The 142,605-nt window shown below is 49.9% G+C and overlaps 6 protein-coding genes across 6 annotated transcripts; 1 reads left to right on the top strand and 5 right to left on the bottom strand.

Annotated features, from left to right (window-relative positions):
* The first annotated feature begins 8,268 nt into the window (after positions 1–8,268).
* On the top strand, positions 8,269–17,104 carry LOC128731720 (homeobox protein aristaless). The gene is made up of 4 exons (XM_053824852.1): positions 8,269–9,158; positions 12,641–12,776; positions 12,856–13,334; positions 16,789–17,104. Exons 1-4 carry the CDS (start codon positions 8,269–8,271, stop codon positions 17,102–17,104), a joined length of 1,821 nt encoding a protein of 606 aa, XP_053680827.1.
* A 12,445-nt stretch (positions 17,105–29,549) lies between these two features.
* Positions 29,550–31,341, bottom strand: LOC128730303 (transcription termination factor 5, mitochondrial). Its single transcript, XM_053823346.1, has 4 exons — positions 31,242–31,341; positions 30,208–31,180; positions 29,911–30,135; positions 29,550–29,820 (listed from the first exon to the last, which is right to left on the bottom strand). Exons 1-4 carry the CDS (start codon positions 31,339–31,341, stop codon positions 29,550–29,552), a joined length of 1,569 nt encoding a protein of 522 aa, XP_053679321.1.
* A 75-nt stretch (positions 31,342–31,416) lies between these two features.
* LOC128730284 (transportin-3) lies at positions 31,417–36,464 on the bottom strand. The gene is made up of 6 exons (XM_053823321.1): positions 36,351–36,464; positions 34,804–35,883; positions 34,567–34,733; positions 34,097–34,153; positions 32,668–34,014; positions 31,417–32,593 (listed from the first exon to the last, which is right to left on the bottom strand). Exons 1-6 carry the CDS (start codon positions 36,462–36,464, stop codon positions 32,533–32,535), a joined length of 2,826 nt encoding a protein of 941 aa, XP_053679296.1. The 3' UTR covers positions 31,417–32,532.
* A 2,106-nt stretch (positions 36,465–38,570) lies between these two features.
* Positions 38,571–41,993, bottom strand: LOC128721025 (ras-related and estrogen-regulated growth inhibitor-like). The gene is made up of 5 exons (XM_053814729.1): positions 41,933–41,993; positions 39,332–39,388; positions 39,173–39,249; positions 38,927–39,108; positions 38,571–38,829 (listed from the first exon to the last, which is right to left on the bottom strand). The coding sequence occupies exons 1-5, from the start codon at positions 41,991–41,993 to the stop codon at positions 38,571–38,573; spliced, it is 636 nt and encodes a 211-aa protein (XP_053670704.1).
* Positions 41,994–77,347: 35,354 nt separating this feature from the next.
* On the bottom strand, positions 77,348–84,305 carry LOC128721785 (aldehyde dehydrogenase 1A1-like). The gene is made up of 4 exons (XM_053815578.1): positions 84,211–84,305; positions 78,147–78,927; positions 77,570–78,077; positions 77,348–77,492 (listed from the first exon to the last, which is right to left on the bottom strand). The coding sequence occupies exons 1-4, from the start codon at positions 84,244–84,246 to the stop codon at positions 77,348–77,350; spliced, it is 1,470 nt and encodes a 489-aa protein (XP_053671553.1). The 5' UTR covers positions 84,247–84,305.
* A 7,351-nt stretch (positions 84,306–91,656) lies between these two features.
* On the bottom strand, positions 91,657–139,719 carry LOC128721943 (cadherin-87A). Its single transcript, XM_053815751.1, has 20 exons — positions 139,659–139,719; positions 121,542–121,747; positions 112,534–112,677; positions 110,723–111,176; positions 109,312–110,614; positions 109,065–109,194; positions 108,722–108,845; positions 107,832–107,892; positions 104,242–104,695; positions 104,075–104,179; positions 97,292–97,460; positions 95,256–95,800; positions 95,043–95,181; positions 94,732–94,886; positions 93,953–94,042; positions 92,714–93,874; positions 92,477–92,637; positions 92,309–92,410; positions 91,837–92,239; positions 91,657–91,743 (listed from the first exon to the last, which is right to left on the bottom strand). Exons 1-20 carry the CDS (start codon positions 139,717–139,719, stop codon positions 91,657–91,659), a joined length of 6,054 nt encoding a protein of 2,017 aa, XP_053671726.1.
* Between the last annotated feature and the right edge of the window lie 2,886 nt (positions 139,720–142,605).

The following is a 142,605-nucleotide window of genomic DNA, read 5'->3' as shown; positions in this document are numbered from 1 at the left end:
AATTCCCCATCTAACCTTTGGATTTTGGTCGTGAGGTCCGAAATGGCAACCAACGGGCCTTCCTTCTTCGGCGACGAACCCAATTGATGGGCTTACTGGCCGGAAACGCAAACACCGCCACACAAGTAAATCGCACAATCCAGCGTACATCCGGACTTGCGGGAACACCGGATTTTTTTTTCTCGCATTCATTCGATGTGCTTGGGAAAGTTTTTGCTGCCCGTACGCCCAGAAGCGCTCGTTCGCGTTCGTTAAACTTACAGCCAAAGATCAACAATGGCTGTGAGTTTTTCTTTTCACGGAAAAACTTTGCGAAAGTTTTGTCTCGCCGCTGGTCGAGTTTTATTTCCCGGCTGCTGCACGCGCACCCCGCCCCCCTTCCGGTAATGTGGCGAAAACAATGCCGAACGTGGAAAATTACTTTCCACCCAACGCCGGGAAGTTTTGGCCCTTCAACGAGCCGGTCTGCTAGGAAAGGTGTCAGTACCGTAGTCGGAGCAGCAGTTTTCCACATGTGAAAGTATCGGATTACGGCCGGGTGTAAACACCACCCGTGTTGGTGGAGGGTTTTTGAGCAGCCAGTGTTCGGCTTCGGTGCTGGCTCAAAATGTGGGTGGTGCTGTCTCGTTGTGCGCGAAACACGAAACGATCATTTATTATAATGCCTGCCCATCAGTAGCTCCATCGTTCACTCGCTCCCGGCAAGCACTGGCACGCTGAGAACCTACTTCGCAACATCGATCTTTCAGCGAACTTCTGGGTGCGCTCTTTTTTTTTTTCTTATCTGCTACTCCTCAAACTCAAGCCGAGTGTACTCGAGCGGCAAAATTCAGGAAACGAATCAATGCACTACCATGCTATCCGCACCGTTCCATTTCACTGTCTTTCGGGGAACTTTTGCGCTCTCGTGTATAATGTCGAACCATTTTATGAATGGCTCGGATGATGATTGATTGGCATTACTTTTTTTTTTTTGGTCAGAATATGATAGCGCTCGGTTTATTTACACCATGAAGGCTTCATTTGCATCTCGCGTTTTTCAAAGCCACACTTTCGTACGAACAATTTGAAGCCTTTTTTGTTGTTGTTCCTGAATCCTGCATGCTCAAAACCATTACTCATTCGCTCGGTTTCAGCTAAATTTGACGCACGATGACAAGCTTTTCCAAAGCCTACTTAACAAATGGCACGTATAGCGGGGAAAAAAAGCGGCTCGTCCACTAATTACGGTGCAACAAGGACGAATCATTTCGCGGCGTGCAAACAACGTAGCAATCATGACCTAACCTGCCAACGCTATCCTTTTTATTGCCAGTTACACAATCAAGAACCAAACACACCAACCGCGTGCCTCCACTCTAATCCTACCGTGAGGCGCAACACTTCAACACGCCGGAGCACACTCACGCACAAAAAAAGAGCACCTTCAACCACAATAAACATGACAAATTCATCAGTGTGGGAGGACCCGTTTCAAGTGGCTATCGCAGTGGCTGCGCGGTAAAATGGTGCGGCAAAAAAAGCGGCACTCGCGCGGTCCGAGGTTTCAGTCCCGGCCTCGGAACGCAAAATACGAGCACCGATATCCTTCCGGTGTTTCCCACCGGTGCAGAACCTGTCACGCTCTACAAACTGCACGAAGCCACCATTTCATGCCTCCGTTTTTTTGGTGGTTTTACTTTTATTTTCACTTCCTCCCACCAGGCGCGGGTTGATGATGGGCAGGCGGTCAAAAAGAGCAGTTTGAAGAGGTGGGCAAAAAGAGCACCTCACTCGTGAGAGCGAGAGAGAGAGAGATGGAAATGCATGGGAGGGGGCAAAAAAAAAAACCTCCCACGAACGCTTCCGCTTCCTGCCACCGTAGGTGGAATGCTTTGGCAAACATTCCACGGTTGGTTGGCTGGCTGGGATGGTTGAACGGTTTTCGATGCCACCAGATGGCCATCCCCCGTCCGGTTAGCAACACTCCAACCCCTCCCACCCCTGCAGCCCCGAGGGTGCACGAAAATGGCGATGAGAGTTGTGAAAATTTACTCAACAAACAACTTTTTTGCGCCCCAAACGGTGGAAATGGCACCCTTTTCGTGCCATTCTCGCGCACCCTAAGCGCCTGTCCGATTTATAACCGGCCAGCTGCCAGCTTTACCCTCCCGACCTGTCAATGCTGATTGCAAGGTACACACGCGAACCGGTGCACACCAACGCACATGATCATACACACCGAACCGAACCGGTTGTGGAACGGATTCACTCCCAAAGGATACGCCGGGTGGTACGCAGAAGAGCAACAAGGAAAAAAAAGTGGCACGAATGCTGTTTACGCCGCTCTTCATTTTGTTTGACTTCCGCATCTACTTTCACTTCCGGTGGGCTTACTTGAATGCGATACTGCCTCTCGCTTTCTCACCTTTTTTTCTGGTGGTTAGTAAGCTACTAGCACCTGGAAGGTAGGCACACCGCACAGCACTCGCATCGGTCTCGGGAAAAACGGCAGCATCCCGCGAGAGCACCTCTTAAACTCAGCTTTTAGCACTATTAAATTTCTATCTTTACATTCGCGGCCGCACCCACCAGAGAAAAGACCCGTGGAAACCCGACCGTGACAGCAGCCAACTTTACCGGCGTTTTATGGTGGCTTAGCAGCTCTTTAATGCCAACGTAACGAGCCCGGCAAATGAAGATGCCAACGCTGGCGGGCGCCGGTTGCCGGGCGGCCGACGATTCTAACGATGATGGGATAATAATATAGATACAGTAGAAGGCTCTTGCCGATGCTGGCACTGCGATGGTTGCCCGGATGTCGATTGGGGTTGAATTATCGGTTAAACTGGCACGCCTTCTCGAGGCGCCTTCTCGAACGAGATGCAAAGGACCTCACCCAAAAGGCGCTCATCGAGGCGCACCGATTTCGAAACACTCCGTTGGTTCTGTTCGCTCGAGCCAGGGAAGCAATTATTTTGCGCCTCGCGATTGAAACCGAAGCTCAAAGTGGAAATCGGAAACCGAGAGCCAGCGATGCGTTTCAGCAAACACGCGTGAAGGAGTTCCGGGTTTTGGGCCTGCAAAGAAGCCGCACTAGCGCTCGCTTGCGAAACCGATAACGAGGGGATGAAGTTGTTGCACTGTAGCGCTCAAAAACCCCCAAAAGCTCGTATCAGTTGGAGAGGAAGGCAAACATGATGTTTCGAATTCCGAGAAACCGGCGTCTCGAAGATGCGACATTGGCGCTGTCTGTTGAGTGGTGTGGTTGATGGTTCGCTCCTTTAGCTGGGCTCTTATTTTAACGCACTCGCTCGAAACAAACGCATCGCTTGGTGCTGTGCAACCGAGAATCCACGCGAGCACTGTTGAAGGAGTTGAGCATGCAGCATGCTTACGATTCCGAACGTTTTCACAGAGATCGTGTGTCCTGAATAGCGCCAACTTTAAGTTACTTAACGTTTGAAATCTTCCCGCCTACTGTGCTAGTTTTGCCTCGAAGAAGCATATTCGAATTCCCACAGACTGAGCTGCTGGCGTTTTCCATTTACGCGAGGAAAGCACCAATCAAAACTGTGAAAAAAGACGTTAAAAATAGAAAAAAAAAGTCTCAAACGAAAGTTAAGATTGTCGACAGCGAGAACAACAGAACAATTCGCGTAACAACGCAAGTGTGAGATGAGCCACCCCTTCGAATGGGGGCGTGAAATCCACATCGACACCATCGCTATGGCGTTGCCGGAGAGATCAGCGACTCGGTCCGCAGGAAATCCGTAGGTATTTTGTTGATATATCATTTTCCTTCCCGCCCCGTGCCGCGTGGAGAAAGCGAAACGAGAAAACCACCGCTCCACCGTGATGGAGCGGGAGGAAGTTCGTGGGAAAAACAATTAATAACACCCGGAAGCTTATCGTGGGCGGACGACCGGCGCTCGTACGACCGATTCGTTCCGGAAGCGAACGTCGCAGCAACCGAGCGGACATATCACATATTAATCAAATAAAGAAATCCAATATAAGCGCGCTGCGATGGGCGGTGGCAAGATTCTTGCAGGCCGAAAGAATCGCTCCACCGTGTGAGGGCACAATAATAACACCTTATCCGGGGTTTATCTGATCGGACGCGCGCCACCCACCCGGTGCCGGGAGGTCGAGGTTGAGTAATTTTCCCGTGACAAATAATTCCGGTCCGTGATTGAGTGCGTTCATAATTCAACGCCCGAGAATGGCTCTGTCTCGTGGGCCGCAGCGTGGCCGAAGCGTGGCCAGGCGCGTCAATTGGAGCATTCTTCAAAACCGATGAGAGGACATTCCATCGAGGCCAATTTCGCTAATCATTAAGGATGTTAGCACGTACTAAAACGACACTAGCGCAATATTAATGCGAGCCGTATACAAGCGGACCGCCCTGATCGGATTACTCTGGGTCTGAACGGAAAAATTGACGACACATCAATCGCGAAGATGGCTCGTTTAGCTGATGGGCACGTAATTCATCTGATTCAAATTGCCTCTCAGTTTTTTCTTTCTATGCTACCTCCCGGAAGCTTTCCGAGAAGGGACATATCCTTGGAAGTCAGCGAAGCGGGCTCGTTGCCAATTATACATACTACATCACCATCGGAGGGAAAAAATGGTTGATGAAATCATCATGAGCTTGAGTTTCACCTGCATCCTAATTTATTTTCTATTTCCGCTGCCTCAATTGCCCATCCGATATCGCGCTGTCTGGCGCCGACAGGTTGACAAGCGTTGGAAAAAAATGCTCTCCATTTCCTGGCTTTGGATTTTTGTGGGGGAAAACAGAACTCAAACGAAATCTCCCACTGGCACCACTTGGCTGTTGAAGTTCCTGCCATTCAGGCTCCGTTACCTGGACACGTCGCGTTTGGTGCACCCACGCGAATTTCCAGCGGTGCCAGTGCGCCTGGGACCAGCCGCTGAACCGAGAGAATCGGAGGACTTTTCTCGTTCGTTTATTTGTTGTTTTTTTTTTGTGTTTATGTGGAAAAAGGCGAAAATGCGTAATGATGAAACAATATTTCCTGCACTTGTAAAAGCGCTCTTTTTTTTGCGCTTTAATTCCGCTCACAACCTCGAGGATAATAGAACAAGGATGGAGTGGTAGCGCCCGTACTTGAATGGATCCTGGAATATGTAGCTCCGGCCAAAAGGTCAAGCAAAAAGGACGCTAAGCGTCATAAAGCGTCAAGCCGAGTAAGTGGTGCTGAAATGTACACCAACGCTTACCGTTTGAAGTTTAGCACCTTTGAAATGTATTGTGACGTAAGGTTAGGAGTGAAAATAAAAAACAAAGCTTTCAAACTCCTCGTGAAGCTTTTTTCACTGCTTCAGGACGGTTCACAAAAGCTTCCACATACCGTGAGATATCGTACTGCTGGCGCATGTTGAAGAACATTAAACAAATCCATAACAAAATGTACAAAAATGTGAAAAATGGCACAACGCTGACGAAAGCACTCTCGCGCCGATTCACCAGCATTCTGAAGTTTATCTCTCCCACACCGCATGCATGCGCAACAAGACGGGTCGCTAATAAATCGATTCTTAGTATGGTAATCCTTCCCCACGCGAACCAAACCAACCCTTACAAGCGTGATGCTGCCGAGGGCGCTCGAACCAACGCTCTGCCAATTAAATTTCGCGCCCTTCAAACCACCGACCGCCGCCACCGGAAACACGCTCGTGCACTTCGCTAACAAACGATGCTGTCAGTGCGAGCAAACAATAACATTGTATTTATCATTCCCTTCGCTCCCAAGGCTCCCGTTCTCGACCAAATCCGGCCACGTTTCGCTTCACTTCGTCGAAAATCATCATCGCCGCGTGATGACGATCGCTGAGCTCTGGCTCGGGGCGCGTCGCACAAATTCGCACACCACACACACACGCAGCACCCTCGAGGGCATGGGGGTGAATTGAGTACGGGAGCCCAACCCCGTACCGGTAATCGAGAGCCAAATCCTACGCCACGCGAAGGGCAAAACGCTTGCGACGGACAAATTGCTTTCGTGCGCGGGATTCGCGAGCAGGTCGGAAAATCATCCCCAAAACCGGGCGGGCAAATAATCCCACTTTGGTTGGAAATAAATATATGTCTGATTTTATTGCCGCTTTTATTGATTTCCAACCGGCATCTCTCTCTCTCTCTCTCGCTCTCTCTCTCTCTCTCTCTCTCTCTCTCTCTCTCTCTCTCTTTGGTCCCTTTATTATTGTTGTTATTTCCCAGTTTTCCAGCCACGCGATCGCGCGGTACGTTGGGATTTCCTGTGCTGCTGCCTGTTGGAAAGTGTTTATCGAATCCCCCCAGCGTAGCTCTGGCAATTGCGAAGAGACACCAACGTGGCTTGCCGACCCGGGAAAACTCACCCTGCGCCCTAATTTATGCCGGCAGCGAGCAGGCGCAAGGAAATTTACGTACCCCCGCCGGCCCAGTAAAGACATGTTGTTGGCCACCAAATTTATGCACTTTCCAGCGCTCGAGCTCGCTCATCCGCGGCATCGAACGCCTCCGGAGGCGCTTTGGTAAGCCACCTAATTGCCAGTGCTTTATGGTTGGCCTTTTGGTGCCAGAACCCAGTATCTTCTGCCGGTGGCAAATGAACCATCCGCTAATCGATTGTTTACTCTACGCGAGAGCCACCAGAAACCCTCAAATCCAAACACAGCTTTGCCAAATTTGCACATTCCCCGTGCCCGTGGGGCGTTGTTTTTGGGTGGGGGTGGATTTTTTCTTTCGCTGCGTGTGAGTGTTTCCGCTCGATAAAACACGCTTGATCTTTGAGCGAACGCGTTGATCTCGCGGGTAGCGGTTTTTGCGAGCGGCGATGGCGTAAATCATCCAATCATGGTAATTGGAATGTATCTTTGCTTGTCGAGCGGAATTTTGGGTGACAAAGAAAATAAACCTCCCACAGCTCGGTTCGTGGAAACTCGCAAGCGGGCGCCCACGTCCACTGGCAGGTGAAAGCCATTCCACCCATATGGCCAACCCCGTTAATGTAACGCGAAAGACAACACACTCGCACCCTCGCATAAAGCGTACGCGGGAACATTTTACGCCACACGCCCTTAGGGTTTTTCCCGATTTCGAGGGTCAGTTCCGGTCGATAAAATCTCCCACAGGGCAAAAAACCGACCATCGCCACCATCGGTCAGTCTGTTGTCGATTTCGATTCGAGAGTGTCCCGTCCCGTGCGTCTAAGGGCATGCAGCCCTTACTAACTCAGGTCCAGTTGGGTCACAGGAAAATCCCCAGCAAATCACCCGCACAAAAAGACAAAACCCGTGCCCGTACGAAGCCCAAAATCCGACGATCGCGTGTCTGTGGGAAAAGTCAACCACGAGCGGGCACAGACTTACGCTCACTTCCCATAAGTCACCCTCGTGGTAAGGGAACGCGACTCAGTAAGGGCTCACGCCACCCCTACCGGTATGCGTTTGCGTAGCCCGTATGTTTCGCGTAAAAACCACGCAAGAAACGCAAGAAACGCAAGAACGCAAGGACATACCACGGCAAGGCATATGAGCCGGTCAGGGCACACACATACATTACGCCACATGACACGCTCGCACACACGTGACCCTCATGCGTGCGCAAAGCGGCTGGCGCAAGTGACTCAGCGACCCGCATAAGGGTGCTTTCGTGCGTAGCTCCGCCCAGCCTACGCGTTTGACGGCGAAAAATGGCCGCCCGTGATCGGCGGCGTCACGCTGCAGGGCGGAGCCTGCTTGATTGATCTTAATTGAGTATAAAAAGCTGATGAAGCGCAATATTTAATTCATTGATAATTTTGCATCCGACCCGACCGGTCGGTGTGTGTTAGCGTGTGTTTTGGAGCCACCGCCGACGACGTCACGCTGGTTGCGATCGATGGTTGCTGCAACCCGAACAGTCTAATCCTGCCCGGAGTGTCCTTTTCGCGAAGGGTGTGATACGTGTGTGCGGTGCTATTTCCGGGTTGTGCGTGCCCGTTCGTGACCGTGAACGTGGTTTGTCTTATTGTCGAGGCGTGAGACGATCGTGACTGACGATCCAAATCCAGTCCAGAGGAGGTCCTTAGACGGTTTATCATGCGGTAGTGTGGTGTTGTGTTTGCGAACCATGTGTGGAACGTGGCTGTCACTGTGAAAAGGAGTGCCCAATTCGACCCGACCACGACCAAACCGAGAGTATCCTTGTGCCCGCGGCGTAATTTATGGACTCGTGGCTAACTCGTGGGCGCAGTGTCCTGCGGTGGTTAATTGAAATCCATTGAAAGCTCCACGATGGAACCGTCCACCTTCGATGAGCAGCTGTTTGGTGACTTTACGAGTGACACGCTCGGTACGTTGGCCGGTGGCGCAAAGCCCATCCACGCCGGTTCGTCGACTGGAGCGGTCGTATCGGCGACTGGCCACGGCAATCTGCAGGTGATGATGGGACTGGGCCACTCACCGACCCATGATGGTGGTGGCCATCAGCGGTTGCCCGAGGTGAACAGCATCCTGTCGGTGGCGGGCTCTCCCAGCTACAAAACCATCGACTACACCAACCTCAGCAAGGTGGAGTATCACCATCTGGCCAACGGCAAGCTGGACGGGCCGGCTTCCTACTCACCTCCTTCCGGACATGCCCAACACCAGCAAACGGGCCAACACCCGGCAGGCAACAAGCCGCTCGAATACGTCAACTGTAAGCTGGAATATTACACCGCGCTGCCCACCGCCCACGATAATCCGAATAAAGTAGAGTTCATTAAAACCCTAGATTACAACGGGAACGGGCGGTTGGACTACTCCACGTCGTCCTCGTCCTCGCCGAATGGTCCGAAGACCCTCGACTATGGTGCCGGCGGGCCTGCCGGCGGAAAGCTCGACTACGAGACGACGATCGCCATGTTCCAGCATCCCGGACCGCCGCAGGGTCCGGTAGCGTCTGGGCCACCCGGTGCCACCATGCTCGATCCTTCGGGGATGCTAAATGGTGGGCAGGGTGGGGTGGGCGTCGTGATGGCGGTAGGCGCAGGTCCTGGGAAACCACGGAAAAGCGACGATATGAACGGGGCGTCCGGTTCGTCGACGCCTACGACCACCACGCCGCTAGACGGTGCCGGTAATGGGAAGAAAAGCGACAAAAAGAAGTCCGACCCGAACGGGATCAAGAAGAAGAAAACCAGGTGAGCGAATTAGTCAGCCGGTGTGGGAGGGCTGATTAGGAATTGATGGTGCCGAGCTTTCCTGTTTGTGGGCAAGAAAAGCAAACCTATTTGTGGGGCTTAATGTTTAATGAAGCCCGGTTGGGTTGGATTGAAGCTGAATTTTTGGTCAACGACCTGCCGCGGATGGACTCACCATCAGGTATCTGCTTTTGGGTGGTGATCGTTTTAAAAATGACCTCCCAATTTGCATCCCCATGGCCCCGTGGCCCCATGGCATCAACGCGTAACTCGTCTCCAGAGGGAAGCGATTGATCGACATTCGTCATCGTCAGCTGTCGAGTGAGGAACGATTTTCAATGACTGCATGGGAATCGCTCAAACGCACCAGTTCCTGTTGTTGGCTATTAGCGAACCGAAGCAGACGTGTGGCAAAACCAACAACGCACCACCGACGGGCAGACAGTCGAATGGAAATGGATCGACATTTCAGGGCAGACGGCTGTGACGGGTTTTGTGCAACTACACGATGGTATGCCATTAATTTTGCCTCGATTTGAGTTCTCGCTGATGTCTGATTCAGGCAGGCGTAGCTCACCCATCGGATTGTGATTTATCATTGCTGCACATTAGGAGCTGCGTTGGCTTCGAGTTTCTCTGCTCATGGGAGCGGTGTGCTGTACGAACGTTTAAACCCGAAAAGTAGAGCAAATTTAAACGTAATTTCCTTTAAAAAAAACGATTAAAAGGTCAATCGATCTGCGGGGCTCGATGTTGATCTGTGAATGAGATGCATAAAAGGTGTTTGTACAAACTTACGGATTTCGGATGTGGCTTGGTTATTTACCTGAAGTCGTTTTAAGATTTTTTAGCAGAAGAGAGCGATTTATTATTCGCTAGTGGTATTTATAGCCCCTGGTGCATTGTGAGTGCTTGAGCGCCGTAATTTGAGGGCTCCTGGCACTCACTAAATGACGGCGTATACTTAACGAAGTGTCGCTTTGCCTGTCATAAGTGTAAACAGTGTTGTTTATGTTATTTTTCACAACGATGAAACATCCTCGTTGCGATGAAAAGGACGATCAGCCACCCTGTGGAACGAATTAATTTGCATGCTTCCCAGAAAAGGCACCCCATTCGATCTCAGCAGCAGCAGGCGTTCGCTTTCCTTTACCGAAGCTATCTTACCACAGGTTACAAATTGCGGCTCGTCCTTTGAGCCCCATCGGTCTTTTCTAGTCATCGCACCACGACCACTTTTCTTTATTTGTCCGCTCTTATCAGATTAAATTGACCACCCCCTAGCCAGCCTATACAACACGTACGTGTAAGGGACCGAAACCGAACCGAAACCGCATTGTATCCACTCAACGGTACAACAACCTTGTAATCATCATCTTACAATGAAGTAATTCGTCCGATATCCCATTTTTCTGCAAGCTCAACCTTTTACCGTCGCCGCCGGAGCCACCGAGCATCCTTTTGGGGGTCCTTGCCAACCCCAGTACAAAAGCAACCCCATCGGTTCGGGTGCTTGCAGATCGAATTCCTGGCGCAACCTCGCTCGGGAGGGGAATAAAATAAAATGAAAAGAAAAAAGAAACTCCCCCATCCAGCACGAACACGCTTGAGAAAAGAACGGGTGCGTGTTTTTTCTCTCTTCCCTTTTTTGTTGCCCCTCATACATACAGCGCACAAAGGGCACCTTTGCACCTTTCCTTGCCATTTTCGTGAACCTTGATTAAGTGTAAGTTATTTATCCGCTTCGGGTCGGCTGCCGGTGCGGTGGAATGTTTAGACGTGTTTTGGTTTTTTTCCCGACCCAAACTTTCCCTGCATACCTTCAACCCGGCCTGATGGACCCTTGAGGTTCCGATGAGGCGATGAGGCGATGCGGGAGTCGAGTGGGAGGGTCAGATTTATTTATTCGGATCAATCTTTCCGGCGGCTCTTCACCTTGCGGCCCGAAAAACGCAGCCGGTTGCGGAAGCGAGTTTCGCCAAATATTTGCCCAACAAACATGCGCAAATATGTCGCCCGCTCGTGCCGTTTGCCAATTCTCCACTAACCCGGCAGATTGTCAAGCCGTACCATAAACACACATTACCGAAAAGTTACAGTCAGTGTGCGCCATCTCGAGTGAGAGAGCTTAGTGTGTGTGTGTGCATGTTTGTGTGTGTGCCACTTCTCAATGACCGGGTCCGTTTCGTCCTTGTGCTAATCGAATCTCGAACCGGGCGAATTTCGGGGCCCCCCATTCCCGGGTGCTCAATTTGTAATCCATGCCGTCCTAATGAAAGGTAATTGTGCGCAAAAGTTCAGGCAAAAGTCAAAGGGGGCCAACAGCCGAGAGATCACTCCTTGCACAAGCTGGCCACCGGAATCGGCCAATTAACAATGGGCTAAAATCAGACCACGCCACAATCGATCCTAATGGTGTTTATGAAATTTTCCGGCGCCCGAACGGACGACTGCACGCGGGGCTGGGCGAGTACTTCCGGAGGACCGTGCATGAGGCGGAGAACCGTGCATCACAGACAGTCAATCTAATTAGGGCACCGTCGTGGGTCTCGAGCCGGAGCCTAAAACCATGTGCACTGGCCAGTCTTGAGACGTGCCCGGGTCGGAGAAAACCCGGTGCAGAACAATAAAAATTTCATACACGACTCAGGCACCAAATCCCTGTGCCTTGCAGTGGCCATAAAGAACGTTTTGGTTGTGTTCGGGAGGATGGTTCGAGTGCTTGGGACAATGGGCCGGTACGCACGCATTACCGGACGGGACTAATTTGCGCCCTCACGTCGTCCCAGGCACGGGAAACGAAGGCATCGGCTAACATTTGTATTCATTAGCAACATGGTCGCATTTGCAGTGGAATGGAAAGTCTTTCGGTTCGAAAGTTGGGCATAGTAGCATCCGATCTCACCACCCGAATGCACGCTCGACCGTTCTACCGCATGTTTCGTAATGATCGAAACACGAGAGGGAAAGATGTATTCTTTCTTCAGCAAGCTCCACCGGAAGCTGTGAAAATCCTTGCACAAGGGTCCGAAGGTCGGCTGCACTCGAGCAAGAAGCTGCATATGATTTCTGGTGTGACCGGTGCGCAAAAGGACATCTCCGGTTCGGGTTCCTGCACAATTTGCCTGTCGGCTGCAATAAGTAAATAAGCATCGAGTGCCGTTTGCCGTTTCTGTTCGCAACCGGCTTAAAAGCTCGGATTGTTTCCTAAACGGGAGGTCAACATACGTTTGTTCCGTTGGCAGGCTGCCCTTTTGCAGGTCGATTGTGGACTCTTGTGTGTGAAGAGAGCGTTCTACCAACGTAGCACGTCCTGCTGGGATGGTGATTACATTTTCCGAGATTTTCCCGAGATTTTTTTTTGTACTTTGTTTCTGGAAAGCATTCCCACAGCACAACTTCATTAGGAGATCGGTCCCAATGGAGCAATATTGAAGCTGATTTTACGAACGGTTTCGTCTTACATTGGTGTTTCGTTACAGGACGACCTTCACCGCGTACCAGCTTGAGGAGCTTGAGCACGCCTTCGAACGGGCGCCTTATCCGGATGTGTTCGCTCGCGAGGAGTTAGCGCTGAAGCTGAACCTGAGCGAGTCGCGTGTACAAGTTTGGTTCCAGGTAAGAACCGTGTGGCTTTTCACGGGTTTTCCCCACTCTTTTCCGATGACTTAGCCACGCTTTTTTGGCTTTCCTTTAGAACCGTCGGGCAAAATGGCGCAAGCGCGAACCACCTCGGAAGTCGGCGTACCTTGGCAACAACAGCCCATCGGCACCGATGAATGGCCCGATCGGTTCGTCCTTTAGCCAGTTCCCGCAAACCGCCACGGTCACACCACCGGGCAGCGTCGACAGTTGGTCCACCTATCAGGCACCGTACGAGCTCGGGCCACATATCAACCTGCTGTCGCCGGCCGTCAGCCCGTACGGGTCCTTTAGCACCCAATACGGTACTTACATGCCCGAAAGTCACATGTTTCCGGTGCGGCAGCACTACGACTACGGTAGCCCATCCCGACCGGGTGTAGGCGAACCTGGACCGGACGAAACGGGCCACCAACATCAGCACCATGGGCATCATCATCACCACGCGCATCACGGTCACCACAAACCCGACCACTATGCGACCTCGATGGACGACAAGTTCGAGACGCACTGTACTGGCGGGCTTCCGGATGGGTGAGTATCATCGCAAAAGAGGGACCTCCTTGGACGAGGACGGAAATTCCGCCACGAGTTCCACCGATTGTTCTCCACGTCCTTAGCCGGGGAAATTTCCCGACAAACCGGGCTGCTTCCTTCCGGGGAAATGGGTGCAAATTGATGCCCGGAAAGAAGCGCCATCTGGGAGGAAACATCCGGACCAGTTTTGATGGGTTTGTGGGCTACTTGACGCTAAATTGGGTTGGCTTCATTTCCCCGAGATGAATTCCACGCGGAAATTTCACCCCGCGGCGCTATACGCGGTGATGTCCTCAGACCGAGTGGAGTCGGAATTCCGGTGTAACGTGCTGTTGGGAATAATGGGGACAGGACTCGGATTTGCGGGAAGCAACATAACATCTCATCCGCGGTTTGTGATGCATTCGACGAACTCGACAGACAACAGACGGGAAAGCGCATCCATCATCGGCATTGTTCAATCGACGATGATCCGTGGCCGGATTCGAGCAGATTTGTGATTCAATCCAACATGATCGGTGATCCGAGCGGCATGCGCGTACGTTTCGCATTAATTCAGCTTTACACGCTGCAGTTGGTGCCATTTCATTCGAAGATGGCCTTTGTCGGTTGAACGCACTATGCTGCTTCCGCGAACGCGGTTCCATTAGTTAAATTTGATCGTGCTGTTCAACAAGCGGGTGCTAGAACGCTCGAAGCAATCGTATGACCCGTCGAATCGAGGATGCACTGGAAAAACGAATAACTTGTGAAGCAATTTCAATTAACTAACAGCACAACGCTGGCACCCGATGTCGATTATTTTGCTTGGTCCGTTTTTCTGCTAGGACTTTCCCTGTCATACGGCCAAGAAGCATTCAGTATTTGATCGAAATGCATTACCTTTGAACGCATCCTTTGTAACGCATGGTTCACTCTCTCTCTCTCTCTCTTTAAAACGAATTCTGGGACTCAACGAGAGGACTTTAAACTCCCAAACCACCCTCAAACGATCCTCTTTCCATCACGCTGGCTTCAATGGGGTTTTTGCGTGATGCGTACTTGCAACAGACACCAATCATCGGCTCAAAGTGACCAACGAACCGAGGAAATTGTTTACAGTGTGAAGCACGAGACAGGGAGCAACAAAAAAATCGTGTAATAATGGAAAATGCCAACTTAATCGAAATTTGATCGAAACACACTCCCTCCTCGAGGTGTGCTAGGCGTCACTGGTGCAGTTGTTGTGGCCCACTGCACATGCCGAAGTTTAGTAGCGCCGAGAAAATGGGAACAACACTCCGAGAAAAGGGAGACTCCATCACTGCCCGCCGGCATGGGTACTATCTAGACAAAAAAGGGCATCCTCTTACACGCTCGACTGCATCTTGCACGGTGCATCCATTTATCTTGTTGAGCTCGTTTGTCGGGGGCGTTTGGGGTGTGGTAGGAAAAGCGTTACAAGCATTGGCACCACACTCACACCCATCTCGTCGGGTGGTTGGGAAAACTTTCTCTCCCATCAACCAGTACTACCAGTGTGGTCCACCATAATCGATACGTACTGTTCCAGTGCATTTTGTCGTTATCTTTCTCGCACGGTACCCACTCTTTCTCTCGCTCTCTCTCTCTCTCTCTGGCCGATGGAGTATCGATAAATTGTTGAAGACTTTTGCGACTTTCCCGCACTCCAGCCTGAGCTGGAAGTTATGCTCATCCATCTTATTCCGTTTTTAACGTGCCCACTGTACCAAAAATATCCACCGGTCGTGGTGCACCGGTAAGATGGTGTTCGGGTCGGAAAATGCCACCAGAAAAAAACGGAACTCTCCACCCAAAAACAACCCTTACCACGAGTAGTGTAGCTCACTCGAAAAACTAAGCGGACATGATGGGTTGGCAAATTTTTTTCGCCCTCCCCAATCAGTCTCCGAGTGCGCCAAGAAAAGGATGCCTCGAGCGGAGAGCAGCTGAGGATCGCTTCTTGAAAACTCGGCAAAGTTTGTTTGCATTTCAGACACCTCCTACCGTGGGTGGCAATGGGCGGGAAATCGAGCGAGAGCCACGTGTTACAAGCACCAAATCGGTTGCAAACCATCGCAATTGCAACTCGACCGGTCCACAAACCGGGCAACAAACGAAGAAAAAGCGGCCAGTTCAGGGAAGGCAGCCAAAGGGAGCCAAAAGGAGCAAACACTCCCGAAACAAGCGGGCATCGGACGGAAATGGCCAAACGAACACGGTGCAAGTTTGCCCCCACCAAAAGTTGTGCCCGCTGCAAGCAACATTTGTTGCACGCGCTGATGGAGTTATAGAAAAGTTGCTGAACGAGCAGCAAAATGCCGGGTCCGTTCCGTTTCCCGGTGGGGTTTTTCGCGATGGCGACGATAATGACGCCAGCGGGATGGCTCTCCCGACTCGTCCTAGCCGTTCTTCCCGTTCTTGGGCGGCTGCTTGGCCGGCAGATAATGGTACTTGAGTAAATGAAGCCCATTTAACCTTCGCCTTCGGTTGTAATTCGAGCCGAGTTGGCAAAGGTGGCACAAGCGATGGGTGAACCGGTTCGGCTGTTTGGCGGCCGTGAAATTCGCTTAATTTCATCGGCGAGTTAGGTCGACATTGTCGTGGAGGAGATAATTAAAAGCTTCCAACCACTTGCAATCGCACCGACGGCCGGCTTTTTGTTGACGAGCATCCGGATTTCGTGACATTTGCACGCGGCTGGGGCATGGGCATGGTGTAAACTTCTTTGGGTGAATTTTCTTTTCCGCGTGAGAGCGAATCAAGGGCGCAAACGTGCCCTTGGTGGTGCGTAGTAGTTTGATGTGAGAAGCGGAAAAGTTTTGCTGCCAAAGCCAAACTTTTCGGCGAAGCGTGAATATAATCGTTAGCGTTTCGCGGAGAATCACGATCGTTTGCCAAACATTCAAATGAGATCATTCAGAGGAACTAAAGACCACTTGGCTGACAGACGGTAGAGCTGCAAAGGAGGAAACTTTGGAACTCTCAATCTTCAAACAAAAACGGTTCGATGGGTTTGATGTTTTATGAAACCAAACTACTATCTTTAAACGATCTTAAGAGGGTTTAAAAGAGTGTTTTTGAATGATGTTTACACCCTTTTTTTCATGCTTATTTTTTCATAAAAGTGACCCAAATAAATTAAAGCTTCGAACCTTTTCCTGTTAAAATTCCTGGTAAATATTTTTACGATGAAACGCATAGCGTATTTACTACACAAGAAAAGAGCAACAGTATCACTACCCAAATGAGTGAATTTATTGTGTGTACATTTATTCATCAACTCAATGGTCCCACCTTTCCCGTGTTCTCTCGAACTCAACCACCACGAAAACAAAAGGCGATGCTCCGTTGGCTTCATTTCCTTTCGCATTCGATGTTAAACACCCTCACTAACCGCAATAAATCACCTCTGTTCTCGTCTCGTCTCGTTTGCTCATGGCCCAATTAGCCTCACCAATGGAAAGTACGTCGATGACACGAAGTACATCCACGGAGTCGACGTGCACCACTACCCGGACACCGATCCGAAGTACGGCAACTGCCACCAGCTGGACGATCCGTCGATGAAAGCTCACTACGGTCCACCGCAGCCTCCACAGCAAGCTCAAGCACCACCTTCGCAACAGCAGCAACAGCAGCAGCAGCAACAACCCCAGCAAGGTCAGTGTCAGTCCGTCGGCGTGGACGATCCCGACACGCTGGGTATGGTAAAAGCCGAGGAGAGTGTCACCCACAGCTACGTACTTCCATCTTTTTTGCCCTGATCGAGAGCATCAGGAAGGGTTCGCAATCGACACCGACGGCATCGCAGCGTCCGAACCGGCTGCCGAACCGGTCCCGGTTCGAGCAGTTCCGGTCTCACTTCGGATAGCTTCCGACCTGCCGTCACAATCCTCATTTTGATCCCACGCATCTCCTGCATCTCCACCAACTCGAGTTGGCGGTTTTCCACTTCCTTCTGCCCTTCTCAACACCCCCTTAAGCAAGGACGTCAGACAATCAGACACGTGACGGCACCAGGACGCCTTTATTCCATCGTGATTACTTCATCATTTGGAATCGGGGCGTATTTGTTTGGGATTGGCGCCGTCTTCCGTTTAAAACCCATCGCTTACCCTCAATTCCGACCGAACTTGGCTCTTATTGGTTCGGTGCTTGCTTTTTTGTCCTTTGCGGGCCAACACGCCGTAACCGCAGCCGGTGTGATTCATTATTCAGCGCTTTGCTGCTGAGTGCTGAGATTCGAAACGGCACCGGGTGGCCGCTGAGAGCTTCTCAAGCGTCCTGTCGAGGCACGCCAGGCACGAGAGGTTTTCGAATAAAATAAAAACACTCTAGTCGAAGTGGGGTGTGGGAAAAATAACACACACACACACACACGTGCACAAACAGAGAAACAACGACAACCCCAAGTCCGATCCCAACCCGAGCTTACAGGTTGAACGTTAAACAATTCAGGGGCCAAACAAACTTTTCCCATTTGCTAAGTGCCTGCCGGTGAGCACCGACTTTGCATTCGAATGGGTTTTGCAATTCTTTCTCGAGCACCTCGAAAGCCTGCGCCCGTTCATTTGTTTGTGTTCGCCAAGCTTTCAGCGGCACTTACATCCACCGGTCGGACGAAGCTGGCGGACATCTTGCAATCAAACAGCAACAGCGCCTCCGAAAACATGTTGTCCAAACAGTGACAGTAATGGGCGCGCCAATTTGGGACGAGTAATTGTGTATGTTCGTGTTCACAAGGTGGCAAGACGGCGAGTCCGAGTAGGCGAGGATTCGTTTGACAGTTCGGTGCGGTTTCCCGCTCGTTCGGGTTTATGAGTTTATCAGCAAAGCCTCATAAAGCTGCTCTTTCCACGAGCCTGCACATTCATTTTATCCCACCATTCCGCAAGGGTTAAAACCCAAAGAACCTCAAGCCAGAAATCGTATGGCTCCTTCTTAAAGCCTTTTCCCGAGAACGGTTCAAAAGAAACGGCTCCTTCACACCGGTTCGCGTTTGAAAGCGGGAAAACTTCTCAGTACGAGCTTCGGAGAGGCGCTAAACCGCCACCTTCACACCAGGGCCTCTTTTCCGGCGTCTAATCAAATCAAACGCTAAAACGATTCGCACCCAGCCGCACCTCCGACGTCGCTAGCATCCCCTGGAATCGAAACGGGCGAAAAGAAAATGCTGCTAAATTTATATGAATACCGCACCGGACGACGAGCTGAGCCCAACAAGTGTTTTGGTCGGTTTCGTTCTATCAAACTGGGCCAGGGCCGCATTGGGTTTTATAATTTTTTTTCACTTGCAGCGTGGGTGTGTTTTTCCTCTCGCTCTCGTTTTTTTTTTGCCATTTCCCACCACCACCCAGCACGCGCGCATCGTCCTCGGACCAATAAATAAACCAATGAACCGCCACCAGAACGTTCGAACGATCACGGTGCTGTGGCCGTGATTTATCGGCACCACCCGGTGCGCGGTGGTTTGGACTTTTCCGGCCAAACTTTGGCCAAGGGCTAGCCCCAGGGCGAGGTTCTCCCGCTCCACCATGCTCTTCCTCTCTCTCTCTGGTGTACGTTCCCGCGGGTTCGATTTGATCGGGATGCCCGGGATCGATAATTTCGCTAACGGTCCATGACCACATAAAACGACCGCATCGTGAGGAGCGCTTCCGAGGCGGTTGGCTGGCAAATCTGCAACATTACACAGACCTGGTGCGGGTGTTGTGGGATGGTTGGAAACGGGGAAAGCCGGAAAGGGAGTTTGATGAAACCCAACCCAAACGGAAGGAAGCAAAGATAGGGCGAAATAAAAATAGAAATAAATTAAATTCGCTTAAAAAGTGCGAGCACGAAGCTGCTACCCGGTTAGCAGCAGCAGAACCACCACCACACACACACAAAAACCCTCGAAAGGTGCAAATCCTGGATGGTTGGGACGGAGAAAAAGCAGGAAGCCCGAGTGCGGGTGAAGCAAAAAAAAAAAAGTTCGGTCCGTTAAAAACCAGCTCGTGAATAAATCGAACCAATCCGGCCCAAAATCCGGAGCCCCTGGAGCCCTTCAGGTGAGCCCGAATTCTCAAGCGCCCTGGGATCCGGATCCCTCAATTCCGGGGATACCAACGGTTTGCGGGAGTGGAAGGCCCTGCCCTGCCCGGGAAAAAAAAGGCTACCTCTCAGCCATGCCCTGGTCAGTGCTATTAGTTCCCGTTTTTTTCCAGCGGGATTGTTTGGGTGCGCCCAAGCGGACCCCGGTTCGGCTTGTTTCATTCCCCGAATCAATCAAGCATTCGAAACAGTACGCGGGCGTCCGTTTTTCCGAGTTTTCCACCTGCTTGTTTGGGTTTTATTTTTGTTTCTGGCCTACCCATCCCATGCCGATCGGGGCGTGGGTTGCCATTGAAGCGAATTTCACCGTAACGTGCGTTCTGTGGGGTTTTCGTTTAAGAGCCCACAATCCAGGTCCAGGACGAACGGACGGATGGTTCGCTTATCTCGTTGGGGTCTCGGAACCGCCGGTTGATGCTGGATCTGCTTCGCATGAGCACCACGGCTGTGGAGAGAATCTTCCCGGCTGGTCGAACCGAACGGATTGGACCCGTTTCGGAAGGATGAGTCATCGATCGGGTGTGTGAGTTTTGCTCGAGCATGTGACTGTCACGAAACGTTTTCGAAACCATCCGTACGACGTTCGTCGAGTTGGAAGGGCGCACGTACCACATACTGGCAGCAGAAGAACGATTAAAGTGTTCTTTCTGTTTTTCTTCCAATCACCACCCACTGACGCTCAGGACGAGCGCCACGTGGAGGCGAACTCCTGACAGTAAATTAAACTTGTGCACGTTGTACCCGACGCACTTTTGAAGTTGTTAAAAGCTCATTCCATTAACGTAAAAGGACACTTCCTTTTCTGGGTTGGTTTCCCACACGCGTGTGTGCGAGTGTGTGTGAGTTCGTGTACACGTGCCAGGGTGCACCTTCGAGTGGCTCTTATACCATTAATTAACATTCCTCTTTCCAAAAGACGTCCCTCTTGTGGGCCACCAGTCGCCCTCGATCCCATTCCAGCCCGCTTTAAAGCTCGTTGGGGGTAAATAGGCTGGGAAGCTATTTTTCCCCAAACCAACGCCTCACGCTTTCACGCCTTCTCGGGAACCTGCTGAGAACCGAACCGGTAGACTTTCGGTCGCTGTGTTGACGTTGCGCCCTGGAATGATAAACATTTTTCATGCCGAATCTTACGTAAACAATTTTGGCAAAAGTTTGCACCCACTCGCCCCGGAAGCGCCCTCTCGGAAGTGACCTTTAAGTCAACAAAGGCACCCTTCTCGGGGAGCAACAGTTCCATTCCGGTGGTCCAGCGAATGGCCGGCGATTTGGTGTGTGGAGCCTACTTTCAAAAAGTTTCTTCTACGAAACACCGGCTTCACGAGACACACCGGGTGTGAGTTGTTGCTCTTGCCAACTTGTGGCGCATTCCATTTCCGGATGGTTTCGAGCGATGGACGCCATTTTGCCATCAGGTCAAACTTTTACCAATTCGCACACGAGCTGGGCTTTGATTTTTTGTTTTTATTTACTTCTTTACATCCATCAAACTCCAACCGACCGAATCCGAACTCTAGTCGACCGTTCTCGAGCGTGCAAATATTACACAGCAAACAGGACACGACTTCAAAGCGCCAGATTTTGTTTACCACCCTACTATGTCATGTCCCCGGTCCCTTTCCCCAAACAGGTGGCCCTTTCCGCGCTTCCAACTGTCTCCCTCCCGTCCAATGGCGTTATCAATTTCCCCATCGATAGCGAACCCTTATTGCTTGCTCTCAGTATCATTAAAACACACAAACTGCACGTACACGTGAGATGGGAAAAGAAAAAAAAAGCACGAGACGAGTTCGTGCGCGGTTCGGAAATCGCACACACCGCCGCGTGTAATATAAGCTATATTTATTTGATATCGGATTCACCCGTAGGATGAGGATATTTATTGATCCGTTAGGAAATGCGAACGCGCGTCGCGAACGCTATGGAATTCGCGAAATGAACAGCGTCAAATCTCGGAGGGAAATGAAAATGCGCCACGCTTGCGAAAAGCGCTCGCAGGTGTTGATTTTCTTTTTTATCTATCGCTCTCTCCATTCTCGCCTGATAGCGAAACCGATGTACAAAGCTGAAAGGAGGGGAGAAAAAAAAACAAATACGATACGAATTGCAAGTGCCATATAGGTAGGTAGGGAAAAGGATCCGCTTCGGGTGTTCCCGATGCAATAAATGGATAAAACGGCACCATCTCTGGGGTAGGCAAAAGCGCGTTCAAAGTGCAGCGAAACCGAGCGCCATCCTTAATCCTTAAGTTCCTATAACGATTCCGGCAGACACATTACCGTTTACAGGGGGGGGGGTTTGGGTTTTTAGCCGTAGTTGATTATTGATTACTATTAAGCAGCAAACATCACAACGCTCTTCCAGCAGCGGCCCGTCGAAGTGCAATCCGAGGCTCGTAAAAATGCAAACGAGCAGCACCCGGGCGGGTGCGCGCCAGAAAACAAGCCCGCTAAGTGTTTTGCTGGTGACATAGTTTTGGGTTGTGGTCGTAAAACGGAAGGATGATCGGCCAGCCAAATGGCCGGGGCGAGGTGTTTTAGATAGGTTCGTTTGGTAAGTTCTGTTACGAGCTCGTTACGGGGCGTCAGTTCGTTAATCTTTATTTTCCATCTGCGCCAGTTGATGCTAGTTCGATTAAAAAGTTTACCCTTGCCCGATTGCCTTGGGCGCTCTCATAACCCATTCCAAGCGGCTGTAAGTGTGTTTGAGCATGGTTGTGGTTACAAGTTCGACCCCCCCAAATGCCTTCCGGTGTGGCTGAGAATCCTAATCCGTTCGTGCATTCCAGCCACCGACGGCAAGCTGGCGGAACAAATGAGAAACCATTAGAGAGAAACGCAAAGTGCAAAACGCCAACGCGAAGTGCCTTAAACAATGTAAATTGAATTCCACGCGAGCACATGAAACGAAACGTTTCCCCTTTTTTCCGTTGGCCAACGCTCCCGCGCGAGGAAAAGTGGCCATGAAAATCTCGAAGGAAACCCACCGAACCGTGACGTGCTGGTGCAGCTCACCCATACGAGCTAATCATTTGCATTCGGTTCATAAAAAGCTCCATTTCATGCCAAGCATTCGCAGGGTTGTAGTGTTTGTTCCGCCTTCTATTGGCTGTTTCGTTCGCTTGCTCCGTTTCGTTTGCTTCAACGCCTACTACGGCCAACTACGGGTAGCCCGAAGCCGGCAGAATTTGAACTATCGTATGCTGGCGGCCGCGAGGGATAGTTTCCACTTTCCCAGGCAATTGCCCGCCTACTTTGTGCTCGGTGCTCGCCGGTGGGAGTCGAGGGAAATCTAGTTTATATGTAAATAAATGCCACAACACGTGTCGAGGCACCGGCGGTCCTGTTCCCTCGGCGCAGCTCCTACCGGTTAGGAGGAGGACATCAAATCTGGCCGGGAAACAGATTTCATGCTCAACACGCCACCGACATCGCGTTGTGCTACAATTATCGCTCACGCCGGGGATGATATTGTAATCATCGTTTCGATTTTGTGGCGGATTGTGCCGCTCGGCAGGAGCTTGTCCGTTTGGACGGCTCATTAGTTAGTTTTCAGTGCGCCCTGAGCCAAGCATCAAAAACGCGGCCGACTGCCACGGCGCTGATTTCGGCGGCTGTGTTGGAGACGGATTGCATAAATCGTAGATAAGACCGTTGTATATACATACCCGACAGGTACATGGGTGAGGAATGTACACACCGCCATTTTATTCGTAGCCGTACATTATGCCCGAATGGTGTTTGTGGTTTAGAAGCTACACTACACCGAGACCCAGAGTGCTAGGAACCGCTAGGAGAATTGTTCGAAATGTATCATTATGTTAACGTAATTATGCTCTGATGTATGTCAATATTGGAGGAAGAAATAAACCCGGTGAAGCATGTTCAATCTGTGGCTAAAGTGTTTTTTATTCGTACGTCGATTTTCAAATGCCGGTAAGTTTTAGACGCTCTTAAGGAGAACGAAAAATAATTGAAAAAGTTTCCACAACTCATCGTCGTTTAAAAATAACGCTGAAATATGTAGCACACTTGCTTTGAACTGTTTATTGCAAATTTTCAAGAGCTATTCTCAACACATGAAAACAAAAGTGGGGGAGTTAAACCGAAGTGGTTTGATTGGAGATTGCGATCAGACGAGCGTACGCATGAATGCTTTCACTAGTTAAATGGCAAACGATATAGCTGCCGAAATTGCATCCCGATCGTCCTGAGTGCTTCTTGGAGCTGACTGGTCCCAAGAACCCCGAACCAAGATCAAAGCGAATTTTTCCACGAATATCACTCGTCGCCCTGCTTAGCGACACCTCGCTATCCTCGCGGGCGATGGTAATCAGCGCGGCAAACTTTCCTACAATATATCAAAATATCATTCAGTTCCGAACGGCTTCCAACCGGCCGCGGTACGTTCGCCGGGAACCACTCCAAAGGAAAATGGAGCATAAAATCAAATATAAAACGAGATGTACGAACCGCAACCCGTGCCGTGCGATACTACGAACCCCTTTCGGCAGCATGAAAGGATTGTTGCCAATTTTCCCACCCCGCTAAACACACGACCTGATACCCATCGTTGACGTCGTCGTCGTCGTCGTCCTCGACGTTCTCGACGTTCTCGGAGACCTCACCATCGATGACGGTACAAGCGACCAGGCGCCTCCATGGGCGGAACGACCGCCATCGTACCATCGGCTGACGAGCTGGGCCTGAGCCGTCCCATCCCATCGGTCCACCTGCTCACACCGACACCCGGTGAACGACAAATAATCTAACCATTTGTGGGAAAGCATCCGAGCACGGCACGCCGCCATAAAGCTGTCATACGACACGATCGTTACGCTACAACAAACGGTTCGGCTCTCATTTGTCAAATCGCCCGTGAGCGTCTTCGTCCGCGCTTGGTACGGTGGCAGAGCTTAATTTGGTCGGAGTAGTTCGAAGTTGTAACACCGGAAAGCTCTTGCCCGGTGCTCGGGTTGATGGTTCCGTGCAGACGAACCGTTGCTGTGTAGTGTGTGGATTACTGGCGGCATCTGTGGCCCTGTCGAACACGCCGTTAGGAGCGAACTAACTCAATTAGCATGAATTGCGATTCATTTGAGGGTGGCTTTTATTCGTCCGCCTTCGTTTCAAGCACACCGTCCCCCTCCCCCAAAGCAGGCTGTTTTACTCACACTCAAAGCTCTCCAAAATCCAAAAAACAAAGACCCCGATCGCACCAATCAACTGTCATCCGCGTGGGATCGATTAAACGATCTACTCCACGCGAACCGCGACTCGCCACCCGAAGGACTCGTTATCGTTGTTGCGATAATTCTGCTGCCCCAATACGCCGTGACAATACGTGTGCGATTAGCCATCGGCAGCACTTTTCGATGCTCGAACCTGCTCGGGTTTCATTAATTTCCAGCCGCACCCAACCGGAACGGAACGCGCCCAAAGGTGGAACACAAAGGTGGACGGGGGATGCACTAATTTATTGGCCGGAAATTAAATTTTCCCATGCGCGCTGGTACGGCAGCAAAATTGGCGGAGTTCAATTAAATCACGTATTGTGGCGATTGTCGTCAATCGGTGGTGCAGTTTGTTTTCCCAGAGTCCGGACCCCTGAAGCTAAAGCCACCGGCTGGCATGGTTGGGCGAATGGCACGAGCTGGAAACGAGCTCGAAAAAAAAAAGGACCAAACCCTTGCTGAGCCATCCCGCAAAAACCACAGTGCTCCGAAAACGAACAAACAGCGCTTTCCAGCTGGCGGTGGAAAATGGCATCATTCGCCAACTCAACCGGCCCGGTTCGTTCCTGCAACGAAGCCCATCCCATGGTAAGCCTGGGAAAAGTACCCTCATTAGCGAAACGAGCCGATCGGCAGCGTAGTAGAGCTTCACCGAGCTGCCAAATGACTAAAACCACGTCACTCTCACGATTCGGTGCCCGTCTGTGGCCTACTCTGACCAGTTGCCCATCGATGCCGATGCATCCTTGCATCCTTGCATGGGCAGATCGCTAATTGAAACGCACGGTCCGGTACCGACGGACACTAGAAACCAACCGGGAGGACGACGACGAGGTCCCGCGTGTGTGTATCAAATATCGGTTTGGATTTAATTTATTTTAGCACAAAATTACCGCGTACTTGCTTGGCGAGAACCAAGCGCGTAGGTTCGACGAAATAATGGGTTGACAAAATTGCATTACGCTTCCGTGGGACGGTGGTTCCTCTCGAGCGGTGTTATCGTCCCCGGGCACATCGACACGATCGACGGGAAAATCGCTTTCCACACGGGAAAATTGTCGGAAGGATTGTCGCACCGTACGGGCTGCTGTGAAGCCAGCATGTCAGCGGTACTCTCTGTCGCTAGGAAGCCCTTTTTCGCGGGCACCTACGGGCTACACCTGTTCCATCGGAAAGTGTCCTCCCCAATCAGCGTCACCATTCAACATGCATGCGATCATTAGGACTGAGTGACGTGTACGGCGCAAACGGTCCTCATAAGCCTCACCGTACGGCAGCCAATGCCGGCTCTAAGGCCAGCTCCATTAAATCAATCGCGGCCGTCACCGGAAAGGACTCGCGAGCTGGGCAACACTTAAAACAAATTTCACTCCATTTCGGGTATTCCGGTTTCGGGCCGGTCGCGAAAGTGACTATAGAACGTTGGCCCGTGTGGCATAGATTCCGTTCCAAAGAGGCGTCCTCGAAACGAAGCATCGAACACGCATAAATGAGAGGGCTCGACCGTGTTCGAGGCGACATTTGGGACCTTCCGGGTTTCGCGGGATGTAAACCGGCAGCACGGCACGACGGACGATGGCTTTTTGCCTAATCGGGCGACATTTTCAAGCCCTGTGCAGTCATCGTACAGTGGCGAGGACATAAGCCGTGTACACGCGGTCGGCCGTTTAATATCGGACCGGTGCCGGGCTACGGCAAATTGCACGGTACACGGAATTCGACAGGGAATATTGTGCCCAACGGTTTTTTCGTACTTTTTTCTCCTCTCTGTTTTCGCCGGCTTCCCGTCCCGGTTTCTCGGTGGCTTCTGGCCTTCCGGCAGGCGAACACGTTCCGCAATATTGTTACGGAAGGTTCCACCCAAACGCGGCGGCTTTGCACACGTGTTAGTTTTACTTATCGTCGAAAGCAATATTAGCAGAAAGAGAGCCGCCACGGTGCCATTTCCTCTTTTCCCGGACGTGCCCGGGAGTGTGGTCGTGGAGGGTAGTTTTTGGACAACGATCACTGGAAAATGTACGGCCAGGATGGTTGAGCCAATTCCCAGCAAACGGGAAAAGAGAATCCCACGCCGCGGGTTGGAAAAGTGAGTGAAAATGTACGAAGGCAAAATGAAACCCCCAAAAGAAAAACCCACTGGCTGAGGGGGACGAAAAGAGATAGATAGAGGGAGAGAGAGAGAAAGAGAGAGAGAGAAGCGAGAAAAAAATCTGCATCCAAAACGAACGTCAAACCTCGCCGGTGCCGAGCGTTCTGATGAAATTTCACATTTGCATACAAATCAATTATTTTTTTCCTTTTCTTCACAGCCACAGCCGGAGCCGCTGTTTTGCCGCTGCTTTTTCCCCCAACAGGCATGGAAAAGCTATTTGCGCCAGTGCGCGGGCCTGCCAAGCACCGAGTAACGAATACAATTTCCATTTTCATCCATTTCCGGTCACTATTTGCCACATTCGGGCCTTCCTGTTCGCGTGCGCGCTGGTGTTTGAATTTCACATGCATGACACCGGCACCGGGGCGCCAGCCGATGGAGACATTTCCCGATAGGCTTATTGGCTATTGGCGATATTGGGCCGCCCTTTTCTCCGGGTTTTCCGGCGGCCGATCGGAAGCGGGCCTCAAAACGCTCGTCAAAACTGGCAGCCACCGCGCAACGATGGGCTCCTTTTTCGAAGCGCCACTTTTACATGATCAGCCGACGGTGCGACGTGATAGTTTATTCATAAACCCGAAGGGCCGACGGTGTTGGTGGCACTAGTTGGCCGAAGATGATGGGGCTGATCTAAACTGTAGCATTTACCTAGCCCGGTTCGGTTGTGCGGTGGGCTTATGTTGATTTTATCATGCTCATTCGATGAACGGAATGGATTGGAGACGGCTACGAACGTAGGCCGGATTTGGTACGATGGATAAAGGTGAAAAAAATCCATGACAATAGAGCATATTCCACGCACAATTCGTGGCATGGGAAAATTCATACCGATACGCCGCGGGAGAAATAGGTGCAAATGAAATGTGCGTTTTTTTATATTTATTGTGGGTAAATTTCAAAGAGATAAAAGCATGTAAAATGCCGATCTGGTAAAGCAACATGACCACCACAGCGAGGTAAAGATTACAGTTTTATTCCCAATGCCAATCACCAGAAATTACAAAAATGCATTCAAACCTTAACCAAACCTTAAACCACACAGCCATTGGTATCGAATCAACCGAGTTCCACCAAAAGCCGCTTGCCGAAAGAGGATTAATAAAGAGATTAAAAGGGTGGAAAATGAAAATGAACGCCCCGGGGGGGAAAACCCTTTATTAACCGATGCCAAATTGGCTGATCAATTTCCCGCACCGTCACCGGTGCAAGCAAACACGAAATAATAGATTGTGCTATTTTATTGTTTTACCGAATCAATGCCGCGGCCCAGCGGACGGTCATGCTATTGAAATGAAGCGCAGTAGGCTGCACACGCTTTCGAATTGTCACCAGTGAATCCACGCGGTGTGCTTCGGCGAGTTTTAAGCATCAAAGCGTGCGCCTCCACGCCATGTTTGTCGGGCGCAGATCCACCCCTTCGTCACACACACACACCCAGGCGTATGGGAGCGACGGTCGGTACGTGAGGCGAGGGGTTTTATTTTAACACCCGCCATGTTTCGCACCCGGCATTGCGCCACTAATGGCGACGCGTAGGGCGCCCGGCCAAATGCATCCCATAATCGAACACATTTTCGCACCCGGTCAGCTTTATCTGGGTGCCGATATGCAAACGGATTCACACCTGCACCGAGTGGAGAAGGGACTTGCCATGCTTTGGTCGGCGGCGATGGCGCATTGCGAAATCCCTATCCCTGGCCGGCGCTCGGTTCACTCAAACGCCAACGCAGGTTTTGAAATTAATAAAACAAAAATACACAACTATTTGTGTAAAACCACGCGGACATACCTACGCTCGCGACGGGCTCCACGTGGTGCATATATGAATATCTCAAAGCACAAGCTGCGGCGAGTGCTCGCCGAAGCGGAACACGTTTCTATGGAGAGTCGGTTTTTGCTGATCCGTCTGTTTGCTTCCCTATCGATGGTGGCAGAACACCGGCTTAGTGGGGGCCAGTGAAAATGGTGGCGCCTTTCAACTGGATTACAACCCTCCTACGAGCCCTACGCTGGCGGTTCCTTGCTTTTGTACAAACGCACCTTTCCGTTCCCATGGATCACAGTGTGGGATAATCCGCGATAGCATCATTGTCGAATTATACGGTAACAGTTTACGCACGGGATCATGATGAGTATGTTTTCTTTGTCTCGAAAACACCGCAGAACTTCCATAAACAAATGCGATGGGTTATGTGCAACTGGCATCGGATTAGTGTGCCCCATGTGGACACTAGTGCAATGAACCTATGCTCGGTATTATTAGTAAAGCTTTAACTGCATTTTCGAAATCAATGTTACTATCATTTTTTTAGTGTGATATTTCAAAACAACTTTGAAGAATAAATTTGAATTTAGTATTATTTTCTCGTTGTTCTTTATTTCACTACTTCAACACTCAACATTTATCACTAACTTTCTTACATAACGTTGCATAAAATAAAAATCTGATCTTTAGCTGTGTGTTCCTTTCATATGTACTTAATCTTATTTATTTACTTATCCAGGGCTTCAAACGCTTTACGGAACCTTAATTTTAATCATTTACGAATTCTTTCGTGTTGAAAATAAATTCGTAATTTAATATGGGTTTGAATTCAGGGCTTCTTTGGTTGCTAGAGCGCTCAGCCCGTTTTAAGAATCATCAAGAAAAGAAACTCTAGAAAAATCACACTAGTTCACTTTATTCCTTAACAAGTCTATATCTACTTTCCATTCTCTTATATTTTAACAACTATCCGGAGGGGCTGGGAGGTTTCTTTCCAAATTTGTATTCATTACTCAAGCTAGCCGGGAGTTCTACGTTAATCGAGGAGCTTGAATCACTCTGTTGCATCTGCTCCGGCCACACTCCGTCGCCGGTGAAGTGGAAATCTAACTCCACCAGATAAAGCGCCAGTGCCAGCAATTGCGATTTGTTAGCTCTGTAAAATTCGACACCCAGTTCGTCTTGTAGCTTCTGATCGTCGTTGGTAAGCGCGAAGAGTTTCTCTTCTATCCGATTTCTACAGGCAAACATGAACACAAAAAAAAGAACAGATATTATTATTACTCGGAACAGTTCGACAATACAAGCAAAACCTATAGATACTTACAGTGGGTAGAGTAAGATGTGAACATTGTTGAGGATGTCTTCCAGAGAGTACTTTTTGTTTAGCAGCGCCTGTACAGTATCCTGCATTTGCACGATCGGTACGTGAAACCAATTAGGGTGGCGTTTCAGCTTTTGTAGCGCGATTTCACCGCTTTCTTTGAATATGTGCTTCAGAAAGTGGCCCGTATCTTTGCCTTTCGTTCGATCGCACCCTTCCCGAACGTACCTGGAGAAAAAAATATGGAATTTTATTGCAGATGATTGATTACGAGTGATAATTACATGCAGCTAAAGTCACCTCTCGAAATTGTGAGCATTACTCGACAGTACGTCCAGCGAGGCGCAGCGCACCTTAAGTTGTTGCAAGTACTCCAATCGTATTGTGGCCTTCGTTTGGTATTGTATCAATTTTAGAACTCGCGGATGCTTCGTCAGCACCTCAAACTCTTTCACATTCTTTAGCCGCTCAAGCCGGTATTGGATCGTTTTCGGTGATAGCGTAAGCACGGATAAACACTTCAGCACCTCGATGTCCGGTATGTTAAGCTGGTTCAAAATTTCGATAACCCTAGTAACGGAACTGTGATTCACCATCATCACTTTGGGATACTTTGCTACGACCTCCTTCAGGTCGACTCCACCGATCGTTGGTACTTCTTCGGGAAAACGCAGCAAGTTTTCCGGATCCGCATGCAAGAGGTACAAATTGGCAACCAATTTGTCACGGCTGAACTTATAATCGTATTGCAGAATATCAATAACGCGCTGGGTATGCCCGAAGCTTTTGTGTTTAATCTTAGAATACGATCTCCACAATTTCTCCAGGTCAGCTGTGCTTAAATCCAGCCGCTTCGCAAGGAACTCATTAAAGAACGCAATTCGCATTTCTTGCAGCAGCGTTTGATCGTCCCAGTGAAGCTTCGGTTCGACAGGACATTCGAACTGACGCTGCAGTTGCTCATACATATTGAGGTCTTTCGGAATCAAATTGTGGCGTTTTAGAACGTCGACGTTTTTACGCACCAGTTTGATATAGCTCTCGATGACGGTTAACGTTAGTGCTTCTACCATGCCACATTCCCTCAAAATTGTAGTGCGATTTTCAATCGTTATCAAATGATTGAACAAAATGCTGGGTTTTTCTAAGATTTCTTGCGGAGGTATGTACACGTACTTCAGGTAACTCAATTTCCTCACTGTTTCTTCCTTTTCCAACTCCATTAAATCTGGATGTTTAACCAACCATTTGTGCACCACTTTATAATCAACGCCTATAAAAAGAAACGGTCGTTTAATTGCAAACACGTGTTCGAAACGTAGCATTCATCCTACCTAGGTGAGGCGCATAAAGACGAGCTGTTTCTAAAACGGACAAATTTTCTTTCACAACTTTTTGGCACATTGTACGATAAAGCACTCGTAAACGAAGCATTTTCGCTCACAATATGTAACACAATCAAAAACCGGTCGGTGAATTTGTTTACTGTTTATTCTCGTTCATGGCGGATGTCAAAATCAGCTGATTGCAGATTCAAATTCGAATGTTTACGTCAAATCGGCCATAGGCCTGCGACCTATGAATTTGGTAGTTTTTCGAATCATTGTTTCGAAATCCAACCTCCAGCGTGCTAGCGTGTATTGTATTACAATTGATATTCAAACTTCCCGGCTTACCACAAACTGAAGTAAATAGTCGGAGAAGTGCTTTTGTAACTAAGAATATATTGTATCTACTTTCAAAGAGCAGCATTAGCACTCCAAGTTATGTGCAGTGCTTAACGTATCTAGAAACAGTACAACATATCACAGTTAAACTTATCCCATGGGACAGTCAAATAAACTTACAATACTCGAAAGATGAATCCGTGATAAGCGTTAACAAGGTGAGTTGAGTAGAAAATGTTGTTTATACGAGGTTTTCATGTTGTTTCGAATAATCGTGTTTTTTGTCTGTTTTCGCATACGTACCGCGCAAGTTCCATTGTGGTCAAAATAAATCCAACATAACAAAGTGAAACTACCATACTTCCATAGCTGTACATCAACGATCGATTTATAATCACTTTTATCATGGTAGTCAAAATAAAACGGATTGAGAAAAGGGCACAACTTTAGTGTCCTTTCGCGCCATCTCTTTACAGAAACCGGAGAAAGAGTTGCTGCTGGCTTGGTAAACGCAGCACATGCATTTCAAGAAGCGTCTTCGGTTGTTTTGGATCGCTTATTGCCTACAGGACGACTCGGTGTTACATTTGAATTTGTTAATTATTTGAAATATGTTTTCGTTAATATCTTCCGTGCGATTATCGCACACTTTCAACTTTCCTACGCCACATGATTATGTCGCACGTCGCCGCCATCGTCTTATGTGAACACTGAAGTCCACCGCCACATAAATTCAGCATGTTCGTCCGTCGTGCCTTTGTTCGCTTAAAACACTTTCCCGGTTTGGAAATCTTATACAATACGAACGCACTAACTGTAAGGAGTCTAAATCTATTTACAATCCTTTTTGCTTCACTATCAACACAGGGTATTCAGCTACTCTTGCACTAGAGAACTAGCTTCGGGGCACCCACTAGCTGTATCAGTCGCATTCGATTGCCGTTACAGCACAGCCCATCTATCGATAAAGCCGGGCGAAATCTTGCAGTAGCTGCGTCGTGGCCCGCGGTGTCTGAGAGCTAAAAAAAGATAAAATAAAAAATAAACCAATGGAATACACTAACAACGCGATACCACTAGAGCATACACTTACTTGACCACGTTCGACACGAATTGCACCATCTGTTCGTGCGTCACCGTGACCGAACCGCCGCTGTTCTTTTTCGGCAGCGAATCAACCGCCTTTTTCACGTACTCCTCCAGCTGGTGCGGGCTGTGCTGCTTGATTTCGACAAACACGTCCGCCACATCCGAGAGCATGTACGAGTGCAGACAAAAGACGGACGCGTACAGCAAGTTCATAATAAGCGCCTCGCCGTGCGACGCTAATATCGATTGCACGATCGGTTCCAGATCGTTGGGTCGATCATGGCGCAGCAGACTGCAGAAGAACCGCATCACAGATATGTTGGCATCCCGGTGATCGAGCGTGCACGCCAACAGGCCGCACTGGATGATCGGAGTGACGAGCGGCGACTGCAGGAACTGTATTGGTGCCCTTTGGATGAAACGCGTCGCCAGCCGGAAGAAGTCGTCCACCATGTCCGGGTGGTTCTTGAGGCCGTTCTCCATTTGCAGCACCCCGAATGTGGGCTCGATGAACGCCTGCAGCATGTTGAGCAGCCCTTGTGTGCAGCCATCCTCGAACGCAAACTCGTCCACCAGAATGCTGCCGAGATACAGCAAACAGCTGTGATTGTGCCCCGAGTAGATGGTGATGATTTGCTTCACGAGTGGCTCGAGTATGGGCATGGCCTGCTTCCCGATACACCGTATGGCGTACCGGATGCATCGCACAATGCGCTCCATGATTTTGGAATCGTTCTTATATCGTTCCAGCGCACGAGAAAGTACGTTCCAGTTGTTGATGATGACAAACGAGCACGGGTTCACTTCATTGCTCCGCACGGTCGGACTAACGTGCCGGTAGATGGCTGCTAACCGATCTAGCCAGAATGCCGGATCAGACCGGCACTTTTTGCCGTCCAGCCCGTCGTCGTCCCCGTTCGTCAATCGGCTGAGCGCTTCCACCTGGAAGCTGCACAGCTCCTGCATGGCTGGGGTCAACTGGGCGGCAGGTAGACGTCCGATGATGGTGGATATTCCCTTCAGCAGACCGATCGCGGAGTCTGTCTGGATGTCGAAACTGTCAAGACAGCGCGCGATCTCCATCAGGCCGCTAATGTGTCCGAGCATGTGCTTTTTGCACGTCGAGCAAATCGATTGCAGCGAATTTGCAGCCGCCGTGGCCAACCCGTTCTTCTGCTGCAACGCACACAGTAGAAAGTTCAGCACCGGCTGCAGCGTTTCCGGGTTTGAGTCGATCCAGTCGCACAGCTCGCCGAGTATGTTGATCGAGGTGTAGCGGATCGCGATGTGGCAGTTCTCTGGTAGATTCAGGATCGCCTCCACCACCTTTGGTACCACCTCGCTCTCCTCACTACAATGGAAGGGGGGAGAGAGAAAATAAAAAAACCATATGTAACCCTTAAACCATGTCGCTAGCAGCCAATTTTAATCACCAAAGCTGGTTGAACCTCGACGTTGGTATCTCACGCTCTCCCAATTCCATAATCTCTCTAGAAGATCCAAATAACACAAATCGCAAAAGTACATTAAAATTGTGTCCGATTCCATCGCCGGGAGCAAGTGATGTGGTGTGATAACGAGGAGAGGGAGTAAAGGAAAGTAGTAATGCTGCTCAGATCAAATGCTAGTTAGATCAACAAATGCATGCTACACTTCTAACTAAACCCTCGTTTTCGATTGTCCTACTCCCTTTGCTATTATTGCTACAGTGCAGGTGGCACCGCACCGCAAACAGAAACCCTCCCTGACAATGGTCAGCCAATCCGCAGACGGGAGGACTACCGTGTACGGCAGGCAACCAAGCGGGCCCAAGCAGAATAATAAGCGCTAGAAGTAGCAGAACCAAAAACTGGACCCTATGTTCAACGCTAAGCGAGCAAACAATTGGCCAGGCACTACTTACGGCAGGATGTTTCGCGCTACGTTCTGCATTATAAACAGCGCCGACTCGCTCGATTCCCACGTCACGTTGGGGCTTTGCAGAATCATAAACATCTGCTTGAAGCAGCTTATCGAGCTGATGATAAATACGACGTCCTTGATGATTTCTGAAACCTTGAACCGGAAGTCCTGAAATCGAACAAATAAATGGATTGTCAGTTTATTTGGCGTTCGTGGTATGGGGATTGCTTTAGCCTACCTTGAAGGATCCTCCCTCCTCCACCAGACCGTCGTGGTCCGCATCGAGTTGCGAATGCTTATACAGCGCCGCTACTAGACGCTCCACGTACGGCTTGAAGTGCGAATTGAGCAGGTAGTTGTCCCGCTGGTACAGATCCTCACTCAATCGATACCACATATTGAAGGTAATCTCGGCTACCTCGTAATCGTAGTGCCCAACGCAATTTAGCACCAGGTCCAGCGACTTGACGGAGTAGTGCGGGTTCTCTCCATCCGATAAGGCCACCATTCGCGTCAGGTTACTCTCCACCAGCACCGTGAACAACCGGCACAGGTTCATCGATTTGTCCAAATCCTCCTGCGCGACGGACATGTTGTACGCCTCCTCCAGGCACATGATGCCACCGAAGAGCTTTTCGTCCAAACCACCGCGCGAATTGTTCAGCTCCATACAAAGCAGCAGCGAACACAGACAATCCGTCGCCGATTCGTGCAGGTCCGGACTGGTGCCGGCGCTACTTAGCAGCTGGAAGCAGTACACGATGATCATACTGTCGCAGATCTCTGGCAACTTAAATGCATTGATTTGCACCCATGAGGTAAAACACTTCAGAATCTTGGACCGAAGCAGCTCGTTCTCGTTGCCGTTCACCAGGCACATTGTCAAATACTCGCCGACCAGGGTAGAGTCGGATTCCAGGTCAAGTAGAATCTCTTTCCGCCGGTTCGCGCCCAGCCGCAGATGCCGCGAGTTCACCTCCTCCGGGATGAGTGTCAAGAGTTCAATCAGGGCGTACATCATGTTCGGGTTGTTTGAGAAGCGTTGCAGCAGTGTCGCGACCGGTTTATGCCAGGAAGACATAAGCAGCGCAAGATCGGCCAGGGCCAGCGAAAGCTGCGTTACGATGACCGATTTCGTTTCTATCGTAATGTGGCTAAGATGCTCTACCAGTGACTGCCGCAGGGATTCGTGAGCGGTTTCAGGCAGCTCGTGGAAGCTATTCTGAATTTTGTTGCGCATCGTCTGCGCGGCGAACGTGCAGGAGTTAAGATCATGTTTCTGCCGCAGCAACTCATCGGCAATCTTCCAGGAATGGATCTACAACGAGAATGAATCAAATGAAACAAATAAAGCAAACATCCTGTGATGCATTCCATGCTGGCGGGTGACTTCGTAAAGCGAATAATTCAAAACACTTCGATGACCTTCAACTGGCGGGTAAATGAGTAGTAGTGAATCCTGCTTCGGATATGGGCGAAATATCCCCATTTTCTTGGTCATGCATCCCAACGGCTTCATATAATTTGCCATACAAAACGTATTTTTTCACGAAAAGTCGTATAGTTTCGCATTTGCGATGTATGCGAGCGCGAACGTTGCAAACGACCAGAAATGTTCCAGAACAAACCCTTCTTTGAGGTTATGATGCTGATTGTGAGCGAGAGCGAGACGGCTATCGAGAACGAGAGTTCCTTCACACCACAGACCTTGATGGTTTGCGTATTGCGCCCGGCCAGCCAGCCAGCAGGGTCCGTAGCTGAAAACGGTGATCGGACGACACTTACCGATTTTTGAAACTCCTCCAACCACTTCGAGGCTTTCTCCTTTTCCACTTTATTCGGATCATTGTACAGGGTGAAAACGCCTTGCAGGACTGCTTCTGCTGTTGGCGGTTCCATTTCAGCGATGCGACGAACGAACGAGCGTTTCTTGCCTTCTACTCCACTCCTTCCTGATGTCCGTCACGCTCAAACCCCCGGCTAACGAGCTGCAGAACCGCGTTGCCACAAACGTGCGGGAGCGAGATGGCAATCGATCCTCCTTTGAGGAACGGTGACACACACGCGCCACTCTCTCTTTCTAACGCGCCTTCAATTCCTTCTCGCCGTTTCCCGTACAAGATACCGTACGGACGGAAAACTTTTCCGCTTTTTACGGAGTAGCTTCTGGCAGTACTTATATTTGAATCAGCACTTTACAACCTAGTTCTACTATTTTCTAGTTTGGAAAACGTTTCTCCCGTCTAACGGATTCATTTCCAATTTTTTTCGATTTAATATCACCGTTCACAGATTTTCCAACTCGACTGGCTGATAGGGATGGGCACTTCAAACAGGAACGAATAATCCGATCCGGCCATTAAAGTAAACTCCAATCCGTACACTTGCGGAACGATTGCTCCTGCAGTTTTGAAATTTTATTACTGATGTTGAATATAACTGATTCTTTACTAGCATACTCTAAAAAATTGTGGAAACGATGACAAAATAGGAATGGTAAACTCAGACACAGGTGTCCACTCATCAGACTGAAGATAAACGAAGATGACATACACAACAATGCGGCTTTCCTATGTACCAGAAGCATACGAACGAATGCAGATAGCTGAGCACACCTTTGGAGTTGTCAATGTCTCTCTGGTCAAATGTAGGCCAATGGATTGATTTTAAAATACTCGCAAAGATGCTGCTAGCCAACCAGACATATTACAGCCCGTAGAAACTCCCATGACCAAATCTTCTGTCCCAACGGCTTTCATTCAAAGATTGCAGCATTTATGACTATTTCAGGCATCATATAAACATTAAAATATACAACAATTTTATTGAAAAACATGCAGCAACAATTTTTGTTTATTTCGGTACAGAAAATATAAATTGATCATCAAAAAGAATAACCTACTTATTGCGGCTTAAGTAATGATCCTTGCTCGTCCACCACTATCTGTGGGAGTTCGGTTGACAATTGGTTTGGCGAATTAAATGGCGGCAGTGTTGCCTGTCGCTAGAATCGCGATTTATCTAGATAATCTTTTCAAAATTTTCTCCCCGCTAAAATTATCCTATTTTCATTTTTTTATAAAGTATCTGAATTCAGCTCACTGTTCAGATTACTATTTACTTTCTTTCATACGATTTTGGTATTTTTAATTATCCTTGTGTTATTATTTTTTGTTCATGTTGAATGTGTTGCTATTTTCCGTACCGCATGCTCCACATGCAACTGCAATAGTTTTATTGTAACGTTTAGAACCTTGCATTCAGTCCGTCCGCACACAATTTATTTTAAAAAGTAATTGAAATGTTCTACGTTCTTATTCTCGGGAATCAGGCATACATTTCGCGAGATAGTGTTTGCTTAGCTTTTATAAAATGCAATAACTCTTACATGTAATGGATAGTACCGATAGTTTTCTTTCTTGATTTACATACTATGGTACCAAGTAGGAATATCAGTTCCCTTGAATGTAATTTCCAATTATTGTACAACGTTTGGTTCACACTTTTGCAATTTTCTTAAATATGTTGAACAAACCTTTGTTCATTCCTGGTTAGAATTTGTAGATGTTACCATATAAACGGTGTGTACGTGTTGCTGATAGAGTTACATAATCGAATATGCCTATAGGAACGCAATGCAACTTCGAGCTGATAAAACTTTGCCGAAATGTCGGCCGAAGGATAATTCATGCACATTACAAATCCAACACTGTCAACCGCAGATGAAATGTCTTACATGCTACAAGGGCGAGGGATAATCCCCCAGGAATGGCTGTATTTCTCTCACAGATGCTAGTTGCTATAAATCCTAGTCCAAATTCTACATCCTACAAGTTCCTTGGCTAGAACCGGAATCTTTTTTTTTCTCGTTCGATAAGGTACATATGTACAAAAAGAAGATAAAAATCGTAAATAAAAAAAAATGCTGCTTTTCTAAGGAAGGGCTGCTTTTCGATGGCTCGTGTCGTTCGAGACGCCGTAGGCGCTAGTAGTGACCGGCGGATGTCATATACTAAGCGATGGACGTTTCTTTCGTTCACCTTTGCTATTCTTGCCGAAGATGTTACCGAGCGCTTTCGAGACACTGTTCACGCCAAGTTTCCTCCGCATGGGCAGCGCCCGGAAAAGCTGCGTCGAGCGCGCCTCACGTATCAGCGAGTGGAACGCCAGCGATACTCCTGCGAAGTTTTCCGCGGCCGAAACCTCGTAGAACTGACACGAGTAACGGAACGACAGCTCCTGGCCGTCGTTTACTGAAATTTCCCTGCGAAATAAACGAGAAAGAACGCATAAGAAATCCGTTTCTCGACGCATCTGCCTTGGAGGAGATTCTTGAGGGTTTTGAAGAGACGCATCATTACCTCGCATGATCCAGATCGCTTTTATTTCCCAGCAAGAGCAGCGTGTAATACGAGGGTAGCTTCAGCTTGGTCAGCTGCTGCAGATAGTCGGCCGCCTCCTCGAAGCTCGCTTTATCACAGATCGAGTAGACGACCACGAACGCATCACCCCAGCGCAGATGCTCGTACAAGCAGCCACGTTTCTGAAACGAAACCGCACAACGTAAACTCGCTGACGTTACAGGACACTGACTGCGCTAAACTTACATCACATCGGGAAGTGTCCATGATCTCCACCTCGGTCGTAATATTATCGTAGGTGACACTGTGCCGGTAGAGGAAGTCTGCAAGCGAAAAGATCGTATCAAGCATATTGAACCTTCGTCGCGAATTCTGGACAGAATCCCCGGACGCATTCTTGCTTACCTCGCGCCGAACTGTACTCGCCAATGTAACGCTTCGTGAGGTAACGCACCGTGACGGCTGTGGAATGTAAAGCGTACCATTAGTGCATTATTCCACACGTCTGCTAGCACGCCCTTTTTCGGTAAGGATCTCCCGGATGGCCTTCGGCGCTCGGTGCTGTTGACGTGCTGGCGATTGATGGACGCGTACACACGTCTTGCAAGGGCCCTGCTCGGGTGGGTAGAATGGTGAAATTGTTCTCGAAAAAGGGAACCACGAGAACGTTGCCCTACCGCGGTTGGCTTCTAGCAGGTCGCGCCCTCACATCGAAACCGAACGCTACGTTTATGGTGGCTTCACGCAAGCTCCAGCTCAGACCATAGATGTCGCCGTTTGGTGGCGGTGAAACTCGACGAGCTCGGTTCATTCCGGTTCTTGGTGGAAGCCGAGTAAAGCTGTCGAAATAGCGGCAGCTGCCGATCGGAGCAGGAACGTGGCATGATTGCCGTTTTTGGAAGCAACGTGCGGTCAACGTTGATCAACTTCATCTGGCACGTCGAGATGACGCACGCAAGACGACTCGCGAGTACTAGCCAATAACGGATCTCCCTAGCGAATAGGTGCACCATCGGAGCATCGATGCGTTGTGAAAATGGCTTAGAAGTTAGCGTTCAAACTGACCACGGATCGTGCGCGTTTGATGGTATGTTTCATAAGCCCTATTTTGAGCATGAGCATGCTTCAATCCGCTATACATCAGGTGAACCGACTCGCACGCGACTCAAGTACACAAGTTCCCTTGCATGGTACTTCAATTCTCGGCAGGCTCGGCCAACAAACAATGTTATCAGGAGCGATTTTCAGTTAGAAAGAGCGCATTGTTCGACGTCACGCATTCGTTGTGCAACATCCTTCCCAGGCACCGTTAACCAAAAACAACCAAACTCAGCCCCCCGGGATGATGCATCGCGCGAGATAACTTCCATTCATTGAGCGCTACCCCAACGAATCCTTAACGACATCACGGACCGCAGGCCCGCCACCGAGACATGTGGCACAAAAGTTTGTCCGTATACATAATTTGTAACAGTTTGACTTTCGTGAACTGGCCGCATTGGGTTGTGGAATCGCTCGTCATTTATCTCGCCATTGTTGCGCCGTCGTGCTCCTTGCTGCCGGTCGAGGCTGCACCCAGTTGCCTCGCCCAATGTGGACTCTTCCTTGCCCGGTGTGCCTTGCCTTGGGAACGATTTCGGGGATCCTGCTTATTTTGCTTGCCTTTTGGCTCGATGAAAGAAAAATCTTCCAGATCTCTTTATTATCGAGCAAGCAACCGTCTGCACCGTCCGAGAGAGTGTATCGAAAAAATTGATCACTTTAAGAGGAAAAAGTAAGCGTCCAACGTTCGTCCCAACTCTCCCAGTGCCACGGTGTGGTGCCTTTCAGTTGTTTTAATTTAAAGTCTTCTCGTGCCCTTCGCGAAGGGATCTCGCACGTTGGCTTGCGCGAGATCCCACGAGGTGCGTATGTAGGTCGAAGTTGAACGAAACGCATTGAATTCCGTTCGAACGCCCCCCCCCCCTCCCCTATCCTCCTACCGGCAACCCACCCGCACATTCCACGACGCTCCCTAATGACCCAGCGCCGGCGTGAAGGGTTTTCGAATTATTAATTACGATTTATCACGCTTCAATAATCGAACCGTTTCGGTGGACGTCCAGCGTCGCCGTCGTCGAGTTTTCACCCTCGATCGGCCGATAAAGATAAGGGTGGCATCGATCGGTGGTGGTGGCGGCGACGGCACAGAAAGTGGCCTCGAGTCGTAGTCTGGCCCGTTACACGTGCACGTGATCGAAAATGCCGCCAGCGAGTACGTACGCGCTCCATTCCCGGCCAGCTTTTGGAAGTGCCGATCGGTGAAACCGTTTTCACTGACCACGGGTCTAATGGTTCGAGTGACACCGTTTCGGTTCAAGGTTTCCGTGAGGTATTCGAACGAAATTTCACTCGCAGGTGGCGAGCGTTCAAGGTCGATTCGCGAATTTAATGAATAAATTAAGCACGGGAAATTGTGCGAAAAACACACACACATCCATTCGAGGGGAGAAAAGACTCGTTTGACTAGGGAAAATGTCCAACCTGCGTTGGTTCGAAATGCACGCAAATCAGCACGATGCGCCACATTTAATCACGATCGTCACTTTTCATCCATCCCAACGGTGGATCTGTCGCCCGTGGAAAGTCCCCGGACCGGGAGACCCCATTTTCTCCAATTCTGTAAGTGCCTTTCCGCCGATGCGACCCGGCACCTGTTGCATCTGGGCGACGACACCGGCGCAATTAGGTTATTACAATTTTTACTCCAACCGACCGTCGCGGCTCGGAATGTCAGCCGAGTCCGGTTGCATTAGACCGATGGCTCGTCGAGGACCGGGCATGAAAATAGGCTAATCGATTTCCCCGGTCGAGCGGGTGGCAACGTGCGACATTCCCAGCTCATTCCCAGCCCATTCCCAGACGACGTTAAATGCGCTTCTCGGGACGCGAACCGATAACCGTAACAATGAGCATAAAATAAAAATAAGCGATTCCAACCCGCTTCGGCCCTACGCTTACGCTTACCTGATTTGCCCACTTTGGCGCTGCCAATGACGACCACCTTGAGCTTGTTTAAATTCGTCATTCCTGCGGTTTGGGTTTTGGTAGCCGGACCTGGGACCGCCGTTCGACTCGCTGGCCCGCGTCTGAGCTTTCGCGTGTAGGTTTTCTTTTCTCTCGCGCCTCGTCGTCCTCGTGATCGTCCGCGTGGACGTATGTCGTGAAGGAGTTCTTGCTTGCTGAATTTCAATTAAAGCCCCGCTTCGTCGAGAGTGCGTGTGCGGTGGTTGGCTCAGTGCTGGTTGGAGTCGTTCCTTTAAGCCTGGCGGTGCCTTAGAGGGATGTACCCAACCAGGACGGTAGCTCGATCGACACCGGGTGTCGCCATTCTATCAGGGTGTTTGCAACAGTCCGCACCAACGGTAGCCAACGTTACGGTTGTGATCGATCAGGACCGTTGTGTCCGTTCGCCTTTTTAATGAGACACTTCCTGCGATCGAAGTCGGTGTGGATAGAACTCTACTGCGGCTAGATAACGAAAGAGCAAAGAGTGTGGTTGAGAAAGCGAAACGGGCGCGTCTGTCGAGCACGGCATTGAGTCATGTGAGTTTAGATATGCAAACAAAACGACATGTGAGAAAAAAAACATGGAACTGGACTGCTGGAGGAATGGACGGAGGAAAAAAAAGCGACGCGGAATGAGAACATGTACCGAGGAATTGGAAAAGTCCAGACACCGCAACGCACCAGCAGCCCGATCGCAGAAGATAGCCCGATGAAGGCTCAGCTCGGGAGAATCCCGACAGCGAACAGCGCCCGGATGCGATGGGATGCTGTGCGCAAAGTGTAACATATTTTAATTAGGATGAATTTAATTCCCATTTTCACGATGATCGTGCGGCGTTTGGGCTGCGAGCCGGTGTGGGTTTTGAAAATAGTTGCCATTCCGAGGAATCGTCGCGGGCTCCGAGCGCGTTTCGTTTCACCATCGCTTTGCGCACGTTTGCGCCACGCCAGTGGCCTGATTTTGCATTGCACCGCAACGAGGTTAACCGAGGCGCTTGGGGACGCGCAATTTTTGCATAATTTTAATAGATGCGATTGTAAATCTAAACAGCAACAACCGCGCGCACGGAGCGCACGGTGCAGCAAGATTTACTACGCTCCGAAAATGACGCGCCCAGGTCGCCGATCGGGGCTGGGGTCTGGGGCATTTGGGGTGGATGAGCTCTGGCGGGAAAATGCTGAACATGCTTTGCCGGATCAGCCGAGCTGCATCTGCATGCTCGTGCAATGGAATTTGTTTCGAAACGATGCTCTTCCCGTGTCCGTGTGTCCCAGTGTGACCCTGCTTGTACTAGGCGGGTTTTTATTTCTTCTCCATTAAACTGGTACATTGCAGCCAATGCGAGGGATAGATCTAAGCGGTGGGGAAAAACGATCGAACGGCTCGAAGGGAAATGCTCCACCATTGCTACACAGGTCTACCACAACGGAGCTCTTGGAGTAAGGATTTTTCTCATCCAACATATTATCCCTATTTTTCGATTCGATTTTTGAACTTAAATGAGTTCAATGTGATAAAGTGAACAGAAAAGGAAATAGGTTTCACACAACGGTTTCTTGCGAACATGTCGAAAAAAAACCCATTCATTTGTCCTCCCATTTCTTTCGATTGTGACAGCAACGTCCCCCAGATATCGATTTTGAGCTGCATCGCACGTACCGCGAGCAGCAGTACAATTGCAAGATTATTCCACGCTTTTGCTGCAACTTTAACAAACAACCTCGAACAATGGGCAATGGGCCCCCCCCCCCCCCGTACATGTCCAGCATGATGTCCCGACACCGGCTCGATGGCCCTTGTTCGTCATTATTCATAATTGTTATCATCACCATTACGAAAGCTACCGGCGTTGGGTCAGCTGCTCGTCGTGACATAACAGTAAAACAGCCAAACGACCTGGCACGCGGTGAATAATCGAGCGTAATATTATTGTTATTATGTGGGAAAGCAATAACCCGCCGGTGCGCGGGAAGGAAATGGAAGAAAATGTGAAATAAAACACCAAAATGTCCACTGGAACCGGCCCGCCCGTTGTTCCTGTGCCGCGCGATCGTTCGATCGTGCCTCAAATGGGAGTTGTTTTCCATCGCGTAGTTGGAAGAAGATAAAAAAACCCCCCGAACGCTCAAGATTTCGATTTTGGGGATTTCGATTAACGGCTTCGATGAGGGCAAACGCAAGATAAACGTCGCTCGGTGCAATAAGAAGGCCGATTACAAACGAACCCCATTAGCGGTAAGCGTGAAGCCATCGATGACTGTTGGCGTTGGTGCAGGGGATGCATTTCCAGCTCGTTGTATCTCACCCCATCGCGATCGTTTTGTTCGGAGTTTCAGATGGTGGGAGAGAAGGCACACACACACACAAAAATGATAAACAAGCCGCGAAAGGGTAATCGAAAGGCCGGAATGCGAAATGGACCGACCGAAATGAGTTTATTATTGAATTACCCCAAAACCGTTCATTACTCGTAATGGAAATTGAAAATAAAAGGCCGGCCCGCCTTGTGCCACCGCACGCATTCCTTTGCGAGCGTGCCACCGAGGGTGGCGATGTAATCCCAGGTTCCAGTCATCCCGATGATGGACAGCGAAGGCTGGGACACGGCGGAAACGGAATGCCGGAATAAAAATGGAGTAAATTCGCGAAGGGGCTCGTAAATATCGGAAATGGACGGAGCGGTTCCGCACGATGTACATAAAATCACCCGAATGGGGTGCCTTTATGCGCGCACGGCGTCTATAAATCTCGCGGACAAATTATTTCAGCATAATGGGGGTGTATAATAATTTCAACATGCCATTACGAGGCGCGCGTGCATTGGAGACCCATATCCTGTTTGCTGGGAATCATTTAAAGCGCAACCATGACAGCTGTTCGAACTTTATGATTTCAGCGTTCTATTTTACAGCATTCTACAGCGTTTCATTGTGTAGAGTGCCCACAGCTGCATGTATCGCTGCTCACCGATCGATCAACCTGACGATGAACCCTTGAGCGGTGTGTAACGCCCGCGAGCCATCAATTCATCGCCTTAGCGCTGTAAAAGGTCAGGTGTGAAAAGTAACATCCCCGGACAGGAACACAATTTGATGTCATAAACAAAATTAACGAGCTTCCATTAACGGCGCGCAAACGGCCGCACTCGAGACGATCAAGTGCACTTTAGGGTGCATCCCAAGCGCCCATGGCGTTTGGTGGATGTTGTAAATTTGAGTATATCACTCGTCTCATCCAACTCTCCGAGGTCGCTAACCACAGTGAACTCAGCCCGTCCCCGAAAGGACACGAAAGGATGCGATCGGAACACTTCCTACTCACATTTGCTGGAGACCGATGTCGCTGGAACGTGTGCATTTTCGTGGCCTCTAGCCAACCGGTGGAAATAAATAACCGTTTGACATTTATTTATGTTCTGATTTAAGCTAAAAAGTCGCCACATTCCACGGTGGTATGCCGTTCTCGGGACAACGGGTAACGTCTTCGCCGGCGTGCTATCGCCCTCGATCGAGACCTGGAGCAATTTCGTTGAGCCGACACGCGGTTTCGGTGTTTTGGGTGCGCATAATTTATGCGCCGGGTTGAATCTGGGTGGGTTTTTGCAAAAACTTCAAAAATTTCTCCAATCACGATCGGGGAGTGAAGCTCGAATGGATGAGGGGGTTTTTTTTTCGCACCCCAACACACAACTATCCCTACGCGCTATCCGTGGCGGACGATCGTGCTTTCTATTGATCTCGGATGGTTTATGGGCTCATCGTTGAAAGTTCAGCCAGCGTCAACGAAGGGGATAAAAAAGGCCGCAGTTTCGAAGCAGGCTATGGACAATGACCCCGGTGTGGCTTGAGTTTGATGGACTACGTAAAGATTGCCGAGAAATGGATCAAGCCAGCGAATGGGAAGCGAGCCAAATGGACATTCTACGTTTGGGTACGGACCGAATTGATAGAATACTGATTTATAGAGCTTTTTTCTGGTGGTCCTGTTCCCGCCACCGGATGACAGCTGCATATACAGCATGGGCACTGAGTAGGTCTTTTATCGTATAATTATATAGTTTATTTATGATACTTTCAATCGATTAAGCTTTGAATGTCTCTGCGAAAATTATTGTATAATAAAAATCTTTAAAGGTTACTAAAGGAAAAGCAAATCGCACTAATTAATAATTTTCTGTAACTATATGTTACAACATACCTTTAGAAGGTAGTTTAAAATGAATAAATTAATAGATTCCAATCACTGTTTTAAGATGACTTCATTTGCTGAATACTATGCTCCGGGGTGTGGAAACTCCCATCAACATCCATTGATCCATTGGAGCAAATGATTTCTCACCTCGAACTGCTTCTCGCTTTGAGGTGCGTTAAAACATGTGCATCATTTGGATTCGCTATGCGAGCACATATATACTGGGCCCATTCCAAAACATTCAACAGTACCAAATGCAACCGAAAGTGCAAATGCGACGTTTCGCTGGAAGCGATGTGTGCCGGCGCCACAGTTGACGCTCACACCGACCGCGTGCTATAAATAGTCACCGCGGCTGCAGACCGTGCTTATGAAAAATGAAATGAAAAAGAGACAGAGCGAGAGAAAAGCCTACACACATTTATCGCACCGATAAATATGCAAAATCAAACGAACGGGCAACCATAATCGATCCAAGCCGAGTCTGCACCGAGGTTTCGCATCCCACAACAGCGCGCCGCGACGGATCTGGAGCTGGAACCGAAACTGCACACGCTGCGCCACTGGACCGAAACACGGGGGGGTTCGTCGCTTTCCCGCACGCGCAAGTCTCTCGTTTGCCTTAGGCTTTAGCCACCATCCGATCGGCTTCCACTGCTCTACGGATTGCACCCAGCCCCGGCCCAAAGGGGGGGATTGAGTTGTAGGAGTACATAATTTGCAAATTGAGCGTAATATTTTGCGATAAATCATAGCTTTTTTCGTACCGCCACTTGCCGCTCCCGCCTTTGTGGCCCCGTGGGCATTCATTAGATAGAAAACCGGGGCTCAGCCGGCGCTTGCAGACGATGGCTCTTGTCTGCACCTCGTTGGGTTCGTTTAAGTTTATGTTTAACCAAATGGGTCTAACCGTTTGTTCGGTGGTGGTGGTGGGCGGGTGCCTTGCCGAAAGGGGTGCATCGGTCCGCAACCCTTTTCCATCCACAAAAACCCGAGCGAGTGGGTGAGCGCTAGTTTTCGGAAACCTTCGCCACTGGGCAGGCGCACCAGTGGGCTTCGATCGAGCAATTTATTATTCGCTCCCGATTCCATTTCGATTTCCTGCATTGTTGCCAGTTCGAATGGGGGGGGGGGGAGAGGATTGCGGGATGGTTGTGGTGGGGGACACCGTCGTGGGAGAACCGAACAGTCGATCAGTCGGCACGATCGAATGCATTTCGGTGCATTTTGGACCGAGTGACTCACTCGCTAACTCGTGCCCGTGGAAAAAGGGCCACCGGGGAAAGGATTTAATAATTTATTTACTGACCGTTACGCCGCCCACGAACCGGGTGGGCTTTGCGGTCGGGCGCACGGATCTATCATTAGCTTAAGTTTAATCCCGAGTTCAAGCAAGGCAGACAACGTAGACGATAACAATGCACCGAAAGCTCACGATAGAGCAACCCGCAACGAACGAACGAGTGCAGTTACGCGCATTTCTGTGCAGTTTTGCCACCATTTTTGCAACCCGCTGAAAACCACCCCATGGGTGGCCCCTTTTGCTACCCAAACGTACCGTCATTGAACGCACCAGAAACGAGACGGACGATGAAAACGGGCGATGCAGGAAACGCGATCACACTGTGCGCCGGGTCACCGGGGTGGGAAAGCGATAAGCTTTAATGAGCTTTTCATTTCCATTTGGACCTCCGCCAGCCACCGGCATTTGGTCGTTGATTTTCCACCGGCGACAATCGAGCGACACGGAGTGCCGCTTTTCGTCGCACACTCGCAAAGGGCAGTAACTCGGTGCGCTATAAATTCACCGCTGCAGTAATAATAATAAATTAAGCAGAATCGGAACGGGGGTTCGCTCGGCTTGGGTTCGCGTGCGCGCTGGGGGTGAATCTCACCCTGCACACAAAGGAAACCCCTTCCCTATTTGCCGGCGTAAGAGGTCCGTCTGCCTTCTCTCGTCAATTAGGATTAACCGACCACGGAGCCCGGTGGACCCTTTTTTCTCTTCAGCACCCCAGCCAGCAGGATGGGATGGAGACGATTATCCGCCTTCCGTAACCTTGGAGATCGCTCGAGACCGATAAGCGATAAGCTCAGGTGGCTAAAAGGATGGTTGAGCTTGCCGGGGTTTCCCTATTACCGTGCGGAATTGCTGACGGTCATCTGTCACGGGCCATCTCCGGTGCATTGGCGGTATCTGCATCAAGATAGCGAACGCCTGCACGATGCCACCGATCGCGGGCGGGTTCCTATCTGTTGAGATTGATTATTTATCGTGTGAGCGGTGAGGTGTCACGGGAATTGATTGAAGGGTGGAACCGTAAAGGTGGAGTAAAGCTAAACGGTTGACCCATTTCCAGTGGGGTCGAGTTTTTAGGCCCTGTCAGATGGGAAAATTTATGGTGCTTTTCTTTTTCTCAACCGCCAGCACGCCAAATGGAACATTCTCCATGAAATCCGACCACATACCTGTTCGGCATTTTTAGCAAACAATTGGCCACCAGCACCATGTACCAGCACTTAGCGTTGCTGACAGCGGGCAAACATTCACCGAAATGCACGATTTAATTGCGTGGGTGCCAAACTCGTCCTCACAAGAGCCCCCTTTTTTTTTGCGCCCACTTTTCCGCGCAGTTAATAAACACTGCACCAGGCTGATCGATCGTACGCTCTCCACCGCCACCGGTGGTGCGGTTTTCGGTTACAGCGCTTTGAACTGTTGCCACAGGTTTTCCCTTACCTGGCAGAAGAAAAAGAAAAAGAAAAAGCAAAAGCAAAAGCAAAAAAAAACCCGCGCGGCTGGAAACATTGTTTGCGCTTTCCTGTTTGGGCTGGCACTTTGGTCGCACAAACGGCAACCACACGGCAAACCGAGACTCGCACTTATAGGACTCCTTCTTCTGGCCCGAATGTTGCACCACACTGGTGCCCTTTCCCCGATGGGCCACCCACACACCCACCATCGTTTGTAGCATAAATCCCGGACCACGGGGAGGGTGGGTTTATGTTTCGCTCGCTTTCTGCGCCCGTGTCATTTCGGTCGTTTGACAAATCCGATTAATTGCCCGCGAGCTCAGCGGTGACGCGGGAGAAAGATGAAAGATTGCAGAAAAAAAAACACACACATACACACATACACACCCCCACTTCTTCGTCCTTTTCCCGCTTGTGCGTGGCTTGGAGAGTGTGTTTTGAGCGCAGCGCGAGACCCACCATGACCATTTATGGGCACCCGGTGTTGGATGCTATCAGCGTGCTATTTCCTATCGCTCTACCGGGCATCGGTGTGTGACGGTGCATGATGTGGCACAGTTTGGTTTCTTTTTTTTTTTTTTTGTTGATGTTTGCCGACCAAATTCCTCCCTTTCCGCCCCACGAACTGGGAGCGCTATAATTAAACGCGTTTTTGAAGAGTGTGTTAAACCGTTTGTAAGCGGCAAAATTGCACAACCATTTGTTGTGGCCACGCGAGTTTTGGGGGGCCTAGGCAGCAGGAACCGCCTTCTGGTTCGACCCGGAGACAGGTGTACCAATGTTGAGGGAGAAGGAACGAAAAAAAAAACACACATACGCCACCGTGGCACGTGCGTAAAGGGGGCTTGCGTATGCGCCAATGGAAACCAAAATTGCCTACCCCTTGGAAAATCGCGGTGTGTCAAACAAACAAAAAAGAAAAAGGCCGCGAAACGGATTGGCAATGTTTGGTCTATTTTTTTTTTTTGTGTTTTGCCATCGCGATCGGTTTCGGAAACCATCCATGATAAACATTAGCAACTGTTTCTGCGGTGCTTTTCACCCTTTTCGGAACCGAACTCGTCGAGCTTTTTCCCGCTAAAAGCTCTCCTATTAGACGCGATTCCAATCCGCGTTAGCCTGGTTTGGATAGTTTGCCCGCTAAAGTTCACTGGCTCGCGACACTTGGTGGGTTGGTGGAATTCCGGTCCACACCGATACTGGCCCTAACGCGAGCCCATCATAAACCATGGGCTAATCCTGCCGACAAATGGCAGCCGTGCGGCTCTGCGAATTCCCGCCACACCGGCGAACCCTTTTGCGTGCGTGCCACAGCCCATTCGACGCCCCTTCGTGCCGGGAGGGACGGTTCTTTGCTGCAAGGCGCCATCGGTGGAGGTTAACGACGCCGCAAGGGTTCGCTCGCGTTCCCGGTCACGTTCGATTTGGGCGCCCGTTTGGGGCGGTGATCGCATGAGATCGCACGGTGACAGGCGAGTCCGGGCACAGGATTAGGGATCGCCGAGGTGCCGGGATTATTATTTGTCACAACGTGCCAACCGCGACCTGCCGTTCCATGGACCGAACGCCGCGAGCCCTCGATTGAGACATGCATCTTTCTCGGTGCCCCCGTGCCCACGTGATGTAAGAAGACAGCTGCCACTCGCACCAACACGGGGAAAACTTTCACCGAACGAAAGGAAAAGTTGGTGAACTTTGCCGGCCAGACCCCGGGGCCGGGTTGAACTGGTTACGGCATCCTCTGCTCTCCTTTTGCCTGGGCGCCCTCTCGCAACCCTCTTTACGAGAAGGGTGAACGTGTGTGTGTGTGTGTGGGTGTGGGTTGAGGTTAGAGGCGACTGGTGGCCGCACGCCGAGAAGGATTACCCGCCTCGGTTATTTATGTATTTATTTAATTTTTATTGCACCCGTCTAATGCGCCACGGTCGTCAAACGGCCCATCTCCATGGTTTGCCCAGAAAACAGTACGATGCCAGCCTCTCGCTCCCACACGCCAGCTCGCTCTCTCTCTCTCTCTCTCTCTCGCTCTCTCGCTTCTAATTTATACGATGCACTCGCAGCCGCCTCGATTGCGCTTCTGCAAAGTTTGCAGCAATTTGACACACCATAAATCAGTGTTCGCTCGCTCGCTGCACCACGATCGGCTTACCATGTGGTCCGTTCGCTTCAAGTGCTGACTCGCCCCAGGCGAACCCTTTATTTTCCTCTGCCCCGCTTTGGCTCCCGTTTGGGGCTGACTCATCGAAAAGTGCACTCGCACATTGGGAAGTGACTGGTTCGACGGTTGTTTCGACGTAACGAACCAAACGGCCGCACGCTGATGCCGAAGACAAAAGGGGAGTTGACACTTTTGCGGAAAAGTAACACCCCAACACTGGGTTGTGGCCCTTTGTTGCTTAAGCAAACTGGAGGGATTCGTTGAACTCGGGGTTTAAATGCGCACACGCTAGGCGTCGATGGAAGCCGCACAAAAATAGAACAGTTTTTTAGTAAATGAAATCATCCACTCGAGGCGTCATTTTGCGGCGCAGAATAGATTTACCACGCCACCGTGCGGTTGTCTTGACATTCGAGCATAAATTAACGCTCATTAGCCACCGGGCGGGCGGCTGGCATTCGTCGCCGTTACCATTTTCGCCGCACACGCGCGCTCGCGATCTATTTCCGCTATAGCCATCTGCGGTGCGCATCATAAAGCCGTCCAGCGAACAGGAAGTCAGCAGAAGCCGATCTTCCTCCCGTGCACGGTTAAAGAGCGGCGCATGTCAAAACACAGAACCCTCCACAAGACACAGAACAAACGGGTCCAGCCGACAATGCCGAACCTGGTGGAATGCCGCTCGAAACGGATCGCCCACACGGAAACCGTGTGGCGCATTTTCGCCCACGGATCTTTTTTTTTTTTTGTTCGAGCTCGCGCCTCCGTGCACTGGCTCTCACTGACGGGCCATCGAACGGTTTCGAGCATAAATAATACATCCCACCGGGGGATCTCACCGTGCCAGTGTGAGATGGGGCGAATTTTGTAACGTCTCGTCTCGATCGCGTTGTAAACACGCGGCCACACCCCACGATCATCGTCGACGATCATCATCCCCAAAGAATCACCACAAACGAGGAAAAATGCCCCCTGGGAGCCACGGAAAGACGCTCCTGGAAGTACGTCGTGCCGACTGCTGGGACCCCCTGTTTTTGGGCCCTTCATTTGCGTGTGCCACGCCGTGACCGAGAGCACATCTCAATTTCACGCACACCGAGGCAGCCGAGGATACGGGATTTTATCGTGCTTCTGCTCGCCTTCGAGGGGTCATTTGATAATTGGATCGGGAACCGCAACGGCCTTACGGATCGGATACGGTGGAATGGCGAAAGGAAAATTCTCAATTATCCACCCAGCGGGACCCCTGGGCTTCGGTTCTTGGGTCGGTGAAAGTCTCACCGTTGCAGAATACGATACTTCGCGGTTCATCTCATGCGACCTCCAGGACTGCATGATCAAGGCACCGCGCGCCGTCAGCAGGAAGCGTTCGAGTGTCTGGGAAGCCCGTTCACCGATGCCCGGGAATTCTAGAAGCGATAGAAGATCTACGCGGATTTGCCGAACCATTGGGCCCTAGCTGGGTTGAGTTTTCCTTTCGCTCGTGGACGTCCTCACGTCCTCCGGGTGCTAGAAAAGCCCACAATCTTGTCCTGTCGCGCGCAGACAAATCGCACCGATTAGCGGACACGCGGAAAAACCACACGCTGCCTTCGCAACCCTTCGGTGAACCTCGAGGCGTTGATCATCAGCCAGGAAATCATCTCAAGACGCGTGCTTTCTCGCTCGCTCACACTCTCTTTCGCCGTACACTCTGTTTGGTTGGCTGCCCGCACATGACATATGAGGCGATCGTGCGATTAAATGTGCGCACCATCTCGTCCCGCTCGCCAGCCATGTCGGCTCGTGCGGTGTGGAATTTCGATTGGATACTTCCTCATATTTTTCCACTGACCGTGGCGATGGCGCGTCGATGGCGCCAGTGTTTGTCTCGATCTCATCCGTTTCGCGTAGCCGTGGCGTCCACGTGTTTCTGGGAGCAAAGCATGGCCGGATCGGAGGTTCCGGATAAGAGAGCAAAAAAAAATGGAACTGGTGTTTGGGTTTCTCTATTTTCAGGATGTCGGGCGTTGAGCTCATTGTTCTAGTGAAACATTCCATGAGCTATGAGTGTGTGGAAAAGACAACCATAACGAGAAATGAAAAAAAGAACGCTAATCACTAGGACCTTGGGATGACATATTCAGGAGCCATGTTGATCCTACATCCACGTAAGATTTTAAATTAATTGAACCGATGATACAAAAGAAGCGATTTAACGAGCTTGTTATCTGCATTAAGCAAACTACCCACCCCAAAAAGGAGTGATACACTTATTTTACAAACACACCAAACATCACCAGCTCCAAAACAAACAAGCAAACTCCCGGAGACAGCCACGCTGGGGTACGCACTTTAGCTTTGATGGTCACTAGCTGACCTCCGGAAAGGGTGAGCCAGTAGCTAGAGGCGTCGTAGGTACCGAGACGTCTTGTGACCTACAGGGTAACATTCAACAAAGCTCCGAAACTGACGCCACACCACCAGCGGTCAACGATTTGGATGGCGGAAAAGTGTCTCGGCGGTGGTACACTCCTTTTTTTGTGCATCAATTTTAGCGCCCAAAATATCAAAGGATAAAAAACACACTCATTTGCGCACGTTTTCTACGCCTGAAACACACCAAGGAAGTGTCACTGCCGATGAGTGGAAGTTCGTACGCACGGTTAACCCAAAGCTGTAAAAACCACACGTACATGTGCGTAGATTAGTGGCTCGCAAAAAAAAAGCTACTTTCAGGAGAGAGAGAGAGAGAGAGAGAGAGAGAGAGAGAGAGAGAGAGCGGAGAAAAAACAAAACACCGGAACCCAACGGATGCCACCTGGTTGGAAGTTAAAACAGTCCAAATTGCAGCACCCGGCGCACCGAATGCCCATTCGCCTCGGGCTGCTGGAAATGCGGAAAACTGTGCTGCACCGTAAAATCGTAACTTCGTTAGCGCTCACCTCCAGCAGGATCCGGTCGTCGAGATTTTGTTTTTTCACAATCTCCCCCCTGCACGGTTTGCAACCAGATGCACTTACTGCACCACGCGAGATGCACACGCGCTGCGTCTTGAGTCACGCTTTGTTGGTGAATTACTTTTACGAACGTGTGCACCTTTTTCCTTCTTCGCACTCTGCCAACTCCAAAGACATAAACGCACACACACACACACACTTGCGGAAACCACGCGGTTCCGTCACGGTCGAGCAACCCACTAAACTAGCGGAACTGGCACCAGACACACACCCGGGAGCTAATGTGTGCGCACTTTCCGTCCAAGCGATCCCGAACCCGGGAAATGGTGACTCTCACTTCACCAGCGTGATTTGCATTGGGGTCCCTTTCTTCGAGGTCTAGCTTTCGCAGGCTACCGGAGCCGTTTGGTTTTTTTTGTTTTATTTCTGCCACGTTTCTGCCCTTTCAACCCGCTTGATCCGTCAGTATCGGGTCGGATTCTGGACGATGCATTGGCGAACGATCCGGACGCGACACTCTCGAGGACTTTCGATCGATCGATCGATCGTGTGGTTTTTTCCGTGGAACGGTTGGCTTGCGTACGTCCAGCGCGGATCGTGAGCTGCGCAAAACTGTTTCACGCAATCGCGCGATCGTGCACGGATCGGTCTGTGGAGTTGGAGCTTTGCGATCGGTGAGAGCAACACCACGGGAGAGCTTTCGCGGGAGGGTTCGCTCTGTTTGCATTTCGTCTCTTTCTTTTAAAGGGGGTGTTGTCTCGCTCTTGCAACGATTGCAACGGTGGTGTGAGATTGGAATTGAAGTTCGTAGAGCTTCTCATTTGATCGTGCGATTTAGCAACTTCATATGAGGCATATATCACAGCAGGATCAACCGATCGAATGATCATCTACATGGTTTATTTACTCCTGTCGTAGCAATTGTAAGCAAAAAGACAATGAAAGGATTCCCTCGGTGACTCTCTTTTGCTCACGGAAACAAAGACGCCAGAGAGCGAAACGTGATCTTCAACTCTCCACGATAGAGCTTTCTCTCCACTGAAGTACCCGCCCGGGGGTGTTATGAAAGCTTTTATTATGGTACGCATACCCTCGAGGTGATGACGTCGGAGTCCAGGTGAACGTCGTTCCCGGTGTGACGCTGTTTGAGCATGACTGCCCTCGGAGAGCAATAAAAAAAAACCCACTGATGCCCGAAAATGATGCCCAATCCATCACGCCGGATGCCCGTGTGGACGTCGTCCAGCGACCACCGTGGGGGATTCTACTGGATGCTGCTAATTACCATCCAGACACCGAGCCTGGGACACCACGCGAGACTTTCGCAGTACCACCGTGGTTGGATAATCGTCATCAAAGGCCACTCGTCCATCGAAAGGAAAAGGTTCGTTCCACGGTGGGGAAAAATGGAGGAAAATAAAAATAAAAAATACCCCACCGAGACCTGGCACCCGGAGCCGGTGAAGCTGACGATCCCACGAAAGTTCCTGCGTGCGAGGACGGAGAACCATAAAAGTGGACATTGCTTATGGCTCCGTAATTTGAGGTCTCCGGTGAGGTGAAATTATCCTGCCCCTGCCACGGGTTTGAAGCGAAATTCTGCCTCGTGAAGCCGATGCGCCCTTTCCGTGCGTGAATAAGACACCGGTGTTGATATGCACTAATGAGACAGTTTTGTCCGTTACGAGCGTTTAATGTACGGCAATGTGCGGCAATTTGGGACGGGAGCGAATTGTTTCGTTACGGCAGGCGGCCGGCGAGATGGCGCTGTGCAAACATACCCATTTTGCTGGCCCGCCGGTGGGTAATGCGTGCGATAATGCAATGTTGGGTGAATTATGCGCGGGATGGTGGATGGAGAAAAAAAAACAAAACGTGCGCACGAAAGCCGATAATAACGCTCGAAATGGGCACGAAAGACGAACGGAAGAGCGCTACCCAAAAAAAGGGACAACACAAAATAGAAGACACCCTTGACGGGGAGAAGATATCATAATTCATCTGCGGAATGAATTGGTAGTGCGATAATACATACAAGATTATTATTAATTCCTGATCCACTTCCCTGCACCGTAAGCCGACAGATTGACGGAAAAATAAGAGACTATTATGTAGATCCGCGCGAGAAACATATGTTTTCCGACACCGTTATGGAGTTGTCATCAAACGCGAGCTCCACCATTCGAATGCAAATGGCGGTTCGTCCCGTGCGCGTGATAACGCCTTTTTCGAATGCGATTTTGTTTCGCCTTCACCGTAAATAACAAAATTATTGTTCACACCCGGGCAGGGCCAGGGTTCGGGTGGTAGGACCTCCAACCGAACCGGTTCACATTTGCATCCGAATGAGCTGGTAAACACCGCCCGGTCCTAATCCCTATCCCTGCCCGGACGTTACCAGCGCGCGCAAACCCGGTGAAAGTAGTTCACACGATTAGAGCGGCCTTTTTGGAAGCGATCCCGATGGGTGCCGGGGTTGAGGGGCTAGCTCAAAAAATAAAGGAGACATTCGTACATATCACCTTTGGGGTTGAGTTTTCGAGCCAAAAGCGCACGGAGGCACATAATGCGAAAAGAAAAACTCCCGTTAGTGAAAACGCTAATACCTCCGCGTGCGACGCGAGCTGCCGGACGCAAAAGGTTAATCTCGCGCAAAATAAAAGATTTATGAAGCAAAAGGCACCGCGAGAATGGTCGCTCTACTAAGGCACGATTCCCGTGAACCGTGAACGATTTATGTCCGGTAGCGTAGCCTCAGTGTGGGGTCTGGGGCATGAATAAAGAAAAAAAAACGACCCACTACCGGGACCATCCGCCGGTAAAGAACCGTAAATAAAGCGACAATAAGCGTCACGAGCGCTTCGGTGGGGTCCTCGTGTCCGAATTGAGGCATCAACGTGTCCCCAGCAGAGTGAGTCTCCTGGCCGTGTCGAATGTAAGATTCTTGCAATCAATTCCACAAATATTTCAAAATTATGCCAGGTTTATTTTGGGCACCCTTTTTGAACTGGGTGCATGCTGCAAAAGGGACGATGCACTTCGATGCATTCGGTCGGATGCATTCGGTATCGAATTGTGGCGATAAATAATTGGTGAGGAATCTCGTACAGCAATTCGCGGGTATCGAACGCAGACCAGAGCACCCGCTGGTTGCCCGGAACGGTGCGAGTTTTTCCTTCTTCTTTCACTTCCTACTGCTCGCTGGGCCTACTCGACGCCATTCCGGTTCCCTCGTGGACGCTTACGGGCACGGTGTAAGCATTAACGGTGCGAAAAGTAAGATTAATCATTGATATGATTACAATTTTTAGCCCTCCACGGCTGGCGCCATTAGCATCATCGAGTCGGGTGTGCGAGCGAGCACGCTGCAAATGCATCGATGCAATTCCGCGTGCTGTGCGAATGGCGCATGCACCGCTTGGGTCGGTGCATTCCAAGCGCGTGTAGTCACGCGTTTACCGGCGCTTGCCGGAACACGCTGGGGTACCGTTTCGGGTCGTCAATTAGGCGGCATGCAGCAGTACAACAATGTGCGAGATCGATCCTCAGCGCGTGGTCCGTCGTTAGGCGTGTTATTAAAGCTCATATTTAAGAACAATCGTGCTGAGGCTCTTCATCTTGCCTGCCGTTGCAGGTTTGCTGATCACTGAAACGCCTTACACGCGCAACGTGGTTTACTGTTACCGAAACGCAACTCTTAAGTGAAAAGCTGTCCCGTGCTTGTTGGTTGGGGGGTTCGTAACGCTAAGTTTGGAATCGCGAGTGTTAAAGGTTCGCCTCGTCTAATCAGCCATGGACTCGTATCTTTTATCGTCCGTACTGGGCAGCCCTAGCCCCAAGGGCCCTTAGACTTCCTTTGCCGTCCACGGGTCTCTGCGAAATGTCAAATGTCAGTCGGCATAGAGAAATGGGACCAGGGCACGGAGTTTATCGCGACCAGCACTGCCTCGTGGGGTCGTTTGCCGTCTGTCAAGGCGAGATCGTACAATTGCAATTCAATTACGTTCGTTCGCGGTTTGAACCACGGAAATAGGGCCGCCTGCATTTCGGTGTGAGTATGACGAGCGTTGGAGTGTGCCTCCGGGAAAGAGCGGTCTGAGCCACTTACCGAAGGGTGAACGTATTTTGCAAACGAGAGTCTTCCATTCGCCTCGTGGAAAACGATCGGTAACCAATCGGCCACGGGCAGGCTGGTGATAATTGATTATTAACACACCGACGGAGCCATTTGTACGCGTTTATCCGTTAATTGAGTTTCATTCATTTGCCAGATTATGGATTGGATTTCCGCTTGATTCTATGTTCTGCTTGGAGCCAATGAGCCAATCGAGGAAGAAATTGAACACCAAGGCTGTCGTGAAAATATGATCCTTTTGCTTACGATATGAGAGTATTTGAAACGAAGTTTACATCGATATTTTCATAATGTAATTAACACATTTTATGGAACAATTGAGCTGCTCTCTTCGATAGCTGATCAAAAAAGCTCCTAGCTAATATCTTTTAGCTAATAACGTGTCTGTATTAAAGCACAAATAAAGTATTAATGGCATGTTCAAACCTCATCTATCAAACCGAGTTCGTAGGGCTAAATGAGTCAGAGTTTTCTGACTGAACGCCTGATTTTTCTCATCGAACGCCTCACCTTTCGGGTGAGTTTCGATTTGCAATATATCACCACCCTACGAACGGGAGGTCCTTCTGTGTACATCGAGGACACGGTGTTCCAATTATTTCACCGACCTTTTTCCGCTCACAGTAACTTCCTTCCCGATACAAGAAATAAACGGCCCAGCAACTGCTCGCTTTGTTTTTTCTCACCGCCATCGCGCCATCGTGGTGATTAATAAAACTAACAAACTGTTTACACATGTTCCCCGGCTGTCCACTGGTTTGGGTGCTTGCGTTCAAGAGGGCGAACGAGTGCGCAAAGTTGACGCCCAAACCCCCTAACCGAGAACCGAGGGCCAACCCAGCGTGCCTTTGATGATTGGAGCGGTTCGAGTTTTGTCTCGGTGGTTTTTTTTTTCTCTCCATCTTTTCTTCCCAGCTTTCTTCACGTCGACGCGACCGCGGTGGGTGTATCGGTTTGATCGCAGGGGAGAATTGATTTAAAGACCCGACCCGATCCATCGGCCCTTCAGGAAAACCACCTGGGACGGTGAATGGCGATTGCCGGCGCGACTTCAGTCCGAACGATAAACGTCACAGAATCCGCGTACGTACACCAGCAGTGGAATGCATCTCGAGACTCTCTCTCTCTCTCTCTCTCTCTCTCTCTCTCTCTCTCTCGTGGGATTGCGTGTTGATGGCGCAGCAAAGTGCAGCCCGGTGCAGTTATTAATTGCCCTCATGAGAGTCGATAATTTAATTTGATTAAAAGGCAGGTCCCCTATCGGTCCGAGCGGTCCCAGATGAGTTGTGTGGTGTGTTTAGTGCAGTTTTTAGTGGGTGTGCTGACGATGCGATGACGGTGCCGGTGATGAGCGGTGAGATGACCAGTGAAATCTGAAAACCCTAATAACGGGCTCTGTGGCATGGGTCGCATGCTGAAAACCCGAAGCATGGAGCACGCAATTACGAAACGTAGCATTTTGTAGCAGCCCGCAATGGGATGCATGATTTACGTGGATCGAAATTTGATTAATTGGAAACAGGAAGCCGTTCCGCGGGTTTGCCTGCTACTCATCGTACAAGCGTCTTTTCGCGGGTCTGTACGTGACGCACGACAGCGAGTTGACAACGCGCCCTTCGCCAACGGGTAGTATGTTGATAAATTGAACGGGATGGTAATTATTATCGCATTACGCCTGACCATCACGCCCTCGAACGAAGACCGCATTATAGCGTAAATTTGGTTTTTGAGTCCATGTCCCCCGAAATGGGCCGAAAATTGAATGCTATTTTTTTGGTTATTTTCCTCCAAGGACCTTGATTAAAACCCCTCCCAGTTTCGAGCAGAAAACGATATTCATCATACATGAGCTGATGGGACGAGATTTTTCATTCCTGCTTTGACAATCGTGCGTGCCTTCAGTTCGGTCAAAAATGATCCTCCCATAAAAGACCGTTTGTGCATCCTTGAAAAGGAGTTTAATGCTCGTTGCCTAATTTAGCGCACCTTTCGTTGCGCCAGGTGTTGTATTTCTTCCTGCCACAGACAGGTCACTGTCTTCTTTGTTCCGTGCCAAAACGAGCATTCATCTTCAGCTTCCCACCTGTGCGGAATTAATGTTGATTCGTGCGTTTAATTTCAATTCCCTTAACTCATTCTCCGGTTCGTTCAAAACACCCGAGCAAAAGGAACCTCACTCACGCGGATTTGCACTCGTCATAATTTTGTGTTTAATTACAGGTCCGGTTACACGGCGACAACCGGCAGCAACTCCGGTGCAGCCAACCGGGTGCTCGATGCACTTCGGTGCAATTTGTCGTTGCGGTTCATCAGCGCAACAAAGAAAAAAAAGAAACTGCATCATGAATAAATAGCGCAAGCAAAACAGTCTCGCGGAAATGACGAATCGTTTGTCGTCCCGTCGTCGGGAAGTTGCCGCCAAATGGGCGAAAAAGGTGGAGCGTGTAAAACAACGTTGCCGAGAGCCTGAAGGGGTGCGCGATGTAATAGGATACGCTCCTTAGCGCTAGTATGTCAACAGACGCGCACGAGGGGTTCGCGAGCCCTAGCTGGGGTTGGTGTGAGAAAATATTTCCCACCTTCTCGCGCTTCACATCCGTTAAAAGACCACAAATGTCAACTGGTGGCTGGCTGAAAATGCATTTCATTGCGCTGTTTATCCACCTGCACGAACACGAACAGCATCCTCGTCGCGGGCGTAATAACGCTTGCTTGTTAATAGCGATGGAATATGATAGTTTTTACTTTAACAGCATGCGTTGACGCAGTAAAACAATCCACGGCATCAACGCTGTGGGGAAAAAAAACAACATCAAGCAAACCCTAACCACCAAAATGTGCTTCACACTGCACAAAACAAAAAGGGCTTCCCTTCTCGATAGTTTCTTGGAACTTGGCAAACCTGTTGGGCCCCGATCGTTCGATGAATCACCGAACCCAAACGAGCGTTGGTTCCCTTCACCAGAACGTTTGCCAGCTGCTTTATATAGGTCGGCAGATGTTCTCGCCACCCAATTAAGTGTGGCTGCGTGTGGGCAAAAGGGAGAAGGCTCGGCATAAATAAAGCCAACCCTTTCCCAAACCTACATTCTAAATCGCTGCCGGTGATGACGACGTCCTCATCTTCTCCGCTTCTCGGTTGTTTGATGCCATATTTTTTATCCCTCTTGTCTCACTCTCTCTCTCTCTCTCTCTCTCTCTCTCTCTCTCTCCACACATTCCTTTGTTCAAAATGTCGACCAACCGGAGCAGTGGGCTCTACTTTTTGGATCACATTTCGATGGAGCCTAACGTTGTGGAAGAGCAAAAAAAAAGCAAATCCCAGATCGGTTCGATGGTTTTTTTTTCATGGCTCATGCCAGACCACCGACAACCGGGGCAGCATCGATTGCAGCGATTTTATTATTAGCTTTATTGTTAGTGCACGAACGCGCCACCGCCGGCCAAGCTTGGCTCATGCAAATGCACCCATCCATCGGCGGGACCGAACGAGCTGGCGGGATGCTTTTAGGTCGAGCCATTCGAGCCTTTCGAGAATGTGAGCCCTCCCGTCGGTGTCGGAGGGCGCCCATTTCGGGCGCTTCAAAGCGAAAACCCCACGCGCTCAGCCCGCACACGGCCCGCGGCGTGATGCTTTTAATGGCATTAATTAATTTTAATCCGTTTTATTTCTTGATTTCCCACAGCGCGCTCACAAGCACGAGACTCACGGTGCGAGCCCAACCGATCGGATTAGAAAGGGGGTTAGGATTTTGGCGCACGCTAGCCTAAAGCCAAGAGCCTACTCGCGACGCCACGCCAGGGTGTCCCTTTTTCGCGTGTGCCACCGCGAAAAACGGTATTGAGTCCGGTTGGGTGTTTTTAATCGGTTTTATAATGAAAACAAACAGTCACACGAGGCACCGAAATGCGCACCCACTGGGGGTGGCAGTTGCGACACCACCCACCAGCGCCCACGCGCGGAAGATGCGATGGAAAACCCTTTCCGTGGTGACGCGAGCGTTTTGGTAAACGGCTCACGGGTCACATGTGTTCGCGCGGTAGCCATCGGTCGAAGCTTTTGTGGCGATAAAATGATAAATAAGCAAATGGCATCGACAAAAAAAAAACACACACACACAAGCAAGTCCGGGAGCGCAACCGAAGCGGTTTAATTTAATTTATTAAAATTTAATGCAATATTCATGTGTAAAATTATCGCGTTAATGTGCACGGCGTGACGGTTGTGGCGCATGTGTGTTGGGAGCTGGTTCGGGGTTTTTTTTTGTGCCTCCCCATTTGCACGGGTTTCGTGCTTTTGTTTTTTTTTTTCGTTGTACCTCACGTGCTTGCCGTTGATTATCCTGCGTTTTGTTTTCATGCTCGTACTTGCGCCCTTCATGGCATGTCCCGTTGCTGCATCATGACATTGTTTCGAAAAAAAATACGCCACCAAAGGCCCGCTTCGGGTGGAACCAGACGCAATCAGCGTGCAAGGAAACGGGAGCCTGACGCCTGTGGTCTCGCTTTAAATTGAGAAAAATTTTAATGATCGTAATATGCATTTTCCCACCACGCACCGTATCCGTATGCTTCCCCCCGTGTGTTCTCGTTTCATTTTTGTCGGTTCTTGCTGTTTTTTTCTGCGTGTCCTTTCGTCCTTATTCGGCATATTCCGATCGTCCGAAATTGATTTCGCGGCCGGCGTGCTGTCACCTCTGTACCGTGTTTTAACGCCTCTGCAGGACGAAGATTTATCTCTGCCCGAGCCTCGTTACGCGATTGACAAATTACATCAGGTTTGATAATCATTTGCACCGCTCGGCTGCATGGTGGCTGGGCTAATAACGATCAGCAATTACCGATGGGACGAAAGACAAGCGTCTGACGTTAACGTGAAAACGAATGGCGAGCTGGTTTTCCTTCGGTACTTCTACACCATTCATTCTCCTTTACAACGCTCAAACGGGGGCGCCATCACAAGAACACCGATCGGTGGTGTGCTTTTCCCGTGAAACCGGGATCGTTGACGCTTCCGGGACATTTTAATCCTCCGTACGGTGCCAAGGTTCGCTCGACACACGATCGACACGGGTCGTTTCGTGTTTCCTGTAATGACAGGTGAGCCGATTTCGAGTCCCCCGGCGGGTCCTGGCAGCATCATCGCTGGGTGCTTAAATTATTATGCAAAATTGGCACGACGACGCAGAATTTTGCGCCATCCTGTGGTTGCCTTCGGTCACGAGTGCGAAACCACGAATTGCGGGCACGAATTTGGCCGCCTTCGTTTGAAACTGAGCGTCCCTTTTTTTTGCGGGTCCTTCGCGTTGTTTCTTCACAAGGCCCGGATGTTAGCCGGGTGCTCGATAATAAGCTGGCAGGGCCAAGCCTTCGCCCGCGGGCACAGTGGATTTGATCGTTACGAAATTGGTTGGTCCGCGGGCGTTTTTTTTTCTCTCTCTCCTCTCCATTGCTCTGGCAAAATAATAATGATGGAAATGATGCGTATAGGAAGCACATTCGCTACGCACTCGCCCTGGAATGTGTCTCGTTTGTGCGTGGTTATACGCGGGTGAAGCATTTGACGCACTCAATCGCACAAGCGCAAGTGATTGGCGATTGCGCAAACGCACGCAGTGAGCGATAAGAGCAATATAATAAAATAAAAAATACCGATTTGCCTTTTCTTTGGCCACTCTCACCGCACCGACGATAATTTGCGTAATCCGAGCCTAAAACCGAGAGGGTTGTAGCGTGCGCTTTCCTTCCGTCGCGTGTGCGTCGTTTCGACCCCTGGCGCAAAAACGGAGCCTTTCACCCTGTTGAACTGTCGCACACGAAGACCGGGCGAAGAAGCGGCCACGTCTCGTCCAAGTGGTGGCCATCCTCGGCGATGGATGCGTTTAAAAGGGAGCCCTGCACGCTGGGAAAGTGACCGCCAGGGCGCGTTTGATTAATTCATGCGGCTTTCCACGCCAGAGCCGCACCACGCGCACAAGCGGCGTGATTATCTAATTCACATTTTAACACCTTCTGTCTTCTTGTCTTGTTTAAAGTGAAACATTAGCCCCCGCCTGTCGGGCGCCTCTTTCCATCCCAGTTGGATGGTTGGTACCACCGAACGTGACAGGCGTACATGCGCCATCGCTGCCGTCCCTCGGTCAAATGGGGCTGCTTTAGAAGGCTTGCCAGCTCGGTGGAGGCTTCTGATGGTGGGCTTCGGTGCACGGTGGTGTCGGTGATGGACATGATGAAGTCGGTGGAAAATTTTTTGCCCTACTGGATTGTGGAAAGCTTTCCAAAGCTCTTTCGAAGTAAATTAATCGACCTAAAAGATATCTCATATACCTTGAGAAATCAGAGCTTTTAACTCTTCATGTGCTAGCAAACAGTTTAGTTGTGTGTTATTGGCTTCTAAATACTCCACATTTCCAATGCACCTTTTCCACCATAATGTTCCTTATTCCTGCGCCAATAGGCCCACCGTGCCGTCAAGCAACTTGTTTGCCCGCCACGATCGCTGTTCGCGCGCATCACAAGTCGCACCTCAACGCAGCGACCTGTCTAATTTCTTGTCGTTCGCACATTTCCACGCGCGCTGCACTAACTGCTTTCCTTCACCACACCATAGCATGATGCACTTCTTGCCTAGGGCGACTCGCAAACTCGCAAGTCTTCGCAGATTCGCAAGCGTGCTGCATTTCGCGTAGCTCCTACGCGTTCGCATGTTCATCTACATCAACGCGCGCGCACGCGTGCAACCACACACGTGCGCGTACTTGAGCAACGCATTTGCATCATTGGCGATAATGCATCATCATCGCACGTCTGCCTCCCGTTCTGGCTGACGGGGCCAACAGCTGCCCGTTCTCGTCGATCACACCGTTAAACCGAGCTTTCCCTTTTCCGCGTGCGGTCTTTTCGTGCCGTTACGTCTGCACCTCCAAGCACTCCAGGTTCACTCATGCTCGATGCACAAGAACGGTCGGAGAGCGTGCTTTCCTAATCCCACACCTGCGCCATACACCCAGCGATCCGCGGTCGATAGTTCGAAAGTTCACCGCACGTCCGCAATCGGCGCGACTGCTTCAACTTGACAGGTCGAATCTGTGCTGTCACCTGGCTGATGAATAGAATCCATTCACCGCGGCCTCAAACGGTGAAGATCAAAGCGGTTCTTGCGTGTCCCGTAAGCTGTGGCCCTTTTTTTTCCTCTTATTCGTGCTTCTCCAAAGGGAAGAAGGACTGTCGTAGACCACCGGAGCGAACTTACCCGGCGTAGGTGCGTAGGGCAAGGTGTTACCGTCTACTTAGCCCGAGGGCTTTTTCTCATTTGGGGGGGGGCGCACTTTTTTATCTCCTCTTCTTGCGGATGAATGACATTCGATTAGCGCTGGGTGGGTGCGATTGTGGACGTGGTCAATGCGGCATTTCCTGGAAATCCAATTGCGAGTGGAATTTCCATACCGAAGCCGCCGGCGATTACTCGCATTCATCTTGTGACCCCGTGAAGGATTGTGCGTTTTAGACGACCGTTTTTAACCGCGGCAGAGTATTGTACATTGGGAGTATAGACGCGCTGCAAGGAGCCTACTTTGTGGCAAAATGTGTTGAATAATGTGTATTGGAGAATGGATGGGATTTTTTTTATGACTAAACCAATTGAAAACAACCTTGTGCGATTGGAAATTGTATTAAATAACACTATACAACGTTTGACTTCCGAAAACAAAGCGTTTTGAAACATTTGCCTTAAGTCCTTTAGTGGAAAACCCATCGATAAGCGCCAACACTGACGAGCGCTGGAACCAGACGCACTTGACTTGTCGCACTTGGCGACATAGAAAACATGGAAAAAGGGCCACCGGTTTCCTCCGAACCTCGGTCCGTGCCTCTTCACGACAGACCCTTCAAACCCACCAGCGAGCGCTTTCTCTCGCGCGGGTTCGATGTCCTGCGCTCGAGGGTCAACTTCTTTCTCGAGAATGATTGATGATGAGGTCGGGGTCACATTCGCAGCAGTTCGCCCCGTCCGTGTCCTGGTGAGATGGCGCATCATAAATATATGCTGCCTGACACCCACCGACCGTCTCCACGCTTGAACCGAAGCTACGGAAGCTACCGAAATCGCGGCAGGATATCGAAACATTAATCACGGCGTTGTTTAACATCGGGCACGTTTGACACGCGCAAAACACTCTCCTCGTCCTTTCGGGCCCGCCCGGACGCGCTTGTCAATTTCACCGACCACACAGACACGGTGAAGAAAAAGAAAATGCCCGTTGAGGACGCGAAACGAAGCGGAAAAAGAAGAAGGTGCATCACGACAAACCTTCCCAGAGATCGTTGCCCTCGGTGGAGCGAATGTCGCCGAGGGTTTTGCTGCACGGTGACTTTCCAACCCTCGACAGCTGAAGCTTCTTGCCCGACCGTCGAAGGGCCACTTGCATTAATGCATGTCCGGTTGGGAAAGGGTTGCCAGTGGGTGGGTGGGAGGTGGTCCACCTGGGGCGGAATGTCACGATCGCGCATAGTTCAGTCGGTGCGCCCTTTTGGGGTGCGCTAGAATGTGCCCTAAGAGCTAGGGATAGGCTAGAACAGAACGGTTTGACGTTTTGGGGTTAGATCCGCTCACAAAACGAACTCCCCCCGGATCGTTGGGCTAAAGGGCCACCCAGTGCGGGTGGGTGGTGAAAGAAAAGAATGCCGCAACGCCAGAACGTTCTAGTTCCCTCGAGAGTGGTCTGTTGGCGTGATTTATGGGGCACGATTTACAAAACCACCGCTCAAATCAGCGCCCGCGATTAGCCTGCGGTCGTGTGTCGGAGCGTGTTTTTTTGTTCTCTCTCTCTCTCTCTCTCTCTCTCTCTCTCTCTTTCTCTCGGTTCTTAGGGATGGAAGAATTCGCCTTTCGCCACGGGAGAGAACGCATTATGCATGGAGCCTTTGATGACCTCAGCCCGTCACCGGGGTGTGATGGCGCGAGAATTACATCGAAGATTACGCCTGTACCGCTGTCGATTTGGGGCGGGATGAGTTAATTTTTCGAACCCTTGCATTGGGCTCGTGGGCTTCCATCAGCCAACCGTCGAGTACCGTTGGTGTAATCGCACTCGGAAGCACCGGGATTAGTGTCGGCTTAGTTGGCTGCTGGAAGAAAGTTTGATTTTGTGTCTCCTGCCGGAGGAAAACGCATCGGAAGCCACCATCGTGAAATCCCCGTAATGTCTGCTGATGCACCGGATTTTTGGACTTGCTCTCGCTTCCAAAAACCGTTGGATTTTTGACGAGGCGTGGGCTGAAAACAAACGCTTTGCGGGAGACACATTTTAAGGGCCACTCTGGTGTTGGAGGAAAATGACCCCCGAAACGAATTGGAAAAATTCCATGCCCGAACGAATTTATCGACACGTCGACCACCAGACGAGAGCGCGTTTTCGACGTGAAGTGCGAGCTGCCATTTGGCATCAGCGGATGGCTACCAGCAAAAACCCCGTGGAGTTGGGCCCTTTCGCTGGGGGAGTCGTGAGCAGACCGGCATTTATAATGCGATGCGCACGATGGCCTGCCCGTGAACCGTTCGTATCCGTTACCGATCTCTGGGGTCCATTACGTCGTTTCTAATTTGCGATTGGCCACTGGCCGGCGAGCCGGGTGGCTTTCGGTTTATTCGGATCTTGCCCTTCGAAGGGCATGGTTTGATATCGATTCGCTGCTCACGGTGAGTGAATTAATAACGAATTTTCGAGGAAAGTTTGAGCAATTTTTCTTCCAACTTGTGACTCTCAAAATTCCTTCTAAAATCATCCCTCGAGTAAAGCGTCCATCCCTTCTGGGTTTCATTTGCCTACGAAAGCTTGAAATCCAACAAAAGTATGATGATTTTGCATAAAACATAACACCGGTGTGGTCTCCGGGTGGATCGAATCGTACCGCAACGGGTGTTGGGCATCTTTTTTAGCTCGAGCATTTTCTTAGCCGTGCCTGTGGGCATTCGTGTTTCGGAAGTTTGGTGAACGGGTGACTCGTCGAGCCTCTGAGCCCTTCTTGCGGTTCCCCTTTCGGTGGTGTTTCGGTTTTTGTTTTGATTGTTTTCTCTCTCATTCGCTCGTTCACTCTTCACGACCCTAACCGGCATCAGATACCGTACCGGAATGAATAGCCCGTGGCACAGCTTCACCATGGCTTGGGCAGATGAATAGACCCCATCCTCAAACCATTCGGAGCAACTTCCAGATGGGCATTAGAGTGATGGCTCTTTCTCTCTCTCTCTCCTTTTCACTTCCTTTCCCTTTCCAAAGGGAGGGAACCAAATGGAGATTGAATGATGGGGGCCTTCTCGGACTCGCGAGGTGATTGCGTCGTGCCTTCCGGAGGTGGATTGCGTCTCAGGAGAGGATCGTCTTGGCGGAGCTTTTCCGTGTGCGAAAGCGAAATTGATCGAGTTATCTGATGAGTCATCTTACGCCAATGTGGCCCTTGGCCGCGACCCGGTCTTGGATTTTAATTTTATTATACTTCTCCCCTGGACGCGTTGGCTGCAGCATCAAACGCGAACTGTTTGGCTAAATTGAAAGTGCACCTTCCGTGCGGTTCCTCATCGCTCGTGTCGCTGGTGGGTCAGGTTTTGTTTTAATGCCTCCCTCCTGAGCCAGGAGGCTAGCTGCATCGAGGTTCGATTAAGATTGGCTATCTGCTGTGAGAGATAGCGCGCGATGCAGCACGGGAACGTCCAGAAGCCCATCCAGTTGGGGGTGAAATCGAGTGAAACGGAACCGGGGAAAAGCTTCCTTCCCGGTGGCATTTCAATCTCGCCGTCTCGCGGAGGGACACGCTACTTCGAGCTATTTTATTTAAATGGGTTTCTTGCCGGGGTTAATGGTGCAGCGAAATTGCGCTGTAAAAAGGGAAACAATCCTTCGCGTCGGTGGTTTTTGCTTTCGCTGTGAGCTTTTTTGTGCTCTCTTTAACGCCCTTTTTCCACGAGACATCCAAAATCACGCCAGCCAAAGGATGTTATTCAAAAAATGGTCCGGATGTGCTGTTTGCGCGTTAGAAATGGATACATTTTCCGGAAGAGATGAGCACTCATTTTCCAGCGCTCCTTCCCGTGCGGCACAAACAATGCCCAATAAATTTTCGAACACGTTTGCCTTCCCGCGATCGGTGTGGTGCGATAACGTTTGTACGAAGATTAAAGAACTAAAGTCTCTCAAGCTCAGCATACGCAACCTTGCTGGTTTGGTCCTCAACCACGTTGCATGTGAAAATGCCATCGATTGCGCCGGTTGTGGCCCGATGGCCCCCAAAAGGAATGGCAATAAAATTGCCCTTTGTCGCCGCGGCCAATAGAGCCGTTAGAAATTTGCATTTCCCACGCCCGGTGACGGAGCACGCGATGTGAGAAATTGCCATTTCACCACACCGAGTGCCTTCAACGTGATGCGTTTCCTGTTGGCGTGATTCCTCATTTCAATGCACAAGATACTTGCCTGTCTTCGAGCCAATAGGTTTAACAAGCGTTTTTTCCCCCCAACTTCCCAATAAAGCACTCGATATTTAATCAACACTGGGCAGCTAAAAATGAGCAATGCAAATGAAGAACGAATCGTCAGTTTGTCGGTGAAAGTGTTGACCAGACGGACCCGAACATGTCCAGTGCTTCTCACACACTCACTTGACATGGCCCTTTAGTGGTCCTCAAAGGGACGCGGGCATCGACTGGCACCGACAACTACCGAAACCGGCGGGCAATAAAGTGTCATAACAGGCGCGCAACCGGTGTCGTTACATCGCTGGAGCAAACACTGGCGCTCACTGGCGTTGAGACGAGTTGACGACCCGCCAAAAGGGCGATCTGGGTGTTTGGGATGGAGGCGCAACAACTACGAGGGCGTCAATGGATTGTGCGCGCGTGTCGACGGTCCGCTTAATGATGGCCGACCGTTCTAGGCCTTTCACTTTGCAGTTGATCGGCTGCCGGTGGTTTGTGAAATGAAATTATTTTTCAACAACTTATTTACTCCCGGTCGGGCTTCGAGGGTGATGAATGAACTGCACTTTCGAAGCGTGGTTGGCCAGGAGTGCTAGGGTTGTGTGCCCTCGTACACCAAGTTATACAGCTATTCCATGCAGCGAGTTTAGTGCTTAGAGCTTATGGTTTTTGTTAATTTGTGACAACACGTGAACTGTTCTCAAATATTAGCAAACAAAAGAGAGAGTTTGTTAAACGGGGAGCTGTTTTGTAAGCTAAATAATCTATTTTACTTGTTCACAGACAAGATTTGCCAGGGAAATAATCAGCATCAGCAGTTTGTGACATTATTCCACCAAAAAAAAAACTTGCTCGTGAGCTTTTTGGGAGCTTTTTGAACTCTCCTTCAGTGGTGCGTCGTATTCTGCCACATTACCAATGCTTCAATTCCTTTCCAAAACACGACAGTGACGGTGCAATACAGGTGCAATCCATTTAAATAAAACATCACCCAACCGCCCGAACCAGCGCATGGTCGCTTTCCTTTCGCGAAAGTCAACTCAACTGACCCACACATGTAGTGCGGCATGTTCGCGTCCATGACGGACGACGTGAACAGGACACCGAATCCCCCTGGCCGTGCACCCCGTTTATCTGAGATCTTAATCTTCGAAAAACCGCCCGGATCGCCACCGCAAAGGTCACGCTACCGATCGAAGCTGGACAACCTCGTCCGGTACACCTGACAGGGACGAAACCTGGCGTTCCGGTGAATGAATGAAATTGTTTTCGCCCCTTTTGCATTCGTGGACTTACCCTTTCGAGGGTGGTACGGGTGGTTGGGTCGTCACCACCGTCAAGTAAGGGCCGTTTTTCATCCAACCATCGAATCACTTTCGCCTTGCAGCCTCTCAGCAAACACCAACGCGCGGCTTCAGCTGCAGTGCCGGACTGGTCGAGTTTTCTAACACGTGTTACTGAGCGCTGTGTGTGTCTGGTGGGGTTTTTTGTTGTTGTTGAGGTCTCCTTTTTGTTTTTAACTCGCGGTTTTGCTTCACTCCACACCACACGGTGGTGGCCTTTTCCGTTCTTCACCACCTACGCGAACGGTTGCCGGCAAATGCGCCCGCACTTGAACTGTTCGCCTTCGGTCGATCGGCTCTTTGTTTCCGTTCCCTTCGCGTTGGTTCGACCTAAACTTTCATATTCCCGGCGCAAGGAGAAGGTTGTGCAAAAAAAAAAAAAAACAACGAAACAACACACAACTAAAAAGGCACAAATGGCTGCGTGTCCGAGCCGTGATCGTGACTGGAGACCCCGAACTTGAACGCGCGCGCGTCGATGAAAGTGCGAAAGTTCGACGAACGTTGCACGCGGACGTCGTGAAGACGTCCAACTCTGTCCGTGATCTCTAACCCGCAGCAATCCCGCGCTTTGATTTTGTGCGCCCGAAAGGAAGCGGAAACGATACGGATTTGTGTCCGTCCGAGGGAAAAAAGTGTGACTTTTTGATGGCGCGAAAGCCGAGCAACACCAAACGGCTGAGACGCGAGCTGAACACCAACTGAACAGCGACAGTTCCCGGCTCGATTGAAGCCAGCTCATGAGACACGTCGAGATGTGCCTGACTGTGGGATAAAGGCGCGCGAAAGCGAGATCGCTGCAGTTGGCAACGGTGCGTTTGCTCGTGGTTATGCGAACCGCAGCAAATGTGCAATTATGCTGCCGATGTGCAAGCTGAAGAGGTTCTGTAGATGGTTCGTTTGTTACCGCCAAAAATGCACCGAGCCGCCGGTGGTAATGAATTATGTGCGATTATTACAGCGCGGATGAGCCGCAAGGATTAGGCAAATTGAGGAGATTCGAGAAAGCGGCTCCTGACGATCATAAATTCAACCCCAAATGGTGGTTGTGTCGCAAAGAAACACATTCGTTTTTCCGACACGTAGCAACTCATCCATTCAAATTTCAGTTACTCCAATAATCGACCTGTACTGAAGAGCGAATTAAATCAGGAAAAAAAAATAATTCAACATCAGCCAATTCCCATAGCGCAGGTTTTTTACGCAGAAAACCCCGCTCGAGAACTCCACCAGCAGTGTTTCATCGCATCCACGTCGATCGCCAGACGATCGTTTCAACATCTCCAGCACATTGCACCACACCGACCCGGAGGTAGCTCGCAGGAAACCGATACGGAATCGTAATTACCTGCCAATAAAACTGCTTCCCTATGAAACCGCAACCCAGGCCAGACACCCGCCAAAGGGCCACGTTCTCGAAGGGTGGCCGCCAGTGAGAGAGAAGCAGCACATGTACGGAAGAGCCAAATAATATAAATATTGCTCTAACCCGCCCACCAACCTCGGCTGCGTATGCACGCGTGTAATTGTCCGTGACCGCGACGTGGAGACGCGAGACGACGACGCGCATCCTCGGCGGGAAACTCGATCCACCTGATTCTTGCTCAAGCGCAACCGGCGTAGGATGGGCCCAATGGGACCATGTTCCAGGCTCGCAGCAACAACTCTGGCTACTCTGGCGGTAGCTCGTGGTGGAGTGGCGCAACTGGACCGCTATTAGCCTCGCGAAATGGCTACAATAAATAGAAACAATAGACAGACGCGTACGTTTTCCGTCCAATGCGCCATCCCTTCGAAAGGGCCTTCATCGCGCTGGTGACACGTTCTTGCCGCCAACTGAAGTCCTGTTCCGTGCGCGGATAACGGACGTACGCGTTCGACCTTTGCCTGGAGGGGTATGAGGGTTTTTTTTTCTAACAAATTGCTAACATTGAATCGCAACACGGCTCGTTCGGGGCCCCTGCCGGTGTATGTAATGGCGTTCGTTTCGCTTCTTCCTAACCCAGGGAAGTGTTGTAATTTGCCAGCCGAACGGTCGGAATGGTGAATGCGGGCTGGGGCAAAACATTATTAGCGCAGATGTATCGTTTTATTTGAGTTTATTCTGCCCGTAAACGGGTTGTTAGAGACCCACCGGGGGCTTGTTCTTGCCCGTGGATCGTCTCGCGATCGCGTTCGCGTTCTAAGACATCCTGGTACCTTCGCCGAACGGTACATCGAGACACGGTGCTAATGCTCGACCCGGCTCGGCGTTATGTTTTGGTAAATGCGTTATTTTTCTTAACCCCCTTGTTCGGGTTGCGTTTTGCACCCCATCCCAAGGGGTGTTGTTGAGTCGCGAGTACGAGCCGTGGGAAGAGCTTGTGCAGAAGATTTTTTTTCTTTTCCATTTTTCTTTCGTTTTTCTTTTTGGGGGGGAAAAAAAACGCCAACATTAATGGTCATCCGGTCGGTCGTCCTGGTGCCGGCTTTTTTAGGTCATTAGTGCTCCGGAGCGTGGCGAATTGTTGGGCTTTGTTTTACAGCCGATGTAAACGTGCAACTGCCGGTGTGTCTGCCCTGCGATGTGTTGTGTTGTTTTTAAATTCCGGGAAAACGTTAATCCGCCTTGGGTTGCTGCATCCAAGGAGGCTTTGGTACGCTAATGTTAGCCTAAAGTATTGCTTATTATAATCGTATCTTTCAAAACGCAGCTTGATGGTAATTATATGTTCGAGCTTATACATGATAATACTAAATAATCTTCAGAGAGTTTTCGTCGCTGCTAAGGTGTTGAAATATGATAACATACGCTTTACAGAGAATAGCCTTTTTTGCAAATGAAGCAAAACTCATCCCAAGTAAACTCACTATCGTCTAAAATTCTCGCAAACGAACGTGTACTGTTTAAATAACTCGTAAGTCCACAAAACGTAAACTTTCTCACGTTCCCGAACGTCTCACACGTCCGGATAAATCGCACAATCGTTCGTCCAGCCAACACCCTGCGCTGAATGCCTCAACATCTCCATCAGCGGCTCAGATCATGTGCTTATGCTGTCAAAAAAAAAAAAACAACTAACAAAGCATCACGTGCAACAGTTAAACGTGGAAACCCCTCGATCACACCGTCTGCTGGTGGAATTTTCACCCTCAATGCTGACACAATCCGCACACCGTAATCGTGCACGGTTTCGCGGATTCGCGCCACCGCGTCACATAATCGCCTCCAGCATAGATGACCCGGCGATGGCGATCTTGGGAATCTTTGCCCGCACAGATCACGCTTCGAACAGCGTTTCCAATTCCGTTTGATTTCGCAGTACCACTCAGTCCCTTTTCACTCGCTCTTTCGTTCGCTCGCTTTCCGCAAAACGGGCAACGATCGTAACCTCACGATCACTCATTACAACACCTTCAGGCGGTACGTTTTCGTCGTTCGCTTTTTTTGGGCTCGCTTCTTCCAGCGCCATTGCCGAAAGGGATTCGTCATATTATGGCACTTACACGATCGCGCTGCGTTGATTGATTCCTTTCGAGTGCTGAAGTTGTTTGGGTTGCAGGGGAGATTTTCATTACCATCGCTTACGGCGCGCACGATTCACTGTCGATCTTCACTTGGCAAAACCCGGTTCCCTTACTCTAACCGGACGCAAGTTAGAAGCTGTGCTGATTTTTCCCGCCCCAGCCAAGCCCGTTCCTCGTGGTAGGACGACATCTTCCACGCCGCGGGCACATGATTTATGTGAGCCATGTCTCCGCCATTGATCGACGTGCCAAACCCGCATCGAAACCCATGCATTCGACTGTTGGAGTTTGCGTTTTCATCGCCACGCGGCCACGAGCGATCAATCGCCGCGTGTGCGCGCGCGCGCCCCAGCCCATTAGCGGACTAGTTTTCGAAAGGTTTTCACTTTGCGCCACCCTCCGTGGCGATGCGGAACGCTGGTGGAGCTGAGTTGAGTGTGGGGCGCGGAAACGGAAGTTATGATGCCGAACAATTATGCAATCGGAGCAGATCGCATTCGATCGTGTGGTGTGGCGCGAAATCTGCACCAGCCAAAATTGTGTGCGCCCGAAAGGACGGTCGCTCGCCTGGGAAGCTCGATTTGGTTTGGGAGGGTTTTTCTTTTCATTTCTTTTCTTTTTCCGACCCCGCACTCAGCCTGGGCTGCTCGTTACGAGAGTGGTTTCGTTTGTTTGTCATCGTTTTTTTTTGGTTGCTGCTCACTTTTGCCTACAATTTGCATTTTTCGCTCGCTTTCTTTGATGGCAGGAGAAACAGAGAAAAAAAACCCTCCCCGACGGTGGTGATGGTGATGCAATCCGCTTGCGGAAAACGGAACGGAAACGATTAGTTTATTGGCCTTCGACGTCTGTGTCGGGGGCTGTGTTGTTTGGCAGAGAAGGCAGTGGTTTTTTTATTGCTCCTCCCAATTCAATGTCAGCGACCACACGACCGGATGTCTCGAGCTACACCACCTAAGCATCCCTTAAACGCCTCCGAGAACGGGCGGTGCTAAATTCCGAAAAAGCTACACCGTTCGAAAGTGGCTCTTCATGGCAGCCAGTCCGTCTGGCGGGAAAAGCGCCAAAGGCACCGATTGCGCAAGAGAAACCAAGACGATTGGTCTGACGCGCCGCAAACAGGATTCCAAGGAAGAGCTAATAGGATCATTCCAGCATCGCAGTAGGCCGGGGACGGAGTTTCTACCATTAGCCATTCGCTCTCGTTCCGCTGGCAGTGGCATAAAGACCACGCTGCACGTTGTCTAATCGGTGTTATTAGATTCGGCGTTACTCAATTAAGATGCGAGTGTGTGTGTGTGTGTGTTTTCTCTGCATTTCCGCCGTGGCTCACTGTGGGGTGGAATTCCAGCCGACCCATTGCCGGGGTTGGGAAAAACCGGTCCGGATGTTTGTTTGTCTCGGTCCCGGGGTGGTGATCATGGCAAGCTGCATTCAATTAAGAGCATCTCGCGACACCTGCGTGAAGTTTCGCATTGCTATGTTTGCTGAGTTGCGGATTTTTGCACCACTTGCGTTGTTTGCTCTGGCGATGGAGTGCCTTGTGTCAATCCTGGCACCTGTAGACCACTGCGAATGCACTTGGTGTGCAAGTGCAAGTGCACTCGCGGACGTCTGGTGTCAGAAGTTTTCGTGGTGCGATCTACACCTCTTGCGGTGGCTTAAAATACCCGCTATGAGGGACACGGAAATGCCAAGAAGGAAATCGAAAGCGCCTTCTCGAAAGGTGCCTCTTGAGGCTGGATGCGATGACTCTGCGTGTCTGGATGAGGAAAAGGTCACGTCCGTGTCTGGATGTCCATCGAGAGGGTTCGGTTGTGCATGCAAATAAGCAGAATCGATGGCCGACCGTGAAGTGTTCTGTCGGGCGATTAACTTCTCGAGAGCCTCGTCGTCAAACGATGGCCCTTCGCGTAGTTATTGATGCCTGGTTGTGTGTTGGAACATGAAATCCCAAACCAACTGAGTAGAGTCGCGTGCAGATCACCCGGCAGGAGATCCGGAATGACTGACGTCACTAGCAGCGCCCCAGTGCGATACCGTTTTCCGATCAACGAGCGCGTGGAAATTGCCCGTAAGACTTCCGCTTCGCGAGAATTGACGCCAGAAAGTGGCCCTTTAAGCCAGCCGGCGCTCACAGGCGTTGCTCTTAACGGGTTTTCCGGCAGGGCCATCAATACGAAACCGAACCGTCCTGTCACACGGGGGTGTTGCGATTAAGCCACCCTTGTTGGGCCTTGCGCTGTCGGGTAACGGTTGTTTTGGGAATTGAATCGTGATTCTCGGCGATTTTTTTTCTCACTGTCCTTCCCTTCGATTAGTCGCGCCCTTCGCGAGGGAAGCGCGCAATTTGTAAAAGGATGCGACGAACAGGGGAAAGAAAAACGATCTCGAGATCGAAAGAATAATCGATTTTTGGAACGCAAATTCGAGGATTCCTCGCCATGATCGCGCTTCCCCGAGATCGATGAAGTGGCGATCGAAAGCACAGCAAACGGGCGAAAAACGGTAAATGCGAAAGCGAATTGCACGATCGCCCTTCTTGCGGTTAGCCACCGGCAGCCACCAGCGTAAGGACCTTGAGAGCCTTGAGAGAGGCGAAAAAAAGGACTATCTTATTAATTACTTTCTCCGTCGGGGGTCGAAACGGAGGCTGCGCTATTGATCGCGTTCCGAACGAGAGTAATCACCGTCACGATGGCTGTCCGCGAATCGACACCGATGGAGGAGATGAGCCCACCACCGAGCAGCAGATCGATTTCGTGATCCTTTTCACTTTCCACGCGAGCCTGCATTTCGATTTCTTTCAACGACGAACAGCAAAACGTGAGTGCGGAACGTCGAAAAGCACATTTATTACACCAACCGGCCTCTACACCTTCGCTGGCAGCTTGATCGTGACGGATTTCGTTTCCAGATACAGCTCGATACCGCTGTAGCCGAGCTCGCGGCCACTTCCGGACTGCTTGTAACCACCGAAAGGCGTCGTTGGCACCACGTAGTCGTAGCAGTTGACCCTGCAATGATCGATGAGGCACACGGGCACGAGCCAGTTAGAAAACCTGCACCAGTTCCGTTGAACCGAACAACCTACCAAACCGAGCCGGCCTCGACCGCGTTCGTGAAGGTGATGGCGGTGTTGATGTCCTTGGTGACGACACCCGCCGCCAGTCCGTACTCGGAGTTGTTGGCCCGCTCGATCACCTCGTCGAGTGTGCGGAACTTCAGGATGCTCTGGACTGGGCCAAAGATCTCTTCACGCGCGATCGCCATTCCGTCGGTGACATCCGAAAAGACGGTTGGTTCAACGAAGTATCCTACGGTTCCAAAACGCTTGCCACCAGCCTGCAATTTGGCGCCCTCTTTAACACCCGATTCCACGTAGCCCAACACCTTCCGGAACTGTTCCTCATCGACCTGCGGACCCTGCTGGATACCATCTGCGAATGCATCTCCAACACGACGTTGACGTGCCATCTCAGCGGCCTTTGCAACGAAGGCGTCATAGATGCCTTCCTGCACGAATGTACGACTTCCGGCGCAGCAGTTCTGACCGTGATTAGCGAAGATCGCGTTATGTGCGATCTCAACCGCTTCGTCGACTGAAAGCAGGGACAAAAATTAGACTCCAAAAGCGGGTGGTTGATGGAACCACACTAAGGGCTACTTACGGTCAGCATCAGCGAAGATAACCAGCGGGCTCTTGCCACCGAGCTCCAGCGACACCTTCTTCAGGTTCGACGTGGACGCACCAGCCAAAATCAATCGTCCCGTCTCAACCGAACCCGTAAACGCCACCTTCCGGACGTCCGGGTGGGCAACAATTGCGGCCCCAACCGTTGGACCGAACCCGTTCACGACGTTGATCACACCGGCCGGAAATCCGGCCTCCATCGACAACGCGGCCATATGCAACGCACTAAGCGGCGTCTGCTCGGCAGGTTTCAACACAAGCGTACAGCCAGCGGCCAACGCTGGAGCCCACTTCCAGGCCAACATCAGCACCGGATAGTTCCACGGGATGATCTGTCCAACGACACCGACCGGTTCCTTGCGGATGTACGTCAGCACCGGACCGTCCGAGGGTACCGTGCTGCCGTGGATTTTGTCCGCCCAACCGGCATAATACCGGAACGTGTCGATCGCACAGTTCACGTCGAACGTTGCGTCCGCGAAGGTTTTGCCGTTGTCAAGCGCCTCCAGGTTCGCGAGTGTGTCGATGTCACGCTGCATTAGATCCGCCAGCCGGTTCAGCAGACGGCCACGGCCTGAGGCATCCATTTGGCGCCAGGGTGCGCCACGGGCGAACGCTGCTTTGGCCACACGTACGGCCTCATCCACGTCAGCTTGGCCACCTTCAGCGACGGATACGATCGGTTGTTCCGTGGCTGGGTTGAGCGTCACGAACGTACCGCCAGCTTTTGCGTCCACAAACTCGTTGTTGATGAAGAGCTGCAAAGGAAAGGTCGCATGTGGTCGGGGGTGAGTGAGAGAGAGAGAGAGAGGAAGTGCATTCCGAGTAGAGGGAGGATTCGTGCGTGCAATTCGCCACCCCGAAAAGCGCAGTTCGAGGGCGTGCAACGCTCATTATGAACGGCATGATTTATGCCACCTTCGAAACCGCTCGACCGAGAGACTCTGGCGAAAAGGCGCACATTGCGCCAATGTCCTGTTTGCCAGGCGACGATTATAATAAAAATTATGAAATTAAGTTATTAAGCCGGGAGATTTATGAAGCGGAAAACGGCATGCGAACGGCATGAGCCCAGGGATGGCGACAGTTTATTTACTTTTTTCTTTTCTGTCGGCAGCCCAGCAAGGGTGGCCCTGGTTCACGGTTCGTTAGGTAAGGGTTGCTTTGCATGCGACCATTCGAGCCGTATCCTTCGTCGAATGGAAGCCTGGCAAGGCGCTACATTGTCGCGATCCTCCCGCATGCTCGGGAGTACAATCAGCTCAGAGTTTGGGGCCAGTTGGTGTTGGGTTTTTTTTTTGCTAGTTGCCCGTCCGCATTTTGGTTGGTTTTGGAGTATGTTTTCCATGCCGCTTTTTTGCCTGCTCGTTCTCTCTCTCTCGCTCGATCTTCTCGTTTTAGTTCGCTGGTTCCGAACCACATGGTTGGCGACATTTTGTGGTCCATCGACCCTCAGCACGAAGGAGAAATGGGCCGGTTTTAGGGTCAAATGGGTGGCCGATCAACGGACGACTGGGAGGGTCACCACCGATGCATGTTATAGTTAATTGCTTTGGCACAGTATGCAATTTTTCTCGCCCGCCCATGCCCAACAGGAGCGGGCCAAAAAAGGGAAACCTTTTTTTTTTGTTTTTTTTTTGTTTTTGCGGAACGCCTTCCATCCCACCCGAAAGGGACCTTTGCGAGCAGCGCTTCGTTGCGGGAAGGTTTCGGGAAGCCCACGGTGGGTGATGTAACGGTTGTCGCGGTTTCCCGTGCTGGGTGATGAACGAGGATAATGCGAACGAAAATAGGTCAGCGAGTTCGACGGTGGTTGCACTTCCGTAATGTCGCTGGCCATTTGATGAAGCATCGGTGAAGCGTCCGGGTCTCGTGTTGCGGTTGGGAATTTAATTGAATTGGTTATAAAAATTATCTCCCAACCATCCGCGCAACCAAGCCATACGGGCGTTACGGTGTCGCCCAGCGATGCCGCAAGCGTTGTATCACTTCCCGGAGCCATTTGCGGGGTGGACAAAATGCGTAATTGTGTGTGCTTGGTTGCGAATAAATATTGCAATTTTTATTTGCGCAGCACTATGATGAGTAAACGAATCCGAATTAAAAATCATGTCCTGTTTACCAGAAATATTGCCCTCCCATTCCATGGCCGCATTGTTATCCTAGCAAATTGCAATTCATTGGCCACGTTCATTCGGCTTAATTCACACATTGAGCCTCCTTTTTGCAGCATGTAATGCAATCTCGAATTGCGACATGGATCCCTCGAAAAAGCGTGGTGTGAAAAAAATGTTAAATTCCACTCATCAATGATTGGGAAAGGTACTTAAAAAACCTTCTGGAATTTCACCATTTCGTGCCGAACCAAACAGCCCGGGCCACCGGGTCAGCAGGCCATCCACAAGTCGGCATCCTTGCCGTGGCGTTGGGTCGGCGGCAGAAATTAGTGTTAAGACATAATTTCTTAATTTTCCACGCTCGTCAGCTGAAAGGCGAAAAAAGGCCCCAGCAAAGCAGGGTCGAGCGCAGCCTTGGGTCATTTAGCCGGCAGAAATTTATGCGCCCGGCTTTGCGAACCCGTCGCCACGCGCGATCACGAGATAATAATAATTAATTTTTTGGCATCAGCGCTTCTTCGTACGCACTGTGGCGTGCATCGGCCCAGGAGCTCCCGTTTCGGTGAAGCACGCCAGCCTTAAGAAGGGCCAGCCGTTGTTCGACGCCGAAAAAGGGATGGCAGGCAGCCCTTGATGGCAGCACGGCCATTCCGCGCACGCTGGAAGGAAGAGCCTATTTTCGTGCTGCAAGTCTCCTTTTTTTTTTTTTTTGGTGCGACGAGCGCACGGAAGACAAATCACAGCCGGCACAGGAGGGCACACGCGAGGTAAAGAAAGCAGAAAAAGATAAACGACTTAAGTAATGCGATACGATTTAACGCGATAGCGATGCATGCCAAAGCACAACTTATGACCATGTGCGTTGCGCTGATTTGCGATGCGTGACTTTGCTGCGACGCGCAAACACGCGAATCCTTGCGCGTGCGTTTCGATCCGAGCTTCAGAGCCGGCTTCCCGGTGTGCCAGCAAATGAATGAATGCAATCGCACCGACGCACATACACATTCTTTCTCTCTCGCTCTCGCTTGCTTACTCGAGCAGCAATACGAAGAAAAAAAACACTCCACCATCGATCGTCCCGGAATCGACGATCGTGGAGTCGGGAGGAGGACATTAAATTTTAAATTGTTTATGCGTCCCGTTTTGGGGGCGCAGTAGGAACATGCCCGACTGCACACGGGGTTTGGTGCGTTTTTTTTTGTTGCTGTTGTACCCATTACCCGCACTGGTGTTGAAAGTTTTAAGTACACTTCTGCGCCGGGCCGAGGGTTGCTTTTACACAATCGATCCGAGGATCGATCGTCACAGGCCACACGCTGTCGATCAGGAGGTAGAACATGATTTATCGACCGCACCCCAATTGGGCCCTTTGGCGTGGTCGAGTTGTTGTGGTTGTTGCGTCCGTCTCCTTTCGTCCTTTCACCGATCGCTGGATCAGCGAGCGGGATCTGAAAGATTTTCTGCAATGAAGGCAGCAAGAAACGGGCTCTTGAGGAAGCATCAATTGGTGCGCCATTGGCGAGGATTAAACAAGGAAACGGTTTTGGAGGGATTTAAAATTAATCCTTTCTGGTCGCTTTGAACACAGGACGTTGAAGGTTCGTTTCGAGTGAAATTACTCATTATCTGATTGCATCGTGACTAAGGAAATCCTTTCGGGTTATTCTCACCAGAGTGCATCGCGTAAAGTTATCTGATTTGCTACAAAACGCTGTACATAACATCGGTGCATCGGTGAATTTCTTGACTCTTTCGCATTATGATTTTGATCGCTATTCAGTAATACCTTCGCACCCATTGAGTAAATGCCGGAAAATGTATTAAAGTGGTCGCGAAAGAAAATAAATGAGCTACCCGAAATAACACTGCCGAAATTTAGCTCAAACAAACCACAAAAATGTAAGATATTTGAAATCGTATATCTTCCTGCGATCGCTCACATTCAAGAAAGCACCTTACCGCGATTAAGCAATTCAATTTCCAACCGCGATTGCGTTCAACTCCCAGAACCATGCCGTTATGATTTCTCCGTTGCCCTTTACCTTTCGCGTGGCAGCATCGCGACCGGGCCAGGGAGAATTCGCCCTCCCCATTCGAAACGGTCCCGTGCCAAGATTTGCCAAAGGCACACAAGACAAAAGATGCCGTAAGAATCCGCCAAGCTCGCTTACGTAAGCTCGCCAAACCGTGGGCGCAACCAACGCTGCCTTACGCTCCTGGTTCGACGGTGGAGTAATTATTCGATTCGGGAAAGGGCGCACGGACCGATGTAACATTACAAATGAACAAAAATCGAACCGTTGGGGGTGAAACCGAACCACGGGACACCCGATTGGGGTCGCGTTGCCGCGCATGGTGACGAAGAAAATGGCGAATTCCCGTGAAGTTCACCACGCGTCGGTTCGGTTGCGGAAAATGAAGACATTTTCGGGGGGTTCATCATTGCGAAAAGAACCATTCGGGGGTAGCTTTACGAACCTTATGACACTCGAGGTGGCTCACGAAATTGCGACCCTGTCGTCAGGCGGTTCAGTTCCCACCGAAAGCTCAATTAAGATACGGCAGAAAATCATCGAGTCGCGTGTGATAAGCGCCGTTTGATGGTGAATAAAAATAGCATTCATTCAGCCCACCCCCTAATTCGAGCCCTCTTTCGTCGCCGGGTGTAATTATCTGCCTCTCGAGCACTAATCTCCAGTCCCAGAGGTGCTCGAGTTCGATCGAAACCCTTTCGCGAAGCATTGATAAAACCTTCAAGAGGCCTTTCGGGACCCGCGGTTGGTGACAGCATCGCTGCTATCTAATCGCCCATCACCGATGACAGATCGCGCACGGGGTCACACCAAGCTACGGAAAAGGAGACGAGAGACAAACAACAACAACAACAAGAAAAACGAGCAAAAAAAAAGGGAAAGCTGCTCATTTACGTCACGCGCAGGGGCGCTCGCGACAGACAAAAATCGCACCGAAATCGTTTACGATCGGAGTGAAATCGCGTGAAGCGGTTGGCTTGAAATCTCAGCGGCTGGAGAATGGTTTTAAATTTGCGGATTGCAGTCGTGATCACCATCGAGATGGAAATAGATCCCGGTGGGTCGGTTTTTGGAGATCGGAAATCAGATCCCACCACCGGGTTTTTGCGGCCAATTAGACGATAATGATCAACTGGATCCGCTGGCACGTCGTCGATGGAATAAGCTAACCGGTTAGAATGAGACTCCAAAAAACCGGTTCGCATCCGGAAATCGGGAGCTTCCCCTGCGATTGTGGGAGGACTATCCAATTATGCTTCTTCCACAGGCATGGATTAGGAAATTGGACCGTTGCGGGAATTAGGTCACTGGGTAGGGCCCAAAATTGCACACCTAGCAGCCGGAAGCGTGCAGTTAAGCACATGTTGGCTGTGTGTGTGTTAGATGGTTTGCGTCTTTATGGCACTGGAATTTTAATTGTTCTCATCGTGGAAGGTGGCGTTAGACGTGGAGTTTAATCAGATCAATAACGCCACTCTTAATCTGATAAATAACGCCCCACTTAAAAAGCGCGGATTTAAACATCCGCTTAACTGCGCTCATTTCACTCGCCTCGCGTGTTTTAATGAGAAGAACGGTTGTGTTGAATATCAGCGAGCAGATAGGCGGTATATTTTCGGCATCTCCCACACAACTCCACTGGGAAGAAGCCAAATTATCTCTCTTCGAAAGACGCAAACGCACCGCTTTCATCTTCGAACACTTGTGAAGTTTCAAAACCCCTATCAAACGATAAACGAATCTCGCACCTCGAAACCGCACCAGAAGCCGCACATATATTTTCGCTTTCCGAAACCGAAACACATCCCGCTTAGGCGCCATTGCTTTTGGCACTAAAAATACTTTCTCCCGCGTCCGAGCAACACCCACGAGGAAAAAACAAACCGCTTACTTTGGTGTACTTGATCTCCTGCTTTGGATTCGCCATGTTGCTGCCGTTGCTTCGAAGGACGATGACCACACAGACTGTCTGCTAGAACGCTTGCCACCAGACTAATCCCGATCACGGATGGGACCGTGATTTGATCCACTAAACACGCGTCCCTTCAAGGCCACGTTTGCCGGTACGACGACACTGGCAACAGATTCGCCGGCTGGCTTGGTTGCGTGTGGTATGTGCGTTTCTTTCCGCGTTATTCTTAGCAACCCGACAAGACGCCACACTACGCCACACGACGCTTGATGGTGATAAACTGTCGGTTGGGGTTTTTGTGTGATAATACACAGCCTAAAACACGCTGCTTGGCGTCTAATCGAATGCTACACACGACTCCAGCACCGGCTCCGGTCGATGTTTGTGTAAATGATGCCAGGAAGCGTCTTCTCGGTCACGGTGTGGCGCTTCTTATGCAGTCAACACAAACAGCTCACCATCAAAATGGCTCCGGTTGCATCCGCACGGTTGACGGATTTACGGATCGGCTAATGGGAGGCAGATTAAAACGGGCTTCACGTTCCGCATGATTTACGGACGCTTTTTATACACATAAAACGAGCCATTTCGGACACCGGCAAGGTGAATTTTAGAACGAAACGCGTCGTAAAACCGATTTATGCTTCCCGGCGGCCAGCATTGCACTCGCATCTGCGCATGTCCGTGTCCCTGACAGTGGCGTTCTTTGACAGACGTTGATTTAGGTTTGTTTTAATTGTTTGAGAGAAGCCCGTCCCGGCTGAGTTTGATTGTGCCGTTTGGATGAAAATGCGGAGGAGTAGAACGCCGAATGTTGCCTTTGAAGGTTTGTGGCAGCACTTCCATAATTTATAAGCCGTTTACTTGTTTGCTAGGATGCCATTTATACGAGCTGTGAAAGTTAATGTAACATTAAAATACCAGCAGTGGGGTTATTAAATACGAAGGTTATCGTTGATTTTACTAATATAAACGGGTCATGTGAACTATGAGCTTCTAGTGAAGTTCGTTCAAGCCTAAAACGGTATTTTAAATTTCAGAAGATCGTCAATGGTTCAACCTCTTTAAAACGATTATATTTCTCCGGTTTCTCGAAACCCAATAAACCGTTACCACGACCCGGTCAAACCAAAGCTCGAACCGATAAAAAATAAAACGCTTCAAAAGCCACCAGTTTTCACTTTCAGCCTTTCGCGGGGCTCAAAGCGCTCGCTTGAATTTATACGCGAATGTCATCAGTTGCAACATAATTTAGTTTTCTATTTTTGAAGCCCCTCCTTTTATTCGAGGCCCCGCACGCTTCACCGCCAGGAATTCATTCCCCCGTTCCAATGCTCCGTTGGGAAGCGAAACCAAGCGCTCTGACAACTGCATGCGGCATTCAGCATCCATTTCAATCGTCGATGATATTTCGCGTGTCAACCGAACTTTCCTCACCAGGGCAGGGCAGGAAAGGCCCTTGCGACACTTCATTCCCTTTGCCTTTGCCGAAACACCCTACGAAGGGAAACTCTTTCGCTCGATCGTTCTTTTGATCTGCCAAACGCGATCGTGCTGGGCTTCGACGACAGCGCGAATCGGTGAGCTTGAAATACCGGCAGCATAGATTCGATTCATTTACGTGGTACGTTTGAAATTCAATCGATTTTTTTTTCATACTCACCTTCCCCTGTTTCTCCTGCCCAGCATAGCCCCAACATATCTCCTCCGTATTCCGCTCTTAAATAAATATCATTCCAAATGAACCCAAAAGTAAATAAATCTTATCATATATTCAAACCGGTAGCCCTTGCCGGTGCCCTTATCCTCCGCAAACATCGCCGTGCTGGGACGCGGCCGTTGGGATCGAAAAATCGGCCCTCGTCGAGGAATTCCACCGCGATGGTGCCCTTTTTTCCCACCACACAACCGTAGACACAACCTTCCTGAGAGACGCCTGCCTGGCCGGGTCATGCCGAAGGTTTACGTCCGTGGTCGTGCGTTGCGGTTGTGTGCGGGAATGAAATAAAGAGCGAATATTTTTATGCTCCACCCGCGCACCACCCCACGCACGTCGGCAGGGGTTTTTGATGACCGTTATGCTGCCATTATGTGCTGTGCCACCTTTGCCAGCGGGGACGTATTGGTTCACATTTGCCGTAACATTTGCGTAATGCGAGCGCCGGTGGAAAAGGAAGATGGGCGCAGATTCGCCTCTCCAAAAGGGGGGGGGTAGACACCCACGCTAGGGGTTGGGGTGATTTTTTCTTCTGCTTCCGTGTTTGGGGGTGAGCAAATAAAAACCATCAACAACAAACTTCAATAACGAAAGCAAAAGCAACACCAACAAACACAAAAGTACGAGCTGCTACTCACGACTCATTTTTAATCAATTTCAAGACATTACAAAACGCTGCAGCTCGTTAACATTTGCCTCGCGAGTAGCTCGCGACGAAACTGAAAGCCCAACGCTTGCGGAACAAAACGGAAAACAAATAGCGAACCAAAGTCGAACCGAGGATGAAAGGGATGATGCGGAAGGTTAATGACACCTTCCGCGTGCACCCGGAATTCCGATAAGAGACCGCACCGCAAAAGGGAGCGTTTCGATCGCGAAGGGATGCATGCAAATGTGCGAAACAACGAAGCACACACACACACGAGGACGACATGTACAAACGGAATCATGCAACCGGCGAAAAAGGAACCAATCGAAACTCGACCGACGGCAACGGGACACCCGCAGGATGACCGGGATGGCGTTTTGGGTGAAATTCGCGACAAATGTATTACGTAAAATAAAATGTACAAAAATCGCGACACCCGCGAACGATCGCGGGCACGATTTGTTGGGCTCAACCAATCACCCTAGAGTCTCGGCACGGAGAAGGTCGCCGTTTTATGTTGCGTTCCTTTTTTGGTAGATGGGTAGATTACGGTTGCTGTCAAGGTTACAATTATCGTGTGCCGTTGGAATGTGATTTTTCTTCTCAAACGGTTTTCCCGCGCGTGGTTAGAATGTGTCTGGGGAATGCGAAAGGGCCATTTTCGTGGGTTCTTCTTTGGTTCTTTTGGAAAACAAATCCCGACGCATCTAAGGCATTTGCTGACCAGTACACGGCTGCCGATACGATCAGCAACTGTGCATATGATGGATCAGAGAGAAAGAGAGAGAGAGAGAGAGGACCAAAAAGCCGAATGTAAAGCACAACAGTACCCCCCTACGGGCAATGTTTGTTTTGTGATAATGGGCGACTGTTTGCAGTTTCGCGCAGCATAATGACCCGACCACCGGTTGCATCGGTCAGGCGAAAGTGAGCCCGTGTATGGGCGAATTAATTCCGTTGCCTCCTCCGGGCTTGAACCGAACCTTTCCCCCCTCGACTCGAGCTCGTGGTAGATTACCGTGTTTTGAGACCGATTTTTTCGCCCGTTTGTTTGTTATGAAATAAAGTGCAATCAGCGAGCAACACCACCCGTTTCCTGAAAAGGGTGTCGAACTTTTTGGCCAAGACGCGAGTTGCCCGACTCGCGAAGAACGTCCCTTACGACGACGGAAGGGCCCACACTTGGGGAATAAATCATTACGGTGGTCCATGTGATGGCGTGCTGCGATTCGCTTTCGTTCGTTCGACGATGGTTTTGCTCCAGTTCTGTGACCGTACGGTGGCCGTGGGCTGGTCGCAGCAAGCGCGGTACAATTATTACCGCTTGATTATGCACGAGCGACAACGCCGTAGGGTTGAACGGTTGCCCTTTTTGTTTCACCCCGGATATGTGTGGTGGGTCGACGTTGTGCCGATGGTTGGCCTAGTTGTGTGTCCTCCGTGTTCCGTTTTCGAGGATCGTTTTCGTCTGACGAGACGGTCGAGACGACGACCGATAAGCTGCGGTTGGAGCCGCCTTCGAGGATCATCCCACCCGGAACGGGGATGTCCTTGTTCTCCGATTATGGCTGGATCGTTGATTTCGTTTACCTGAGGCCAATTTGGGAGCTCACGGGTGGGATATCAATAGATGGGAAGTGAAAGTTCAATTCTTACCATCGAGTAATCGAATGGTTGGAATTTGCATTCGAAGTTATTTTGGGAAATGAAACGATATTTTGTGCTTTGCAATAATTCTTCTTCATTAGACGTACAATTTTCAGCTCAATAGATAGCATTCTTTAATAAATTACTGCAATTTCTGAACAAGAGTGATTTTTAAACTCAAGATCATGTAAAAACCCCGAACTTATGCAAAGTCACGCGGTATGCATAACAAAAGGCGCAACATGAATTCTCACTTCAGTGAGTACTTTCTCACCTTCTCATTGAGAAACATAAAATAATAGCGCTTAGTTTATATTACTTTTGATCTACCTCACATTTAGCATATTCTCTTCCAAATGAAACCAATAATAACATTCCTGACTTTCAGTCCATTTGTACATATTTTGATAATCGTTTTAAAACAAATCTGTGTTTGATCTGATAATTTGATTGACCATGCCTATATCAAGCATTAGATTGCCTAGTGTTTTAGGTTTAAAAAGCAAATAGAATGTATTGTTTTTAAATATGCTAGCACGTGGGTACGAGAGACCATGCGGCTGAACACGATTGGTCCATAAGCATCAATAATGATGCTTTCTCTCACTCCCGACGAGCGACGTGATTGGACCAATAGATCATCGTTGCACTATGGACCGATTCATGATAAGCGAACACTGATTTTATTTATCACTTTCATTTAATTTGTTTGTTAACCAAACGTTACTGCGTGCTATGAAAAACTTTGAATTATGTCATATAAATTTACCACACATAGTATTCTTCATAGTTTCATGTGTAAAATGCAATTTTTATATGCAGATTAATAATTTATGGCCGATTACTACCACTAGATTTATGGCCATAAAGATCGCATAGTGCGCTTAGAACGGTAAGCGATCGATGGCCATAAGAGACAGCATGCGAGTAATCAGGCGTCGGAAAGAGCATCGATGTGGATTGATAACGCTAGAGGGAGCTAGCACTAAAGCTGTCGTATGCGAGGAAGCGAGACCACTAGTTGTGCGCTACTTGCGACTAGGTACCAGGCACGAAGCAACCTCTTTAAAGCATGATCGCCTGGTAAGATTTGCCGATATTTGGTTAGCGAAATTCAACCGCGATTTTCTTGTTTTCAGCGATTTTGGACTCTTGGTGCTGGGTGGCAAAAATTACGAACTTAAAAGAACGCGTGCCATTGGAGGATTTTGACGTGTTTCGGACGGGTTTCGTGAGTGAATGCAACAATTTTCCCCTTCAGAGAGTTTTTTATGTGACAATTATAGTTTTGGCAACTTTTTCAAACAAAGAAATTCGGATGTATAGAAAAACGCTGAACGGTTTAAAAACGATTATTTTCATTTGCTTAAAAACCTTTATTTCCCTAAAATTGTGTTACAATTACAGTTTTGTGTCTGTGTGGTTTCATTAGCGATACATTGTTTACAAGGTTTGTGTCCTTTTCTTATTATATTTTCCGTTGTCAACATATTTTAAACGATTCTTTCATTATTCTAACACTGCGCTCCGACCTATCGCGCGTACTGTACAGAAACCATGGTTCACGGTTCAATGTAATTACGTAATGCTAAAAACAAGTAGTCTCATTAAAAACTCAACCTAAAGGTCCACTGATTGGCGCGTATAAAAATCCTCAACCCACCAGATCTGCAGGTAGTAAGGTTGTTTAAAATGCAATTAAAAACTTAAACATTAATTGTATTTCGGTGTGTTGGAACATATTTGCGGTGTGCTTAGAAAACAACGCAAGGAAATTCTATCACCCTTCGTCCATGCTACCATTCCTTAGGGGAAAGTTTTTCCTAAAAGTGTTCCGCAGATTGTCCTGCCCCCAAAACCGTGCTGCCATGCTCGTACCCATCGCCTCTGTTCCTTTGTACATGTTGGCTCTCCTCGCGATCACGTGCACGTTGTGTTTAATCGATGGTTATCCCCACTTGTGCAACCAATTTATTTCATGCAATGGAGAGAATGAAAAAAAAAAGGAAACACAAAGCAACATTCAATTTGCGCCTTAATCGCCTGCACTCGACCCACCAACCGCAGCACTGAGCCGTTTGATTGGTTGAAAATCAATTTTTTAACGTTCCCACTCATTAATGTAATTATGTACAGCTTCTGGCCGTGGCCACTACCAGCCAACCATTGGCACCGGAAGCTGGGCAACCGAGTGCAGCAAAGCGGACCGAAAGCGAACGGCAATGAGTGCGGGCTTTGGCACTCTGCCACAACGTGGCTTTGAGCGATGTAACATCATTTCACGGGTGGCTGGCCCACCCCAAAACTCGGGCCGGTTCATGCAGCAATGGACTGATGGACGGCTCAACGACGCGAAAGTTCAAAGGGAATGCATCATTTCGATTTGCTTCTCGCGTCAAGCGTGAATCAGCAACCACGCGCACCTGGCTGCAATCGGAAGCAACCAGGCTCAGTGAAATGCTGCAATGGCAGCAACACCCCCCGGTTCGCCGTTGTTCGGTTTAATTTAAAGCGCGATACCCGGACCCAACAAAAAAAAAAGCTCATACAATGCAAATATTAATGAAAATGAGGTTAAAGTTAACGAGTCATAACCTCGCCGAGGGACCGGAAATGATTAAGCGTCCGTACGGCCATCGGCTCATGCAAGGATCAACAATCAATATGAACAGCGCCGATGCATGCGTGTGTGTGTTTGCTTTTCATTTTTTTTGTAACCACTGCGCCCTTTATGTCGCTGTGCACATATTAATTCCACCACCGCATAGCGCTCGTTATCGTTGCATGGAAAACGCAACGCAAAAGAATAATGAGCATGAGGCAGAAAATTGGCGGGTGCTAATGAATCGACCACCAATCGAGCGGCTAACGCGTGTGACGTGTTGCGTTTCCTCGTGCGCAACAATGATGTTGTGGCGAAGTTGGAGGGAAAAATGAGCCGGAAAACTGCATTCCGGCGTGCGGTAATCGTGTGATAATGATGGAAAATAAATTAATCGACGAGTGCCTGCAGCTCGAGCGAACCTATCTAGCGGTGGGGGCGCCTGGTGGTTCGTTCGTTCTCACCATTTCATGCCCGGCGTTTGGTACGGGTGCTGGCGCGGTCTGCAGTAAAATCTATTTATTGTCTCTATCATGTAATCTCGTAATGTGCGCCACCTCACCACCTGTGGGCTTGTAGCGAGCGCCGCCGCATGCCTTTTATAAGTCTTTTCATGTTTCGAACGAGAGCGCGCGCGTTCGGGTAATACTACCGTCAAGCGGTACAGGCTGTACCGGGTGTCCTGGGGCGCTTCATCGACCCCACGTACCGGGGACTACTGGAACGCCCGAAGTTGAGAGTAAAAGAACTCTACAAAATATTACTACTTCACTACGCTACGATAAATGGAAGGGTCCATGCCAGATCCGTCTACATAAGCTCCGTCACGTAGTCCGTCTGGTCGCCACCTCCCGGCTGTTGCACCTGGAACGTTGATCCACGGAACTCGAACAGCTGCTGTGGAGAACGCGCAAGAGATACGGAGAAAGCGCGTTGAGTAAAAGGAAGCATTTTTGCACCCGGAAAAGCCCCAAAGGGACCACTGCTTACCGATGGAGCTCGACTATTACGCAGAGTGGCGTAGTCAGCGACCTCACTCGAACCTGCCCCACTCGAGCCCGTCACACCGGACGAACTTAGACCACCCGGTGGCACCATGGAAGCTCCTAACACCGTACTCAGGTTGCTGGTGCCGTAGTTACGTGGCTGGATGGTGGCGTACGTGTTGTCACCGGCTTGTGACAGATCGTACGAGTCTCGTCGGGGCTGTTGCTGAAGATGGTGGTGATGATGCAGCTGATGATGGTCGAGCCCAAGTGTGAGAGATAGCTGTGATGATGGATCTTGTGAGCTGTGGGTGTTGGCCGAGTTGTTCATCGACTGTTGCTGGGACATTTCCGGCTCCGAGAACACCTGCATCGTGAGCTCTTGCTCTTCGTACAGCTTCAGTTTTCTGCAACGAAAGGTGGCTTTAAGTACCAAAATAACTAGGCCCCGATCGCGTACTCTTCACGATACTTACTGCTCGATCCAAAGGGGATTTTCCGTCGTGTTCAAATCCTCAATGATCTGCTTCTTGATCAGTGCGTCCTTCCGTCTCGTTTCGCTCGGTATCGTGATGGACCTGGGGGTGAAAAATGAAAGGTTTGTCAGAAGCCCAGTCCAGATGCCCTAGCAAGTTGTGCCTTACCAATGCTTCAAGCAGCAGCACAGGACAATAAAGCTGACTGCTCCCACGAACAGCACTATCAGCAGTGCTATCAGAGCGGCAAGCGCCAGATCGAACTCATCCTGAGCGGTGGTTGCGTACGCCGGCACCACATTTAATATCGAGAAGCCTGCGTTATAATCCTGTTCGAAAGAGCGATACCATTAGTTTCCTTGAGTTATGCAAATCAACCCCTTCAAGAGGACGTACGACACTTACCTGCAGAAAGTCGTACTTGGCGTCGATCTCTCGAAGGATCTCCTCAACCGGTACAATCATCTGCGTGGCCGTATCGACCGCGTGGAAGTACATGTCACACCAATCCATCCTGATACGTCCGAGGCTATCGACGTGATACCGGATCTCGTCAACGATGATCAACCGCTGCGTCGCGTTACCCAGCTCTGAAACGATCTCATCCCGATCCTGATGCACCTCGGACGGTGGCCGAGACAGGATCATACGCACCAGCTGCTCCGGGTTGAAGATCCACACGTGCACACGTGCTGCAGCTTCGCGTTCCGGCGATTCAACTTCCTTGGCGACAATCTCCAGCACAAACCGGTCCTGGTTGTACTCGGCCATATAGTTCGCGGTCAACACTCTGCCCTCCTTCGAGATAGCGAACGGACTTGGCACAATACTGCCCGTCGTCTTGGTTTCACCGTCTTTGTACAGGAACGAACCACGGATAAACAGATCAAGCGTGGCATTCGCACCCAAATCGCGATCAGTCGCATTCACGATCGCTACCAGCTCGTTGATCGAAGCCTTCGAGCTGACACCAGCGTAATACACGTCACGTTTGAACACCGGTGCGTTATCGTTCACGTCGAGCACGTGAACCCAAACCTTCGCGATGGTCGCATTCCGCTCGAGCTGCTCCGTTGCCAGCAGAGCCCGCTCATGCTCACTGACGTACAAATCGGACTGCTTGCTGGCGAGGACATACAACACGTACATGTCGTTCACCTCCCGGTCGATTGAGCGGTTCGTGTACAGATCACCACTGGTTTTGTCCACGTAGAATGCACCATCCTCGTTGCCCAGCAGCATGTAGTAGAAGATGGCAGGATCCGGCGTGTCCAGGTACGCCTGTATCTTGCCGATGCGTACATCCCGCGCACCATTCTCGGTGACGAAGAACTTGTACGGGTTGGACGCATCCGGGAACTCCGGATAGTTCTCGTTCACGTCCACCAGCAGCACGGTAAGGAAGCGCAGTGTTTCGAACCATGCCGGCGTGCCCTGGTCACGAGCGACAAGAATCAACTCGTACCGCGATTGTCGCTTCCGGTCCAGCTGCCGACGGATCCGCAACTCGCCCGACATTTCGTTGATGCTAAACTCGTCCGTTTCCTGCACGTTCACGTTGTTCACCTGCGGCGAAAGGCAAGGAGGTTAATAACCACCTTCCGGGGTTGAAGCTGAAGGACGAACGCACGGTTCTACACGTACCTGCAGGTAGTACAGGACCTTCCCGTTGCTGCCGGAGTCGTTGTCGGTCGCTTTAACCGTCATTACCAGATAATCAGCCATGGCCAGATTCTGGGGGAAACGAAAAGGAAAAGCGTGGCACACATTAGATGAAGCACGGCTCGTTGTTCATTTCACCAAATTGCAATCGATGTAAGCGCACTGCTCGGGTTCAAAATTAAACCGCATCCAACGGCAAAAGGGCGTTCGCGCACATGAACGTTCGCGCTCGTACAATCGCCCCTCGAGAGCTTTGAAATTAATGAATTCCGACCAGGACCAAACAAGGTATTATTCGATATCGAATCGCTCCAATCAACCCACGGCTCGCGTGTGGCGTGCCAATGCACTTGCCTCACTCCGTACCAACATCAAACATTCAATAAGCACTCGTTTCCCTGCCAACCGCACGCGGTGCATCCCGGGCTGGTGCGATTCCTGACGGCACGCGGAGTGTCCTTCCGCGCGGAATGGAACGTTTTAATTTATACTGTTGCGAATACCGACCGGTAGCGAACCCCGTTACGATATTACCACCCCCTTTTGGGTGAGCTCGCGCTCAAAAATCGTCAGCGCCCCTAGGCACTGTCGACGTTGTGCGACGTTTGCGATACAATTTTAATGAAAAACTCAATTAAACACGGAACACCCCGGCACTCGCGTGTTGTGCGAGTATGCCGTCCCACAGGACACACAGGGTTTTGTGATCCGAATGCTTGGTGCGACCCGGCCAGGACGAGTAGAATGCTGAGCATCGTTACCTCGGGAATTTCCACCGTGGCGTTGTAGAGTGCCGGCATGATGAACACGGGCCGATGTTGATTGATACTCTGGATTTCGATCACTATCGTCGCGGCGTCATTGTGCGGTCCCGAACCCAATCCATCCCGGGCTTCGATGTCGATGCGGTACTGGCCTGTAGAATGCGAACGAAGCGTTGTTAAAAAAGAGCTCAACAGGTTTGGGTAGAGCGCCGTTCGCTGTTGGGCTAATAAATTGCAACACCCTGACGCAGATCGTCCTGTCGATGGACCACAAACCACACACGTACACAGGCGCTACATCTACTTACCACTCTTTCCTAGCAAGCTCGCTCCGGGATAAAGGATGCCCGAGTTTGCGTCCAACCGGAAGATACCACCAACGTTGTCGGAAAGGATCGCGTACTTGACGTCACCAGCAGCTCCTTCATCGGGATCTGTCGCCATGACCTGCAGGCGAGAGAACGGTGTTTCGAAATATGAAGTAGCACTAAAAGAAAGCTCACCGGAAGGCCCTTACGTACCTGCAAAATGGCTGCCGGAGGATGAAGAGCAGCATTTTCCGCGACCGTCGCGTGGTAGATTTGTTGCGTAAACACCGGTCCATTGTCGTTCTCGTCCAGGATGCGTATTTGCACGGGTACGGTCGTAGATCGACGCATTCCTTCAGGTGCTCGATCAGTCGCGATAGCCGTCAGACTAGCCTCCTGTTCAGCCTCACGATCCAGCGCGGACGCATTGTGCACCGTGATGGCACCGGTGTCAGGATCAATCGCAAAATTTCCACCATGATCACCGACGATCGCGTACGTCAACTGCCCGTACAAACCGGCATCGGCATCATGAGCTCGCACAACACCAACCACCGTCCCGACGGGGCTGTTCTCGCGAACCTGCAACGTGTACTCCGGTTTTTCGAACTCCGGATCGTTGTCGTTGGTGTTGACCACCTCCACTGTGAATTGAGCTGTGGCCGTTAGTGGAGGAACACCGGTATCGACGACGGATACGTTAAACTGGAGCACCGGTGTCGCTTCGTAATCGATGCGAGCCTTCGTTCGGATGAGTCCTGTGGATTATAGACACGCGAGAACCGTGCTTAGTGGTGCGTTAATTTTTCACCCCGCTTAATTAGAACGTCAAATTTCGTAGTTGCCACTGCAATTGCAATTCGAGCGGCACAATATGCATCCTCGCGCATTCACCCGGTGCCCGTTAGTGCGGCACGGCACACCGAACTGGGTGGAAATGAAATGTACTATAATAAATTATCAACACCCCATGGCCGATGGGGAATGAGTCTTTCCTCCCGCCTCGAGGGCCTTCGTTCGTGCATTTGCGATGGAGTTCAAATGATAAAATAATTACACTTTCCACGCGACTCATCGTCGCCCGCCAGCGTCGGTGTTAATTCGTTGATGCCGCTTGCAGATTAGGTGATGATTTTGCTCAATTTGTGCCCAGAACGCAATCGCGGTGGGTAGCGCGATACACGCGGTGCAGCGAATTATGAGCGCGAAGTGATGAAGCGAAACAATCACGGTACGCGGAATGTGTCCTTTGAACTGTGCGACACCGGGCGGCCATCCGGGAATGGAATGGAATTGTTTGGAATTTAATCTGCACCAAAAACAACGGTGCGCCGGAAATATCGATCGCACGAACGCTCGACAGCGCCTGACAGTGGGATTAAACTGTTGCCAATCCGGCCCTATAGCTGGCGTGGTCCGATGCCACGATGGTAATGATTCGATAACTGAGTTTTAATGGAATGCTGCCGGATCGAATTGCAGCGACAATTTGCGTCCGCGAGCGAAATGATTTATGTCACGCGCACAACAGCCGCGTACCTTGGAGGGAGCATTTCGAAAGCCAATTTTCAAATTTAATAGCAAATAAATCACACTAATCAAACTGAACGAACCGGACCGGTGCAGCAGTCTTTCCAGGAGAACTACAATAACTCAATCAACGCTATGTACAATTAACGTGCGTTGATTATATCGAACGGTTGCATTATTTTTTTTCGTAGTCTAGTTTTTCCATTGTATGCCAGTCGCGAGAAATGATTCGCTGCCCGAACGGCTAATCCCCGAACCGAGCCGTTCTTGCGAAACGCCATCGATCGCCATTGATTGGCAGTCCGGAACCGCACGAAATGAGCAACCGGAACTAATTAAAACGATTAACTAACCCGGTTTTGTGCCGCCGCCACTGTGGCAGCCCGGGTTCGTTACGCTCGCGCGCTGATATATCGATTCTTCCGGCAGATGCACCGAAACGACAATGATGGATGCTAAATGTGCACCATACGTCGGTGGCATCCCCGGGTTAATGATGATAACGAGCCTAACAACGCCGGGCTGCGATGCAACGTCCGGGTGGCAGATTGTGCCATTCGTGACCGTACGCTTCCTGGCGGGCTTCAACTCAAATAATCGATAAATAATCGACCGAGCGGCAACCAGCGCAACCGGGTCTTATCATGCTCATACTGATGCCGAGAATCAAGCCCCTTGGTATGACCTGTGAATGGTGAGTACGTCTCGGCGGCACTTACCTGTGGTGTTGTGGATCTCGAAATAGCTGTTTTCTGTCATCCGGTACTCGGCAATCGTCGAGTCGGCATCTGTTGCTTGCACCGTCGTCAGGATAGTACCGATCGGTTGCTCTTCCACGACCTGGAAGCGGTAGTGTGGGTTTTCCGGTGTCCAGGGTGGCGCAAACAGCTAAAGGGAAGAGAGAGAGAGAGAGATTGAAACTCAGCCACGCTGGGTTAGATGGGCAAGCAAGGGCAGCAATAAAATGCACCGAAGATGGATTGACAAATGGCCGAGCCGAAGGCGTCACCTTAAGTAATATAATAAATTTCAGCTCAAATTTATGCATACGTGCCCTTCCCGGTCGACCCCATAGGCCTCACAGCCGTAACCGGGCATCTCCGTCGAGAAGGTGTTCGCTATCGACCGGGTCTGGGACGATCGTTGTCATCATTCTGCCGCCGCTGCTGACAGCAATAAACTGTGAATAATGGCTTGGAAAAGCCATCAAGTGGGCTGTGACGAAGCCCGGTGCTTGCGGTGGCTTAAGACGTTGCCGATTCCGGAAGGCGTTGCTGTTGGGTTGTGGGGAAAGAAAAGATCCACCGCTTGCCAACGGTGCGTGGTTTGTGGCGCTTCATGGCAGAGGACGCCACCGTGGCGAAGGATATCACAAATAAACGAGCAAAACCGGCAGCATAAATCAAGGAACCATTCCGGCGCATTGGTGGACCGATTGCATTGTAAACCGCAGCGTATTGCACGCTTCAGTGGGTGCTCCGTAACGCCTTTTTACCTATGCATTCTTTTTTATCTCGCTCCTATCGGCAACGGCACAAGAGAACATCTGCTCTCCAGAAAAGCTAGTAGACGATCGAGATGCACTAAAAATAACACTCTAATTGTTGTGGAATAAATTTCACTCTCGTTCCTTCGAGCTTTCAAGGAAAGGTGAATTATGCCACGAACGGAAACGTGGGAAATATGCGTTTTATCATGATTTCGCAGGCCACAGGCACATTTCAATCACACCAAAGGCAAGCCATTTCCCATGATAGATTGGTTGTGAAATGCAGACCCACAGCACTGTATGACTTCACACTTTCTTCGCTTTCCGAGGGCAAACCTTTGGGACATTGGCTTGTAAAAGAACGCTTCCCGAGCTGGTTCCACCCGAGACAAAATGCATATGCCCTGAGAGATAGAGAGAGAGAGAGTGTGTGAATTCAATGTAGCGTACGAAAACGGAAGCTCGTTTCAATGTTTTCACCAGCACGTCGGCGTTGATGGGTTGCATCGAACGACACGCTTCTGCCGGAAGCCGGAGGCCGAGCGCAAACGCCGAGACGGATTCTGTTTTTCACAATTCATCACTGACACCCTGCATCGAATGCAGCATCTGAATCCATCCGAATGGGGTGTGAGTGCGCTTTTCTTGCGCTTCCATTAAGCTGTTCTGTGGGTGTCTCCCTCGGGGAGCTGGTGGAAAATATGCAAACATGCATCACAACATACACAATTCAACCGGCTCAACGGCACCACACGGGGTGGTGGACAGAATGAAGCCTTGAATGGGTGAAACGAGCAATCCCTCCAACCCGAGCCGGATAGCGCATGGTGCTGGGGAAAACGGGAGTACAGCAACTGCGCTGGGAAAACACGACTCATCGTCGGGTAACGACATTTTTGTCTTTCCGGGCGGAACATTGACAGCATTGTGATTTGCATTCGCAGCGGAAGTAAATCATCGGAACGATTTGTCGGGACGAGGTTTTCGGCCGGGATTTGATGGAAAACCTCGGGTACGGTTTCGAGTGGTCGGGGATTGTGTATTGCAACTGCGAACGCTTCGGCATCGACGTGAGGGAAAATTCCAATAGAAACAACGCTTTTCGTCCTTCTTTTCCGGGCATGATTAATGCCCCATTGATGCGGAAAAATGCGAAACCCGAGGCTCATGTTGATCGATCGTGGAAAAGTATAAATTGTTCGTATTTACTTGCGCGTAAATGTTCACGTCGCCACGAATCGAAAACGTTTACACACGGAGTGGCGCGTTTAAAAGCTGCACATCACTTCTCATAATCGGTTAGGGCACAAAATGAGCCCTTTTGAGCAGCCTTTGTTTCATGGCTTGCTCCGCACCGGAAGCGTCTGTGGCACTTTGACAGGTGAACAAAACCCCACCGGAGTTGACGTTTCAATGGAGGCGCCCAGTTCGTTTAAACGAAGGCTCGCTTTAATTAGCCTTCCGTTTGCGTTGCACCTTCCACAAACGCGGTGTAGGACGATAAAAGCCAGCCAACGTTAGTTACCCATCTATCGAACCGTCACATTAAAACCGCTCTAAGCGCTCCACAAACCCTCGCGAGGTGGAACAGGCGACGCGCTTCAGTCACGCTCCGTACAGCGGCGACAAACTTCGACTAGCGAAGCGCTGTTAAACACTGATAATTGCCTTATCATTTATGCAAATGATACACCCGATAGCACGACGCACGTACCGTTGCAATATATTAACTCACTCATTTGCCAAAAAGCGCTACCGGTGGCTTTCGGTGGCGTGAGCGTTCCGGGAGCGGTTCCCTCGTGGCGTTTGCGTCTTTCGCAAACAGGGGATTGCGATCGAAACCGGGACGTCATTTGGGTGCGTTCGCACGAGCCATCACGCGCCTGCCAGTAATGTCGCAAATGAAATCCCATGCCTTGGTGAAGCCAATCGATCGCTGGCCTGTCTCACACGGGAGTTAAGACCCGGGGAAGATCCTTTTGCGCCATTGAGCTTTAAATTGAAGCCCACTTCCGGAGCCCGCACGCTGAGGTTTGTAGGGTGGATTTTCGGCTTTTATCGCTGGTTATTCTAAATGGATTAGCTGTGGAGATGACTTGGCAATTATTAATGTGATGGGTTTGATGGCTATCAGAGACGTCTTACTCACGTGGGAACATCGAGGCGCGCAGGCACACAACCCACCGAGATTGCAATTAAAAGTGGCACTACGTGGAACGCCACAAGCGGGAGGAACGTGTCTATTTCGGGACGCTCTCGGGGATACAGCGAGGCATTTCTCAAGAAATTTCAATTCAACATGCGGCTCGGTACGAGCTAGCGAAACGAATGAGCCGTTGCCACGGGATGATGGATTTGAACGGGAGCATTAATTATTCACCATTGAATGGTTACGAAAGGCCGGGCTGCTTTGCTTGGGTGGAGAGAGGATTCGATTGAAATTTTCCCAAAACCCTAGCAACCAGCCTGGATATCAGCCGGCACGTTCCAACAGCTCCCATATACGGGTGCCGGCAGCCGGTTCTCGGTTGTCCATCCCAAAAACCAAACGGTTGCCTCCCCGATGGCAAAGCCCATAATCGTATTATAATTAAAATGCCCTCATCGTGCTGTGCCTTTGTTCTCTGCCAGTTCGCTCTTGTTTTCAACTGTTGCCCTCCGAAGCTCTGCTCCCTTGGCGCTGGGTAGGGAAAGTTGGATCGATTCCTGCGATGGCTGGCTTCCGCTTCCGGTGCCGATCCGGCCGCATCCGAATGGGGATCGTTTCATAGCCACAAAACCCGGAGCATTATTCATTCCACTACGTTAGGCCGGACCGTAGACCCTTGGGATTTTGGATAAATATATATTTTTACCCCAGAGAACCAGCCTCCTCGAAAAGGGCCACCCCCAGAGAGGTTCCCACGTGTGCATCCCGTCCGCATTTGGGGAGGGAGCGTGTGTGCAAAGTTGGTGTTCTCGGGAGATTTCTGGCTCGGAATTAATTACCGAACGTCGACGAAAGAGTCCTGATGCGAGGTGGAATGCGATAGCACGAGCTCTCCTTCGGTCAAGACGACGATTAGTGCCACAAGGAAAGGATCCGATTTCCGATTGCTGGGAGATGCGTCTGACTGTACGAAACGTGGGCAGAATAATCAGCCACCCGGCTGAACGTGTCCCTTAACCCTGAAAGCCGTTATCCGATGGAGAAGGCTTATACAGCCCACCCGTGAGAGGTATCCGTTGGAGGTTTTTAAATGTAATCTAATCCCCATGGTGCACTGAAGGCGCTCACAAAGGGCACGTTGGTAAGCGAAAAGAAACCCGAACGAACGATCCGGTGTGCCTTATCACGAAGGGCGGAGCTCAACATCTCTCGGATGCGCGTACCCAACCGGAAGTAGGCCATCAGTAGGAGGCTTTGTTAAGCCTTGCAACCCAAGCCCACTGCAACGCGATGCACATCTGCCTTCCCGGACGCGTACTTCAACATATTAGCACTCGCTTTCGTCGTAAGACTTTTCACCTGCGTCATAACTTTTTTGTCGCATTTTCTTAGCACCACGCTTCCTGCAACGGAACACGACCACCGTCGCGCCGGTTTTCGGTGACACCGGAACCCGCCGAGATGGGTCACCGCAACCACACGCCGGCACTCTGACCGAGGCAGTAATTAACGGAAGTGGCGAGTTGGAGTCAAGGATCTCTGCCACCCGGGAGTCACTTAGCGGGTCTCGGTGTCGGGTGGTTTAATTTAGCCCTCTTTGCACTCCAAGCTGCCCCAGAAGCCAGTGTCGGGGGGGGGGGGGGGGGGGGGGGGCGCGAAAAGTCGCCGGATGAAAACGCCGGCAATCTGACTTCTGAGTGGTGGGGCATCATCGCGCCACGTCGCGCTTAGAAAATCCTTCCACCAAATGGAGGGCTCGCGTTGTGCGCTATCACGTTCCACTTTAATGGGTTCACCGCAGCGTGCTCGTGGGGCGCGCGTTTTGGCTTGTGCGAGAGGCTGAAGGTTGCTTCTTTGGCTGAAGGATTTCGCCGATGAAGACACGCGAGAGAGCGATTTGTCTTGCGACGAGACTTGGCGGTTGGGTTTTTTGTCGGGTCTAACGCCACGCAAAAGTGCGCCCGTTTCGTGCAAGGACGAAAGCTCGACACTGATCTGACGCCGCCACCGAGCTAGAGGGTGCATTATGAGAGCTTCGGAGTTGTTTTAGTCGCTTTTTTTTTTTGGTGTGGGCTTCCGGGGTTTTCTGCTTCATTTCGTGGCCGTCGTGTGCACTCGGGAGGGTGCTACCACCACCACCGACGTTGAGATATTTGCTCATAATTCGTTGATGGTGGGAAAACCCACGACGCCGGTGGTGAAGACTCGGCGAGGGAGTCCATCATTTCCACCACGTTACGAAACACGGCTGAAGCCGTGGATGGCCAATGCACTGCCCATAGGGTGGTGGAAGAAAGCCACAAGAAAAGCAGGAGAAAGAGAGATGAAAAAAAAGCAAAAACCTCCACCACCACGACGCGCTGAAAGGACGTGAAAAGCGGTGCAATTTTTCTCTCCATCCTCGTACGGCGCGCGCGGAAAATGCTTCAAGCCGCGGTTGGTGAAATGAAAAATGGTCGAAAACGAATTTCACGCTTACCGCTAAGAGCGAGGGTGAGGTTGAGCTCGAAGAAGCGAGAAGGTGCCAGCAAGACAGCATAAACCACTGCGTTGGGAATAAATTGCTTCATTATATGGTGCTGGTCGTGAGCTCTTTTCTCGTGGGATTTCTTTCTGTCTTTTTTTTTTCCTCGTTCACTGACCTAAGACAGTCCACTGAGTCCGGTGTGGTTTCGCGAGCAGCCGGAAAAAGGGGCCCCTGGAGCCACGGACAGACTCGCACATTAAAACAATCTCCACTTTCTTTTACGTGCGGCACCCGCGATCTCGTGCTCGTACGGACCAGCTGGTGTAGTGCTCTTTTTCGGTTTCAAGGTGGCTCAAAAGGCAGACACTAGGACGTGCAGCACCCTGGTGGCGGAAAATGAAGATGTACAGTTTCCTCCGCGAGGCGTTTTCTTATCACCCACGATGTGAGGGAAAATTATTGTACGGAAATTAAAGACCATCCGGCGCTTTAATACGCTCCAAAAACGATTCTTAGAAGTGTATTGCCTGCAGCTGTGCGCTTTATTGACGGGTCAGTACGGAAATTCTGTCGATCTGCAACGAATTGCTCGTAAAATGGCACCCTCGATGGGGCGTGAAGTTGAACGAGCTGAAATTAAACGCACCGTAAATAATCCGTGTAAACTATTGCAACGGTTCGCCCATCTACCCTTCCCGATCGAATATCAGGAACAAATAACCAGGCGCCTCCACCGGATGCGCTGGCACTCATAATTGCGCGAAGCGAACCGAACGTACCGCACGGAAGCGTATGCGTATTCTTGCGCAATAACTTTCCAGTCATTTTGTTTTCCAGCTCTCACCCATCGGTGACCTGCGGGCCATAAAACCTCGCAACAGATCGCATTCACTTCCGTTCCGTGAGCCGCCCGGAATCGTCCGGTCCGTGTATTGATCGTCGATTCCGAGCCCCTCCGGAGCTTGGCAGAGTGTTAGTGCAGTTCCTGCCGAGTCGCTGCATCGGCAAGTGATCACATTTTCCTTTATGCCCCCTTTTTTCGATGCACCCTGCAGCCCGCTTAATGGAAAAGCATTCTATGCTACTGCACGTTCTCGCTAGCCCTCGCATTGGTGCCGGCGTCAATCGAGTGTGAAAATTATGTGCATCGCATTGCGCACTCTTCTGCGAAACCTATTTTCCATGGAAAGGAAAGCGGGACTATTTATATCCGCTGAGCCACAGAAGGAAAATTCCACCGGAAAACATTCGCAAAGGGGTGCAAATCAATTGCTCATGTTTTCCCTGCCTTTGACGAAGCGATATGATGCAAATGCAAATCGGAGGATTGAAGTTTGCTTACTGTTCAATACACAAACAGAAACAATGCACCCGTGCACTAATGCAACGCTACTTACCGGTGGCTCTTCATTAACGTCCGTAATCGTGATAATGAGCAATCCTTCGCCTTGCTGTATCGATGGGGCTGTTGTATCCGTGACGAGTACCGTGATACGGATGACCTGCAAAAAGGACACAAAACCGGTCAATTTCTTGGATCGTGCGACTCCCTTGAAGTGCTTACCGCAAAGCTATCTCGCTGTAGCCGCCGGTTGACGAACACCTTTCCCGATCGGTCGATCATGAACATGTCCTTAAAGTCCTCGAGCTCGCCAACCTCCTTCCCATTCTTGTCAACCGCCGTGATGGGTTCGGTGGCAGCGTAATCGAGTGATTCACTCGACGCCACATCCGGATCAACGGCCACAAGCGTGTGCACAAGCGTCCCAACCGTTGCATCTTCGCTCACCTCAGCTCGTTGCGTCGTGGGCGTAAAATAGGGTGCCTTGTCGTTGCTGTTGATGATGCTCACCGTCAACATGGCCGTCCCGGAAAGGCTCGGTGTACCCGCGTCCGATGCTACGATCTCCATCTGGTACGTGTTGCGTCGATCGTAGTCAAGCTTGCGGGCGATACTCACGACTCCGGTTCGATTGTCGATGGTAAAATCATCGAAGCTGCCTTGCTGGATGCGATACCTGCAGGTAGGAGCAATCGAGATGCATCATTAATAGACGAGCCATGCACTTTCACGCGCGATCGTCTACCGAATCAGGGCAAATCATTCTGCGAGCAGGTTGAAACAAAAAAACACGCTCCTTCCGAAGCGCGAATCCTTAGCGAGTCGGCCACCTTCATTACATTAGCGAATGCAATTAGGGCGCCTGTAAATTGAAAGTGAGTAGCGCAAATTCGAATCCACTCCACGGCCGAAATCGTTTGCATATTTAATGAGCACTTGCGCGCGGCAAGGCTAATTAAAATTCAACAGGATTTTCCGTTTTCCTCTGGCCGAACGAACCAGCGCGCCTTAGCTCGCCACCCACAATTCAATTCACGGTGAGTTGAGAGAAACAGACGAAAAAAAAAAGGTAGCTAAAAATAACGAATCCACGAATTAGACAGCGGGACGCGATCTAATTAATGGTCTAAGGCTGTTCGCCCGCCCGGTAAGATTATTATTCATCCGCGCGAGCCAATGCTTCCGATCCGATCGGGAGCGTGATAGTGTGCCGCTTTACGCTTGCAGTATACATTTTCGCATTCCGCGAAGACGCCAGATTCTTTTCTCGAACAACCCGAGTGGGCTGTCGTAAAATATTCTTACACAATGGGTTTTTTTTTTCTACCGTTTTTTTTTTGCCCATATTGTTTCACCTGGACGATGGACATGATTTCGCCATCAAGCGTCTCCGGCGTACGAAGCGCGCAAAAAGCGTTTCTCAACACTTAATTTCAAGTTCCTCAAGGCCCAAAATGGCTTTCCCCGTTTGCCAGACTGGCAGAACGGCAGCGAAAAGACGAAATTAGGTCGACGCAGGCAAAAACGGTGGCTGGTGTCGGTTAACTTGCCCTGCCCCGAGCCCGACGGCCATTTTGTTTCTCGCAAGGCTCGCCCGCGACCCTTAATCTTGTTTAACCTGGTAATTCTGGGCCACCCAAACCCGAGCCTTTACCCGCTCGAATCCGCGCCGTTTTATGATCGGCGCTTTTTCGGAGCTTTTCCACCCCCACTCGCTGCCATTTCCCGGGCCCTTCGTTCTATTGCCCTTCACCGCGGAATCCATTCGAGCGGCCATTCAATCCGTTCCGTTTCTCGTAAATCTAAACAAGAATTTGATTAAAATTTAACGTAATTTATGCGAGTCCGCCCCGCCCCAGCAATACACAACGCCCCGAAGCCGGTATGAACTTCCGGTTGGAAGCTGGTGGCGTTCGGGGTGGCCCGCCCTTTTCCCTCCTCCTCCTCCTCCTCCTTACTCCTCCTCGTAGCTAGATTTGTCCCACTCAATTACGCTGAGCCTCGGTGCACCGGCCGGTCGTACTACTGCTCGTTTTCCCGGTGGTCGTACATTTGTTGCCGTGTTTTACCGCGCCCGGCACGTTGTTCGGTTAGCAGCGTTGCTTTCCACCGCTTGGCCATTACTCTTGCTTTGCACGATTTTTCCACCGGATCACCGGTGCATCAGAGGCAACCCTGGTCTCCTGCCGCTGATACTCGATACGCGATTGAAAAGCTCGAAACATTCTCTCCTTCTCGTGCTCGTTACCTTTGCCCGAGCCACCGGTGGTCACTTTTCCGCTCGGGTATTGGTTTTACAAGAACCAAAACATCGAAATCGATGCACGGAAGCGCCTGCATGCCCGGTACCATCACGGTTAGCCTCGGAAAAACCCGGCCCCATTTACCGGCGTACACCGATTAAACGTGTTGTCGCTGGCAAAACGACAACGCTGGGGCAACGCTGGCGGCCAAAACCCGGCGAAATATATCGAAAACACGCGTACACTTGTACAGCACGAAGTAATTACCGATTCGGGGACTGTATGCGCCCTGCTTGTGTACACAAATCATGCCTGTTATTAGCTTACAGCAAACGTTCCCGGGTTTGCTGTGGATGGTAAGCGAAAAATAAAAAAAAAGAGCAACAACTGTGCCTGTGAAACGGGAGCCCGCGGCTGGTGGACTAAAATTGAAATTAAGTTTTCAAACTAACAAAGCAACACACTCCACTACCTCTGTTTAAAGTACTCGAGTGACCGGATATTGTGTAGTAAAAGCTTAAAAGGGAGCGACACATAAAATATGTCCAATTTAATTCAAAAGAAAAGCGGTAAGCGTCATCGCAAGCAGGAGCAAGATTGAAAGTGCGTCAATTCAATTTCCAAACTCAATCTGTATCGTTCGGGTACGGGCAGGGATCGATCCCATTCTCGATCCGAGCGTATAAACCATAACACGTTCGAAAGGAGTTTTTAACCGGTCGTTTAATCCGACGGTTAGGGGATACTGATGTTTTTTTGCCCTTCACATTCGAATAATTCTATGAACTTTCCCATTTGCAATAAACACCATCATCTTCATCATCATCTCATAACCATCGTCATGGCCATCGCCTATAGTCGTGGTTTGTGCCGTGCTTGGCCGCACGTTCGGATCTCAAAATGTCTTCCCGCAAAACCAAACCCGGGATGGGTCGGGACGGAAACGGAAGGGAATAAAATGGACATTGATGTCGTTTTCAAACCCGAACCCTGAACTTAACCCGCAATCCGGCAGGCCACCCGTAGCCCAACGGGTGGAATCATCCAAAAGGGCGCACCTTCCAGCAGGGAGAGCGAGAGCGAGAGAGAGAGAGAGAGAGCATGCCCGGGTCGTTTTATCCCAGGTCGTGCGGGTTAGCTCGGTATGAATAAATAAAGGTGAAACAAGGGAAGGTTTAGGTCATATATTCGCATTTACAGCACCGTACCACACCGGGGTTGGACCAGGACCACGAGATTGGATCCGCTTCCGTTCATGATCGAACGATTTTGCGCCCCACCACCATCTCTGCCATTCCTGGCACATTCCTGGGCTCCCCGGTGGGAAGGGTTGAAAGAAAAACACGAGTAAAACAGGGTGAAATAATCAAGTTATTCTAAAAATTTATTTTTATAGCCATCGTGGCCCACAGCCCAACGACGACGGTCGACATGGTCGTCGAATCGATCGAAAATTGCTTAAGAAGGGTTTTTTTTTTCACCAGGCGGCCGGATTGCGGCACGGAAGGGCTCTTACCAAATAGCTCTTACCGGGTGAGGTGTGTTGTGTAAACGACATTTAAAATTTACCTGATCTCGGCATTGATTCCGGTATCCAGATCGATGGCTTGAAGGCGCTCCACTATGGTACCTGTGAAATGGATTGGACGAGTGTCGGTGGAGAAGAGAAGTGAACGAGAACAATCTTAATGTGAATCGGTTCGATAAACACCGGTAAGCCACCGTCACCGGCAGCGGAATGATAACGTTCTAAGCAGTACTGGGAAAAATCATTCCAAAGGAAGCCATCGATTGCTGGCTCGCAGGATTTTCATTACGGCCACCGCTTTCATCACTCGATTCCCGCCGTTAGAGGGAATTGAATAAAGCAATGATAAATATTCTAAAACAATAAAGCATCCGGGGAAGCCACCCTGGGCGTGGGAAAGTGGTTGTCGGACGCAATAATATCGAACCCGCGGAGGTTAAATCAACTTGACTCTCTCGTTAGCATCACGATGAGCAGCGGCTCGGTGATAAAGGTTGAAACTGATACGCGTTCGCGTGGAGGCCAATCGCGATCGATAACGGGGTAGGCTGTGCCGTTCCGCCCTGATCCAATAACGTTCGATTGGCGACTAATATCCTTCGACAAGTTCCGTGATGAAGAAAGTTCAATATAGCACGGCTTTAACGTGAGCCAGCGAAGAGAGCGTCTTCAAAGGCACTGTTTAAAGATGTTTGCAAATTCAGCCGTAATGCTTCACCGTGCGCGAGAAAACTCACCAGCACAGCTTCTCGGGTGTCTTGGGAGTGCAAAGTTGGCCATCTACAACACACAACCGAAGCAAAACCCGCGCGTGCTCTTTGACCGGGAAAACCCCGGGAAAGCCTCCTCACATTGTTCTGCTATCTCCGCAAGTGCTTCATTACCATAAACGCCATTACAGCGCAAACGGTCTCGAACCGGGCGCACTTACCAATCGGAAAGTTCTCCTCGATCGAGGTGAGATAGTTCTGCCGGTCGAACTGCGGCGCGTGATTATTAACGTCCCGGATGGTGATGTTCACGTTGCACAACGTCGTGTACAGCCCGTCGGTCGCCTGTCGGGAAAGGAAAAGCGCATGAAACGGATTCAGTATTATCGTTCTCTCGGTTGCTTTTTCGTTTTTGTTTCATTCCTCATCTCGTTCAACCACCCGGCAGTGCCCGAGTGACCCCGTGTGTGCAGCAAATGTTAATCAAGCGGAATTTCTAATTAGATACCGGCCACGAGCACTGCGGACACGCTAACGGCACCCAAGGGTGAACGTGCGACTCACCTCGACACCGAAGAACACGTTTTCCGACTTCAAATGGTTGACATCGAGGGCGACCGATTTCGATATGGTCAGCTGGCCGGTGCGCTTATCGATCTCGAAATGCCGCCCAACGGCTTCGCTGCCAATGATCCTGAACGGGAAAGCGTGAAAGACGGAGTGTTAAAAAGCGCATCCCCGAAGGGACCTACTGCGGGTGGTGGGTTTTTGGAAAATCGATTTCCAGACCCCGCGTAGTGCCCCAACTCACCGGTAGTTGATTTCCGACACGACATCCGGATCGCGTGCTCGAATAACGAGCGGTGGTTCGAAAAGGGTTGCGCCTTCATCCACGGACGCGCGATAGAGTGGGCTTTCGCAGACCGGCGGTGAGTCGTTCGCATCCAGCAGACTGATCCGGACGGATACGACGGATGTTTGGCCACGACCCTCGTCGTCGGTGGCACGGTAGGACAGATAGTACACGGACTGTGTTTCGTAGTCCAAACAGGGCGCTCGTCCCGGTCCAGCCACTGGTGTCGGTGCTGGTTTTGGTGGACGCGCTGTAACACCTTCATCGCGCTCGTCGGACGTGGTCGTGGTCGCTTCAGGGCTGTCGTCTAGGGTTGCTATCGTTGGTGGCGCTATCACATTGACGTCCTGGTACTCATTCGATTCGCCTCCGTGCACGATACGGTACGTCATGTACTCGACGGCCCGGCCTGACGCGTTTAGGTGGTTCAGATCCGGATGTTCACGCTGCAGATCGGCCAGGGTCGGTATCTGGCGACGACGGCGACTACGGTGGTCTTGGCTTGCGAGTGGACACTCCGCCACCGAGATGGCACCCGTCAGCGCATCCACGTGGAACAATTCCGAGCCAGTGCCGGAGAGCGAATACCGAATGCCCTGGTCACCGTACAGACCCGAATCGAGGTCCTTCGCGGTGATGGTCGTTATCAGGTGACCCGCGTGAGCCGTCTCCGAGACGGAGGTTGAGTACGAGTCCTGTTCGAACGTTGGCCGGTTGTCATTCGCGTCCGTTATCGAGACAGTAAGCGTCGCCGTAGAAGACAGCCGGGGGTTCGTTTTCGTTTCTTCCGCGATGAGCAGGACTATGAACTTGCGCTGGTTCGGATTCTCGTAGTCGAGTGTTCCGTTTGCGACGCGAATGCTTATCTGCGAACTGCCCGTGACCAGCTTTGGCTCTACGTCGAACACCTGCGAGACGTCCTCGAGACGAAGCGCGAATTCGGCGTTCTCACCCACATCCGGATCACGCACGCTGATCTCCAGTGGCAATGGTGTGCCTGGGGCCGTGTTTTCGGACAGTGATACCGCGTACGCGGTCTTGTTAAACATTGGCGGCGAATCGTTCACGTCGCGGATCGTAATGGACGCTTGCGTGGATGCGACGGTTAGGTTGTCGTTGCCTGGCACACCATCCACAACCTCACGGGCCTTCACCGTTAGGATGATAAGCCCTGTGTCGTCTGGCAACGCTTCTTTGTCGAGTGGTTTGGCCGTCCGCAGCTCACCGGTGTGCTTATCCAACAGGAAGTAATCCATCGGATCTAGAACACAAAGAGTGAAAGCGAGTGAGAATGTCGGATATCAGGCGGATGAGCCAACCTGGCGATGATTATTAGAACCCCTCAGGACAACCTGAGTTCGATACTCACTCGTCACCAGCTCGTAGACGATTTTCCGGGGTTGTCCACGATCACCATCTCGTGCCTGGATCACCATCACAAGCGTCCCGATTGGGCTGTCCTCGTTGATCACGGCCGCAAGCGAACCCTGAAACACTGGGGGTGCATTTTGAACATCACGCACGTGCACCTCGAGCCCAGCGGACGCATTGTACTGTCCATCACTGGCATCAAGCAGCAGTTGATAGATCATTCGCTCGTTGTAATCAAGCGGTTGCTTCAACACAACCACGGCCGTCAGTCGATCCTGCTGGCTCTCCGTCACCTCAATAGCGAACTTTTCGCACGCATCCGGGTTCTGTGGTTGTGGAATGCACGCCACATCCAGGTTCTCTCCAACAGTATCCCGATCTGTCACAAGGATGCCTTCGAAAATGGTCGTGCCCGGTTGGGCGTTCTCCAACACTTCCGTCTCGTACGGAACCTGCGGTGAAATCGATCGTTACAAAAGACATGAACGGCATCCAACGTTGATTCGTTTCTCATTGAGGGCGCAAATCTTTTCCATTAAAATTACAATTCAATTCGGTCCGGCTGCCCTTAATTGCTGACCCTCATTACTCGGCGTCTGGACGTAGCAAGCAGCTGCCAGAATCGGTGCCAGCGGCGAACCGGAAGGTCCAATCGAACGAACCGAGCGGAACATCCTCCGGCGGAGTGTAAAATGTTTGCATTCCAAAGTTTAAATTAGTTCGAAATACCGTAACGGGTTACATGGTCGTCTGGCCGGGAATGGGTGGCACAGAAAAAGAGATTAATCATCCCGGCCGGTGATGGCAAAAGAGCGGGTCTCCAACCGAGGGGTGCCCGCAAACCGGGTACGGGAGCGAAAAACACCGAAAAATCCACCGGATCGGGTGAGTTTATTGAAATTGTTTCAAATGAGAAACTTTTCCTATTTATTATTGCACAACACGAAACTAATTTCACTTCAATGAGTTCACCGTCGCAGTTGGTGTCGTCCTCGTGGTCGTCACGCCGTTCGCTCGTTTTGGACATTGTCGTCCAAGGTGCCGGTACCGGTGTCGGGAAAACTGACACACCCGGATGCCGCACGCCATCGCGCTGTCGTGGTTCCGAACCTGGCAACTTCTGCGCGCTTCCGGACGAAGTGGGTGGAAAAGCTGTTTGTACTTGCGGCAGCATGGGAGCTAGCGCGAAAGTTGTAAAATGGCGCACAGACAGTACGCGATGTACACGAAAATACTGTCCCCTTCAGTTTGTGGCATTTGGAGGCAACTCGAGCCTGGTCAGGTGACTGACCGTTCATCAGATATCTTAAACGACACAAATTGCTCTCTCAACTTCTGTCGGAATGTTGGAATGTTTTTCATGAAAATCGCACTGATTCATCACAATTTGTCGCATGTTGATTAGTTTTGTGCTGAGTGTGTCTGGTCATGTGTGTTCATTGGTACTGTTTTATTGGAGAAGGTAAGCATTGTGGACATTGAGAGTCATCCTTAACATTGAGACAACATAAGAAACCTCCGGAATTTATACCAAATTCAAACCCAAAATTAGCTTTGAAAATTGTTTGAAAAACCACCGCTGAATTCATTGCAAATATTAGTTGACAATAATATAGAACGTGCCTTCAAATGTTTGCTGGTTCTCGTGCCTTACCGCATATTTGACAAAGCAAGGCAAAATAACAAACCAAATCCAATTTGATGCCATTGTAATTTTAATGGATGCGAACGACGGCCGGTCGATTATGCAGATTACGCTGGGAAAGGTACACCCGAATCGAAGGTGTCAACAACAACAATGGTACTTACGTTCTGGAACTCTGGCGGGTTGTCGTTCTCGTCCAGCACGATGATTGTGATCGGAACGTTGACGATGTTGTCATTTTCCGATTCGATACCGGTCGAACTGACCCGGTCCCGGATGGAAACAGAGAAAGACAGTGTGTCCTGAGCCTGCAATAGACAAAAAAGAAGAAGAGCGAGATAAGCAAACAAACGCGGAATAAATATAGCTTGTAATAACAGCATCATTTCAGGTTTGACTTGTCACCGGATCGGTTTCAGCTACGATCCACAGCAGCAGCGGTAGCATAACTCTTTACAGCGAGTGCCCTTCAACCGTTTGGTTTCATGTTTTTTTGGTGACCACGAGACGACCGTTCCTTTCGAATGATGTCCTTTCGAAGAACCAACCGCCCCAGGGCTTCTGATAATATCGGTTATGCCGTTTGCTTCGTTTGCTTACATTCCCAAAGGACCCGCGCACAGCAGCTTGAAATAAAGCGAGGGCCAACGTCAATCAGACGGGGAGACAGAGCACTGATCAGCTTTCGCCAGGACTCGCTGCACTCGCTTTGCGAAACGGATATTGTTTCTACCTCCGTTTGATGTGATGTGTTTGCGGGTCTGGGTATTTATTTATGCTTCGCTTTCACCGAACTTCGGTATCGTTTGCCAGACGCAACCGCACAACCGCTGGTCGACCGGAAAATCAACGAGCCAGGTACAACTGAATGTCAATCGGGATAGGCAAAGCCAGCCGATCGTACTGTGGAATCGAAATGCGAGCTCGCCACCCAGACGATGGCGATTGCCCAAAGGTTGATTTTTCCCTCCGAAACGGAAGATGCAAACAGAATGAATAATTCTGTTTATGCAGGATATAAATATATACCGCCACATTTTCGGTAGAGCCATTTTTATGTTATTTCCCTGCCCGATGTTCCGTCGGGCTGGCATTCCAGACGGTCGCACGCACGTGTGCGAGAGATTTTTATTCGCAATGTCCCGCCAACGTGAACACAATTGGGATTGATACATTTTTTTTTGTTTCTTTGCTCCACAGGATCCCGTGCGATCACGCGGGTCCAAAACTATAGCAGAGAGAAAAAAAATACACCCATCTCGGAAGCCTGGAAGGACCGGTGGCCTTGCATAACAAATAACACGTATCATTATAATGGCGCATCAAACATCCCGCTAGCTTGGACCGAAACCCATTCCGGGCCGGTATGCGGCTTGAAAATCGATAGCCGCGTCCCTTCGCATCGGTACTCACATTTGGGCTTCCCAAAAAAAAAAGCCAAAAAAAGGACGATGAAAAGCAAGTATGCACAAAATAATCATACCGTGCCGCTTTGATGAACGAAAAAAAAAGCGAGAGATTCGTTCATCTACGAAATGGAATAGACGCCAGTGAAGCTCCCTCGATGCGATGATAGCGATAGCGGGGCGAATGCATTTGCAAAATGCAATTGAATTTTGCCGGCGATGATGCTGCAACCGTGCGAGAAAAGCCACAGCCAGTGTGTCGTCCTTTGGGGCGGGTGTTTTTTTTTTTACTTCATGCTCTGGCTGCGTGTGCATCACATAAATGCACACACACACACACGAAAACCCCCCTCGGCGTGTGGCCTTATTAAGTTTTTGTGCGTGTTTACTCGCACGGGAGATTCGGATTTCACCGGCACGGTCGGAAAAATGAACCTGCAACCCAGCGAGTACGTGTTAGAGTGGGATACAAAAAAATCTCTCAACCCTTTTCGTGGCACACCGTAGATGACGCCGTGTGTGTGTGTGCTTCATCGCCTGGGTAGAATCAACGGCTTCAGCGCGAGATCCAACTAAAAAATGTTGACTAAAACTAGCCGTACCGAAAAAACGGCCCCTTTCAGGTTGACTTTTCAGGCGTTGGGTGTTTTTTTTTTGCTGTCGCATTTCCCTCCGAATCGGAGCCACGAAACATCACCCGGCCAAAACATCAAGCAGGCTTCAGCGTGGCTCTGCTACTAGGCGAGCTAAATAAATTTATCTATCTAATATTGAATTTTCACTTTACGTCCTCGGCACCGTCAGCCCATTGACCTCGAGCAAACATTAGCGTTCGTCCTCTCTGGCGTGGGGAAAGCCGAAATTGGCCCGAAATTGTCTGCTCACTTGTGTCTCACATCTCGTAAGCAAATTATGCTGCCATTCGACGATTTTGGCTGCGAACGGCCCCAGCATCCGAGCCGCCACAGCCAATAACTTAATTACCTGCGCTCAATCACTCGATTATGAGCGTACTAGCGCGGGTTCGAGATCGGGCGGCTTTTTCTGCTCGCTTGGCAGCCAACCGAGAGATAGTTCAACACGTCTGGGGTCTGCCAGCGATGGAGCGATCCTTTTCGAGGGGGGGGGGGGGGGGGCATTTAATCAATTTTATAAACTTACATCACCCGACACGGGCCAACGGAATCGCAACCGGTCCTGGATGGATGCCATCGGTCGATCGAAGGAACTCGCAGGGAATATCCTTTTGGGTGTTTTTTCTTGCTGTGTGTGTGAATTTTATCTTTTTTTTTGTGGCTCTTTCATTCCGTTTCCGTACGATGCCAGATGCCACTGTCGGATAGCGACGGTACCGAAGAAATCTTCACATGCCACGGAGAAAATCGACGAGTCCTTGGCCCGCGGAAGAACATTTGTCCGCGTCCAAGCGAGCAGTGTGTGTGGGTGTGTGTGTGTGTTCGCATACCAGCCACCTCGAATCGCTCGGGCGCTGTTGAGTTGTCGATATTAATTTTATTTTCCAATTTATTGATCCCTTTTTTTCATGCTCGCCCTCGCCGCCTTTAGCACCCAAAATCGAATTCGTCTGTGCCATTGAACTATTTCGCTTTGAGGCGCGTCCGGTTCCTTTTCGATTTTCGATGCCCTCTATCTTCTCTTATTTTGCTTTCATTTTTTTTTGTGTGTGTGTGCTCCTTTTCACCATCCCTCGCTAACCAATCGCACGCCCGGTGTGAACCTGTGGCCCCTTAGGCGAGGATTACGAGCCGTATGTAGCCGTGTGTGGCGTCGTTTGTGTAGTTTCCCGATTCCTCGAACGACCTCCATCCTGTGGCCGGTGAAGGCCTTCCCTTTTTCCGAACTAAGTCGGACCGGTTCTAGGTACGTCGGAAAGGATCGAAACAGCATTCCGTTCGGGCAGGCATGCGAGACAAGCGTTGCGACGTAAATCTCGTTCCCAAACGCTTCGTCCCGGTGCTGGCGCTTCAGGACACGGCAGCCGTATGTTTGAGCGCTCGTTGCGCACTCCAGAGCACACCGGTTGAAGGACACGATTTTTGTTTTTATCTACGTGCCAACCCACGGGAAGGATGGAATCACAAGAAAGCGAGGCTCCGGAGTTCGGGTTTTCCTCCCCAAACGGGCGCTGCTACCCTTCGAAGCAATTTATATCAGTTCTTATCGACGAGCATGAGAAATAGCTCCATGCGCGTTGTTTGGAAGCGGAACGCATTCCACGACAAGCTAAGGGCAACAGCTAAGGCTAAGGGGAATGCTTTAAGCGTTCCGAGGCGTGGCACAATAAAATTACATCAACTATCGTGTTTGCTCCCTTCTTCTGTTTTTTTTGTTGTTGGTTCATTTCCGAAAACGCCGGAAGCAAAATTCGCCTTAATTAAATGAACGCCTCACATACGCGTGGGTTTTTGCAGCGCTCGCAGAAAACCGTCTCGTTCATTCCGGCGTGTAAAATTATGCTCCCACGTCGGGCAATCCCGCACGGTGCATATTAATACCGATACGGGCACGCCATGATTGATGGCACAGTGTGGCCATCCGGTCGGTGTTTAAATTGTAACATTCCACCGTCAACCAAGCGGCTCCATTGCCAGTGTGCACGCTCAACAGGAGCAGGAATGCTGGCGCTGTGAAATCCGCAAACCAAAGCCGGATCCGCTCGTCGCTCGGATTCTCACTCTCCCCAGCAAGCCACCGTAATGGAGCAGCATTTTAGCCCTACCAGCTTCCGGCCCAGATGGAATGCCGTTCCCGGTGGACGGACAAAGATTCCACCACGGTTTCGTTGAGCCGCGAAACGCTCGGCCAACATTCCAAAAAATCGCTCATCCTCCCAATCTCTCGCAGGGTTTGTTCTCTTTTTTCTTCTTCTTCTTCTTCTTCGTCTTCTTATTCTTGCCGTTGTTGCTTGCTAGCATACACGTGCTCCACCGCTTTCTATTGTTTCTCGGAAGCTCTCTCGGTATTCGGTTAATTTTTTTTCTATTTTGTGTGCTTCTACTAAGGTATTCTCTTATTTCTTCGCCCTGCCTCGAGCGCGAATAGCCACTGATGCACTCCACGGAGATTATCGCCGTGGGTCCGCGTCGAGCTGCGGGCTACGAAACAAAGTGAAACGTCCAATAAACGGAACCCGAACGAGCAACTGGGCGGCCCCATTTTGGGCCCCACTTTTATCCGCCATTGTTTCGGGTCTGCGCGTGGCGTAGCGCTGCTTAGATCGCAAACCTACGAGAATGGCGCGAGTGAACGGAGGAATGTTCTTTGCGCGGAAGCGGTTTACTCCATTAGGGAATCAAAAAAGCACCGTACCCGGTGGTCCCGTCGGAATGAAACGCGGTGTGGACGAGTTGCCGTTGGGCAATTATTTCGTGCTGATCCGTGCCCCGAAGGTGCCTCGGTTGACTGACGTCCGGTACATGCGAGCCTTTTGGGTGGGTCTTTCTCGCACGCGGCCAATCGATGGTTGGATCCTTGCGCGGGATTGAAGGATTAGCTCCGACCCCGATAGGGCGGTTCTCCGAACCGTTGAAGCGGTGCTCCTGCGTGGTGAAGCAATTAGGCGCCACGCTGCGAGTGGCAATAAGAGCAACAAAAAAAAAGGTTAACGGGCACGATAACGGCGGGCCGGGCATTGTTTTCCCTGATGGAGCGAAAAGGTGGAAATTGCCCTGAACAAGCGTGTACCGGGCACTCGTAAACCTACGCCACATGTAAACGCGCCGGGATGGCAGGGTGTGAATGGATTTTTCACCTCACCGAGAAAGTGGGATTTATTTCAATTACGGTGCTGAGCGGTTGCTCACGCATATTTGGGGAAATTTTTGGAGTTTATTTTCGAACAAACCGAAGCTGGCTGGCTTGGTTGGAAAATCGCTCAGTGCCATGATCTCAGTGCCGCTCTCGTATGCACAGGGTTCTCTCGGGTGGAAGAAAGCCTTTCACCTAAAGATTCCACCCAGAATCCACCCGGTGGTCTACCACGGAAACCTCAAAGCTTCTCGCTAAACTTTCACACCCGTTGCCACTGGCTCTTTTGCACTCGCTCGATGCTGCCTGTGATTCGGGTGGCTCGAAGCTCACCCGTTGGGCGAATATCCGGCTACAATTGGATCCCTAATTTGCAACCCACCACCCGAAGGGATGCTCCCGGCGAGCGACACATCTTCCATTTCGAATGACGCACGTGTGTGCTACGTCCTTTTTGGTCCCACGCAAGCGGTCGCTTACACCGGGGTCGTCACACGTGCGCCCGGAGCTGGGAAGGAGCAGAAAATTAGCATATAGATCAAGCGTCAAACGAAGCTGGTAAATGCAGTTCCGATTCTCATTTTCCTCTGCTACCGGTTTTTCATCGGTTTCCGGCAGGGGCTACGAAACGTTGAACAACCTGGACACGCTAGACGCTGGGGACGAAGTTGGGAATTTAAATCACCCCTGCCCGACCGGTGATGGAGATCCTTTACTCTACCGGGAAACTCTTTTTTTATTTTGCTTTCTTCCAACTCAATCAAACGCTCCAACAATGCTTTGAGGGAAAATTTTCTGATCCGTTCCATCTAGCATACAGTCACTACGAAACGAAAATTAGACGTGGAATGTGACATTTTTTTTTGCCAATTGATTGAAGAAGAAAGGATACATTTATTGGGCGTAAGATATTGTATTCACAATTGGAACTAACGATTTTGACTTTTTTAGGACTAACATATCACAGTGATTAGCGTGAGTAGAAAGTCTCAAAAATCACGTATGGTACTTTCATCATAATTTTTATTTCAACAATCAGTACGTCCTCTGAAAGTGCCAATATGATTCTATCCTTGAAAAGATGTGCATAAAATTTTCGAAAATTCAAAACCTTTGCTAGGTACCTGCACCCTGAAGCGTAATGCATTTAGAATCGATTGCAAATTGCTAGCCTTCCGAGAAAACACGCACACATCATCCACCAGGCACTCGGCACTCGTGGAACTCGAGCAATGTTTGCACGTTTGTGTTGTGCTTTAATGCTCTCACGAAGCATAAACTCCCGTAAAAGATGGCTGCGTGCGGATTTCCTCGTATTTCATACGTACCCATTCATTATGAATATTTCATGCCATCATTGTTTGCGCTTAGTCGCCAGGAACATGACTCTAGAGAATTATGCATATTCGTACTCTGGTGGCCTCCGGTGGATAAACGCCGCCTGCAGCTGGCGACGGATGTTTGGCCCGATAAAGTACCACCGACTTAAATGCCTTGTAGGGTTTAATGAAGATGTCGAAGCGCACTGTTTGTTCGCTGTTTGCTCACAGTCAATCGAGCTGTCCGCCGGTGTCTCTGGCGATGTTTGCCCGGGACATCCACATTACACACTCCAGGAGCACCATCGGGCCTCGTCGAGTCTCGTCAAGCACCGATGACAGTATAACGACCTTCGATGGCTGCTTTGGGCTGGATGTTTGGGCTGCTACCGGCGTGCATGACCAGTTTACGCTGGTCAGCTATTAACAGGCATTCCGGGAAGCGTTCATTAACATTGCAAAATACAGCACACTCTCGGTCGCCTGGGCGATGAGCCTGGGCCGTTCTTGCCAACTTGCCATCCGACGTTTGGAGGGAAAATTTGAAATTCCGGAGAAAATTAGGCACGATGTCGTATAATATGCATGAGTTCAAAACACCCACCCCTCAAGAAGGCATTGACGGTTCCCGGGTGCGAGAGGTACACCGGGACGGAGCACATAAAACGGCCCAGCAAGAAAACACAATTATGCCCCGTGCAGTCGCGTGTCAAAGCGGATATAAAATGGTTTACGGCCATGAATAAAATGGCTGGCGCACACGCCAAATCCGATTTGATCGCTCAATAGCGCGGCTTTTCGGCGTGCCGCGTTGCAAGTTATCGCGTCCGTATTTTGCGCCTGTGAAAAGCGAACCCTCATTCGCGTGCGGTGCGAGATCGTGCGGATATGGCTGACGGTACGCAAGAGCGACCGCTACGCACGTAGAGGTGCCTTGCCATAAGGATTACATTTTATTGTCAATCTGATAGCCCTTATCGGTTGCCAACCGGTGCCGGTGGTGAAAAGCGTGTGAGTTGGCAACCCCGAGAAAGGCGGTGGAGTTTGAAGTCGCTGCTTCCGCAACCCAGCCATCCCACCCAACCCACCGACGAGCCACGAGCGTAATTAATGAACCATTTTGAACTCATAAAATACCCCACGGCCAATTCAATGTCGCCGCCGGAAGCCGCAGACGACCGAATGCGTTTCTCGGGCCGTACGCCGTAAGGCGCGTATGGTAAGGCGTCGATAATGCACGAAGCCGGAAACGACCGAACGCGCTAAAGAGGGAAAAGCTTCGGAAGGATTCGTTCCACTCAGCAGGGCACAATTGAATCGTAAATTACGTTGCCACCAGCGCCAGGCCGCCACGCACCGGTGCGATTCCTTCCTGCGATTGTTTCCAGCCACCGGCCATCGTACGCATATTTCCACCGGCCGGCGGAGGGTAAGCTTTTCCTTGGAAAGGGCTTTTCTTGCCCGTGGGTGACTTGCTGGCTGTTGCTATTGGCCTGGGGCTGGTTACTCCATCGAGCCAGCGCAAGGATGCCAACGCATCAACACCGGAAGTGTAAGCCTATCTACCTAAGCCACTGCCTTCTCTGTTCTTCATGCCGGAACCATTCTGCGTTCTTGTAAGCACCCAAAGCCAAGGTTTGCGGACAGCCATGCCCAGAAGAGAGTGGCTTCGATATCGAGAGTGCTTTTGTTGTCCTGCTGCAAAGTTTTCTTGAAATATTGGGTGAACACGCCCGAGCATGCCGCACCAGTTGGCTAATAGAATTACCATTATTATTGTTATCCTACGGCAAATCGCGTGTCCGTTAGATGGCACCGTTGTTCTTGCAAATGAAATTTGCACTTGATTCGGAGTACGAAATAAGTTTTGAGAGCTACGCCAAATGGAACAAAACTTTTCGCTCAACCTCGAGCCAGAAAATCCAAATAAACGGAGCATTCACCTCACATTCAAGCTTAATGTGAGACACCGTCTCGTGTACGGTTGACTTAACTTGCATGAAACATTATTCACCGCGTGTTAAAGCCAAACCCCACCTAACCATCCCACTCGTGTAGCGAGGGCGGTCTAGAGAACTGATCGAAAATTATCCCACCGGTGCCGGCCTCAACCGACGCGTAAGCAAATTAGCCCGACTACAACCGAAACACAATACACAATGAACAATGCGCTTATCACAACGACACACGAACGAGCAGAGTAATGGAACATCGATCGCAAGTTTACCGCTACGGCAATAGCACCCTCTCGTACTGTTATCACTTCCGGCTCGGAGGGGGTGAGCGACCGATTTTCCGACGCTCGGGAGGGTGCGAAAGCGTGCGCGCCGGGTTGACATATGTTTGCATCATTTTCACCGTAACGGCCGTACGTGGTCGTAGATGGTGGCAGACGGGACACGAGACACGAGCCACCAGGACAGTATGGCTTTCCACCGCACGAGCAGCCATGCGAGGAAACACAACCCGGCAGCTGGAAAACCGTGCAAGATTTATGTCTTTGGCCATTAGCTAACCGGCGGCGATGTCATTTTTGTCGCTCGTTGTCTTGTGCTGCCACCCGGCCAGGGCCATCCTGGCTTTTTACGCTTTTTTCCCGAGTGTCCTTGCGAACACCGGTTGGCCCACACACACACACGGTCGCACACGTGCACACTGTTAGGGTCGTTTGCAACTTACCTCGCGATCGAGCTCCTTGATCACCTGCACGTCGCCGGAGATGGGATCAGCGATGAAGTTATCCGAACCGATCAGACCGAACGATACGTTACCGCCTTCCGGATCGTAGCCCTCGAGCTTGTACACGACCGTCCCGACCGGGGTTTGCTCGGACAGGGCGAGATTGTTCATGTCCTGGGTGAATATCGGCGGCAGATTGCAGCGACCTGTGGAAAAAGTGGGAGCAGCGACCAGTGGGTTGGAATTAACACGTGTTTTGTAGAGCTAATGCTGGTTTAAGCGATTTATGGCTCCAGTGGAGCATAGTTTGCGCGCCATAACTCATATCGGTGCATGAAAATGACGCATGAAAATGACGCGCACCGTTTGCATAATGTGCTCGCAATGAAAAACGTACGTACAATTTGCCGGCGTTGATGTCGGTGTTTTGGTAGAAATCGAACAGAATGCTGTTTTTTTTTTCCACAACGGTACAAAATGTTCAATCTAATATCTCATGTGGCATGTCAAAAACGGTACTCGAATGGTGCGGATAACCTTGCGGATAGTTCGCAAAAAAAACAGCAATATCATAACACACCATCCAGCGAAACTACAACCGGTGTAGCATCTGCGGAGGAGCACTAGCATGAAAAAGTATGACCGTGGAAATAAACGGCTACGGTAAAGTGGCTTGCGCAATGTTACACCTGCAATACAGCAACTTTTACGCTTTCATCTCGCGGCACTTTTTCATCATTAAGCGGCGGGTCGTATGTGAGAATCATTCCATACACACACACAGACCAACTACTTACGTCCGCAGACGTCCACAGCTTGCCCGAGCCAATAGATGGTAGCGTTTTTTTGTTTCTTTATCGGCATGTAATGGAAAAATAAATTGAAAAACTAAAACTTCCATGCGGAAACTGCGGATCGCGAACCGCGTTCCGTTATCCACCCGCAAAGACGCCACCAAAACGACAGGGAAATGTGTTTTCTCCGAAGCCGGATGCGGGAAAACTGAGAGAAAATATTATTTCTACGTACGCTGGGTGACCAAAAGAAGAAGAAAAACCCCCCCCATGTTGGCCTCGTGTTCCGTTCGCCGTTCGGGAAAGCCCCACGGAATGTTTTTATTATGGCAATTTTCCTCCAGATGCTTCTCGGTGTCTCAGCATGAGACGCTGGCGTTAAGCAGCCACACCAGTCGAATGCAGATAGCATCATCGCTATGCCGCAGATGCAACCCGTGCCCTTATGGTCTCACCCCTGGGGAGCTTGGATGTAACAGGAATCAAAGGAAAAAGCTCCATGTGTTGGCGCAGATCAGCTCCTACGGGGGACGAAGGCAAACTGAAGGTGTGATCGCAACCCAGGACGGCACGTAAACGACACGAGTAGGATCCGTTTTCCACTGGCTGCCTGTGCCAGTGGTGTAAGTGGTGAAACTTTAGCCTTGGTCTTTCAAGTTTTTCGTCTCGCTATCGGACAAGAAAACGCCCGGCGTAACGGAACGAGCATAGTCAAAGGTAACGAAAGGTCGTGCCATGAAGCGGTTCTTCATTAGGACACACATAACCGGGGCCGATCGGACCAAAGCTTTTCCGACCTGGTCGTTAGTTCGACCGAGAACCCATACTTTTGCATTTATGCCCGAGCCCGAGTCGGCAGTGGTTTGATTGGATGCACCGGGAAGATTGTATCCGGTGAATGGCTGGTTGTGTGAAAGCGATACGTTTTCCTCTTAACGCAGGACTAATAGCATGTCCTGCCACGGGCCCATTGTAAGTCACCCGAGCGGCTACAAAACATCGTTCGAATGCTTTTGAACTCTCGATTCGGGGAAATAACAAGCCAGAGCGATGACCTGCGAGCGATAAGCCGAAGTCGATGAATAATATTTCTTCTTACACCAACACGATGTTGAGCATGATTGGAGCAATTTGTTGAGCTGCATCTTGTAGGCAACAACGTAACAATGTACGGGAAATCTCTCCGCAGGACATGCTACATCAAACGAACACTGGACCTTCATTTCAAAGACTTCCCCGGGAGTAGATTTCATTATGAAGAGGAATAATGATGTCTATAATAATAAGGACTGCCCGTTGGTGAAAAAGTCTTTCGCTGCGATGTAAAAAGTCTCCCTATACACAGTTCTCTGGCTTCCAAGAAGGTCTTCTAGAATTTCGCAGTTTCCATTGCTACATATTCATCCTTATTCAGCTTTGAGAAACAAAATGTCTTCATTATCTTTCCTTCGCCTACATGAGACGAAGCATATGAATAGTATTAAAACCTCTTCACGCAGAGAATACCATCAGTTGCAGGAACATAAGATGATATGCCAACATGCTTTTAGAAAAATACATGATACCACCCTACTGCTGTGGAATAATCAAATAATGTTATGATCCAGGTAATGACCATCTTTACAAAATACTCATTCTTGACGTATTCAAATCATACGTATTCAATAAATATGCATTGGCAAGTGCGTACTGTAATAGCAGTAGAGCACGATACGGGAATTTACTGCTTAGATGAACCAATGCGATGATTAAAGCTCAATTGATCCAGACTAGCATCGCATCACTTGAACGATCATAGTGAATTTCTCCGTTGAGTAATGTTGATTAAAATTGTGATAGCTCAAACCGTTACGACAAGCGTGTGTAAATCTGCCTACCACCATCATCTAACCCTTTTGCATTCATTTTCTAACCCCCCATTCTGCCGGGAAACCGTTATTGATTGCCTGTTTGCCCGGTTCGGAAGAAATGCGAACATTTGCCGTACCCGGTTTGCGGTACCGACCACAGAGATGCGTCGGAATCCATACCATACCGAGACGACGGTATGCGACGGTAACATATTTATTCCACCCAAGATTCTACGCCGTTTGCTTTCCGGAATGAAATGTATAGCACACCTCGCGTCGAAGCAAAAAGGTCAGCCGTCGGTGGAACCGATGTGGGTGGGTTTGGGAATAAAATAAAAATAAATGTGGTTTGAAATCACTAGAGTGTTGCAACCTCGAGATGCTTCCGCCCAACATGTTTTTCAGTTATTTCCATGTAGATTCCGAACGGAAACAGGCGTCGTGTACGCGCCCTGCGCTCTGGTTTCGCTCGTGCACGACGGAATGGTGCTGAAGAAGCAGCTCTTTGCTGGCTTCCTGCACTACGGGAGGGAATCCCGAATTGGCTCCATTCTCTTGGTTGGGGTTCGCCCTTCCACTCGACGAGAGAAAGCCTGGGTCTGCGATGGGAAACTCGCTACAGTGTACCTTTGGCAGGACTTTGGCGCTGATTGTGTGTTCGATAGGAGCACATTACGATAAGACCCCGGGAGCGAGGTTAGTAGTTCTGCGCCCGGTGCCAATTATTATTATCGTATTATTATTACCCTATATGGCGTCGGTGGGGGAAAATCGAGGGCGCAAAAAGTGTGTGGGCCGATGGAAGTGAAAAAAAATGCCACGAAAATACCGTGCCCTAGAGAATGCCCTACCCATGGCATGCCAAAAACATCGCTATGCAGCTCACGATGGTGGAACGGCACGATGGCGGTGTCGATGATGACGATGATGATGGCGATGTTGATGACGATAATACCCGAGAGCCGGGCGAAAAACATATGAAGCGGCCCGGACGTATCGGAACGCTCGGGAACGCCGCTGCCATGGGAAGGAATTAATTTCAGCCAAATTATGACAGATGGTTATTGCAGTTTTGGATCTCGAGCGGGCAGAAACAACATATAACAAACAGAAAAAAAAACAAATCTCCCAGAATGGACTACGGAGGGTCGGAGCCCAGCAACCCCTTGGCGATATGGTTTCTTTTTCTCCTTTTTGCGTTATTTCTTCTCCAGCTCCAGCTAGCTGCCACTCAGCCCAGGCAATTGGAATTTGATTTACACGCTCGAGTGACGCCAGAGGTGTGACCGTGGAAGCAGTTTAGAATGGCGTCACGATTGCATTGCAAATGGCGCTGGGAAAACTCGGAGATGGTGGGAAGTAACGAGAACACGGAGAGGCGAAAAAACAATGTTCAATTTGTATGTGACACGTGCACGCTCTCGTGCGACATAACGATATTAGAAGGCAGCTGGCAGGATCGGGCTCCTCGGGTACGTGAACATGCTCTGCGTACCGCAGCGGAGTGGTAATGTGATAAAAATTGGGTGTAACTTCAAGTCGTTATAGGCCATAAACGGCAGCTGCTGATGGTGAGCGGTTTAATGAAAAGCGGAAACGAGACGACGACGAAGAAGAAGCAAAAAAAAACATCCACACAAAGCTGTCCCACGTGCGACATCGCAAGGAACAGCAACACACAATCACACACGTACACCCGCACAGAAGATAAGCATCATGTGATAAAAAGGAAACCTTATCTTCCGAGGCCCCGTTTCCCGGCCGCGCATTAATTTGATTTCCCAGCAGCCTTCTCGGCGTGCGGCAATGGCGCGGATCGGGCGAAAAACAGGCGCACATTCATTCCAGCCCGTGCGGAAGACTCATTGCCGAAATCAATTCACATCAGGGAGACAGTTGCGAGGGAGTTTGGTGGAGAGATGGACGAAGGAGTCCGGGTCATAAATCTTTTACTCATCGGCTTTTGCTCCGATGGGCTTAATGTTGCTGGTTGGCATGTTGGCATTCATCCGGTGGCCGATGATTTTTCCTCCACCACCCGAAGGCTTGATTTTTCCATGGGTTGGAAGGTTTTTTTTTTTTTGCAGGATCCCTTCGAACCAAAGCCACGAAGAATGAGAGCCCTTTCTATCGGTGTGAGACCGTAACGTCGCAAGAATCACCTCTGCGGATGTCGAAGCGAGGTGCTTAAAGAACGGTGCGATGAGCCACGGTTGTACTAAATCAAATCCGTTCTCATTTGTAAATGTCACAACCGATCTCACCGTGGCTGCCTTTTACTATTGCAATTTGTATCGCTCCGAGTTGCTAAAGGTAGCGCGCGGCATCGATGGTAAGGGTAAACCTGCTAAACGCAGATGCTGGGGCTTGTCTTCTCCAAATAAACGACTACCCATTACCAGCGCTGATATCCTAATCTTGTCAATGATTCATTCGCAAAAAAAGTATCCTTTTTCCGTTTCAACAAGCGCTCCTGCTGAACTCTGATACAATGGTCTTTCACTTGCAGATTCAATGAGAATATTCATTCAAGCTTACGCCAGCTTGAATACGTGCAATCATTCAACCACGATGCAGCATCGCGCCAAGTGTCCAGCTGCTGGCACAATGTTTGCGCATCCATGCACCATGCCGGGTGGCAACATTCTCACATTTCAATCAGCAATAAATATGCTTCGGCAGCGAAGAAAGATTGAAAACGTGCAGCGAAGCGCATTATGGGAAGCTTAATTAATTGGTCCACTTGCCGTACGACGCCACCCGCGCAACGGACAAAACAAAAGCGCATCAAATTGAGCGCGTATTAATATCTCATGCGGCCGGTTCGCTCTAGCGGAAGTGTTTCGGACCGGTGCAAGCATAGACGATAAATTTTCCTTTCCAACGATCCTGCCAAGCCCGGTATGAGCGTCACGAGAAACGATGGAATAATGTACGAACGAAATTATTAATTTCATTCCATCCTGTCATGGCAACGCAACGCCATCATGCTCGTTCACGGAACCGGCACTTCCGGAAACGAGTGTTTTGGGGTGCTTTTTTTGTTGTTTTGTTTTTAATTCCTCTTCTTTACCGGGCTGAAACGAACCAGCACAAAACTCCCATCACAAACATCTGCACCCGGCGGCAGTTCGTATTGTCTTGCATTTATGTTTTAGTTTATTTCTTTCTTTTTTCACCCCAAACTAAGCTCTTCCTGGGCGATGGCTCATGTGTTTCAAGAAAAGGATAAAGTGTAGGATTCCTTAGAATTTGAAGCCTGCCTACCGCACACCGTTAGACATCATATTTCGCTAAACGAACCAAAAGTATAAGTTTATTTCGAATGAACGCGTACCAACACCGGCCATAAGAAATCTCCGAGTGCCATTTCCTCTGCGTGCGCTCGTTTACTCGACACGTTCGAGAGTGCAATAAGAACAGTGACGTGCATTGTTCAACCATCAAAACCTACCATTTCTCAATTTAGTAGCGCAACCGTGCCGGCCGGTGGGAAGCAAAAAATAATGAAATAAAAAACGCGAGCGAACTACTTCCCGGGAATACCAGCAACCAGGCGCCTCCATCGACACCCGCTTCGAAACGGGAGTCGAAAGTGTCGACAGCGATGGCGCTAGGTGGGGGTGGGATGGTGAGAAAGCGCGATGTGAAATAAAATTCGTCGTGTGTGAGCGTGTGTGTGTGTGTGTAATTTTTTACTTCACTCTGGAGAAAAAGTTCTTCAGCTCAAAACGTGTGTTTTAGCGTGTTGTATCTAGTGATTTTATTCCACTTGTTTGCACTTGCGCTTGCCCCAGTGCCGGTCGAAATGTAGTAAATTATTATTTTTTTCTGTCTCTCGCTGTTTGTTGTCCACTTTTTCTCTCCCAGTCTTCGTCTCGCTTTCTCGTTAGAGTATGTTGCGTTTATCACATGTGCAGTATACTCCAGGAGCACTTAGCTGCAGACGGTCGGTTAGTGGTGTGCAAAAAAAAAACGCTGCTTTGAATATCGGATGGGTGAACACGACTCTCATTAGGGATGAAAGCAAGCAGCTTTGAGGCACACCACAGATGATAAGTTACAAGCAAAAAAGAAACCATTCCGATTAGTTGCAATCAGAGCAATTTTGTTTCTTATTAAACTACTACATGTAGTTATTTGATTACTTGGCGCAACTAATGTTTTGGTTCCCCAAAAATAAGCTAAAATTAATCTATAAAGCTGAGCAAACTCAAAACAAAGACTTAAATTCTCACAATAAACCATAGCACGCACAAAGTGCAAAAATTTAACTCGTCTGCAGAATACATGCGCCAATGTCTCCTATGATCGCATTTACTATGTCTCTCGTTGCCAATGCCAACATTGGTTGGCAAAAGTTTCACGAAAGCTTTCAAACAATTTCCCAGAAATGGCTTCTAAACCTTTTCTGCAAAACTGAAAGCGACTAAGGGTCGAGTTGTTCAAGTGAGTGACATCCTCGAATGTGCGCTGAGGCAAACAATTAGTTCTCAAGCATAACCGTTCCTGAAAAAGAACTCCACACACTCACACAGGCACGCGTCTTGAACTGTGTTGAGCGTATGTGTGTTGAACGTTACGGCAAAAAGCGAACGGCACCATGAAATGGAAAAGGTCACCCTAGCGCGGAAGGTAATTTGCAAGGAAGCGTAATATTTTTTGCATAACTTTGATCCCATGTAAATGATTCCCCTCCCGATAGCACCACCACCCTCCCTTTTACTCACCAGCCGCGACTGGCAAGATGTAATGGAAGAAAAATGTACGTGGTACAGCACTTCACCTCTACGACAGGCTCTCGATGTTTCGGCTACCGCTTTCGTTGCTGCTGGTGCCGCCGGTTAGGTCTTGAGTGTTGCCATTACAAACATACACGCGCTTTGCCTTGGCTGAGGCGAAAAAAGCGGAGGGTGAAAACGGCCATATTTCGCATACCGTACAATTTATGCGAAGGAATTTTTCACTTCCGTGACTGGTCTGATCCTCGTGTTCGCGTAGCTAAGCAATACCACACCCGCAAGGCACCCACACATGCCACGCGGCTGGCAACGTATTACTTTTGACAGGGAGTAAAAAAAACCTCGAAGGCTGGCTCAGCAACTTTTTTGCCGCACTCAAACCACCAACGTTTCACCTTCAGCACGTTTGGCTTGCAAACTCGCGGGTTCGGGTTGCCCGCAAAAGGCTTCAACCTTGGTTGGCCGTCGTCTTCCGCAACATAAGACGCTAAACGGTAAATTGAACGCCAAACTTTCCATTTAAAGAGGTTTGATTATATTTTTTCTCTTTCTTCCGCCGCGTCCGCGTGGGCTTGATGTTCGATGAAACAACGAAACTTGAGCCACAGCAACGGGAAAAGTTGCGCGCGAAGAGCAAAAGCAAGCAACACAGCGCAAAACCCCGATCAGTCGGAAAGCGAATACCGCAAACAAATCTCCGAGTTCAAAGCCAACGAACGGGGCACCAATTTTCGGCTGGATGCATACGACCTGGCCCATTCGTCTGTTTCATTCTTAGCATCCCGGCCTATCCCGGCCCAGCTGCTGAGTGAACGTACCCTTCTCGACCGCACTCGCAATCGAACACGTGGGGTAAGGAAACTTTTACCCTCTGGGCCGAGTTTTAATGAGAAAAACTTTCGCAACTTCTCATGTTACATTTTCCGCTTGTTTTGAGACGCTCATCAAAAAATTGACCTTATCTCGTGTTCGACAGCGTATATACGGAACTTGTACCGACTGATCAGAGAGCACACATTCGGCTTAGCATGGCGAGTGTGCTACACGATGTTCGAAGTTTCGTTTTCAATTTCGTGCTCTTCGTAAAACTTTCTCCTACAGGTGAGTGAGTTGTAAAATCACGGGTTATATCAGCCATAAAGTGATTAAAACTGTGTTTAATTAGTGATGGTTACAAATTTATTTAGCAAGAAATTGGGAAAAATCTTGAGCTATAATAGCAAAAGGAGTTTATTCTGCTTCAAAAACATCTCAGCAAAATCTTACGACTGTGTTTGAGTACATTATTCTGTAAGTCAAACTACAGTTTGAAATGCTTGTTAGTGAGCGTATTTTGCATTTAAAACAAACTATATTCAAACACCTTATAAAACTATCCTGAACGTGAAACACCAATTTAAAACCGTTACCAAATAGAAGTTCATCTTTTCTTTCGCAAAAGCCTCGTCGATCATTAATTGAAAATCATACTTCGTATGTGAGCTTTCCTCGCCACCCGAACCAAGCAAGACGCTTCTCAAAAAAAAACCGATGAACTGTGTTGCAGCAAAAAAAAAACTAACAAAACCCAAAATCAGCCACCACAAGAAACCCTCTTCGCTCTTCTGCTTGAACAACATTCACATGCAAATGAATTAGCCTGAATGTGTTATACCTTCCCACGGGGGTCCCTCGGTACCCGGGTTTCGCATATGGTACGGTGCTGCTCAACCGCGTTTTCTCGGTGTGCCATTTTCCTGGCAGAGGGTCGTTTCGTGGGTTGACTCGTAACCGTACCCGTACCTGCCAGCGAGACCGGTACATCCCGATCGTTTTGCACCCTCGTTTCCACCCGACTGGGAGTGGCCGGAAATTTAGAGCAAATGTGCGGAATAAACACATCCGTTTACCGTTTCGATGGCAGCGCGAACAGTGTGTGGGGGTTTTTTGAATACACACACACTGACGAGGAACTCTAAAGATGTGTTGATGTTTTCAAAAAAACATTCCCAAGCGCCAAAGAATCTGTTTTCGAATGGATTTAAGATCATTCGCTTTGGTTTCCATAAGCCCCTTATAAGCATTTGCCCGTAGAGCAGGAGACGCTTTTAGCGTACCCCTGATATCGGTCGCTGTACGATAGTATTTTAATGGTTGTTGCTTGCAGAGATAAATAGAGTGTGTCGTTGCGATTGAATACTTATCGTTCCAGTTCCCCAGACGCCAGTCGAGACCGTTTTAAAGACGATTGAGCTTTAAATGGAGGCGCCTGGTCGATTTCAGTAAATAATAGCATATTTATTTTATGCACGCACCTTTCCATCAACAGCGAAACACTCATCGTTCATTTCAGTCCTATTGTTTCGCCTTTCCCAGTGAATGAAGCTCGTAGCACACAGTCACCCGCGTTCTAGCTGGCTCATAAATAACGGGAAGCAAATATTAATGACAACTGTGAGATTATCTCACCGGCAAACAAGCGTCGGACAGGTACCATAATCACTATTACCGGGCAGTAATGTTGCTAATAAACGAGGCATCCGTTTATGGCAGCTCTCAGACACCTGTGTCATTCGTCGTTTGTTAACAAATTTACGATACCCTCCACCGCGAGTGGGATCGTGCGCATACATCCGCGTCGCGCGCATCGGGAAGAACGCCGGCCGCAGCGCAACGAGCAGGGCGGTGCCGATTTAATGGCAAAAGTTTACGGCCAGAAGTTCCGTGGCGCGATCGGCGACAGATTGCTCGCCTGCTGGTGACATTATTTGACATTAGCCGCGGTGCGACCTTGCTGTTGGCCTCCCACCAACCTACTGGCGGTGAACGGTGGGAAAAACCGAACCCAATTCCCGCTAGAAGCGCAAATCGAACGGCAACGATCGGCTTGGGAAAAGTGTTATTATTTTTCGGATAAACTCCACAAAACCATGGCCATAACTCTGCGCTACCGGTGCGCGTTGCACTGAACACACACAAAAAAGCGAAAACAACAACAACAAAAACCCAATCAGTCCGTTGGTCGATTTCGGCCCACCACGGCAGGGATGGGGCGAGAGAACTTGTTCTTTTTTCGGTCGATGCGTTTGGCGAAAGGATGGCCAGAATTTATTGCCTTTTGCCAGACCCCTCCACAGCGACACGGTGTCGGCGAATGAGCCATTCGCGCTGGCATCGTAAAAAACAAAACGTCACACCAATTTACGGCTCGGGTGATAATTGAATGGGAAACCCGGACGCCCGGACTCCTCTAGCTGGTGCGTCAAAAGGTAAGGTGAAAAGTTCAATCGACTTACGTGCGACTTTGCCTGGGAGTTGCTTTTAGCTGATTACCCTGAGCCGGTGGCTTAAGCTTTGAAAGCAGCGAACCGATCGACGGGCAAACGCGAAACGACTGTTTTCTGCCCCTGCTAGTTGACACTAAACTATTGCGTATACGTGCCATTTTTGCTAGATCCTAGTGGAACATAATTTGTTCTCCACGCTAACATGTCGCTGCCCGTGTCGGCATCGGGATGCCCCGGATCACAAAGCACAGAAGTCAATCGAACGTTGTAATGCTTCCGCTTCCGTCAGGCTCGGTGTTCGTTCGATTGGATTCCATTTCGGCTTCTCCGGGTGGGATTTATCACCCACCACCATCGGTGGTGGAATCGAGCGGAAAAAACAGCAAAAGATCAAACCAAGCACTCTGTCAACCGTGCTCTGACGACAGTGCGTTGTTGGCTGATTGGAACACTGAAGGAACCATTTTTCGATTCACACGGGAACGAGAATTCAAGCTTGTAGCACACTTTCTCCGCCAGTGCTTGTTTTGTTTCATTTCGATTCGTTTTCTGTGAATCATCCACCCACGATTGCACCGCAAACGAACGCACGCGTGTGTGTGGGTGTGTGAGTGTGGTATTATTTCTCTCGGTTCTGTTTGCTTTTCGCTCACTTTCGAGTGCCATTTGGCCGTTTGGCAGCTCGATCCCCAAACATTAGTCCTCAGGAAGGCATCCAAACGGTGCGCAGAATCCACAATACTCCTGCCGAAACCGGCAAACCGAAAGGCTCACTGTGTAACACATTGTTTTCCTTCGGATCGTGCTAATGATGTGTTTTACTTTCTACTTTTTTTGTCCTTTAAGGAAGCATTTTTCTTTCATTTTCTTTCATTCCATTTTGCGATTTTGTTTATTCGTTCGCATCAAGCGTGCATCACACCCAGGACGGGGTTCGCAATCCTGATTGGGGATTAATGTGGGAGCACGGGCACGGGAATTTTATTGTTCACAGCACCGAAGTGACACGTGGCGCTTTTGCGGTGCCATTGCGCTTACCGTTCGGCTTGACGGTCCGCCTCAGTCACGTCGGGTCTTTGTCCGTTAAGCAGCCGGTGGCAGCCGGCCGACTACCAAACAGCTGTGAGGGAATGTTTGATTCATTTCTGACCAGGCTAATGAATATTTATGAACGTTATTTACGGTTTTCCAGATTAAGCGACCGATGAATCGGTAATAAGAGGCTTGCGACCGGCGGTTTCGGTGGCTCGTCCGGTACCTTTTCACGTTGACTTTGAGCGTGGTTTGTGGCAGCGTAAAAGCATGACTCCCATGCATCATTCAAAAGGGGCCTATATGAGCGATATACCCGGCAGACGAAAGAAAAAACTCATTCACCGAAATAAGTCCCTTTGCATGCTTTGCAACTTAAAATGCTCCATCACAAGGCTTCAAATGCAACAAACTCGTCAGAAAAGCCCGCCTACCAGTGGCACCAGTGCTGCTTTTTGCCATCAATATCTTCCACGAACGGAGAAAGCCGTCACTGGCACACGCCTGTGGGAGTGGGTTTCAAGGAACTGATCCGTCTCCGGGAGCTCGGTCAACCCCCTGGTTTGCTTGTGTCTGCGACGGAAAGGCAGGAAATTAGAATCTGAATATTTGCCTTCTGCTGGCCCTTTGCTCGGTTGCTGGTTTGCAGCTCAGAAGGGGGGGGGCGTTAGCATAAAGTTTGGTGCCACTTTCTACGGAATGCTCACCCACCCAGCCGGAAGTGGGAACGAGCCGGAGAAGCTCGCAGCTCGCCGGAAGGAAGAAGGAGAAATAAATAAAACTTTCAACTTTTAACCGTTTCCAGCCATTTCCGCCCTCGGTTTTATCCGGCCACAAGGCGAAGCTAAGGATCACGGAGGCACCCCGGAAGAGAATTTCGCTAGGGAGCGCGAGAGAGAAACTTCTATCCAGTGCATTGGGTACAAAACAAACCGGAAGCGGAAACTATATTACACACTAGAAACTTGGCTGCCATCAGCCTTTTTTTTTTCTTCTTCCTGCCATCTCACTCACTCGCAGTGTGTATGCGACTATTTCAAAATCAAAACGGGTCACCGTGGTCATTAAGTCGAGAAAGTATCTTCATGACCTACGGTCCGATGCAATCGAAGTGCGATCGATATTGTACGATAAAATGGTACGCAAACTTTCTGTCTTAAGATGGGCGTTAAAGTCCAGTAAGCCAGAAAGTAAGTAGCTTGACACCAACAACCCTGTATGGAATTTAAATGAACAAGTTTAAAATATCTTAATAACGCGTTTTAAAATTAATTTCATGTATGCATTATTTCTGTCTTTTTCCATGACAAAGAGGCTTTTCCCTTTAAGCCTTTTTCATGGAAAAATTATCTCTGGCGCGTATTCGATGGCCAAACAAATTCGCTATTAAGCTGCCCTCAACCGTTCGCCGCCTGAGTAAGCCGCGGCTAGCAGAAGCGTGTGGTTTCCTAGGATACGCTTCACCACCTTCACTGCGCCTGCTGTGGTTCGATGATGAGCACCACGAACCCCGCGAAACTGTGAAATGTGCCACTGAAGTATTTCATTCCGTTTCATTACCAAACTCCACCAGAACGGTGACCACGGTGGCGCCCACGTCGGACCAAACGTGCATCTCGCAGACATTACAGTTGTAGCGCAGCACCACGAAAGGTTGCCACCGAATCCAGCCTGGTGGTCCGATAGACTACGGTTCGGCTATTGTTGGTGTGCTGTTGGTTTTACTTTTATTTTCACCAGGCACAGGAAGTTGCGGGCGTTTGCGAGCGGAAAATGCATCGGTACCCCCGAATAGGGTGTATAATTTTGGCACTGCATCTGGCTCTCGGGAGCACATCGGTTGGCGCCACCATTCTGGCGCCACCGCACACTCCCGGTCACGGTTCGGTCACGGTATGATGTAGTGTTCATAAAACGGCTCCCATTGCTCATGTACGCGCGCCGGTGGAGCCGCCTGGTGTGGGGTTTTAATTAAATTTAATTCCACAATTTGTGTCAGTTTTATTGCATGCTTTGTTGCACCAAACGTGCACCCACCGGCCGAAGGGTGCACACCCGTGCTACATCCGTGACATATGGTTTATCTTGAGAAGATAGCTGCTCCATATGATAAGCCGGGCGTAGTCCAGGACGTTTGTGGGTCGTTTTCTGTGCAGTTTTGTGACTTGGCACTTGAATTTACATTACCCATCGATGGTGTACGGAAGTGATATTGAGGCGCTTATTTTGAATCGGTGAAGCAAGCTCTAGTGTGAAAAATGTGTGCTACCACTAACCGACGGGCGAGCGCCATTTTCGATCCGTTTGTCCCACACCGATAAAAAGAACAATAATTTACACCGACTCCGCAACACCACGCCACGGACGAAGAAAAAGTGTCATTCACGGAATCGAGAGCAGCACAAAGAGCTGCTCGTATGATCTCGACATGTTTATAAAGAAGCATGTCCGGTAGCAAAAATGCGCTGTCGTTCGTTGTCTCACCACTCGTAAAACCGACCGTGAACAATGTGAACAAACAAACCCGCACCCGAACCGTTGGGCAAGCTGTGGCAACGGAAAGATGAAAAAAAGAAGCTAAAACCCTCCCCGATGGCCTATCCAAACCACCGTGCTCACGATGGTGGTAATCGTCATCATCATCATTATCATCAGCGTCGTCACCACACTGTCAGTGGCGCCGGCCATCGTTCGTGTTCGTTGCATCCATTCCAAAATCCGCTCGTAAGCGGGTGGCACCGTGCGTGGCAAAAGCTCGTCAGTTTGGCTACCATTTTACCAACCCTTCTCGAGGGCTCATTGCGGTTGGTAGACAGAAAAAGAGAACAAAAATGGCTCAAACTCGTGTAGCAGCAGTACCGGGTGAATGTTCTACATGATGAAAAATGAAGTGTCTACAAATACCTGATAAGCAGACCGTTCTGCTGCATTAAAGCGGCGGCACGAAATTTGAAATATGAATCTTTTGGAAATATTTCTAAGTATTTCGATGACTAGAGCTTAATTATTTTACCTTTTGTAAATTGAATTTCATTCTCTACTAAATGAACACCCATTCGAATCCTCTTGCAACAGGGCTGCAATAACTGAACCTTTTAAAAGCTACTAACGTAGCGGATGCATTTTCATGAGCATTGCGAACCATACGAAGTGGTATTTGTGTCCTTCCATGATTCCAGAGCGACACAAGCCCCCATCGTATGTCGATAAAACACATAGTGATTCGTGATAGGTGGAGGTGTTTGCTGTGCATCCTGTTGGCTAGCTAAACTTCCAGAGTCCTATTTCATTCGAAAAGGATTCTGTGGGAGCTTAGTTTTTGTGACCAATCTCGGGTCCATTCTCATATTCGCTCACCACGAATTTACCACGATGTTCTATGCGTTTTTTGCCATATGTTCCACGAGCAATACCACTATCTACCCTACGATTAGTTTGTTCGATAACTTAAAGTTTACCACATGTTACCATCAGAATCACGTATCGCAAAAATGTCAAAGAATGAGCCACAATTTTCCTCAAAAACCTAAACCTCTCTCTAACCTTTGCGTCTAACGCTGCCAGAGTTGAAGTGAATGTAATCAAAACCTGTCGGTTGCGTTTACCACATTCCACATCCTTTCACTGCACTTTTCGGAAATCATCAAACACAATACGAACAATTTGTGGAAGCTGCAGTGGAGACAGATCGACACTCGGTGTGATTTTTCTTCACACCCACACCGCACCATTCGGACAGAGAAGTTTTCACCGAAAGTTTCGTCAAAGTTCGTCCAGCCATCGCAAATGCGATCATACGAACGAATTAGCCCGCAGGTTGCCGGTTGGCTAATGATCGTGGAACAGGACGAGCGATGTCGGGAATGCGAGTGACATGAGGAGCATTTTTCCTAATGAAACCCCCACCCGCCTGGGCTAGGGTTCATTCCGAGAACGAAGGTAAATTTAATTTACAGAATTGAAGGCGCACGAGTTTTCCCGGCTACGACGCTCAACTTTGCACTGAATATGAAATTGTTCCGACCGAAACGAGCCAGTCGAAGCGGAATCATCAAATTTATGCTCCAAAAAGCTCGCGCCACCCGGACGTATCAAAAAGGGTACGGGACAGGACCTCGCTGGGTGCTGGGACGGCGCGTGAAAAGGACGATCGACCGGTCCTGGGCTGGGCGCCTGGCAATGAGCACGAAAGTAATGTACCGGTGTACCGGTGGCGCGTCGTCAAGGATCGGTGGCAATGGCAACGACAGGACGTCGCTTTCCCATCGGTCCCGCCAGCTTGGTCCCGCCTGGCGCGAGATTCAATTCACGCTTCAAGGCGAAAACGAACGAGCCCACCGGTGTGGTCCTTTCGTCCTTAGCCGCCGGTTGGCTCTCGATCCGTCACATTCAGGTGCGCTCCGGAGTCAGGTTGGCGGGGAACTTTTTCGCAAATTGGATTTGCCAAGAAGCCGACAAAACGATGCCGACCTTCACAGCGGAATACGCAATGCGCGCGCGTCCTTCCGATTTGCAACAAATCTTCCGACACACCTGGCAATCGTTCTGCAGTCGACGGTGCCAGCGGCATTCATAACCCAAGATGGTGGGGCCCGTATTTGCGTCGCTGGTGACACTCGCAGAGGAGTGGAAACAATGCTCTAGCAACGATTCGGTGCTGCCTAGCGTCGGTTCTACAGCGACCGGGGGCTAAGGTGAAAATTTATGCAGGATTTTATTATCCTGCTCGGCTGGCGTCAGACGGTGAGCGAAAGAGAATGATGGCAATCGGGGTTCCAAGATTTCCAAGCACGATGGCTGCACTATTTTATGAGCAGCAAATTAAATATTCCAGCCTACAAAAATGTTAACGTGCCTCATTAGTAAATTTGGGGAGAGGTTTCATTTCAACGAATGACCAATTCTATGTTTAACTGATTATGCAAATCCACTCTGGTTAATGTAATGTTGAAAATTTGCTGTAATCTATCGGTTCAGAATTTGAGCGTATTCGAGACATCAATTATCGATAAAACTCGGTAAAAATGTGTCTATTTGCTTCGTTTTCAGCTCACAAGTTAACCCGCTTTTCCACAATATTGTACGTACACAACGCTCGCAAAAAAAAGCAGCAAAGGGCAACCGATTTGCTGGCAATATGATTTGTTTGCCCGCGGCTTGCTCCACCCAACAACACTGGCACTCCAACTGAAGGAACGGCCCAAAATGGTGATAAATTTTACCTGCTCACCCGTAACGCTCAAACAGCGCCCGGGAGCCTCCATCCTGCTAAAGACTCCTTATCCGACCGCAAAAGGAATAAACGAAAATCACTTCAACTAATCACATTGTATACACCTCAATTTCCCCACGGGGGCGGAAAGCGTTCTTGAGGTGAGCGAGAAAAGAAGAAGAAGAAGAAGAAGAAAAAAACCATCCCACCAAAGCGATGGTTGCTAGATCGCACTCAAAAAGGCGCAGGCAACCAGAGCAAACAACAACACAACTCATCATCCTAGCCAGCGGGGGATCTTCCGCTCAAGCACAGAACAACCACAGCGGTCGAGATTGTCACAGGAAAATCTGCCAGCTCTCGACACGCACCGTCCTCTGTACGGGGCCCGTTCTCCTTGGCTGAAGCGAGAAGGTGACACACAATCGCGCCCGTCAGACCCGCCAGCCCTAGGAAAAACGTGTCCTACGATCCACGACACCGGAGAAGCCAAAGTAAATAATTCAAGACCGAGCATGACGTGCACCTTTTCCGGCAGCGAGTCAGGGAGGGCAGAATGGCGGCACGTCATGTCGCGGGTCACGACCCTTTTGGCAGGGCCGGGCTTCGCTGGTGGAATGGCGTACAATAAAACGAAAACCGCAACGAAATAACTTGCCCCTGCCAGCTCCTCCACGGGTAGCTGGCATTGAAGCATAACAAATAAACACTACACTAACCCTGGCCGGGGTTGTCACTGGCTCCTACCATCCTACCATCCTTCCTTTCAGGCTTGGCAATGGCGACCGGGCACGTCGAGTTTTTGGCGAATGGAGGCGCACCTTTGCTCGTGCCCACCACCGGCGGCCAAGATTGATCTGTCTCTCAGTGTCCGCCCAGGCCGACACGACTTGTCAACGGTACGGTTAAGCTCCGGAAACATACGCAACGCCCTCCCCCTCGGTCGCTCGATATGCAACAATGGCAATAATAAACCTGTCACTTTATTTGCCCACAACTACTGTACTGCGTCGCCCTCGGGAAGGTCGGCTTGAACGGTTTGTCACTTGACGCTTGGGATGCCCCGGCCCCGAGTGGACGGAAGATCGCTCTTTTTCTTTCGCTTCTCAGCATATCACCAGCCGCCATTGCTTGAGACGAGTATCTCGAAGGATAACCGAAGGACATTGGGGGGGACGATGGTGAAATTGGACGGGCAAAAGGGACCAATTTATTACTTACATGGTTCGAGCAGCAGACCAACCGTAACGAGCGACACCAAGACTCTCCATCGGGGTAACATCGTTCCCCCTGCGGCCCGTTTACCGGACAATACGAATTTCCTGCGAAAGAAAGAAAGCGAGAGAGTGAAAGAGAGAGAGATAAATGAGAGTGCGGATAAGACCCAGGATTAGTATGTGCGTGTTCATCCAGCTGAATGAGTGGCTCTCGCGTGCGTGTGGAAGCTCTCGCTTGTCCTAGATTGACGTGCCAAGCTGTTACCGGGCACGAGAAGGAACGAAAAAGTTTCCCAATATTTATACTAATTTTACTGCCGGTGGAAACACGTGCACATGAGGGCGGCACAAATGTAATCAATATGTAAGTGTAGCGCTTGGGCAGCGGCACCCCACTTCCGTGTGCTTCGAAAACCAATCCAAAGTTGTTTTTTTCCTGACAGTGCCCGGGATAGTAGGTCAAGCGGAATTTACAGGACTGCAGCTAAAAATAATATTACCTTATTCTGCTTGTCATGCATATTATAACACATTTAACGAATCCAAACAGTGACTTTTTGCAGCAGCGCATCTGAATGTGAATGAATTTTATTGAAAATGGAACCCAAAAAGCAATGATAAAATGTCTGATAAATATTCTTTCGTTATTCCTACTGTTGATATGGCTACTCAACGATAAGCAAATATATGAATTGCAAGCTATAGTAATTTTTCTAAACATTTCAAATCAATAACACAAGTGAATAGTACAAAAACTCACATACAAAATATCCAATCGACAATCAATACAACCTACAACGAAACGACACAAAGAAACCATAACATTCTAGGTGCAGTATCGTTCCCAGTAATATTAAATTAGTTACCCACTGCATGCTCGGCACGAAACGAGAGTCTAGATGTTCTAATGTCACCATGTTACGGACGCATGCCGACACTCGAATTCCAAACCACTGCGCTACCGTATCGCACACTGCGGTGTGCCGATTGAAGTATTAAAATCGAATTTTTAATAGCAAAATCCCTGCCATCGTGTTCAATTTCTCTATTTCGAATGGGAACCCACCGCGTCCGCAAAGTGACGAGGGTAAATGAGAGCCGCCCTTGCCGAAGCGAAGCGAAAAAGGGATAACGCAGCGATAAGCCCGGTCCGATGGAAAGTGCCTTTCGAAACCGCTTTTGGTCCGTCCCGGGCGAGTTCGCATACCCGGTGAAAGTGGCATGTACGACCGTAAACGAAACGGTCGCAAAGTGATCCATAAAAAAGGGTTGTTCATGGCGGGCACGTGCTAACATGCTACCGGGAGCGATGCGATCGAAGGATCGGCCCCGAGATGAATCGGGCGCGAGATGTTTGCGGGAAAAAAAGCGACTCCCTTGCACACGCTGACGGGCGTTCGCAATCGTAAACCCTGCCAATCGATTATGGCCAACCGTGTGTGCTTGGTATCAGCTGTTTCACCCTCCTGAAATCCACCCCGTAAAGAATCAAGTAGAAAATTTTAATATCCAAGACGGTGCGAAATATTCTGGACACATGCAAAATGAAATGAACAAAAAAAAAAGAGAAGGAACGAAAAAAGCCGCCACCATCGCCAGACCCGTCAATAGCTCTATCGGAGTCGTAAAGTATGCAAATCAATTGATCACCCAGCGGAAAACCGGAGCGGAGGCCCTTTCAAAGATCAAAACCCTCACTCTCCTACTCGAACAGTAGCCCCTTGGAGCACCGGTTCGATCTTCTTTCCCTGGCTTACCCGTCGGTTCGATGAGCACGGAAGGTTGCCTGCGCGAAGGCCTAGCCCCTCGAAAGCGGCATAAAAGACGTAAAAGCCAGCACGATAGCTTTCCCTGAGCCAGTAATGCGGCCCGGAAGCCAACAGAATGAAGACAGGAACACCAAAGGAACTGGCCCACTCTGCTCGCTTTTCGGGAGCATTGTGGCCGTTGCCTTCAAAAGGACGCTCGTAAAGGAAAGCTGCTGGAAAATCTTATATATCTCCGCCCCAAAAGCAGCTCATATATTGCATCCCACGAGCCCCATTCATGGCCGCGGGAGTCGCCGTGGGGTGCAGCGAAGGAACGACGGGGAAAATCAAAAATCCATTGTCGTCATTTTCGAAAGAGTATCCGTACGGTTTCGATGGCGGCCGAAACGAGCGCGCGCCATCTCGGTTCACCATCGCAGTGTGCTTTGAATGCCTTTCCCAAGTGTCTAGAGCGACCCAATCAAAGCAGTCCAGCCAATTCAAGGTACGTGCATCATAACTTTAAACCACGCGCCTTCTACGGGACTGGAGCTGGCGAAAGTTCACAGGCGACAAAGCGAAAAGGTATGGGAATTGAAAATTCATAAAATTATATTTATTTCCACTTAATGGTTCCCTCCTGCTCGCGGTGTGCTGGCGGAGTTTTCGACAAATCGGTCCATTGTCGCGCCATCTTCACTGGGTTTGGTCGATAGGACGCGCACCGTCTATCGCTATTGTACTGGAAAAGGTTACGGAACGGTTGGGTACAGTATGTTACTGTACGATAAACCATAGTGATAAACTATGGAAAACTCCTTTTTGAATGTTCCAAAATCTAGCTATGCTTGTGTGCATTTGTTCAAATAGGTGATTAATTTGATTACTCTTAAGTGCCTGGATTTATTTTCCTACATTATAATATTCTTTTAAACTTACAGGTAGAGCAAGAATCTACAGCAAGTAAAACAACCGCCAGCACCTTTCTACAACCATACCACGGGAACTCCACGAAAACAAGAATCGATAATTCTGCTTAAATTATCATATGCATATTGTCATATCGGAAACCGAATCAATTTCACCAGCGCTCGATAGTTCCAATCGAACACACGTGGTCAATAAAAGCTCGGTCCGTCGTTGCGCCATCTGTCGTTTGGCTTCTGTATTATGTCGATCCCGTACCACGGTCGGTTACGCCAG

The sequence above is a fragment of the Anopheles nili genome, chromosome 2 (genome assembly GCF_943737925.1).
Source record: "Anopheles nili chromosome 2, idAnoNiliSN_F5_01, whole genome shotgun sequence".
NCBI lineage: Eukaryota > Metazoa > Arthropoda > Insecta > Diptera > Culicidae > Anopheles > Anopheles nili.
The sequence above is the reverse complement of the archived record's forward strand: the minus strand, read 5'-3'. Positions and strand labels throughout refer to the sequence as shown.

What these genes read in the sequence shown, in the direction of transcription:
- LOC128721025 (XM_053814729.1), bottom strand. Translation starts at nt 41,993, where the DNA reads ATGACGAATTTAAACAAGCTCAAGGTGGTCGTCATTGGCAGCGCCAAA. An exon ending in TGGACACTTCCCGATGTGAT is followed by an intron (nt 39,109 to 39,172) that starts GTAAGTTTAGCG and finishes GTTTCGTTTCAG; the next exon opens with AAACGTGGCTGCTTGTACGA. An exon ending in AGCGATCTGGATCATGCGAG is followed by an intron (nt 38,830 to 38,926) that starts GTAATGATGCGT and finishes TTTATTTCGCAG; the next exon opens with GGAAATTTCAGTAAACGACG.
- LOC128721943 (XM_053815751.1), bottom strand. Translation starts at nt 139,719, where the DNA reads ATGTTACCCCGATGGAGAGTCTTGGTGTCGCTCGTTACGGTTGGTCTG. An exon ending in TACAGCGAGATAGCTTTGCG is followed by an intron (nt 104,180 to 104,241) that starts GTAAGCACTTCA and finishes TCCTTTTTGCAG; the next exon opens with GTCATCCGTATCACGGTACT. An exon ending in CGAGATCCACAACACCACAG is followed by an intron (nt 95,801 to 97,291) that starts GTAAGTGCCGCC and finishes TATAATCCACAG; the next exon opens with GACTCATCCGAACGAAGGCT.
- LOC128730303 (XM_053823346.1), bottom strand. Translation starts at nt 31,341, where the DNA reads ATGCTTCGTTTACGAGTGCTTTATCGTACAATGTGCCAAAAAGTTGTG. An exon ending in AATGCTCACAATTTCGAGAG is followed by an intron (nt 30,136 to 30,207) that starts GTGACTTTAGCT and finishes TTTTTTCTCCAG; the next exon opens with GTACGTTCGGGAAGGGTGCG. An exon ending in CACATCTTACTCTACCCACT is followed by an intron (nt 29,821 to 29,910) that starts GTAAGTATCTAT and finishes GTTTGCCTGTAG; the next exon opens with AAATCGGATAGAAGAGAAAC.
- LOC128721785 (XM_053815578.1), bottom strand. Translation starts at nt 84,246, where the DNA reads ATGGCGAATCCAAAGCAGGAGATCAAGTACACCAAA. An exon ending in AGGAGATCAAGTACACCAAA is followed by an intron (nt 78,928 to 84,210) that starts GTAAGCGGTTTG and finishes TTTCCTTTGCAG; the next exon opens with CTCTTCATCAACAACGAGTT. An exon ending in TATCTTCGCTGATGCTGACC is followed by an intron (nt 78,078 to 78,146) that starts GTAAGTAGCCCT and finishes CCCTGCTTTCAG; the next exon opens with TCGACGAAGCGGTTGAGATC.
- LOC128730284 (XM_053823321.1), bottom strand. Translation starts at nt 36,464, where the DNA reads ATGGAACCGCCAACAGCAGAAGCAGTCCTGCAAGGCGTTTTCACCCTG. An exon ending in TCGAGGTTCAACCAGCTTTG is followed by an intron (nt 34,015 to 34,096) that starts GTGATTAAAATT and finishes CTTCCATTGTAG; the next exon opens with TGAGGAGAGCGAGGTGGTAC. An exon ending in TTCGTGTCGAACGTGGTCAA is followed by an intron (nt 32,594 to 32,667) that starts GTAAGTGTATGC and finishes ATCTTTTTTTAG; the next exon opens with CTCTCAGACACCGCGGGCCA.
- LOC128731720 (XM_053824852.1), top strand. Translation starts at nt 8,269, where the DNA reads ATGGAACCGTCCACCTTCGATGAGCAGCTGTTTGGTGACTTTACGAGT. An exon ending in ATCAAGAAGAAGAAAACCAG is followed by an intron (nt 9,159 to 12,640) that starts GTGAGCGAATTA and finishes GTTTCGTTACAG; the next exon opens with GACGACCTTCACCGCGTACC. An exon ending in ACTGGCGGGCTTCCGGATGG is followed by an intron (nt 13,335 to 16,788) that starts GTGAGTATCATC and finishes TGGCCCAATTAG; the next exon opens with CCTCACCAATGGAAAGTACG.